This window comes from Perognathus longimembris, chromosome 23 (genome assembly GCF_023159225.1).
Source record: "Perognathus longimembris pacificus isolate PPM17 chromosome 23, ASM2315922v1, whole genome shotgun sequence".
Taxonomy (NCBI): Eukaryota; Metazoa; Chordata; class Mammalia; order Rodentia; family Heteromyidae; genus Perognathus; species Perognathus longimembris.
In genome coordinates, this window is record NC_063183.1 from 6,013,963 (window position 1) to 6,148,567 (window position 134,605).

The 134,605-nt window shown below is 48.8% G+C and overlaps 12 protein-coding genes and 1 pseudogene across 37 annotated transcripts in view; 5 read left to right on the forward strand and 8 right to left on the reverse strand.

Moving 5' to 3' along the window:
• Tufm (Tu translation elongation factor, mitochondrial) overlaps window positions 1-234 on the forward strand; it is a 4,248-nt gene extending 4,014 nt beyond the window's left edge. The window contains exon 10 of the mRNA XM_048333170.1: window positions 1-234. This exon is cut by the window's left edge and continues 115 nt beyond it. Within this exon, the coding sequence (XP_048189127.1) occupies window positions 1-59 (59 nt within the window). The 3' untranslated portion in view covers window positions 60-234.
• Window positions 235-1,500: 1,266 nt separating this feature from the next.
• Window positions 1,501-16,221, reverse strand: Atxn2l (ataxin 2 like). 21 transcript variants are annotated; one of them, XM_048333147.1, is made up of 24 exons: window positions 15,140-16,217; window positions 13,664-13,700; window positions 13,408-13,464; window positions 13,252-13,323; window positions 12,803-12,953; window positions 12,009-12,133; window positions 10,228-10,319; window positions 9,166-9,366; window positions 7,440-7,615; window positions 7,184-7,294; window positions 6,436-6,645; window positions 6,280-6,351; window positions 5,756-5,826; window positions 5,287-5,582; window positions 5,141-5,210; window positions 4,332-4,478; window positions 4,149-4,221; window positions 3,868-4,055; window positions 3,482-3,611; window positions 3,277-3,398; window positions 2,922-3,134; window positions 2,564-2,807; window positions 2,255-2,414; window positions 1,501-1,996 (listed from the first exon to the last, which is right to left on the reverse strand). In XM_048333147.1, exons 1-23 carry the CDS (start codon window positions 15,415-15,417, stop codon window positions 2,260-2,262), a joined length of 3,291 nt encoding a protein of 1,096 aa, XP_048189104.1. In that variant the 5' UTR covers window positions 15,418-16,217; the 3' UTR covers window positions 1,501-1,996; window positions 2,255-2,259. The 21 variants fall into 21 exon arrangements, with proteins under 21 accessions (XP_048189104.1, XP_048189103.1, XP_048189119.1 ...); XM_048333146.1 differs by having other exon boundaries at window positions 1,501-2,019; XM_048333162.1 differs by having other exon boundaries at window positions 2,255-2,291; window positions 2,618-2,807; window positions 15,140-16,216.
• Window positions 16,222-31,218: 14,997 nt separating this feature from the next.
• On the reverse strand, window positions 31,219-45,798 carry LOC125340723 (eukaryotic translation initiation factor 3 subunit C). Of its 2 annotated transcripts, none has more exons than XM_048332518.1 (21): window positions 45,733-45,798; window positions 45,455-45,600; window positions 44,203-44,268; window positions 43,917-44,106; window positions 42,872-42,997; window positions 42,658-42,712; window positions 42,273-42,382; window positions 41,288-41,415; window positions 40,526-40,685; window positions 40,047-40,147; window positions 39,485-39,626; window positions 39,191-39,316; window positions 38,974-39,067; window positions 36,826-37,016; window positions 36,433-36,657; window positions 33,715-34,078; window positions 32,069-32,228; window positions 31,906-31,971; window positions 31,732-31,819; window positions 31,481-31,643; window positions 31,219-31,380 (listed from the first exon to the last, which is right to left on the reverse strand). In XM_048332518.1, the coding sequence occupies exons 2-21, from the start codon at window positions 45,553-45,555 to the stop codon at window positions 31,298-31,300; spliced, it is 2,739 nt and encodes a 912-aa protein (XP_048188475.1). In that variant the 5' UTR covers window positions 45,556-45,600; window positions 45,733-45,798; the 3' UTR covers window positions 31,219-31,297. The 2 variants fall into 2 exon arrangements, with proteins under 2 accessions (XP_048188475.1, XP_048188474.1); XM_048332517.1 differs by having other exon boundaries at window positions 40,047-40,150.
• A 788-nt stretch (window positions 45,799-46,586) lies between these two features.
• Window positions 46,587-49,473, reverse strand: LOC125341060 (annotated as a pseudogene).
• Window positions 49,422-61,187, reverse strand: Cln3 (CLN3 lysosomal/endosomal transmembrane protein, battenin). Of its 2 annotated transcripts, XM_048332520.1 has the most exons (15): window positions 60,928-61,185; window positions 60,707-60,785; window positions 59,337-59,433; window positions 58,592-58,663; window positions 58,157-58,236; window positions 57,946-58,031; window positions 57,207-57,279; window positions 56,984-57,127; window positions 54,485-54,594; window positions 52,092-52,138; window positions 51,944-52,012; window positions 51,797-51,852; window positions 51,598-51,691; window positions 49,838-49,978; window positions 49,422-49,697 (listed from the first exon to the last, which is right to left on the reverse strand). In XM_048332520.1, exons 1-15 carry the CDS (start codon window positions 60,971-60,973, stop codon window positions 49,578-49,580), a joined length of 1,314 nt encoding a protein of 437 aa, XP_048188477.1. In that variant the 5' UTR covers window positions 60,974-61,185; the 3' UTR covers window positions 49,422-49,577. The 2 variants fall into 2 exon arrangements, with proteins under 2 accessions (XP_048188477.1, XP_048188478.1); XM_048332521.1 differs by lacking the exon at window positions 51,944-52,012 and having other exon boundaries at window positions 51,797-51,831; window positions 60,928-61,187.
• A 1,124-nt stretch (window positions 61,188-62,311) lies between these two features.
• Apobr (apolipoprotein B receptor) lies at window positions 62,312-66,802 on the forward strand. Its single transcript, XM_048332516.1, has 4 exons — window positions 62,312-63,431; window positions 63,746-66,286; window positions 66,381-66,643; window positions 66,733-66,802. Exons 1-4 carry the CDS (start codon window positions 63,375-63,377, stop codon window positions 66,800-66,802), a joined length of 2,931 nt encoding a protein of 976 aa, XP_048188473.1. The 5' UTR covers window positions 62,312-63,374.
• Window positions 66,803-67,277: 475 nt separating this feature from the next.
• Window positions 67,278-73,637, reverse strand: Il27 (interleukin 27). The gene is made up of 5 exons (XM_048333069.1): window positions 73,590-73,637; window positions 71,818-72,033; window positions 71,637-71,735; window positions 70,420-70,578; window positions 67,278-68,031 (listed from the first exon to the last, which is right to left on the reverse strand). Exons 1-5 carry the CDS (start codon window positions 73,635-73,637, stop codon window positions 67,792-67,794), a joined length of 762 nt encoding a protein of 253 aa, XP_048189026.1. The 3' UTR covers window positions 67,278-67,791.
• Window positions 73,638-90,522: 16,885 nt separating this feature from the next.
• Window positions 90,523-91,882, reverse strand: Nupr1 (nuclear protein 1, transcriptional regulator). The gene is made up of 3 exons (XM_048332532.1): window positions 91,665-91,882; window positions 91,108-91,270; window positions 90,523-90,830 (listed from the first exon to the last, which is right to left on the reverse strand). The coding sequence occupies exons 1-2, from the start codon at window positions 91,774-91,776 to the stop codon at window positions 91,140-91,142; spliced, it is 243 nt and encodes an 80-aa protein (XP_048188489.1). The 5' UTR covers window positions 91,777-91,882; the 3' UTR covers window positions 90,523-90,830; window positions 91,108-91,139.
• Window positions 91,883-98,752: 6,870 nt separating this feature from the next.
• Window positions 98,753-113,196, forward strand: Sgf29 (SAGA complex associated factor 29). The gene is made up of 10 exons (XM_048332526.1): window positions 98,753-99,138; window positions 102,556-102,646; window positions 105,542-105,617; window positions 106,528-106,600; window positions 111,026-111,090; window positions 111,773-111,902; window positions 111,971-112,117; window positions 112,196-112,231; window positions 112,326-112,488; window positions 112,991-113,196. The coding sequence occupies exons 2-10, from the start codon at window positions 102,572-102,574 to the stop codon at window positions 113,105-113,107; spliced, it is 882 nt and encodes a 293-aa protein (XP_048188483.1). The 5' UTR covers window positions 98,753-99,138; window positions 102,556-102,571; the 3' UTR covers window positions 113,108-113,196.
• A 152-nt stretch (window positions 113,197-113,348) lies between these two features.
• LOC125340727 (sulfotransferase 1A1-like) lies at window positions 113,349-128,053 on the reverse strand. 3 transcript variants are annotated; one of them, XM_048332525.1, is made up of 9 exons: window positions 127,535-128,053; window positions 126,648-126,851; window positions 126,424-126,549; window positions 126,241-126,338; window positions 125,218-125,344; window positions 125,030-125,124; window positions 124,157-124,337; window positions 123,964-124,037; window positions 113,349-113,469 (listed from the first exon to the last, which is right to left on the reverse strand). In XM_048332525.1, exons 2-9 carry the CDS (start codon window positions 126,793-126,795, stop codon window positions 113,431-113,433), a joined length of 888 nt encoding a protein of 295 aa, XP_048188482.1. In that variant the 5' UTR covers window positions 126,796-126,851; window positions 127,535-128,053; the 3' UTR covers window positions 113,349-113,430. The 3 variants fall into 3 exon arrangements, with proteins under 3 accessions (XP_048188482.1, XP_048188481.1, XP_048188480.1); XM_048332524.1 differs by lacking the exons at window positions 123,964-124,037; window positions 124,157-124,337; window positions 125,030-125,124; window positions 125,218-125,344 and adding exons at window positions 113,662-113,842; window positions 114,312-114,406; window positions 114,497-114,623 and having other exon boundaries at window positions 113,349-113,543; window positions 127,535-127,877; XM_048332523.1 differs by lacking the exons at window positions 123,964-124,037; window positions 124,157-124,337; window positions 125,030-125,124; ... (3 more) ...; window positions 126,648-126,851; window positions 127,535-128,053 and adding exons at window positions 113,662-113,842; window positions 114,312-114,406; window positions 114,497-114,623; ... (2 more) ...; window positions 115,519-115,670; window positions 116,779-116,901 and having other exon boundaries at window positions 113,349-113,543.
• On the forward strand, window positions 121,080-121,851 carry LOC125340730 (bolA-like protein 2). The gene is made up of 3 exons (XM_048332529.1): window positions 121,080-121,257; window positions 121,345-121,442; window positions 121,710-121,851. The coding sequence occupies exons 1-3, from the start codon at window positions 121,195-121,197 to the stop codon at window positions 121,807-121,809; spliced, it is 261 nt and encodes an 86-aa protein (XP_048188486.1). The 5' UTR covers window positions 121,080-121,194; the 3' UTR covers window positions 121,810-121,851.
• Window positions 128,054-129,210: 1,157 nt separating the features above from the next.
• Slx1a (SLX1 homolog A, structure-specific endonuclease subunit) lies at window positions 129,211-132,057 on the reverse strand. 2 transcript variants are annotated; one of them, XM_048332527.1, is made up of 6 exons: window positions 131,775-132,057; window positions 130,604-130,655; window positions 130,190-130,519; window positions 129,644-129,771; window positions 129,423-129,510; window positions 129,211-129,333 (listed from the first exon to the last, which is right to left on the reverse strand). In XM_048332527.1, exons 1-6 carry the CDS (start codon window positions 131,960-131,962, stop codon window positions 129,304-129,306), a joined length of 816 nt encoding a protein of 271 aa, XP_048188484.1. In that variant the 5' UTR covers window positions 131,963-132,057; the 3' UTR covers window positions 129,211-129,303. The 2 variants fall into 2 exon arrangements, with proteins under 2 accessions (XP_048188484.1, XP_048188485.1); XM_048332528.1 differs by having other exon boundaries at window positions 131,874-132,056.
• Window positions 132,058-132,209: 152 nt separating this feature from the next.
• Window positions 132,210-133,055, forward strand: LOC125340731 (bolA-like protein 2). The gene is made up of 3 exons (XM_048332531.1): window positions 132,210-132,445; window positions 132,533-132,630; window positions 132,898-133,055. Exons 1-3 carry the CDS (start codon window positions 132,383-132,385, stop codon window positions 132,995-132,997), a joined length of 261 nt encoding a protein of 86 aa, XP_048188488.1. The 5' UTR covers window positions 132,210-132,382; the 3' UTR covers window positions 132,998-133,055.
• The last annotated feature ends 1,550 nt before the right edge of the window (window positions 133,056-134,605 follow it).

A 134,605-nucleotide genomic window follows, 5' to 3' on the forward strand; every position in this document is an offset into this window, starting at 1 on the left:
GCCTTGTCACTGAAACAAAAGCCATGACCGATGAAGACAAGAACATCAAGTGGAGTTGAGTCTGGACTTGTGCTCAGGCTGCTTGAGCTCAGGCGACCCTGGCCAGTTTCTCCCTTTTCTGGTGCCCCCGTGGCATGGGCTGCAACCCAAGTGCAGCTAGACGGACACTTCCCCTGGTCACGAGGGGTGGCCTGCCATAGGAGGTAGGCTAATAAACTGTTCCATGAATAGTAAGCTGTGGGTGTCCTGTGTCTTGTATGTAAGTTGGAAATAGAGAAAACCTCAAACCATGGTAACTGAATTTTTGTGAATTTTGTGAATTTTTGTGACGTTATTTGGTACAGGCTGAACAAGTTTGTTCTTTTGCTATCCTCACTTGCTGAGACAGCTTGAAGGAGCCTAGTCCTAGAGCACAATTTGTGATTGCCTCACAAAATGTTACAGCAGCAGTGTAACTTTTTGTTTTTCCTCTCAAGTAGTCTGAGCTGTTCTCATGTGGACCTGACATTATTGCCGTGCTTCCAAGCGCAGGAGTAAGACGGCGTGGTGTCCAGGCAGGGCAGGTGCAGCTGGGTCATACAGCATTTGCCCAGTGTGCCTGAGGTGAGGCCTTGGGTTGCATCCATTTTTCTTAGCATTTACGGAGATGAGATTGGGAAAAAGACCATTAATCAGATATGCAGGGAATAAAATATTGAGACTTATAGACCTAGACAAGCAAGCTGATAAGAAAGGCAACTCAGCAAGAATTAGTCGGTGGCCCTGGAGGCTTGGTTCTGGCATACCCAGAACTGCCCACCTGAGAGCTGTTTTGAGAAACTCAAAAACCTCACTGGACTCCAGTAGAGGGAAACCACAGAAGGTAGGAGCATGACAGCCCCACTCTGTGGAGTCTCTAGCTGCCACCACAGCCTCATGTCCAGTTTTTACTCCAACTCTGCCCTCACAAAGCACTTCTTAAGCTGACCACATGCTTGCCAAGGGTCAGAGCTTTCTATCCCAGGAATTCTTCCCCAGTTAAGGAACCCCTCATTCTGCCCTCAGGCTATGGTCCAGAAAAATGCCCTAGTAGTCCCATTTTCACGACTGGACCAGAAAGCCAAGAATATTTTGAACTGTCCCTTGGAAGCACCTGTGCAGCTACACAGGAGGTAATCATCTCAAACCTATGCTTCAATACTGCAGGCCCTAACTTAGCTCCCACTCCTTGCACTGGCAGCTTTACTTCCCCTATGCCACCCCCACGAGCTCCAAAGCTAAGGTGAGGGCCACTTCCAATGTCAGAAATGCAGCAGAGGCACCTGGTCCTAACTCAAGCCTCTCAGTGAGCTAGCACTCAGGCAGCATCCAGTCACCTAGGGCAGCTAATTCACTTTCCCTTTGGGTCCCTCATCCTAGATCTAGAGGAAAGGGAAGAACAAGTGAAGATTAATGTAATCCTAAAATCAATGTTGACAACTACAGCCATACTGTTGTCTACAAATAGCAACTACAGGCAGGTTAAGTTAGTTTAAAATTTTATTTTTTTATTTTTTTAATATTTTTATGTAATAAAAAGTAAAAGTCCTTGTCCAACCATCCTTGTGGGGCATCTGTCTGTCTCTCACGCAGGTCTCAAGTTAATGGGGAAGAAAAGAGCAGGGGCCCAAGTTTGAAGTTATAAATAATAGAAAATAAAAGATCTTCCGTCTCCAGCGGGGGATAGATGAGAAGATGGGAGGGCAAGATTAGGTGGGAACTGGCAGGGGCAGAGCAGGAACCTCCCCCACCCCCATGGGACCCTGGCCTTGCCCACTTCAAGGTCTCTCCCATTCAAGGTGCTTGGCAGGAATTCCCCAGCTCCCCTGGGGAAAGGGGAATTTTGGGGGGTGGGGTAGGGGGCTGGGACTGGTCCGAGCTGCTGGGGGAAGAGACATAGATCACTCTTCCCTCCACTCATGGAGGTCTCAGGTCGCGGCCAGGACAATCTTCAGTTCCCCGGGGGGTGGAAGGGGAGCTGCTGGGAGGGATGAGATTGAACTGGTTGGAGGGGAAAGAGAAGAGAGCAGGAGCATTAGAACCCGAGCAGCTGTCCCTCCATCAATGCGTCCGGGGGCTGGGGAGGTGTGGGGAGGAGCGGCCTCCTTAAGGTGTCTCATGGGGCTGGTCAGAAGCACAGGTCAATCGCCGTTCCCAGTAAGCCAGAGCCCTTACTCGTGTGCCCAGCTCAGCCCCCCACACCCCAGTCTGGCCCTGTCTGCTGCGCTGACCTTACCTCGGCTAAGTCAGGAGACAGTCGGGGTCACTGAGAGCTGGGGAGGCAGTGGGGAGGGGGGCTGCTGGATCACAACTGAGCGAGGACGGAGGGAAGCAAAGGACAGAGCCAGGAGCAAGCCCCTGGCGGCGGCGACTGTGGCTTCTGCCCACCCTACATACTTCACAGACAGGTGCAGGTCGGCGGGCGCCCTGTGGGACGGCCCTGCCTCCAAGACCCCTCACTCCCCACCCAGAACCCGTGCATCCTGCCCCACCTGCAGCCCCTCAGCTCTTCCATGCCAAATTCCCCCAGCTAACGAGAACTCACGAATCCTGTCATCGGCTCCTCCTGGAAATCCAGGCGCCTGGCCAGGCTGCTCACCTTGGGGGTGTCCGATGTAGGGGTAGGGTGAGGGTGTGGAAGCTGAGAGTGCAGGCACCCCACTCGGGGGTACCGCGCCTTGGGGGGGGCCCCCATGGCCCTGGGTGGGGTGCAGCAGCATCACCTGGGGCGGGTGGGGAGCCCCAGGGTGCGGGGGCGGGGCTGCCGTGACTCCAGTTTGGACATGGGCCTGTGGAGGAAAAAGAGCAGCTGGGAGCACTAGGAAACCTTGTAGGGAGCACTCCTGCAAGGCCACCCAAGGACTCTGACAAAGACCCAGAAGCAGCAGTCCCCTGTCACTTACCTGGGTAACGTGGGCCATGTTGGTGAAGCCGTGGGGCAGCTGCTGGTGGGGATGGATGGCATATACAGCGGCTGGCTGGGGGAAGCTGCTCTGAGGGGACTGGGCAGATGGTCCCGGTGGCAGAGACGGTGGCGTGCCTGTCAGGGCCCCTGGGTGGTACAGATTCTGCTGTGGCTGTCCACTGCCCAGGTGTGGGGCCTGTCCCGCCTGATGCTGTCAAGACAGGGCAGGCAACATTGAGCACCACAAACTGACTGGCTGGCCCTATCTCTCAGAGAACCACCCTGCTCTGCTCTCTTCTAGCCAACCGTTCTTGCCCTGACTATCAAACCCCCCTCCCCCCGCTGGCAGGCACCTGGACGGGACTGGGGGCCGCATGCTGGGATTGCGGCTGGCTCCCAGTAGGCGTGGTGGCCGGTTGCGGCTGGTGAGCATGGAGCTGCGTGGCATGGTGTGGATAGGACTGGTGAACAGTGGCTGCAGCAGAAAGGAGGGAGACTGAGTACTGAGCACCCCAGAGGGGTGAGGAACAGAGTCCAGAGCGGGGCAGGGGCACTCACCATAGAGGGCTTGGGGGGTGGGCTGCTCTGCAGAAGGGTACTGAGGAGTGGAGGATGACACAATGGCCGGGGGATGGCTACCCGACGTCAGCATGCGTTGGTTGCTTTGAAGCATGGGTGCAAACACCGGCTGGCAGGATGAAGAACAAGAGCACTCAGCACCTGCTCAGTGAGTGTGTGCGCAGCACCAGTTAGGGCTCGGCGGTCACCTTTACTTCATCTAAAGCTCAAGTAATTCGGCCAGGCCAATGCCACTTTACACTTAAGATACAGGATGACAATAATGCTTTACAGCAGACACAGAACCCCACCAGAGCCAAGTGCACAGCTAGAGACTGGTGCCTCTTCTCCTGCTCTTGCCCTCCTTCCCCCCGTGCCCCAGTCACCTGTGAGGGGTAGTGGGCCATAGGCTGCATCATTGCCGGCTGGCCTGGGAACTGCTGTGGATTGTAGGGGATGTAGGAAGAATATGGTGTGGCGGCCACCAAGGGTGGGCCAGCAGCGGCGGCCGCCTGCATCATGGGAGGGGCTGAGGCTGGCTGGTGTTGGTCTGAGCGCTGAGGGGGGAGAGAGCCTACAGGAGGGAAGCAAATAGGGCAGAGCTCAAGCTCCATCTGCCAGAAGACACCAGGCTGTCCCCACAGCTGTCCCTCCTGACCCTGCTCACCTTTTGCACCCCGGTACTTGCCCTGCTGCCCAGGCACTGAGTTGGATACAGGATATGGATACATCTGAGGTGCCTAGGGACAAGAACAGGTGAGGCTGAAAGAAGGGTGTGCTCATGTGCATCCCTAGTGAGCCTGAGCAAGTCTCAGGAAGCATTCCCATGGGCCCACCTCATCTCTCCTACCTGCACAGCTGGTCCCATATGGATCTGAGGTATGTAGGAGATGTACTGCGGGCTGTAGAGCCCACTCTGGCCTGCTGTCAGCACCGGGATGGAGGGAGTTGAGTGAGTGCGAGGCCCTGGAGAAGTTGGAGTACTGGTAGATTTGTTCTGTAAAGGACAAGGTAGGACATTTGACTTGCACTGCCCAGCCTATGGTGCTGTGTGCCACAGGTGTTCTGCACATTCTTTTTTGTTTTTTTTTTTGCCAGTCCTGGAGTGTGAACTCAGATCCTCTGCACTGCCCCTGGCTTCTTTTTGCTCAAGGCTAGCACTCTACCACTTGAGCCACAGCGCCACTTCCAGCCTTTTCTGTTTATGTGGTGCTGAGGAATCGAGCCCAAGGCTTCAAGCATGCTAGGCAAGCACTCTGCTACTAAGCCACATTCCCAGCCCTCTGCATATTCTTAATTAAGCCTCACATCAGACCCTGAACCAACAGGCAGAGACTGTGGCTTGTCATGTAGGCATGTCAGCTGCTTCAAGTAAAGCCATTGCTCCTAATGACTCCAATACAATGTTCCATGTGCCAAGTGCCAGGAACCAGAGAGCAGCTAATAGCTGCCAAACTCATCAGGACACCTTCCTGACCAGCCCTGGAGATCTTTCTTCCAAACCAGTCCAACCGCTGCTATCCCTCTCTCCCTACACATTCACAGTGGCTCCCCGCCCCCCCCCGCCCCCAACGCTGCCGCAAACCCAGCACAATGACAGCCAATGCTTCCCTCTGCCGCCCTCCACCCACCCCACCCCTCTCATGGCTCCTATCTCACCACAGATAGTAGAGGCTTTGTAGGATTAAACTCCTTGGCATTGGGGTTCAACGTTGATTTCTTTACTTGTCTACAAGAGAAAATATAATCAGTTTCATGGCCTGCACCTCACCCCCTAGCGCACCAGCAGCCCCCATGGTACTCACTCAGCGACAGGGCCCTCATCCTTGTCATCTCCCTTTATAAGGCCCACTGGGGGGCTGCCAGTCTGGCTCGGGCAAGGTGGTGGAGGCTGCTCCGAACCCTCAGCGCCTCCTGCTGATGCCAGAGGTGGTTTGTCTTCTTTATCGGATACGGACTCCGTCTTTGAGGAGACTGGAGACCCCATGGACTCTGAGGTTAATAAACCATCAACCTCCTTCTCCTTTCCTTTGGCCTCCTCCTTTAGGATCCGGGGGGAAAAAGGATCCAGGCTGGTCTCAGGGGAGCTGGGGGGCTGAAGCTGGAAGGAGGACACATACAGTGAGCACTGTCCAGGTGACCTCAGGTCCTGCCTCCTCCAGGTCCTCCTAGCTTGAGGCTCTTCTTTTCCACCCACTGGGCACTTTGCTGTGGCTACAGTTCCACCCACACCACTGCATGCTGTCAAATCCAGCTCCTTCGCACCCTGCTCACCTTGAACTGGGCCCCAAACTTTCTTAGTTCTTCCAATTGAAATCGTTTCTGTTCATTTTGAAGGCCAGAGACTAAGTGAAAAAGAGAAAAATAATCAATCACAGCCAGGCTTTGGTGGTCAAGAGGCTAAGACATGAGGATCATGGTTTGAAACCAGCCTGGACAAGAAAGTCTGTGAGACGTTTATCTCCAATTAACCACCAAAAACCAGGAGTAGAGCTATGGCTCAAAGTGGTAGAGTGCTAGCTTTTAGCAGAGAAGTTCATGGACAGCATCCAACCCCTTAGTTCAAGCCCCGTGAACAACAACAACAAAATAGAACACACATCCTTTTCAAAGGTGACTACACAGGACTAATACAGAGGACAAGAAACCAAGGAAAAACACAAGAGCTCTTGAGAATTTCAACAGGAATTAGGGTCAAAGGGCCAATGGAAACTGCTTCCTATTCCCAACAAACTTCTAACGGAAATGCTCTCTCAAACAAAGAAGCATTAGACCCCACCATGGTAAACCATTCTTACCTTTCCCAGCTATCCGGGCCAGGTCCTGGGGTTCCAGGGTCCTGCCAGGCTCCTTGGCTGGGACTTCTTTCACTGAGGAAAGAGACATGCCTGAAGGTTCTCCTATTCCAAACCACACTGCTAACTGTCCATAGCCCTCAACGGTCAGGCTCTTACCATCTGTGGGGGTCAGTGAGATCTTTGGAGAAGCTGGGGTAATAGAGCCTGCTCCAGGATCCACAACAGATGTGACAGGGATGGAGGCTGCAGAAGTTGCTACTGCCGAGCCAAGAGGAGGCTCAGGACACGGAGTTGAGATTGGGGCAGGGACAGCAGACTTGGGAGAGCGTGGGGGGTACATCCGTCCCACTGGAAGAAAAGGGAGAGCTGTTCCATGGTTACCGCTGGTCAATAAGCAGCGAATACAGGGCACTTACTTAAAGCTTACACATTTTTTGTACTCAGGATCACAAACTCAAAAGTCTACAAAGCCAAGACAGATAGTATAAGGAGAAGGAGGTAAATGGTCTCAATGTGCACCAAAAAGACCAGAATGCTTATAAGAACAGTCATGATTTGGTCCTAGGCAACTAGAGGTATGCAATTAACACAGGATCAGTTTTGGCGGAACTTTCTGCACTTCAAAAGAAACTGGAAATTTTCTATGATTTCCCTTTTAATAAACTGGCAACAAATTAAAATCTAAACAAAATACATCTGACAGTCAGATATAATCCATGAATTGCCAGGTTGAAATTGCTATACTAGGGAAATGGAAAAATTCTTTTCCCAACAGGACAAATTCAACCTTTCCCCACTCTAGCATCTATCTTTAACCTGTCTCCCATTCCATCACTCATTCCACCTGACTTGTCTCTGTATACGTTCACACCCATTTCTTCACCCAGCACGATGAAGCTTTTACCTGCAGCAGGAGGTGGAACGGAAGCTTCTCCGGAAGGCCTGCTGTTAGGTGAAGACAGAGTCTTACCACCTCTCAGAGGCCGCTGTGCCTTGGGAGACATGCGGGAAGGGCCTTGGGGAGGAAAAAAAGGTAAAAAAAATGAGCACCTGCTGTTACATCACCACTAACACATCCAATCTCCTCCTAACCCACCTACTTTTTATACTTCCCACCTTCCTGTTGTCCCCTTTTTTGCCAAGTGTGCTTCATAACTCACCTCCATTGATCCCACGAGTCTCAGACCCTGGGCCAGGGCTGCTGTTGTCGAGGTGGTGAGGACCACGGGGTGGCAATGAGCTAAGGCCAGGCCTCCCGCCTCGAGAACTGCTACACCGAACTCCTCCCCGGGGACCTTCCCGAACTCTCTGCGGCAAAGGGATATACTTCCCCTCCCTGAAGAAAGATTCAAGTCAAGGACAAAATGCACATTTTTTGGCATTATGGAGTCCTAGCAACTCAGACACAATCAACCAATGTTCCCCAATTTCACCAATCCTAGTGGATGAGAAAAGCAAGATCAGGCTATAGTTAAGTGCTGAGCCAGGCACTGAACACCTCATGCCTATAATCCTAGTTATTCAGGAGGCTGAGACCTGAGGAACAGATCTCAAAGTCAGCCCAGGCAAATACAAATAATACAAATATGGATGAATACAAATACTATAACCAAATTCCTTAAAAATTTTTTTTCTTGGGCTGGGAATATGGCCTAGTGGCAAGAGTGCTTGCCTCCTACACATGAAGCTCTTGGTTCGATTCCCCAGCACAACATATATGGAAAATGGCCAGAAGGGGTGCTGTGGCTCAGGTGGCAGAGTGCTAGCCTTGAGCGGGAAGAAGCCAGGGACAGTGCTCAGGCCCTGAGTCCAAGGCCCAGGATTGGCAAAAAAAAAAAAAATTAAAAATTAAAAAAAAATTTTTTTTTTCTTCATGCCAAATGTTGATGGCTCATGGCCATAACTGGTGAGAACTGAGGACCAAGGCTCCAAGCAAGCCCAGGTAAGAAGTATATGAGCTTCTTATCTCCAATTAACCACCAAAAAGCCAGAAGTGGAGCTGTGGCTCAAAGCTGTAAGCTGTAGAGCACTTGAGATCAAGCCCCAGTCCCAGAAAGGAAAAAAAAAAAAAAAAAAAAAAAGCAGAAATTCAACTGTCACAGCCAAGAGGTTTAAATAAACATGAATAAATTAAAAAATGAATTCAAATATGGTATAATATCCTGGATAGTATCCTAGAACGGAAGAAGAATCTGAGATTCAAAAATAAGAATGTAATAAACTTCAGACTTTAGTTAATAACAATATATCAATATTGGTTCATTAATTGTCGTAAGTAAAATGTTAATAAGGGAAACTGAATCTAGTATACATGGGGAATTCATACCTATAAACTTAAACAGGTTATTAAGAAAAATAAAAAAGCAGTAATGGGTTATCTTAAAAAAAAAAAAAAGCTGTAGCGCACTAATCTTGAGCACAAGCACTCAGACAAGTGCCCAGGCTCTTAGTTCAAGCCCCAAAAGCAGCACCACCCCCTCCCTTTTTTGCCAGTCCAGGGCTTGAACTCAGGGCCTGGGTACTGTCCCTGGGCTTCTTTGGTTCAAGGCTAGTAGTCTACCATTTGAGCCACAGCACCACTTCTGGCCTTTTCTGTTTATGTGGTACTGAGGAATCAATCCCAGGGCTTCATGCATGCTAGGCAAGCACTCTACCACTAAGCCACATTCCCAGCCTTCCAACTTTTTAATCTAAACTTAAATATGCTTAACCTTATGGAAAATTACTTACTCTTGCTACATTTCAGTCTCCCCAATCTACAAGTTGGAAATAGCTACGTATTAACCTACCTCTTACAAAGCAGCAAAGATTAACATAAAAACAGGCTAGCCAAGGCCTTGAACCCCACTGTGAGACTCAAACAGCTCCAGATGCCCAATGAGTTACCTGGATGCCAGGCTGGGGCTCTCTCGCCCTGACCCTTGCCTTTGGACTGCACTATGCTTCTCCTCCTCTGTGCGCCCGTCCTCATTTTCCATAGCAATCCGTAGGCGGTACTGGGGACTTGACTCGATCTCTCGAGCCAGCTGGGCTGCACGCAGCTCCCGCTGACGGAACTCTTCTGAGTTGTCTTTTTCTAAGGGTACCCTGAAAAAATACCCACATACTATGTTATAACATCAGCATTTGTAACAAGCCTACAGCATCAGTGTGTAATGTCTTCCATCATTTTTTCTTCTTTTCTAGTGCTAGGGTCCAAACTCAAGAGCCTCACACGTTAGACAAGTACTCTGGCCTAGCCCAGTTAGCATATTCATATATTTATTCATATATGTGCTCCTGGGTATGAACTGAGGAGGTCTTATGCTTGCTATGTAGGCCCTCTACTTGAGCCACACCCCCAGTCTAGCCAACATTTAATACTACTACTAGGTCCCAAGGTAAAACACTAAGACATATATGAATGTAAAGTTTACAATGCTTAAATTTTAGAAAGAAGATATAGGTGAATAGTTAGAAAAGAAGTCACTATTCACAGTGTGGCCTAACCAGAAAAACTTAATTTATATTCTTTATATAAAAATTCAGGGCTGGGGATATGGCCTAGTGGCAAGAGTGCCTGCCTCATATACATGAGGCCCTGGGTTCGATTCCCCAGCACCACATATACAGAAAATGGCCAGAAGTGGCACTGTGGCTCAAGTGGCAGAGTACTAGCCTTGAGCAAAAAGAAGCCAGGGACAGTGCTCAGACCCTGAGTCCAAGCCCCAGGACTGGCAAAAAAATAAATAAATAAAATTTAAAAAAAAATCAACATCAGTATCACCCCATCCTGGAGTAAAAAAAAAAATCTTTGAGGAAATAGGTCACAAGGCAGACCAGGAGTGAGGAGAAAGTTCCTTGTATACCTATAAAAGAATGCACAAGAACTATGTTCTACTTAGCAATCTACCTTCTGCTGGTGAGTACACTGCTCCACTGCCCCACTGAGGAGTGCAAGACACTCACGTGTAAGAGGAGAGACTGCTGTCGTAAGTGGTCTTCACGCCATAGTTCTCCTCATTGAACTTGAACATTTCGTTGGGGTCCCATCCATTGGACTAAAGGGTTAAAGGGAGAATGTTTAAAACCCAGCAAGGGAAAGAATAATTGATAAGCCATTTTCCTTCACATTAAAAACTTAAATGCGAACCACACCCAGAGCAGTATCAAGACATTCATTCTAGGTGTAAGCCCCCAAGAAAGTCTAACACATTTGCACAAATACATATGGCTCTAAAACCAATACAGCACTACTTGTTAAATTTTGTTTACCTATTTACATATTTAGTTTTAGTTTTTTTTTTTTTTTTTTGCCAGTCCTGGGCCTTGGACTCAGGGCCTGAGCACTGTCCCTGGCTTCTTCCCGCTCAAGGCTAGCACTCTGCCACTTGAGCCACAGCACCACTTCTGGCCGTTTTCTGTATATGTGGTGCTGGGGAATCGAACCTAGGGCCTCGTGTATCGGAGGCAGGCACTCTTGCCACTAGGCCATATCCCCAGCCCACACATATTTAGTTTTTGACTGAGCGTTCTGCTTTTAAACTACTCAGGGCGGGCTGGAATTCTACATAACCAAAGCTGCCCCCTGCCTTTGCCTTCCAAATACTGAAATTACAAGTGTGTACCACTAAGCCGGGTGCTAGTGGCTCATATTTGTAATCCTAGCTATATAGGAAGCTAAGATATGATGAGTGTGGTTCAAAGTCAGCCTGAGCAAAAGAGTCCATGGGACTCTAAGAGGCTTCAGAACTGCACCCAGGCCCTGAGTTTAAGCCCCAGGACTGGCAAAAAAAAAAAAATAACAAAAAACCCCAAAACAACAACAAAAGGGCTGGGGATATGGCCTAGTGGCAAGAGTGCCTGCCTCATATACATGAGGCCCTGGGTTTGATTCCCCAGCACCACATATGCAGAAAATGGCCAGAAGTGGCGCTGTGGCTCAAGTGGCAGAGTGCTAGCCTTGAGCAGAAGGAGGCCAGGGATGGTGCTCAGGCCCTGAGTCCAAGCCCCAGGAATGGCCAAAAAAAAAAAACAACCCACAAGTATGCACCCACTACACTTGGCTTGTGAGACTTCTTTAAATGCCAAAATAATGGTAACGAAACACATCATAAGGGCAAAGAACAAAAATAGTTTTTTGATTATTCATAATTAAGAGAAACAAACTAGATCCGTGTATAGCACGAAAAGTTCGACAAGGTGAGAAAAGTAAATTGTTCTGCAAACTGATACTAAAATATATGTCAAAGATGTTGCTTTTAGGAAAGGAAATGGGCCTAATTTTATTTTTTGCTAGTTCTGGGGCTTGAACTCAGGGCCTGAGCACTATCCCTGGCTTCTTTTTTGCTCAAGGCTAGCACTCTACTCCTTGAGCCACAGCACCACTTCTGGCTTTTTCTATTTATGTGGTGCTGAGGAATCAAACCCAGGGCTTCATGCATGTGAGGCAAGCACCCTACCACTAGGACACATTCCCAGCCCCGAAATGGGTCTAAACAGTGGTGTTTTTTTAAACCTACTGTTACACTGATAGAAAAGAGTCACAAAGCAAACATTAACTGCCAATCATGTACAGATACATTTGTTAGCTATTTTCTGAACTTTTGTATTTGCTATTTGAGAACCATCAACAATAGGCAACAGCATTTCCGCCCCCCCCTTTCTAATAATCAACACCTGATTCAAAGAATGAATCTGTCAACAACCCCCAATCTGGCTGCCCCATTACTCAGAGAAGGAGACTATACCATGTCAGACTCGAGATCATAGTCATCGCTGTTGCTGTCACCACCCTCCCAGCGCTGAAGCACCTTCTCTTTGTGCTCACCGTTCACCTTCGAGTTCATGGCAATGGCTGAGTCAGTGAACTTGTCTGTAGGGCAGAATGGATAATCAGAAGTCAGGTGGTAACTGACAGCTTTCCTGCCTCTCAGCCTCACTCCCATACCCCCAATAAGTAGTTTAGAAACAAAGACAAGCTTAAAAAACCCATATTCAGCCAGGCACTGGAGGATCACCCCTATAATCCTAGACACTCAGGAGGCTAAGATCTGAGGATTGCAGTTCAAAGACTGCCCAAGCAGGAACATCCATAAGACACTTATTTCCAATAAGCCACTAGAAAACCAAAGTGGAGCTGTGGTTCAAAGTGGTAGAACACTAGCCTTGAGCAGAAAAGCTCAAGGATAGTGCACAGGCCCTGAGTTCAAGCTCCATGACTGATAAAAAAAAAAAAAAAAACAGACCCAGAATATTGTATACTATATGTTGAGAGAAGGAAACATCAGACAAAACACTGATTTTAATGGTTCAAAGCAACAACTGAATTGTAAACTAACAAGGAACAACCATGAAGAACCACAACAGAGGCCGGAACCCACCTCCCTACATATCAGACATCAAAACACATTTAGAAGAAAATTTCAGCCATCTTTTTCAGGAAAAAAGCTGGTAAAAAAAATCAAGTCAACATGTTCCAGCTGCAAACAAACTTCCCTCTACTCACATAGAGTGGATCTGACACAACAGCACAGCACAATACCTTTAGTAGCATAATTGAAGTCAACATTTCGGAAGTGGACAAGCATGACATCACTTGGCTTAAACACCATGGTGTCTACAATGTCTTCTCGACGAGGGCCACCCGCTGGCTCAGATGCTTTCCGGTGCACAGCATCTACTGCCAGCTCAAACTACAAAAGCAACATTGCCCAACAAGCACAGGTCAATATTAAGAAATATAAGTGCAAAACTATGACCATTCCCCTCTTACCCTTTCTAAATCTTTCCCAATAGTACATTGTCACGTGCCCAGCCTGCTCTACAAAACCACAGGACTTAGAAAAAATAAATCTCAAACTTAAATTTTAACTAAAAATGTTAAGGTCCACAAGAATGGTAAATAGTATTGTCTGAGTCTTCAACACATCCTTGACTTCCCTCTCCCCCTTCCATGCAATTCCAAAAATAAGCCAATTTGACTAAACTGACCTTTGAGCTCAGAGTCTTGAAAATGCCTTCATAGGTAGTGCCATTCTTCACCTTTACATCACAAGTGGAGCCCTAAGAGGGTGGGAAGGTTAAGAAGACTCCAAAACTGATGGATCTCAGTCCTCAAACACTCTAGGGATTAAAAGCTTCACTTACCACCACAGCTGTCAGGAAATGCAGCATCCTGGAATTATTATAGACACCTTCAAACACCTGTCGGTAACATCAGATGGAGAAGAAATAAAGAAGCAGCCTGCAAACACCTCCTTTCTTTCTAAATGACTCTTGTTGGGCTGAACCACAATTCTTGTTAGCTCATTTGTCTATCTCTGCATCTACCATGTCTTATATTCCCATATGGTCGTTATTTAGTTCTTCCTATTTTTTACAAGGAGAAAAAAAAGGCACTCACAGGTGACTGTGGGGGTCCTTTTCCAGTACTCTGTCCCCTATAAGAAAAAAAAAAAAAAGGTTATTTACTCCCAAAGCCACATATATCATGAAGTTGCTTAGTCAACAAGGTTTCCCAACTCTCATGTTAAAAAAGGAGTAGGCATTAAATGTTAATAAACACATTTCCTCCAAAAGCCAGTTAAAAAAAAAAGACCCCAATTAACAACGGCTGTCAATTGCTCTAAAAGCCAATACAACAGCCTTCTCACTTTCTTCAAGGGGCCAGGGTTGAATGCGTCCACGGACCAATGCCACAGTGTTCTAATAAGCAGTAACCCCCTCCAGACCGGAAAGGTGAAAAGCTCAGAGGTGCAGATGCACTGCTACTCAGCTCATGCACATCACCTCCCAAATGGAGCAAACCATTTTCGGCAACCTTAGGTCCCAAGCCCGGCGAGGAGGGGTATTTCCTCCACACTCCGCCCTTTCGCCGTCATTACTCATTCACCCAGTTACCCACACTGCAGGGGTCACCAATCGCCAGGTAACACTGCTCCTCGATGGCTGATGTAACCGGCGGTTGAGGAGGGCGGTGAGGGGGCCGTTGGCGGGGCCGGGGGACAGCGCAGCCGCAAAAGCCATCCACCGGGAGGCCTCGCCCGGTCTGCGCCTGCGCACTAAAGCCCACGGGCCTCTTCAAAGCCCCCCCCCCTCCCGCGAACACGACCCACTGCGCCTGCGTGTACCGCCGCTCTCGATCGCATTGACACACAACCCCGCGGAACTGTGAGCTCCGCTCCCGCCAACACCAGACGCACCTTTCCATGCACACTAGCCGCCCCAGCCCTACGCGCTACCGGGACGCGGGAATGCCCGGGTCACAAGACGGAGCATCCGCGCGCACGTAGTCGAAGGGCGGGCGCGCGCGCGCTGGAGGTTCCCAGCCCGCAGTCCTCCCAGCCGTCCCTCCTTCCGCGCCCCCGCCCACCCGGCTCCCCTCTTACTGGCCAGACCAGGAAGGGGGAGGTAGCAACCCGCTCCAAGTCCCTCCCTCCCCATTGGCCAAACTGTGGGCCGCGCGCCCCCCTCCATTGGCCAGAGCCGGGGACCCCTTCCCGCAGCTGGCACCTCATTGGCTGCAGCCGGGGACCGCGAGACCCTTCGTGGTAATGGAGCCGGGGACCCCGATCACCTCCTCACCCCCCCAATTCCCCGTGCCCGCGGTGCTGGCAGGACGCGCCCCGCCTCCCCACGGGGCCTCGTCCCGGGCTAGGCCCTCGGGAGCCGAGCGCGGCTCCGAGATCCCGGATGCGGCCAAGGACCCTTTCTCTCCAACCTGTTGGGACCCAAAGGGAACCCCCCCCCCAGCTTCCTGGGGTTCCTCATTCCCGGCGCCCGCTGCACCGGGCCGGGCTGGGGGCGCGCCCCACCGGAACCGCGCCGCCGCCTCCAGCCCGCAGCCCGGCTCCCCCACCCGGAAGCCCGCCCTTCTCACCTGGCGCTGCCGATGGCGGCGGCCCCGGGCCTCTCCTGGTGCGGCGGCGGCGCTAAGATGCCTTCGGCTCCCCGGCGAAGCCCGCTCCCAGCCGCGGGCCCCAGGCACGGGGAGGCGACGACGGGAGGCCCCGGCGGAGCCGCGGTGACGGCCAGCGGCCCCGGGAGGCCGCCGTTGGGAGGGCTGGTGCCGCCGGGAGGCCGGCGGGCCACGGCCTGTTGCGTGGGGGGCGGCTGTGGGGGCTGAGAGGTCTGTTGTGGCGGCTGAGGCTTCAACATGATGGCAGCGTCCGGAAAGGGAATTAAGAGGGAAGGGAGGGAAAGAGGGGGCCGGGGTTGGAGCCGCGCCGGGGAGCGCGGGAAGCGGAGGGGATCGGGAGGCCGGGGACCCGCCGTTGGCGGGCGGGGGGGGGAAGCCCCGCGGAGCCGGGGATAGGTAGAGAAGACCGCGGCGCGAGGGAGCGCCGCGAGGCGGAAGGGGAGGGGGGGTCTCGGGCCTGAGGAAAGCGAGAGAGCGCGAGTCGACCTGGCGCGCGTGCGCGTCGCCGGGAGGAGGGCGGGGGAGGAGCGGGCCGGCGCTCTGCCGGGGGAGGGGCGCGAGGAGGGAGCGCGGCTTGAGGCGACCGGGCGGTTGGCTCCGGCAGGAGACGGGGAGAGGAGGAAGCCGGTGGACCTCGCGCTCCCGGCCCTTCAGCTAGGTAAGGAGCAGCGCGGGCGCTCAACGCGCGCCAAGTTTAGAGTCTCTGGGTCTCAAGCTGCCTTAGAGGCGGGCGGCGGCCGTCGCTTCACAATGAGCGTGTGTGAAACGCTAGGGGAGGAGCCGAAGCAGCGGAGAGGAAGATCCGGCGGCCACGCCCACACCTCCGGCGTAACGTCAGGATTCTTCCGCTGTGTGTGAGGTGAACGTCATAGCGTAAAGTTCTTCCGCCAAGAAAAAGACACCCCCCACTCCACAGTAACTGCTCATTTAGTTTGGTAGTAGGGCTCCAGAGGAGTTAGTCCTTTCACTTTTTCCGCTCTACATACAAATTTGGTGAGCATTAGTGATTCGCTTGAAGGTGCTTATCCTTCCACGTAAATCTGCGCCCATTTCTGAAGTGTGGCTTTTAAATCTAAATTGTTACTTGACCAGGCTTTAAAATGAGCCCTTGAAAAGGCAGCAGCAGGCTGGGAATGTGACTTAGTGGTAGAGTGCTTGCCTAGCATGCATGAAGCCCTGGGTTCCATTCCTCAGCACCATGTAAAGAGGAAAAGCTGGAAGTGGCCCTGTGGCTCAAATGGTAGAGTGCTAGCCTTAAGCACAAAGAAGCCAGGGGCAGTGCTCAGGCCCTAAGTTCAAGCCTAGCCAAAAAAGAAAAGTTCAAGACTAGCCAAAAAAGACAAAACACAATAAAATGTAGCAGCCTTGCCAGGCACCGGTGACTCACACCTATAATCCTGCTACTCATAAGGCTGAGATCTGAGGATTGCCGTTCATAGCCAGTCTGGGCAGGAAAGTGTGGGGGACTCTCATCACCAATTAACCACTAGAAAACGAAGTGGAGCTGTGGCTCAACAAAAAGTGGTAAAGCGCTAGCCTCGAGCAAAGAGCTCAGGGACTATGCTCAGGCACTGACTGAGCTTAAGCTCCATGACTGACAATACAAAAAACTAAAGGACAGGGCCCAGGCCTTGAGTTCAAGCCCCAGTACAGGCATACGAAGCACACACACCCGCGACTGAAAGAGCAGCTTAATTGGTAGACTGCTTGACTAGCATAGGTAAGGCCCTGGGTTCAATTACCAGTACCCCTTGCCACCCCCCCCCCCGAAAAAAAAAATCCCCCAGTTTTACAATTAAGGAAACCATTCAAAGCAGATGGAATATTAGCTATTGAGGAGGCTGAGATCTGAAAGACAGATTCAAAGCCAGCCTGTGCAGTAGGTTTGAGCTGCACTGAACTCCCTTTCCCACAACATACCATGCCCTTCCTCCACACTGCCTGCCCAACTGTCCATTCACAGAACATTCTCTTTTGGTCCTCTACTTTTTCATTTTCATGCTCCAATGTCCATTTTTCCAGGTGTCTTTTGTTACTGACTCCCTCCTTTTAGCTTCCAAACCATACTAAAATTAGCCAAAGAGTTAGGGGCAGCTAGAGTATGCAGTCAGCATGCCTGAGGCCCTGGCTTAATCCTCAGCATAAATAAGAAACAACCTGCAGGTAGTGCATACATGTATATAGTCCCAGCTGTTTGTGAGGCTTCTTCAAAGCAAGCCTGGGCATTGTAGCAAGACTATCTCTAGTAATACTAGGGTTTGGATTCAAGAAATGAACTCAGGGCCATCACTTGGACTATCTCCAGCTTTCTGTTAGTTTGGAGATGGAATCTCAAGACCTTTATCCATGTGCCAAATCTGGAACAATTTGAGCCATAAAATTATAGTAAAAAAATCAAAGAATCTATGCTTCCATACTATTAATAGATACACTTGTGGCTCAGTGGTAGATTGCTTGCCTAGCATGTATGAAGCCCTGAATTCAATTCCCCAGTACCACATAAACAGAAAAAGCCCAAGTGGCACTGTGGCTCAAGTGATAGAGGAGTGCTAGCCTTGAGCAAATGAAGCTCAGGGACCAGTGTCCAGGCCCTGAGTTAAGCCCCAGGACTGGCAAAAAAAAAGAAAAGAAAAGAGTAGTTCAGTAGCAGAGCCCTTCACAGGCATGTACAAGACCCCAGTCAATACTCATGCCACAAAAAAATTGATTTGAGGGCTGGGAATATGGCCTACCTGGCATACATGAAGCCCTGGGTTCGATTCCTCAGCACCACATATATAGAAAAGGCCAGAAGTGGCATTGTGGCTCAAGTGGTAGAGTGCTATCCTTGAGCAAAAAAAAAGAAGCCAGGGACAGTGCTCAGGCCCTGAGTCCAACCCCCAGGACTTGCAAAAAAAAAAAATTTGATTTGAAACACCCAAGTTAGCCAAGGCACTAGTAGTTCACACCTGCAATCTTGTTACTGAGGAGGCTGAGATCTAAGAATTGAAGCCAGCCTGGCTAGAAAAGCCCAAGAAATTTCAAAAAGGTGTGGCTTCATTTGGAGAATGCAAGCCTAGCAAGTGAGAGGCTCTGAGCACACATCCCAATACTGCTATATTCAAGAAAGCCAAAATGAGCAGAGAAGATGGCTAGATACTCATTATGATGGCCAACACAGCTACACCTCCCCATCACATAGCCTGTAGGAACACCTTGCCTTGCTAAAAGCAAACTGGGAACAGAGGAAACCCAGACTCTATATCAGGAGACAATAGTTCCAGCTTTTATCTCTTACTAGCTCTGTGTGTGCACAGGTGTGTGCATACATGCATGTGCTGGAACTGGGGCTTGAACTCAAAGCCTAGAGTAATTGGCTTTTTCACCCAAGGCTGGCATTCTACCACTTGAACCACAGCTCCGCTTCCAGATTTTTTTGTGATTGGAGATAAGATTCTTATGGGCCTTTTCTGCTTGAGCTTCAAGCATCAGTCAACCAATCTCAGCCTCCTGAGTAGCTAGGATTACAGGCGTGAGCCACCAGTGCATGGCACTCTCACTAGGTCTTGACCAACCAGGATCAGGATAAATGACCTTAGCTCTGGAGTCATCGTCTGAATCTGTAAAAGGAGAAGCTGGATTACTTGGGTGTCCCGTGTGAGTGAGATGAAGTAGAAATCTGAACTTTAACATCGAAACTTCCCTATTTGGTGGGCAGGGTGGGCTGGGCAAGGCAGGGAGAGGGAAGGAACATTCAGCATGTAAGTTGTCTGTGCAACCCAATGGGCAGGTCCTGGGTTAGATGAGCCCCAAGGTGTGCTGCCCTTCTCCAAGTAAGAATGTAGCGCTGGTTCACAAGGTTACAAGGTCCCTCTGGACCAGTATCTAGGTCAGAGTCAGGGCTGGAAGTTCTTAGAGAAAGAACACAAGATTGGACATGGGAGACTTGCTGGAGCAGGGTTTATTAATGCAAAATAGACCTGCCCGCAAAGACTTGACAGCAGGCAGGCTCAAGAATGGGTGGCAGCTGGGCATCAGTGGCTCATGCTTATAATCCTAGCTACCCAGGAAGCTGAAGCCAGCCCTAGCAGAAAAGTCCACAAGGCTCTTATCTCCAGTTAACCAACAAAAAGCAGGGCTGGAGGCATGGCTCAAGTGGCAGAATGCTACCTATGAGTGAAAAAAAGCCAGTAGAGAGCACAAGTTTAAGTACCAGCATGAAAGAAAGTAAAGGAATGAGTGGTTGCCCCAAGAGACCCCCCAAGACCTTAAGCTTTTATTGAGGTCTGCAGGCGTGTGGGCCCTGCCATTCCTGAAATCTGGGTTAGATGTCATAACTCCTCCCAAGCATCCGGTGAGGGAGTTTTGGGCCTTTGATGGTCAGACCAGGACTTTGTTTCCCACAGTTGCGGAAGGCTGCAGGTCCATGCCCTAAGTCATCCCATTCACATGAGGTCACGATGGGATTTCTCATTTTTTTCAGTCCTGGGGTTTGAATTCAGGGCCTTGCACTTGCTAGGCAGGTACTTGGTCACTTGAGCCACACCCCCAGCCCAAGGATGTGACTTTAAATAGGGACCTCCAAGCCATTGTTCTCAACCCTTACTTTTCCTTACTCTCTTCTGGGCCACTAATATCTATCCCAGGAGCTGCTTCAAGCCTTCACTGCAACAAGGTAGGGCTACCCCTAGTTCCACCCTCGGTGAATAGCATCCTTTCCTGAGCACAGTAGCTCGTTTGTCAAAAGGATCTAGCTTGCTCATCTTCCTCCCAGTGGACCTCCAGACACAAGTCGCCATAGCTGCCTCCCTCTGGGGCAAAGGAAGTGAAGGAGCAGCAGAGGACATTAGCAGACATCTTTCATCCTTTTCCTCTCAGGTCACTAAGATCCTTCATCTCTTTAGGGTTCTCAGAAATCAGAAATCACCTCACTTCAGGCAACTTTTCATCAAATACTTCTTAACATTATATATTTCTGACTCGGCATTCATAAATGTCTTGCATACCTTTCCCCTTCCCCTACACACAGCCGCAAAGATGCATCCCCCACAAAACCAGACCTTCCAAGGATTTCTCCAGTGCCACACACACACACACACACACACACACTCTCTTCTCTAATGTCTCTCCCCCCCACCCCATCCCTTTGTACTTTCCTGGCTTTGAACTTCAGCATCAACATACCTAGTTACGTATTTATCTTCCCCCATCTCCAGGAGCCCACAGGGGAGAGGGCCTAGGAGGGGCTCCAGGAAGCTCTACCCAAGTGACAACTGGGATAATGATTCCAGCTCTTCTTGAGTTCTATTGCCAGCACCACCAAAAATAGACAAACATTTCTTTACAGGTTAGGAGAGTGGCTCAGGCCTATAATCCTAGCTACTCAAGAGGCAAAGGTGAGGGGCTGGGGATATGGCCTAGTGGCAAGAGCGCTTGCTTCGTATACATGAGGCCCTGGGTTCAATTCCTCAGCACCACATATACAGAAAATGGCCAGAAGTGGCGCTGTGACTCAAGTGGCAGAGTGCTAGCCTTGAGCAAAAAGAAGCCAGGGACAGTGCTCAGGCCCTGAGTCCAAGGCCCAGGACTGGCCAAAAAAAAAAAAAAAAAAAAAAAAGAGGCAAAGGTGAATAATCATAAATTTGAGGTCAGCCAGGGCAAGTTAGCAGGACTCCACCTCAAAAACAAAATGCTTTGGGCTGGGGTCATGGATTAAGTGCCTAAAGTCTTGGGTACAATGCCAGTACTGGGAAAAGAATGTTTACAGTTATCTTTTAGCAGCATAAGTTATCTATCTATGTATTTATCTATTTTCTGTTTATATGCTATTCTGCCTTATAATTTTAGGTTGATTTAAAAAATATTTATTTATTGTCACGGGGCCTGGGGCTCTATCCCCGAGTTCTTTTGCTCAAGGCTAGCACTGTACCACTGTGAGCCACAGTGCCTCTTCTGGTTTTCTGGTGGTTAATTGGAAATGAGTCTCACAGACTTTCCTGCCTGGGCTGGCTTTGAACCATGATCCTCAGATCTCAGCCTCCTGAGTAGCTAGGATTACAGACATGATACACCAGCACCTGGCAGATTGAATTCTTTTTTTTTTTTTTTTTTGGCCAGTCCTGGGCCTTGGACTCAGGGCCTGACCACTGTCCCTGGCTTCTTTTTGCTCAAGGCTAGCACCCTGCCACTTGAGCCACAGCGCCACTTCTGGCCATTTTCTGCATATGCGATGCTGGGGAATTGAACCCAGGGCCTCGTGTATACAAAGCAAACACTCTTGCCACTAGGCCATATCCCCAGCCCCGGATTGAATTCTTTAAAGATATGATCAATTCTGCAACAAAATCTAGTTACCAAAGCTATTCATTATCCAATAGTAATGGCTTAGTGTGTTTCTTCTCATCTAGAAAAATGTCAATCTTGCCAGGTATGGTGACACACCCCTGTAATCTAGGCACTTAGGAAATGAGGCAAAGGAGCTTGAGGCCAGTATGGCTACACAGAGAGACCTTGTCTTAAACAAATAAACAGTTTTTTTAAAACCCATAAAACATTAGCACTTCTAAGACACCAAATAGCTATCCTGATATTCAACTTCTATTTTTATAAAAAATTCACAGAATAGGGTGGTGGGAATATGGCTTAGCGGTAGAGTGCTTGCTTGCCTAGCATCCATGAAGGGTTCAATTCCTCAGCACCACATTAACTGAAAAAGTCAGAAGTGGCGCTGTGGCTCAAGTGGTAGAGTGCTAGCCTTGAGCAAAAAGAAGCCAGGGACAGTGCTCAGGCCCTGAGTCCAAGCCCCAGGACTGGCCAAAAAAAAAAAAAAGTCTTTGGGATTTGTCTTCTTGGTCTAACATCAAACACCAATAGCTAAGATTACAGAGTTTCAACACTTTTTAAGTTCATGTACATTAGTTGTGCTAAGGAGTTTCATCATGTGTTCATAGATGTATACAGTGTACTTTCTTTTTCTTTTCTTTTTTTTTTTTTTTTGGCCAGTCCTGGGGCTTGGACTCAGGGCCTGAGCACTGCCCTGGCTTCTTCCCGCCCAAGGCTACCGCTCTGCCACCTGAGCCACAGAGCCCCTTCTGGCCGTTTTCCATATATGTGGTGCTGGGGAATCGAACCAAGAGCTTCATGTGTAGGAGGCAAGCACTCTTGCCACTAGGCCACATTCCCAGCCCTACAGTGTACTTTCATTAGATTCATATCCCCTATTTTATTTGCCTAACTTTCATCCTTTTTTTTCTTTTGGTCGGTCATGGGGCTTGAACTCTGAGCCTGGGTACTGTCCTTGAGTTTTTCAGCTCAAGGCTCTACCACTTGAGCCAGTGCCACTTCCGATTTTCTGGTGGTTAACTGGAGATAAGAGTCTTGTGGGGGCTGGGGATATGGCCTAGTGGCAAGAGAGCTTGCCTCGTATACATGAGGCCCTGGGTTCGATTCCCCAGCACCACATATACAGAAAACGGCCAGAAGTGGCGCTGTGGCTCAAGTGGCAGAGTGCTAGCCTTGAGCAAAAAGAAGCCAGGGACAGTGCTCAGGCTCTGAGTCCAAGCCCCAGGACCGGCCAAAAAAAAAAAGAGTCTTGTGTACTTTCTGCCCAGGCTGGCTTTGAACCATGATCCTCAGATCTCAACCTTCTGAGTAGCTAGGATTACAGGAGTGAGCCACTGGTGCCCAGCTTATCCTTTATTTTTTATTTTTGCCAGTCCTGGGGCTTGAACTCAGGGCCTAGGCACTGTCCCTGAGCTTCTTTTGCTAAAGGCTAGCACTCTACCATGTGAGTCACAGTGCCACTTCCAGCTATTTCTCTTTTTGTGGTACTGAGGAATTGAACCCAGGGCTTTCTGCGTGCTAGGCAAGCACTCTACCACTAAGCCACATTCCCAGTTCCTTTCATCCTGTTTTTTACCTTTAGTTATTTTTCATGTAGAATCTCACATTGTCCATGGGAAGGATTTCAATTTCACCCATGATCCTCCTACCTCTACCTCTGAGACTCCAGACCCGAACCACTACACCTGGCCTATTTGTCGAAATGGGGTCTTGTTAACTTTATACCTCGGCTGGCCTCAAACTACTATCCTCCCAGGCTCTGCCTCCTGAGATCACAAGTATGCATCATCACATCCAGCCAAGCTTTCTTTTTGTTTTTGGTGCCAATATTGGTGCTTGAATTCAGAGCCCTTTAGTTTTTCCCCCTCCAGGCTCCACCACTTGAGGCTAAATTCTACTTCCCCCTTTTTGCTGGTTAATTGGAGCTAAGCATCTCATAGACATTACTGCCCAGACTGGCTTCAAACTGAGACCCTCAAATTTCAGGCCACCTGAGTAGCTAGTGTTAAAGGTTTGAGCTCCTGGCACCCAACTATTGAGTTGATCTATTAACTCTACTAAGGGCGTGTGTGTGTGTGTGTGTGTGTGTGTGTGTGTGTGTGTGTGTGTGTGGTGTGTGTGTGTGTGTGTGTGTGTGTGTGTGTAGTTTTAGTATTTTCTGCATGGTCGTATTACCTTTTAGTCAGAACCACTTTCTGCCAGGTAATTTACCAAAAGGATAAACATAAAGGGAAAGAGGACAGGCTCTCACTCTATGTTTTCTGGATCTTTTATGGCATTTAAGGTGTTTTCTTTGGTCATGTGTGCAGGAATCAACAATAAAGGTGGGGCTATAGATATCAGTGCAGTAGACACTATTCCAAATATGTTCCCATGACAACTCTGTGGGTTACGAACATGAAGCTAGCAAATTAAAGCAAGGTTCTTGCCAAAAAAAATTAATGCATATATTGATTATATTAAACATCTAAGTGCTAAAATAGATTTCTGAAACTTGTAAGAAAAAGAAGGATATCTCAGCTGGGTGCTAGTGGCTCACACAATCCTAACTACTCAGGAGGCTGAACTCTGAGGACTGTAGTTCAAAGCCAGCCCAGGGAAGGAAAGTTCGGGAGACTCTTATCTCCAGTTAACCACCAGAAAACCAGGAGTGGCACTGTGGTTTAAAGTGGTAGAATGCTAGCCCTGAGCAAAAAGAGCTCATGGACAGAGCCCAGGCCAAGTTCAAGCCCCACGACTGAAAAAAAAGGTATTATAAATTATGTAACTGTACCCTCTTTGCACAATACCTTGTCAATAAAATTTAATTAAAAATGTATTATATGCCTTGCTGGGCACCTGTGACTCACACCTATAATCCTACTCAGGAGGCTAAGATCTGGAGGATTGAGGTTAAAAGCTCTTTATCTGTACTCTATCAATTAGTCTGTCCTGGAAAACACCCTATTTGTAATTAAGAGGAACTGTTATTCAATAGAATGTTCTATACATATCAGAGTATGTATTCAGCCAAATTTTGTATTTTAATGTTCTATAATTAGGTGCAGGAATGTCTTGTTACATCTTGCTCATGGACAAAAAATTCTGTTCACACAAGCTGACACTGGACTTTAAACTCAGGGCCTTAGGTTCTCCCAAGGGTTTTTCTGGCACTATACCACTTGAACCACAGCTCCACTTCTGCACATCTAGCTTTTTGGTGGTTTTTAGAGATTAAAGCCCTCAAATTTGTTTCCCCGGGCTGGCTTAGAACTTTCACCCTCAGATCTGTCTCTTTAATAGTTCACAGTATGTAAGTATGTAAGCCAGTGCCTGGCTCTGCTGGCTTTATTTATTTTTACTACCATTTGCACAGAATGTATTTTGCTACATTTTATTTTCAACCTGTTTGTGTGTTTGAATCTCTTATAATTATGGTAGAATCATGTTTTGTTTCTTTTCTTCTAGCAAAAGGCACTGAGCATAAACCCCAATCTCATATGCCCACAAAAATCCATTCTACCAAGCACTGTAGTAGTGGGCTCCCCTATATGGCTCAAGCTAAGGTTGTTAGCATAATAGGACAAAAATGGAAAAGAGAAAGAAAAGCACCATCTACTTGAAGCACAAGAGTGGGGCACCAACTCCTGGCTTGGAACTCTTGATCTTCCTGTCTCAGTCACCTACGTGCTGGGATGACCGCATTACCACACCTGATGAAACACTGTTTTGATTAATGAGTTTAACCCACTTACATTCTATGTAACTGATAAAGAGCACTTGTTCATTTTGCTATTTGTTTTCTGTTTTAGATGTTTTTTTTCCCTTTATTGTCAGAGTGAAGTAGAGAGAGGTTAGTTTCATATGTAAGGCAATGAGTACAGTTCTTGTTCAACTTGTTACCTCCTCCCTCTTCCCCCTCCCCCCCATGAGTTGTACAGTTCGTTTACACCAAATTATTTTGTAAGTATTGCTTTTGGTATCATTTGTCCTTTTATCCTTTGTCTCTCAATTTTGATATTCCCTTTCCCTTCCCTAATTCTAGTACACTTATATACAGTATCCAGGGTACTCAGATGAGATACAGTGATAGCAGGGGTTGTTTTAGAGTTCTTTTTGTCATCATTTGGTGCATTTGTCTTTTGTGTGTTTAGTTAATGGGGGCTGGGGTAAAAGATATTTTAATTTCTATGCTATTTTTACAACGAATGCCTTTTTGTGTGTGTGTGTGTACTGAGTACTGGTGTTTAAATTCAGGGAATCAAACTCTATGAGCTTTTTCTATTCACAACTGGCACTTATCATTGAGCCATGCCTCCAGTCCAGTGGTGTGAGTGTCTGGCATCCAGCCTGTCCTTTTTTTTTTTTTTTTTGGTCAGTTGCTGGACTTGAACTCAGATGCCCGGCACTGTCCCTCAGCCTCTTTGTTCTCAAGGCTAGTGCTCTACCACTTGACCCATAGTGTCACTTCTGGTTTTTGAATGGTTAATTGGAAATAAGAGTCTCACAGGGACTTTCCTTACCAGGCTGGCTTTGAACCTCCATCCTCAGATTTCAGTCTCCTGAGTAGGTATGATTACAGGTGTGAGCCACCAGCTTGGGTTCCCTTTCTTTTTGAGATAGGGTCTTGCTCATGCTGGCCTCAAACTCAATCTTTCTGCTGCAGATTTCTGAATGCTCCGACTTCAGTTGTGTGTAGGTATGCTGTTTCTGTGTTTTGTCTTTTGTTTTGTTTTTGTTGCCAGTCCTGGGGCGTGGACTCAGGGCCTGAGTCCCTGGCTTCATTTTGCTCAAGGCTAGCACTCTACCTCTTGAGCCACAGTAACACTTCTGGCTTTTTTCTATATATGTGGTGCTGAGGAATTGAACCCAGGGCTTCATGTATACGAGGCGAGCACTTTACCGCTAAGCCATATTCCCAGCCCCTGCATTTTTTGTTTTGTTTTGAATTATTTTGCCACTTCTGTTTCCCCAGACTCAATAATTTCAAGTGACTTATAGTCAAATTTGCTGATTGCTTCTTCTGCTTGCTCAAATTTGCCTTTGAGTTCCCCCAGCAAAATTTTCACTTCAGTTGAAGCTAAGAGAGAGTAGATCTTGTGCTCACTCCCTATTTAACCTCACCTGATTCTTTTTCTTTTTTGGCCAATCCTGGGGCTTGGACTCAGGGCCTGAGCACTGTCCCTGGCTTCTTTTTTGCTCAAGGCTAGCACTCTGCCACTTGAGCCACAGTGCCACTTCTGGCTGTTTTCTATATATGTGGTGCTGGGGAATTGAACCCAGGGCTTCATGTATGTGAGGCAAGCACTCTTGCCACTAGGCCATATCCCCAGCCTCCTGATTCTTTTAAGTTCTGTTACATTTGGAAATTTGTTTTAAAAAGGACTTCAGGCAGCTACCCCCTGTAGTCTATGATACAAAATGTTAGGACCTGCAGGTGGTTAAACCAGTGAGGAGAATGGCCCGTGGACTGAACAGCCCCCATGAATACTGAGTCAGGATCAGACATGCACCATCAGGCCCAGCAGTTATGAGAATGTACCACTGGTCTATCTAAGCTGCTTCCATCTCAGCTTCTCAGCATGGTGAGCCCTGGAGATGTTTTCCATTGTCTCATTCAACCAGCTCGTTTTTTGTTTGTTTTTTTTCCAGTCCTGGAGCTTGAACTCAGGGCCTAGGCCCTGTTCCTGGCTTCTTTTGCTCAAGGCTAGCACTCTACCACTTGAGGCACAGAGCCACTTCTGGCCTTTTCTGTTTATGTGGAATCAAACCCAGGGTTTCATGCATGCTAGGCAAGCACTCTACCAACTAAGCCACATTCCCAGCCCAATCTCTGATTTTTTGAAAAGTCACTTTCCTTGCTGAAACACTTTGTCTCTTGACCTAATTGTTCAGCAAGTCAACTTGGGTCTGCAAGTGCTATCATTGCAAATTTTACCTCCTGAATTTCTTTTTGGTCTCTTTCTCCCCACTCCACACCCCATACTCAGGTGTCATATTCTCTTGGCTTTTGAGCCACAGATGCATTCCCAGCCTTCTGCTGGCTAAGTGGAGATGAGAGTCTCAGACATTTCTGCCAGAGCTGGCTTTGAACCACAATTTTTTTTTGGCCAGTCCTGGGGCTTGGACTCAGGGCCTGAGCACTGTCCCTGGCTTCTTTTTGCTCAAGGCTAGCACTCTGCCACTTGAGCCACAGCGCCACTTCTGGCCGTTTTCTGTATATGTGGTGCTGGGGAATTGAACCTAGGGCCTCATGTATACGAGGCAAGCACTCTTGACACTAGGCCATATCCCCAGCCCCTGAACCACAATTCTTAATCTCAGCCTCCTGAAAGGCACGGATTACAGGTGTGAGAAATTTGTGCCGTTTCTACTTTTGTTGTTGTTGATAGTCTATTTTGTTCACACATTGCTAGAAAATATTAGCGTTAGGGGTCTAATTCCCAGCAAAACACATAAACACAATAGGGCTGGGAACACAGCCTAGTGGTAAAGTGCTCACCTTGTGTACATTTAGTCCTGGGTTCGATTCCTCAGCACCACATATATAGAAAAAAGCCGGAAGTGGCTCTGTGGCTCAAGTGGTAGAGCGCTAGCCTTGAGCAAAAGAGCTCAGGAACAGCACCCCAGGCCCCAAGTTCAAGCTCTATGACCAACAAACAAAAAAACCCCAAACAAATACCATTGTGATTCCTCAGTCTTTGGGCTTACTGCTTATGGTTTCTCGCCACTTTTTTCCTAAGACATATTAGGCTATGCACATTTAGTGCTTACTGGTTTCTCAACACTAAGCACAGAAACAGCCATTTCTTCTTGGCCCTTGTCACAAGCATACAGAGCAGCCCATCCATGGCTGGCTGGTCCAACACAGCATCTGCAGGGCAGCTGTCTTTGTTTTCTAGTTAATGTCGACCATCTCTGCATCAAGGATCAGCCAGGTATACCTTTGATGTCTCGAGTCTTTATTAAGCCTCTTTTGCCACTTTTATGTGGACATGCTTGGTTACTGTTATCATTTTCCCCATATATGTGGTCCTAGTCTTTAGTGTCTAGCTCCCCAAAGAAAAATTAAAGACATTGGCCTTTTAAATCCTCTGTAAGTGCTTAGAGGAAGGGGATACACATTTGTGTGGGCAACCCTGTAGTTAAGCATCATCAGCATCTGGGGTTTGGCTCACACATTCAATCCAGTGCAGTACCAGAAGCAAAGAACAAAACAATTAGTCATCAGAAGATATATCCCCCATATTTGCAGGGTGGGGCTTTGTAGTGTCTACCCCTGATGCCCACCCCCCAGCTGCCCAACAGAGGGTAGGCAGAGAGCTGAAACTGACCAACCTAATGTTCCCATGGAGGTAGCAAACCTTCTACACTCCTGAGTTCAAAAACAGTAGCAACCAATCTCTGCCAGCATGATTGCTGTCTAGGTGAGAGGAGAAATTCAGAATTCACAACTCCTTTTAATTCTTAGAAGTGGTGAAGGATCTGTATTAACTATTCTTGAATGTCTAGTAAAATTCAGTGTGAAGCTAAGGGGCTTGGGTTTTCTTTGTATGGAGTTTTCCCCCTCAGTTTTAAAAATTACTAATACAATCTTTTCTTGTCATAGGTCTAGTCAGTTAATTTTTTTATTTTTGGCCAGTCCTGGGGCTTGAACTCAGGGCCTGAGCATTGTCCCTGGCTTCCTTTTGCTCAAGGTTATTTAGCACTCTACCACTTGAGCCACAGTGCCAATTCTGCCTTTTCTGTTTATGTGGTGTTGAGGAATCAAACCTAGGACCTAGGACTTCAAGCATGCTAGGCAAGCACTCTACCTCTAAGCCACATTCCCCCCCCACCCCCCCCACCCCTTTTTTTTTTAAAGCACTGGTCCTCAGGCCTGAAATCAGTGTCTGGGTGCTGTCCCTGAGCTAGCTCTTTTTTGCTCAAGGCTAGCACTTTACCATTTATGGAGATAAGTCTCATGGACTTTCCTGCCTGGACTGGCTTCAAACTGCAACCTTCAAAGCTCAGCCTCCTAAGTAGCTAAGATTATAGGTGCCCTGCTCCAGCCTTTGTTTTTCTGTTTCCCCTTTTGCCAGTACTGGGGGCTTGAACCCAAGAACTTAGTGTCTTCTGAGCTTTTTTTTTTTAAGGCTAGTACTCAACAACTTTGAACCACAGCACAATTTCCAGCCTTTTTAATTGGAGCAAGAGTCTCACAGACTTTCCCTACCTTGGCTGGCTTCAAACTATGATCCTCAGAGCTCAGCCTCTCAAGGAGCTATATAGGTATGAGCCACCTATGCCCAACTTCCAGCTATTTCTTCTTACTTTTTTTTTGCACCAGTTATGGGGCTTGAACTCAGGACCTGGGTGCTGTCCCTGAGCTCTTTTGCTAAAGACTAGCACTGTATCATTTTGAGCCACAGCACCACTTCAGGTTTTCTGGTGGTTAACTAAAGAGTCCGCCTGCCTGGGCTCGGCTTTCAACTATGATCCTCAGATCTTAGCCTCCTGGAGCAGCTAGAATTATAGGTATGAGTCACTGGAGTCTGGATCCAGTTACTTCCTAATTGCAGGTTGCTGTCAGTTTAACCTTAAGCAGGAGAATCTGTTGTCTTGACTCCTTCCACTCAGTTCCAACTGGCCGATCCATCTCCCACCTGATCCCAGTTACACCGGTTTCAAATGCTTTTGTTTTCTGGGTTACTCTGCCTCCAATTTCACATTCCACAATGCTGCTTCATTATCTTTCCTAAATTGGATCCATTCATGCTATTTAGTCTACTGAAGTACAAAGCACTAAAGCTTTCCTGAGATGCCCCCCACCACACTTAAGTTACATCTACCTCAAACATACTTCACATATGCTTTGCACCAACCATAACACTCCTACACACTTCCAGTCCTTTCTACTTGCTCTTTTTCTCCTCTGCCTAAAATAATGCTTCTTATACTTCATAAGGACTCTGAAAAATGGAGAACGGATGTACTTATTATATTCATAATCTGACTTATGGAATTGTTATCTCTTTGTACAACTACTTATTAATAAATGTGTTAAAAAGTTTGCAGTCTATGAGGGACCAATGCTTTTTTTTTGGCCAGTCCTGGGCCTTGAACTCAGGGCCTGAGCACTGTCCCTGGCTTCTTTTTGCTCAAGGCTAGCACTCTGCCACTTGAGCCACAGAGCCACTTCTGGCTGTTTTCTGTATATGTGGTGCTGGGGAATCAAACCCAGGGCTTCATGTATACAAGGCAAGCACTCTTGCCACTAGGCCATATCCCCAGCCCCCAATGCTTTTATAATAAAATGGGTAGGAATTTTAGAAAAAAAAGTCTTAGGTGTCACAGCAGCCACCAAGTGTTTCAAAGCTTCCTTGTGTTTGCCATACCATGTGAGACAGCAAATGGTGCACACTGGTCTGGACTAACTCCCTTTTCCCTGCCTGGGAACCACTATCCACTTACCTACCTATTTATTACTCAAGATCCACCACCCCTCCTCCTCTATCATATCTCCCCTGATACCAGGCTTCTTGTTCACATCCTTTCAACCTGTCTTGTTCTAACTTGTCACATTGTGACAGTTTTCTACTAAATGACAAATAGTAGCAAGCTCTCTGAAGGTCAGGTGTATGTATAAGTTCATCCTGTATCCTGAACCATGTGCCTGTCATGTGGTAGAAGCTCAGAAAGGTAGTTAGCAAATGGATCCGACACACTTCTGTGGCAATGTGCAGACGAGGAACAGCAACAACTTTAAACAGACCTTTAATGACTGGTGTAGGATTGAAAGATTCAATGGTCTAGGCCACAAGGACAGAAGTGGAGAGCTCAGTAGGCTGTCTGGGACTGCTGCTGGCGGTAGCCACCACGGCGCATGTAGCCCTCGTTTTTGCGATAGCCATCTTTCTGGTCTACAGGAAGAGAAAGGAAGGGAGGAAGGGTGTGAGTACCAGGGGAGAGGCAGTACTGGGCAAGGATCCTGAGAGAGTGGAATGATCTAGAACCACTCACCTCGGAAGTAGCCACCATAGGTACCCTGCTTGTGGTCAAATACCCGCTCGTTATTCTCCACCAGGCTGCCCAGCTTCTCAGCCAGCTGTAGAGCCAGGTTCTGCTGGGCAGTGGGCTCAGTGCGGTGCATCACTACTGTCTGAGTAGGCTGATCCAGCGAGGCCTGACAGGAGTGAGGCAGAGGAAGGAATGTGTGATATATACCAGATTCCTCCCCCAAGACTTGCCCAAGCACCACCACTGGCTCTCACCATCAATTCCTCATTAATGATCATCTTGCTAATGATGGAATGCACGGTGGGCAGATCCAATTCAAACATATCTGATAGTGTCTCCATGCTAGAGAGAAGGCAGGGAACAGGGGCATAGTTAGGAATATTGACTACCAAGCCCGGGCCCCTCTGCACTGACGGGGGCCATCTTACCTGATGGAGTCATAGACACTGCTATAGGTAAAGAGGTAAGTCCTCAGTGACTCCTCCTGGATCTTCCTGTGGGGAGAGGGAAAAAGAAGGGGGGGCAGGTCCTCAAGAAAGGTGACCAAACAGTCTTTTCTTCCCTACCCCTCATGGTGTCCCTTTTGCTCACCTAACCAACATGGTGCGGACTTTGTCAGCCTCAGGGAAAAGGTCCCACACTTTCCCATTCATCTTCTCATTAATAATGAAACTATGGCAGGTCTTCCAGTCACCCATCTTCATGGCCTTGGAGGCAGCAACCACATGTTCCCTCATTGACTCAGGGGGACCTGAAAGGTTGCAAATGGAGCAGGGTCTAGAGAAACTTGCAGCCGAGGCTGCTCCCCCATGAGCACTGTTCAAGGAACATAGAAGGCAGGTGCCAGTGGCTCAGGCCTGTAATCCTAGCTACTCAGGAGGCTGAGATCTGAGGATCATGGTTCAAAGCCAGCCGGGACAGAAAAGTCTGTGAGACTCATCTCCAATAAATCACCAGAAAACCAGAAGTGGCGCTGTGGCTCAACTGGTAGAGTGCTAACCTTGAGATGAATGAATATAGCTCAGGGGGCCCAGGTCCAGTGTTCACATTCCACGACCGACCAAAACAAAACAAAAACAAACCACAAAAAAAGAAAACATAGGGCTGAAGAACAAATAACTAGACCAGATTCCCCCAGCTCTTCAATACAGTGATGGGTTTATATAAGTCATTTCATGTCTGAATATATTTTTTAGGCTTAAACTAGAAGTCCTTCAGGGTACTGTTGAAACCCCTGAAAATGTTGACATGTGGTTGTATGTGTATTGTGCACTGTCCTTGTAAAAGGTACCCTAGCTTTCATATTCCATAGGCTCCTTGCCTAAAGTCTAACATCTCAATTAGGTATTTACCAACCTTTATACTTCTAATGCCTTTTATTTCTGCCACAGGCATACACTGTTATAAGCTTATTGAAAGTGACTTATTTGTTTTCCTTAAAAATTTTAGCATTTGGGGCTGGGAATGTGGCTTAGTGGTAGAGTGCTTGCCTAAGCATGCACGGAAGCCTGGGTTCAATTCCTCAGCACTACATAAACAGAAAAAGCCGGAAGTGGTGCTGTGGCTCAAGAGGTAGAGTGCTAGCCTTGAGCAAAAAGAATCCAGGGACAGTGCTCAGGCCCTGAGTTCAAGCCCCAGAACTAGCCAAAAAAAATAAAAAATAAAAAAAGCCTTTGTCTAACCCCTGTAAAACAAGTTTGATAAGCTGATTAAGGACTTGGGCCTCAAACACTGTCCAGAGACAAGCCAGAAATGTGGCAAACCAAAGTAACTGGATGGAATGCAGTAGGATACAACTCCATGGTGGCACTCATAAGCATGGCAGACCCTATAACAGGCACAGTGAGCACAAATGCATAGCTGAGTCAGGTCCAAACCGAGATGTGACAATGAGGAAAAGCTGAAGAAAAAGAACAGGCACTCTTTTTAGATGAAGCTTGCCTCGTATACATGAAGCACTGGGTTCGAGTCCCCAGCACCACATATATAGAAAATGGCCAGAAGTGGCACTGTGGCTCAAGTGGCAGAGAGCTAGCCTTGAGCAAAAAGAAGCCAGAGACAGTGCTCAGGCCCTGAGTCCAAGGCCCAGGACTGGCAAAACAAAAACAAAAAACAAAACACTAGAACAATGCGAGGCTGATGAGGTGCCACTAATGGAATCACTTAGTGGAATTATTCCTGCTAACTTCACTGCAAAGATCACAGGAATGTGCTGGACCACTGAACCCCACACTCACCCAGCAAGGGCTGTCGCTCCCCAACCCGCAGCTGGTGATGGAACTGTTTGCTGATCATGCGTCGGCGGGCATCACTTTCATGGGCAGCCATGTAGGGGATCTCTAGGAGCATGGCAGACACCAAATAGACACACTCCAGCAGTTCCAGGTTGATGTGCAGGTGGAAAGGCACCTGGCGGCGCCGCTCCACCTTCTCCTGCTCCTGGTTGCGCTCTTGTAGGCTGCGCAGCAGCAGACCCTGGCCCAAAAGCTCCTTGGCCCGGCCACTGGACTGGATGTCCAGCAGGGCATTGTGTGCATCTTTGGTCAGGCCTTGGCGGAAGGCACAGATGCCCAGCTGCACCATGGTACGGTTGTACAGGATCTGGAGGCAAAGGGTAGTACATCGTAAGTAAAAGTCACAGGGCAAGCTGTTTATTCCACACACATACACACCTACTATGTGCTGAGAATTAGAACCTGGCCAGGGATAGAGAATAAAAAGACATGGATACCTGTGATAGAGGTGGGGTAAGCACATAGTAAGGATGACTGGTGCTAAGAGAAAAAGAACAAGAAGCAAGTTTGTGTGGCTGACAATCTCACACAACTAAGGCAGGCCTCACTTTCAGAGGAATATTTGAGAAAAATTATAAAGAGAACAAGTTACACAGATATCTAGGGATTGAAGATCATGTGCTAGAAAAAGGAAAGGTAAATGCCATACTCAGCAAGGATGAGGCACAATTTCAACACCAATATATACAAAATGAAAACAAAAAGAAAAATCACAAATGGAACCATGTGATGAATCAGGACCATCTGTAATGAAACTGAACCTATAAGAGTAGAAAAAGGGCAGGGAATATGGCCTAGTGGTAGAGTGCTCACCTCATATACATGAAGGCCTGGGTTCGATTCCTCAGCACCACATACATAGAAAAAGCCAGAAGTGGTGCTGTGGCTCAAGTGGCAGAGTGCTAGCCACCCTTGAGCAAAAAGGAGCCAGGGACAGTACTCAGGCCCTGAGTTCAAGCCCCAGGATTGGCAAAAAAAAAACAACAAAGAGTAGAAAAATAAGTAGGAATAAGAACTCTAGCCAGGCCCTGGTAGCTCATGCCTATAATCCTAGCTTAGGAGACTGAGATCTGAGAACATCAGTTCAAAGCCAAGCCCAAACAGAAAAACCTCTAAGACTCTTTGTCTCCAATTAACCAGTGAAAAGCCAGAAGTGTGTGTGTGTCTCAAGTGGTAGAGTACCAGCCTTGAGTGAAAAGGCCAACCAAGAGCATGAAATTCTGGGTTCAAGCCCCAGGATTAGTACCAAAAAAGAAAGAGACATGTAAGATTTAATATTAAGATATTAATTCTAACACTGAGTTACAGATCCAATATAATATCCTAGTTGGCTTCTCTGTAGACACTGACTAGTGGATTCCAAATTTTATGTCAACAAAGAGAACCTAGAACATGCAAAGCAATCTTGAACCAGAGTGGTGGCTCAGCCTGTAATCTTACTACCCAGGAGGCAAGGCAGGAGGAGCTCTAGTTTGAGGCCAACCTGAGCTATACTGCAAGACTGTTCCTCCCAAAGAAAAAAAAGCCCAACAGTAATGTTGAATTACTAATAGGTAAAGGCACTAAAGGCACATCTCTTAAAACAGAATGGGACTAGCACAAAGGGAGACACAAAAATGAAAGATGAAACAGAAGAGATTTTTTTTTCACAGTCTTCCATAAAATATGACCTATAAATGATACTGGTACAGCTTGGTGTTGATGTGAAGAGAAAAGAGAACTGACCCCAAGCTCACAACAAATGTAAAAACTAAACCAAGACAAAACCAGGCACCAAGAACTCTCAGGAGGCTCAAGTCTGATGAGAATCATGGTTCAAAGCCAGAGTAGGCTGGAAATTCCATGAGACACTTACACCTCTAATTTCTTGCCCAGAAAGCCAGAAGTAGAGCTGTGGCTCAAGTGGTAGAGTATCAGTCTTAAGTGAAAAAGCTCAAAGGCACAGCTGAACTCGGCAGAGCTAAGGGACAGTGCCCAGGCCCAGTACTGGCACACATACAAAAAAAATTCACAGTTGTCTTAAATACACACTGTAAAAATTCACACCTTAGGGGCTGGGAATGTGGCTTAGCAGTAGAGTGCTTGTCCAGCATGCATGAAGCCCTGGGTTTGATTCCTCAGTACTACATAAACTGAAAAGGCTGGCGAGTGGCGCTGTGGCTCAAGTGGTACAGTGCTAGCCTTGAGCAAAAGGAAGCCAGGAACAGTGCTCAGGCCAAGTCCAACCACCGGGACTGGCAAAAAAGAAAAGAGAAGAAAAAAAAGAAAAGAAAAGTTCATACCTTAGTACTTCTGCTATACTAAAAAATCTTTAGAATATTACCACCCAAAAAGTATTTGTACCAGTACCATGGTACGGCTATAGCATTGTGCATTTAGGTCCCTGTCCTTTCTCCTAGCTTAACAACTTCAAGGGTGGTTTTCATCTTTCTTTATGTAAGATGATCCTCTCCTGTTGCGTCAACTCAAATCTTGCTGTTGGGACACTACAAAGTGTAAGTCAACATGGAAGAGGGCTGAGAGATGGTGGCTCATGGGGAAGGAAGACTAAGCGCCTCCTTAGAGCTGCACTCAGCACACAGGTGGTGACCATTCTGGTTAAGCCAGTTTGCCTGAGGTCTGGCTTCATCACTGGAAGGACCAGATGCATCCTCAGCCTACCTGCACTGGTGGGTCAGCGTGCTGAATGTTGTCTTGGAGGTGGCTCATAAGCATGAGATCTCGGGCCTGGTACCAGCGGGAGTGCAGAGCATGATGGTAGATGTGGCAGAGGATGGCGCACGTCCGGATCCGGTCTGTGCGGTCCTTGGCATAGATGTATTTGCACAGCCTCTCCATGAGCACAGCGGAGTCCTCACCTTCATTTTCAGCCTGGTCTTGTTCCGACTGCAGGGGAAAGGAAGAAAATACTTTAAATGGCTCTGGCCCTAGGAACCAATATGAGATTAGCCTCATTCGATGCCTGGGGTTCCCTCCCTGCCCCACCTCAACAAGTTTGTAGGGAAGAGACTTGCCATGAGGGCCTAACAAGCTGGACAGATTCACAACGCTCACCTTCGATGAGCCTTCGGGAGGGGTAAGCTGCCGCTGGTGGGCCTTGTAGTCAAACTTATAGTAGGTGTGCAGGATGCGCTTTAGGTAGATGCGGCAGATCTCCTCAGTGGTGCCCTTCTCCTCCAGGTAGCGTTGCACACGTTCAATGATGGCACACACCTGCGCCTCATCCTTCAGGTGCTCCACGTACTCTGGCAGGGAGAGCACACACCTTTGACTTAGCTATGCACTCAGGCTTTCCCCGCCATTGGCCAGAAGCCAATCCAGTTAGGCTGGTTTGTTCTCTGCACTGGTCAGACAATTACCCACTGTGCCATGAAAATGCCATTCTCTCCCAGGATCTATTATAACCTTGCTACCCCATAACTTAAGAGAAAAAAATACCTCATTGGCAACCTTGTCCAGGAAGAGCAGGCAAGCTCTGGTGCGTGCCTTCCTTGTCTTGACTCTTTCCTGACCTGACTGTGCTCAAGCTATTTGTCATTCTTAAAATGTGCCAAGCTTACTTGAGTGACTGCCAGGTCCCCTATTCTACTTATTTTTCCCAATTCTCATCTCAAATGGTCCCTCATATGCCTTCTTCACCCATATCTAAGCAGCCACCTCTCACAGCACTTTCTATTTTATTTTTTATTATTTTATTTTTCTGTCCGTTGTGGAGCTTGAACTCTGGGCCCGGGCACTGCCCCTGAGGCTCTTCAGTTCAAGGCTAGTGCTCTATCCCTTGAGCCACAATGCCACTTCCGGCTTACTGGTGGTTAAATGGAGTCTCATGAACTTTCCTGCCCAGGCTAGTTTGAACCATGATCCTCAGATCTCAGCCTTCTGAGTAGGTAGTATTACAGGCATGAGCCACTGGTGCCGGGCTTCACTTTCTATGTTAACAGTTAATTCAACTAAGCCCCTCCAAGCCCAATAAACCTATTAGGAAATGGGCAAAAGAGCTAAAGAGAGACTTCACAAGAGAAGATATAAAAATGGCAAAGAAACACATGAGGAAATGCTCAACATCCCTGATAGTAAAGGAAATGCAAATGAAAACAACCCTGAGATACCACCTCACCCCAGTTAGAATGGCCTATACTCTGAACTCAGGCAACAACAAATGCCGGAGGGGGTGCGGGGAAAGAGGAACCCTTCTCCATTGTTGGTGGGAGTGCAAATTAGTACAACCACTTTGGAGAACAGTATGGAGGTTTCTCAAAAAGCTCAATATAGACCTACCCTATGACCCAGCCATACCACTCCTAGGCATCTATCCTAAACAGCAAAACCCAAGATATCAAAAAGACATTTGTACTTCCATGTTTATCACAGCACCATTCACAATAGCCAAAATATGGAAACAACCCAGATGCCCCTCCACAGACGAATGGATCCAAAAAATATGGTACTTATACACAATGGAATACTACATAGCGATTAGGAATGGTGAAATATTGTTATTCGCAGGGAAATGGTCAGAACTCGAACAAATAATGTTGACCGAGACAAGCCTAGAACACAGAAAACAAAGGGGCATGATCTCCCTGATATATGACTGTTAACAAAGGGAGACGGAGAGACAGTAGAGAACAAGTCTGTGAATACTGTATATGTTCTTAATACATTGTATATTGTATATATGTCTACCTGACCTAGAGAAAGGATAGAAAAACAGGACGTAAGATATCACAAGAAATGTACACACTGCCCTACTATGTAACTGTACCCTTTTTGCACACCTTGTAAAAAAATTTGTGTTCAATTAATAAACAAATAAAAAAAAGAAAAATAGTTAATTCACGCTTCACATAACCTGAAATTGTCTTATGACCTTGCTGTTTGTTAAACTTACTTTCTCTAGTGTCAAAGGGACTTACCACAGACACAGAGATGTTTGGCTGCCTGGTTCATCTATGTCCTTGACTCACTGGGCACATCTGTACTGAGTAAGCATCCTTTTCCCAGCCTAATGCCTCTGAGCCATACTAAACCACGTGCACAAATGTCTTAGCCCATAGGGTTCTCAAGGCAGAGTCACCAAACAAGTAACACTCAGAAGTATTTTAGAAATGCAATTCTCCAACTATTCTATCAAAAACAATGATGGCTTTTCACTCTGAAGTAGTATAATCCTCATAAGCTCAGGTTCATGATAAGGCTTACCTTGGGAGTGAGGGTCAGTATTCTGCAATATTTTGGTAAATTCTTCATCCATCCGTTCCACCAGAGTTAGGATACAGCCGCGGACACGCAGTGGCTTAAGAGAAAGCACAAGAGTAATACATTAGACTAGTTTTCTGTCCTAACCTTCAAGTGTTCTGTCTCTATCGTGTCTTCCCCCAAACAAACATATACCTCCAGTTATCCTGCCTCTCTTTACCTGGTCAAAATTGTGTAGATTCTCGCTCTCTTCCAGAATGTTCTCTCCAACAAAGATGTTGGGGTGTGCAAACAAGATGTCCATCAATTCATTGATGCAGTCCAGGCATTTCTGCCACATCTCTGGCTGCCAAGACAGATCAGAGGTATGAGGGTGGAATAAGCAGATGTCCCAAAAATCCCTTCAGCAGGAATCCAAAGGGCTTTCAACTACCAACCCTCCACAGCCTCTGAGATGGAAGACATCAGGCACCTTCTCCTGGCCTGTCACTGGAGATGGTTTTGCTGACCTTACCTTCATGTATGTGGCCAAGTTGGGGTTGTAATCATAGAGAGAGGCAATGATATTGAACTTGATCTTGACAATGACACCCTCCCCCAGGGTGTTTTCAGCAGCAATCTGAACCAGCAGTTGTAGTAGCTCAATCTGGGTGGCACTGGAAGGGCAAAGAACCGGCTGGGTGAGGGTTTGAGGCTTCTTCAGATAAGCCAGGCACAGCCTGTCTTCAGATACCACCATTCTCAAGATCTGTGTGTTTCCTCTCTTAAATTTCCACCACAAACACCAATACCAACAATGCCCAAATGATACAAAATACTTTAGCATTCACCAGGTTCTCCCATCATCACATAACTAAAAGTGAACACCATTCCCATTTTCAAGAGAGCAAAACAATTTCAAAAGATTAGAGTGGTTCAACTTCACATATAAATAGGAGAAAGTGAACAGGTATGTTCCAAGTATGCTCTTCCTCTGCTATAACCACAGGATTTTATCTTTTCCATCTATCTCTAACCCATGTTGTTCAGAAGACAACCCACTCTGTAACCCCAGAGCCATGGCTCAGGATTCTCACCGATCAGTTCCCTTCTTGCCACGTGCCTGCAGGATCTCATTCAGTTTCTTAATGACAACAGCATGGGTTATCTCAGTTCCCTTGGCAAACATTTTTGGCTTCTCCTAGGCCAAAACACATCCTGTTATGTGCATGCCAACAGTAACCCATTCTTCCCTTAAGTTTCTTCCCACCCCGACCAGCTGGGCACTTATATGAGCTCAATTGTATCCCATTTTTACTCTTTGAGCCAGTCCTGGGGCTTGAAGTCAGGGTCTGAGCACTGTCTCTTAGCCTTTTCACTTAAGGCCAGTGTTCTACCACTTGAACCACTGCTCCATTTTGCTGGTTAATTGGAGCTAAGAGTCTCATGGACTTTCTGGCTTAGGCTGGTCTCAAATCATGATCCTCAGATCTCAGTCTCCTGAGTATCTAGGATTTCAGGCATAAGCCACTGGTGCCTGGCTTTCCCAGGCTCATCTTCACTCTACAATCCTCACCTTAACAAGTGGCACTCCACCTCGGACCCTTTCCCACTCCCCGCCTTCATTGTCCTCCTCCTCTTCATCCAGACGTTTAGATTTCCTGTCATGCTTCTTCTTGGCTTTGTCCTCTCGTTTCTTCTCAGCTGCCTTTTTGTCCTCCTCTGTGGTGGGTGCCCTGCCAGGAAACACGGGAGAGGATGAAAGCAAATGCACACCACATGCCAGTTCTAGGCTGCAGCAATCCTTACAGTGCCTGTCTATACTTGACAGTCTCAGACCACCATTTAGCACACAAGAGAACTGAAGATGAGAAAGGCTAAGCAGTAGGCTTATTATCATATAGTTATGAAATTCTCACCCTGTCCATATATCTGCACTCTAAAGTCTTCACACATCCCATGTTCAGGTCACATTATTATTAATTTGTGATTATAGCCACTTGACTCACACCCTGATCGAAAGTGAGAGCCAATGGCCTCTACAACCTACGAGGAAGAACTCCACAGAAGGAAGAACAACCACCTTCAAGATGATTAAAAGCTTTCTATCCCTCTCACTTTCCTTTTTTTTTTTTGCCAGTGCTAGGTCTTGAACTCAGGGTCTGGGCACTGTCCTTGGGCTTCTTTTGCTCAAGGCTAGCTAGTACTCTACCACTTGAGCCACAGTGCTACTTCCAGCTTTTTCTGTGTATGTGGTACTGAGGAATCGAACCCACGGCTTCATGCATGCTAGGCAACAACTACCACTAAGCCACATTCCTAGCCATACTTTTCTTACTTTTTAAGGAATTTTGAAGCCAAAACAGTTTGCTTCCCTTCTTCCTCTTCTGAGTCGGAATCAGAAGATGTTGAGCCTGTGTCCCACTCTTCATCATCTTCGGAATCTTCCGAGTCCTCATCTTCATCCTGAAGAGATAAAAAGAGGATCAGCAAGAAGGCAATAAGACTAGTGGTTCTGCTTTCCCTGCTGACATTTTCCATTGACTGCAGAAACACAAGAGTATTTACTGTATCAAGAGCTGGAATGAACCACTGAGACCCAAAGCAGCTCTCCAGGGGCAGAGTGGGGCCCAGAACTTAAGATTCCAGCTTGCTCAGTGCTCCAGTCGAAAGGTCCATTCTCAAATCAGACTCCAATAAATCCTGCCCTTTCTGAACACAGGACCACACATTTGTTTAGACAGGGACTCTACCACTTTAGCTATAAATACCCTCTCCAAGATATTTTTGCTTTTTAGGCGTGCATGTGTGTATGCGTGTGCCAGTCCTAGGGCTTGAACTCAGAGCTTGGACACTATTCTCGAGACTTTCTGCTCAAGGTTAGCACTTTACCGCTTGAGCCACTGCTCCATTACTTTTTTGGTAGTTAATTGGGGATAGGAGTCTCATGAGCTTCCCTGCCCAGGCTGGCTTTGAACTGCAATTCTCAAATCTTGGCCTCCTTAGCATCTCAGACCCTGGGGCCAATCTGAACCAGAATCCTTCTATTTACATTTTCCATGTTGCCAAGATGTCAGGCACACACCATGACACCCAGCTTTACTGGTGAAGATGGCAGGAGGGTATCTCAAGAACTTTTTGTCTATGCTGGGCTTGAATCATAATCCTCCCAAATAGCAAGGGTTACAGGTGTGAATCACCATGCCTAATCCTATTAACTCCACTTTAAAAATGAGGTCCTTTTATCAGTCTTTTCTACTTCCTACGATCCAACTGGTCTCTGGCAGGCCTATCAGTCTCCAGTCCAATCCTGGCTCTTTTACCTCCATCTTTTTGAGGAACTTGCGACTATCTCCAGAAGGAGCTTCTGATTTTTTCTTCAAGAAAGCTGCAGCACTGACACCATCTTCATCCTCATCCTCATCTGAAGAACCTGGTGGGATATAGGGGGAGAAAAAAAGGATAAAGTCTTAAGCTGGGTATGGTTTTCCATGCCTGTAATCTTAGCACTCAGGAGCTGAGAAAGGGTCACAGGTTTGAGGCAAGCCAGAGCTACATAGCAAGAAAGAGGCGTGGAGGGGAGGGTGGTGGAGAGGAGGGAGGAAAGGAAGGAAGGAAGAAAGATATTGACTGGTAACAATGAAGGACAACCAAGGGAACCCCTAATTTTGGACTTCCTAAAGTTCTACAGTAAGTCTCCCCTCTCACCTTCTGAATCCTCCTCATTCTTCTCTGCATCTTCATCTGCAGACTGCTCAGGGTTCTGGAGAGAGGCAAATGAGAGAAGTAAGGTTGCTTGCTAGCCCCGACCCATCCAACCCACTATCCCAGCACTGCTCCGATTCCTTCTCCAGTCACACTGCCATCTCCAAATATTCTTTTGTGCTGTCCACAGTTCAAAGCCTGCTTCCACCATCCTCACCTGCTTGTAGTTTGTGATATGGGACTCAAAATCTCGGTTGTATTTTCTTATTTTCTGGCGCAACGTGCTCAGAGCCTTGGCGTTGTTCTTGTTCATCTTCTTCTTCCCTTCTTTATCTTCCCAGAGCTAAAGAGGAAGAAAGAATAGAAATCTGAAGCTAAGTAGTATTTTCCTCAACTTCAGGCTTCACCATAACATTTTTTATGAGTCTTGCCATCTGTGCTTACTAATTAGATCCAGCATTTTTTTCTCTGTGGTTTTAGGAATAGAAGAACCCAGAGTCTCTCATGCATACTAAGCCACACCCAAGTCCTTACTAACTTGTTATTTGGATAACTTTTGATGTATTACTAGCTGGGTACAGTAGCGCATGCTATAATTCTAGCTACTCAGGAAGCTGAGATCTGAGAATTGAGGCTCAATGCCAGCCCGGGCAGGAAAATCTGTGATTGTTATCTCCAATAAACTACCAAAAAAAAAAAAAAAAAGCCGGAAGTGGAGATGTAGCTCAGGTGGTAGAACCTTAACCTTGAACAAAAGAAGCTTAGGGATAGCACCTAGGCCCTGAATTCAAACCCCAGGACTGACACAAAATAAATAACTATCACTAATAAAAGAGTAAATATGAATAAGGGACGCTAATAAATATAAATACAAGTAAGTTCTTAGATTCAAAAAAAAGGTTTTCCAGCAGGGCATCAATGTCTCAGACCTCTAATCCTAGCTACCCAAGAGGCCGAGATCTGAGGATAGAGGTTTGAAATCAACTCAGGCATACAAATCTGAGATAATATTACCTCCAATTAACCAGCAAAAAGTCAGAAGTAGAGGTTTAGCTCAAGTGGTAGAGTGCCAGCCAGGTAAGTGAGCAAGGCCTTGAGCTGGAGCCCCAATAATAGCACAAAAATAGTTCCCTTGCTTTACTTCACTTCCTGTATTCTAGGGAACACTCTAGATAAAGAACTCTCTTGTAAAGAACCCAGAGGAGACATGACCCCTGTCAGTGAGGCCCATATCCCTTTATGGGTCCTCACAGGCATGATACCTCATTAAGATAGTCCTCAAGGTCAGCCAGAATACGGATATAGAACCGAGGGACACCTTCCTTGTCCACGATACTTTTGGCCTTCCCATATGCTTTTCCTAGGAGCTCAAACTCTTCCAGGCACTTGGTGACATCCCGAATCTTCATGGCATTGCGAATGGTCCGGATGAGGTTGGTCAGTTCCTCAAACCTAGATTGGAGGTCAGAGAGCACATTAGACACGTCCACCAGAGAACTCACCTTGTTCCCAGAGACGTACTTTTACAGAGCCTCTCCAGCCTTTTACCTCTTGTCCTTGGCACTTCGGACAACTCTCTTGGTATCTTCCTCATCCTCACTCAGTAACAATGGCCTGTTTGGAGGGAACAGAGAGCATCAATCTCTACTCCTAGTTATCAAAGATTAAAGGCTCACATGACTCTATATAAAGTATAGACAAAAAAAAGGAGAGGAAAGGGGCAGGTTAGCTATAGCCAATGGGAAAGGCTTCAAGGTACTGGCACCTACATAAGTCCTAGGAAGAAACATTTCCAAAGTATGAGAGGCTACCAATAATGAAAGTCTCAATGATGGATGCCAGTGGCATCCTGTATCCTAGCTACTCAGGAGGCAGTGATCAGAAAATCTACAAACTGCATTTTGAAGTCGGCCTGGGCAGAAAAGTTTGTGAGACTCTTAACTCCAATTTACCAGCAAAAACTTGAAGTACAGCAGTGGCTCAAGTTGCAGAGTGGCAGCCTTTAGTAAAAAAGCTAAGAGAGAGAGCACAAAGCTGTGATTTCAAACCCCAGTACCAACACACACGCACCAAAAAACCTGAAATGATATAATAAAAGCAAAAACAAAAAACTCTTAGCTTTAACACCTTATGGCTACCGTTTTTAATGAGGCCATACCCATACCAGAGTTTCACAACCTCCATTCCTTTAACATTTTATTCGTTTTTAAAAAATTATTTTCTACTTTCTGCCAAGAGATGCTGGCTTTCCATTTATGGTAATGATATGAAGTCATATTCAAATTAGCATACATTTCTGCATATGGGTATCTTTACAAACACTGCACTGTTTAAAAAACAAAACAATCTTAATCAGCAATGACAGAGAAGGATATTTCATTGGAGGTAAAAAACCGGAGTGCAATAGATATTTTAAGGACTGAGCCAGTTGGTTGGAGTTGGGAGCCACATCTGGGGACTTGCAGACACTACCCAAGCACTTGAGGTACCTAGTGTGAACGGTGAGGTCACTGGGGATTTCTAGGCGGGAAGAGCTAGGGTTGGGGGGGGGGGGTTACTAGGCATCGAGGAAGGGGAGAAGAGGAGGAAGGTGGATGGCGAGGGATGGGGGACGCTAATAGACCGCAGGCCAGGTTAAGAAGCTGATGAACCAGTCTAGGCTAGTTGGAAATTTCTCCTGTATTGCCCGTCCGCAGTAAATCCACGGAGGTGGGGGATGTCTAACACAGTCCGGGTCTTGGGGACCCGCTCCCCCCACCCCGCTCCCGCCAGAGCCCCAGGGCACAGCCCCCCAACTCACTGCTTGCCGTAGTTACCCCCAACGGGCTTGGTGACCAGCTCCTCTCCGGACAGGGACGACTCGGACTCGCTGTCCGAACCCGTGGTGAAAAACCGCGACATGGCGACGGTGCGAAGGGGCTGCGGCCCGCACGGCCCGACCTAAACCTGAGGAAGAGCCCAAGCGTCACCGGCCGCGAGAAGGCCCGGGACACCGCCTCCCGGCTCCTCGTTGTCCCTACCTGTCCCCCGGCCCGGGTCCCCCCCTCCTGCAAGCACGAGGACCCCAGAAATACGCACCAGCTGTGCCCGAGTCACACCGCCAAATGGAAACGACGGGAAACGGAAGGGGCTTCTTGCGTCACTTCCGGAAAGTGCCGCTTGAACTACAACTCCCAGATGCCTTTGCGCCAGGCGGGGCGGGACAAACCGGCTTGGAACCAGGATCCTCAGATATCAGCCTCTTCAGAGTAGCTAGGATTGCAAATGTGAGCAATCAGCACCTGGCTTGCTTTCATTTTTATTGCTTTGCTTTTATTACATATTTTTATTACTTTTTGTGTAGACTATCTTGGACCATGATCATCCTATGTATGCTTTCCATGTAGCTAGGGTGACAGGCAACTGCCACAACACCCAAGGCCCAGGTCCTGGGCTTTGAACTCTGGGCCTGGGCACTGTCCCTAAGTTCCTTTTGCTCAAGGCTAGCACTCTACCACTTGAGCCATAGCACCACTTCTGGCTTTTTCTGTGATTAACTGGAGATTTGGCTTTTTCTAAGTATTTTATTAGAGTTTCACAGACTTTCCTGCCTGGGCTGGCTTTGAACAGCGATCCTCAGATCTCAGCCTCCTGAGTAGCTAGGGTTACAGTTGTGAGCCAACAGTGCCTGGCAATAAATATTATATTATTATTGTTGTTGATGCTGTTATTACCAGTCCTTTGGGCTTGAACTCTGGGACTGAACAATATCCTTGAGCTTCTTTTGCTCAAGGCTAGCATACTCTACCACTTGAGCCACAATGCCACTTCTGTCTTTTTCTGTTTATGTGGTACTGAGGAATCAAACCCAGGGTTTCATGCCTGCTAGGCAAGCTACCTACCACTAAGCTACATTCCCAGCCCCATTTTTTTTTTTTGATAGTTTTTTTTTAAATGAAAGTTGTATGTAAGATTAGTTCATTCCTGCATCTTTTCAATTGTTTCTTCCTTATATTTGCCCTTTTCCTTTCCTACTTGGCAGGACTTGGCTTTCCGTTCCAGGATCTTTTTGCGGTCTTTGTCCAGTTTCAGCCTGGTGATAACCACCTTGCTGGGGTGAATGCCCACATGGACAGTGGTGCCATTGGCCTTTTCCCGCTGTACCCATTCAATGTAGATGACATACTTCTTCCTGTAAACCTGGACCACTTTGCCAATCTGCTGACCTTTATAGTGTCCCCGTACAACCTGCACCTCATCATCCTTTCAGATGGGCATAGACCGCACATTGTACTTCTGTCTCAGCCCTTTGGAAAGAGGGGAAGACATAATCTTCCTGCGAATGTGGGAAGGTGCATTGAAATGCCTTTTCCGGTTCTTGCTTCGGTCAGAAGTGACAAAGGGATTGAACTTCGTTTTGGCCCGATCCTGCTTCAGTGATGGCAGAAAAGGGAAGAGCCCAACCCCATTTTTTATGATCGGATGCACATAGGCATTGTGCCTTGGTGTTCCTCTCCTAAGAGTATCCGCCTTTGGTTGAGATAGGATCTTGAAGGTTATTTTCACTGCTTCTTTTCTTTTTTCCAGTCCTGGGGCTTGAACTCCGGGCATAGCCTGAGCACTGTCCCTGGCTTCTTTTTGCTTAAGGCTAGCACTCTACCACTTGAGCCACTTCCAAATTTTTCTATATATGTGGTACTGAGGAATCGAATCCAGGGCTTTTAGTAGACAAGGCAAGAAACTCTACCACTAGGCCATATTCCCAGCCCCTGCTTCTTTTCTTGATCTTAAGAAAGTAGCCTCATGGGGCATGGTGGCTCATGCCTATAATCCTAGCTGATACTCAGGAGGCTGAGATCTGATGATCTTGGTTCAAAGCCAAGAAAGTGAGATTCTTATCTCCAATTAGCCACCAGAAAGCCAGAAGTGGTGCTGTGGCTCAAAGGGTGCTAGCCCTGAGCAAAAGCGCTCAGGATAGTGCCCAGGCCCCGAGCTCAAAGTCTGTGAAACTCTTATTCCAGTTAGTCACCAAAAAGCCCAAAAGTGGAGCTGTAGCTCTAGTGGTAGTGCTAGGTTTGAGCAAAAAAGATGCCTCAGGGCAGTGCCTAGACCCTGAGTTCAAGCCCTGGACTAGCACAAAAAGTAAAAAAAAAAAAAAAAGCTAAGGTGGGGACGGGAATGTGGCTTAGCGGTAGTGTGCTTGCTTAGCATGCATGAAGCCCTGGGTTTGATTCCTCAGCACCACATAAACAGAAAAAGCCAGAAGTGGCGTTGTCTCAAGAGGTAGAGTGCCAGCTAGCCTTGAGCTAAAAGAAGCCAGGGACAGTGCCCAGACTGTGGGTTCAGGTCCCAGGACTGGCAAAAACAAAACAACAACAACAAACCTAAGAGACAGCACCCAGGTCTTGAGTTTAAACTGCAGGACTGGCACAAAAACACCAAAAGAACAGGATGGACTGATGAATGGGCTGGATTTGGATGGAGTGTTGAGAACTTGGTAAAACTTTTTTATTTTTATTTTTTGGCCAGTCCTAGGCCGTGAACTCAGGGCCTGAGCACTGTCCCTGGCTTCTTTTTTGCTCAAGGCTAGCACTCTGCCACTTGAGCCACAGCGCCACTTCTGGCCATTTTCTGTATATGTGGTGCTGAGGAATCGAACCCAGGGCCTCATGTATAGGAGGCAAGCACTCTTGCCACTAGGCCATACCCCCAGCCCTTGGTAAAACTTCTAAAGCAAAAGATTGTCAACCTAGGAAGGTGGACCACTGAAACATTCACAGTAAAAGTCTGTCAATTTCTCTGTGTCCTTTTTCTTTCTTTTTTTGCTGATCTTGGGGCTTGATCCTCTTTGTACTCCAAGAATGCTCTACTACTGGAGTCACACCCCCACTTCTGGCTTTTTGGGGTAGTTTATTTGGGAGATTAGAGTCTCATGAGGACTTTTCTGCCTGGGCTGGCTTCGAACCACAAACCTCAGATCTCAGCCTCCTAAGAAGCTAGCATGAGCCACCAGTGTCCAGCTTCTGTGTGTGTCTGACATGATCATGTTGGAAAAAATGTCTATAGATTGTTGCATACAATAAGTGAGTAAATAGATACAAAAGATTGGACAGAAGAGCTGGGTCTGGTGGTACATGCCTGTAATCACAGTTTATCAACCTGGGCTACAAAATGACACTATCTCAATGAAATAACACTACCCCCTCAAAAGACTGGGCAGAAATCTTTTTTTTTTTTTTTTTTGCCAGTCCTGGGCCTTGGACTCAGGACTTCTTTTTTTTGCTCAAGGCTAGCACTCTACCACTTGAACCACAATGACACTTCTGGCCATTTTCTGTATATGTGGTGCTGGGGAATTGAACCCAGGGCTTCATGTATAAGAGGCGAGCACTCTTGCCACTAGGCCATATTCCCAGCCCCTGGGCAGAAATCTTCTGAAATGCTTTCTTTATACTCATAAATACATTTATGTCTATATATGTGTCTATACATGCATATATAATTCCAAAGTGAGCTTGCACAACTTTCAAAGTAATTTTTTTTCCAGAGAAAAACTACACAAGAGGGTCTGGGAATGTGGCTCAATGGTAAGAGTGCTTGCCTAGCATACATGAAGCCCTGGGTTTGATTCCTCAGTACCACACAAACAGAAAAGGCTGTGGGGCTCAAGAGGTAGAGTGCTAGCCTTGAGCAAGCAAGTTCAAGGACAGTGCGTCTAGGCCCTGAGTTCAAGCCCCAAGACTGGCAAAAACAAAAACAAAAACAAAAACACAGTACAAGAATTTAGCTGATAAAATAATCATTTATTCAAAGGACTCAAGAAGGTACTCCCTGACCCATACCTAGTTTGGCAAGGAAGGCCCAGAGTTCTAGGGTAGGCCTGGATTTGATGTTGATATTCTGGTCTGTCCACAGGGCAGTGTCTTGTGTCAGCAGCTTGAGTGTCATGAGAGGTGGCAGAGGAAATTATGCACTGGTAAGGCCAGGGCCCCTGACAGGGAGATCCCCAAGGTATCAGAGATACAGGCAGCAGCCATGGCAAATTCCCGATGCTTGTCACTCGTCTGGGAAGGGAGGGCAGAAAGCAGGAATGAGTAATCTTCTACCCAAGAGATCCCTGGCCCCAGCCAGCTCCAAATAAACCATCCCCAAACAAGCTGCCCCCAGCCCTGGGCCTGTTCAGTATGGTGTGTGTGGTGCTGACCTCTACAGCAATGTTGTGGAAGGTATTCACATAGGCCGCACCCCCCAGCAGCCCTTCATACACAACAATCAGGAAGACAATGTAGATGCTGGGCAGGAACCTCAGAAATACATCTGCCAGCAGGAAGGCCAGATTGAGGCACTGTGGGGACAAGAAGAGGAGAGGCTGATTGGACGACCAGAAAGGGAGGCTGAAGTCTCAGCCAGTGGCCTGGGAGATCCTGGTGAAGGAGCTGACAGGCCTGGGGAAGCCTCCCCTCCTCCCCAGTGGGACCCACCAGCGCTTGAGATCTACAAGAGATCTTCCTGTGCCATGTCCTCAGCTCCCTTCCCCTTGGAGAGCTCTCCCTTGGCTTACTCCCATGCTGCATAGGCCTGGTATCTTCTCCCACCTCCCCTTACTTGGGAGCTTGGAACAGAGTGGTTCCCACTCCAGTGGGGGTCTCATTTCCTTCTCTCCAGGAGTATCCCCTCCCATTTTACCAGTCTGAGACTAGGGTCCCAGGGAACATTTGGTAGCATCTGGAGGCCTGCTAGATTGTCACAACCGGGGGGGGGGGAGGGGGAAGAGGGAATATGCCACTGGCATCTAGTGGATAGAGGCCAGAGATGCTGCTAAGCACCCTACCATGCAAAGGAGACCCCATCACAGACTACCTGTCCCCGTGTCAAGAGAACTGAGGTTGACCTGGCACACTGGCTTATGCCTGCTATCTCAGCTACTCAGGAGGGAGAGGTCAGGAGGATCAGAGTTCAAGACCAGCCCTGACAAAAAGTTAATGAGATCCTATCTCAACAAATTAGCCAGACATCTGAATGTCTGTGGACCTAGGTAGCAGAATAGAGGTCCACGGGCAAAAACATGAGGGTCTGAAACAAATAAACCACAAAAAGGTAGGAGGCATGGTTCAAATGGTAGAATGCCTGCCTAGAAAGTGTAAGGCTCTGAGTTTAAACTCCAATACTACCAGTGGATAGATAGATCAGCATCTTGGACATATCAGTCAATTAAATGAGTGCTTCCAGGGCTGGGAACTTGGCTCAAGTGATAGAGCCAAGGTCCTGGGTTCAATCCTCACTATTGCTAACTCAAATCTCAGCCTCTTGAGTAGATAGAACTATAAACAGGAGCCAATGGTACCTAGGTCATTGCTCTTTCTTACAACCACCCTGAGAAACAGACGCTTCTCACATCTGATTTATATTTATTTACATTTATTTATTCATTTGCCAGTCCTAGGGCTTGAATTTATGGCCTGAGCTCTGTTGCTGAGCTTCTCTGTGCTCAAGGCTAGTGTTCTACCACTTGAGCCACAGCACCACTTCCAGCTTTTTCTGTGTATGTGGTACTAGGGATCAAACCCAGGGCTTCATGCAAGCTAGGCAAGCACTCTACCACTAAGCCACATTTCCAGCCCCTGATTTACTTTTTGTAATGCTGGAGTTTAAACCCTTTGGCCTCTCACAATGTTACAAAAGCGCTCTCCCATGGAGCCACATCCCCAGCCCCCATATCTGATTGACAGGTAAGGATATTTTGAAGCTCAGAGAGGTCCAGAGATCTAACTTCAGTCACCCAGCTACTGAGTAGAGAAGCTGAGATCTGCACCTGGGGCTGACTGGCTGCGAGTTGCATATTTTACATAGAGCCCTGCTTAAAGCTAGACACGTCCTGCTGAGGGCTAGAAGCAAGTGGGATCTGGGGAAGCTGGGAGCCCAGATGGGGGTGGAGTGAGGGGTGAGAGAGATAGGACCCCGTACTTGCAACAGGGCCAGGATCCAGGTCAAACGGATGTGACAGCAGCGGAGAGAAGAACGGGAGGCGAAGACGCCAGCCTGGTACAACATCTGGTACCTGGGGAAGGGCAGGGACTAGGCAGCTGTGCCCCCAGGCAGGCACCCACTCTTATCATCCCAGGTACCTATCACCAAGGGGTGCTCCCAGCCCCAGGGCTCTCACCAGCGGTACTGCTGAGGGTGACTCAGGGATGTGTTCTGGAAAAATAGGAGCTCAAACTGCAGCAAAGAACAGAAAGGGACATGGATGGGGACATGAGTCCCCAGCCCCATAGCTATTTCCACCCCGCTCCCAGCATCCCTCACTCACAAGTCCCTGGTTGATGAAGTACTCGGCAAAGTAGACCAGCACCAAGGGGACGATGTAGGACAGCAGTCCCTGGGATAAGGGGAAGGAGTAAGTGGAAGGCCTGACTCGGGCACCACCCACACGACACTGCCCACAGCACCATTCAAACCTTGAATACTGTCCACCTTTCTTGGAAAGAGAGGTTCCAGCCGAAGTCTACAGGGGGCAGGGAGAAGGACATGGAGTTAGGGACTCAGCCAGGATGCCAGCATGCAAGAAATAATCAGCATCATGCCAAAGTGACAACACTCAATGTAATTTAAAATGTGGGAAGAGGATGAGCAGTAGTAGAGCAGTTTGCTCAGGTACAAGGCCCTGAGTTTAATTCCCAGTGCCACCAAAGCAAAAATAAAAAGTTTACTGGAAGAAACTTTTTCAGAGTTTCTGTGCAGCTCAGCAGATGCCCCTCTCACCAATGTACCCAGCCTCATTAGTCCTTCTCTCTTTTTCTTTTTTTGGTGCCAGTTCTAGGGCCTGAACTCAACAGACCTGGATACTGTCCTTGAGCTTTTTTTTTTGGCCAGTCCTGGGGCTTGGACTCAGGGCCTGAGCACTGTCCCTGGCTTCTTCCCACTCAAGGCTAGCACTCTGCCACCTGAGCCACAGCGCCCCTTCTGGCAATTTTCCATATATGTTGTGCTGGGGAATCGAACTGAGAGCTTCATGTGTAGGAGGCAAGCACTCTTGCCACTAGGCCATATTCCCAGCCCTGTCCTTGAACTTTTTTTTTCTCAAGGCTAGCACTCTACCATTTGAGCCATAACTCAACATTATGGTAGTTAATTGGAAATAAGAGTTTCATGGTCTTTCTCCTAGGCTGGCTTTGAACCACAAGTCTCAGATCTCAGCCTCTTGAGTAGCTAGGATTACAGGCATAAGCCTGGCCTTCTTTTTGTATTTTCATGCCAGTACTGAGACTTGAACTCAGGGCCTTATGTTCTACTTGGCTTTTTGCTCAAGGCTGGCACTCTACCACTTGAGCCATACCTCCAACTTCCGACTTCTTGTTGGTTAATTGGAATGACAAAGTATCATGACTTCTCTATCCAGTCCTTTTTTGCCAGTCCTGGGGCTTGGACTCAGGGCCTGAGCATTGTTCCTGGCTTCTTTTTGCTCAAGGCTAGCACTCTACCACAGCACCACTTCCATCTTTTTCTGTTTATGTGATGCTGAGGAATCAAACCCAGGGCTTTGTGCATGCTAGGCAAGCACTCTACCGCTAAGCCACATTCCCAGCCCCCAAGCTGGCTTTGAAATATGATCCTCAGATGCTAACCTCCTGAGTATTTAGGATTATAGGGGTGTGCCACCAGCACTGAGCTCTCACTATCTCTTTGTTCCTAAGACATCCAAACTTGCCCACCGCAGGCACATGTGTTTTCCTCACCTTGGAACCTGTTCACATCCCATTCACAGGACTGATGATGTTATCAATAAGTGAAGGTGAGGGGCTGGGGATATGGCCTAGTGGCAAGAGTGCCTGCCTCATATACATGAGGCCCTGGGTTCGATTCCCCAGCACCACATATACAGAAAACGGCCAGAAGTGGCGCTGTGGCTCAAGTGGCAGAGTGCTAGCCTTGAGCAAAAAGAAGCCAGGGACAGTGCTCAGGCCCTGAGTCCAAGCCCCAGGACTGGCCAAAAAATAAATAAATAAAAAATAAAATAAGTGAAGGTGAGAGCTAAGTGATGGTGACTCATACCAGCAATCCTAGTTACTTGGGAAGCTGTTATTTGAGGATCTTGGTTTGAAGCCAGGCCAGGCAGGAAAATCCTTGAGACTCTTTATTTTCAACTAACTAGCAAAAAAGTCAAAGTGGAGCTGTGGCTCAAGTGGTAAGAGTGCCAGCTTTGAGTTTTTAAAAAGGTAAAGGACAGCACACTCAGGCCCTGAGTTCAAGTCCCAGTAGCTGTACCAAAAAGAAAAGAAAAAGGTAAACATGGCTTATATCTGACTCACTGCCTTGTTTAGGAGCCTGTGTCATTTTTTTCACCTTGGGGACCACCATCACATCCAGGGATCTAGAGTCCCTACTCAGAGACAGATGCATGGGCAGAATACACACCTGTCCCCTAAATGCGTCTAGTATAGGGAGAGAAAGACTAACATCAAAAAAGAGAAAAGGAGGGCTGGGAATGTGGCTTAGTGGTAGAGTGCTTGCCTAGCATGCATGAAGCCCTGGGTTCAATTCCTCAGCACCACATACACAGAAAAAGCCGGAAGTGGTGCTGAGACTCAAGTGGTAGAGTGCTAGCCTTGAGCAAAAGGAAGCCAGCCAGGGACAGTGTCCCTGGACAGAGTCCGAGTCCCAAGACGAGAGAGAGAGAGAGAGAGAGAGAGAGAGAGAGAGAGAGAGAGAGAGAGAGAGAGAGAGAGAGAGAGAGGAGAGGAGAGAGAGAAAGAGAGAGGAGAGAGAGGGGGGGAGAGAGAGTGGGGAGAGAGAGAGAGGAAAGAGAGAGACAGACACACACACACACCCTCAGTGGGCCCACAGCACCTACTTGGTTTACATGCTGGGGCATCCACGCCTATGAGAGGCTGCTGAGCTGCGGTGTCTGCCTCTTCTTCCCTTCTAGGGTCCTGCTCAGGAGCCGTGAGCAACAAGAAATAGCTGGGGATGGGGGGGAGGGACACAATGAGCAGAGTCAATGAACCCTCTGAGTCTGGAAAGGCTGCCAGAGCCCCTGTAGGCCACTCTCCCCAGAACCCCACACATCTATATGCTTCTAGAGATGGGCAGCTCACCACCCTGTGTGAGGGCCCCACTTGTGGACCTCTGGTTCTTCCTTTGTTTTTTTGTCAGTCCTGGGGCTTGAATTCAGGGCCTGGGTGCTGTCTCTGAGCTCAAGGCTAGCCCCTCTACTACTTGAGCTACAGTGCCACTTCCAGACTTTCTGTTTCTGTGGTACTGAGGAATTGAAGCCAGGGCTACATGCATGCCAGGCAAGCACTCTACCACTAAGCCACAATCCCAAGCCTCTGCTTCTTTCTGCAGAGCCAAACTTGGTCTCCTTGTTCCAAGTCAGACTCCTGATTGACTGCTGTGTCACACTGAACAGGTCATTTGTTTTCTTCTCATATTAAGCTAGTGACTGTTCTAGTCATTTATATGGTTTGGGGTTTTTTGTTTGAGACTGGGTCTCATTATATAGCCCAGGCTGGCCTCAAACATATGATGCTCCTACTTCAGCCTTCCAGGACTTGTTCTCATCTTAGTCACTTATGCTCTGTTTTCATGTTATTTCCATATCCTTATTATTCCTGGATATATAATCTTTTGCTGGGCGCCAATGGCTCACACCTGTAATCCTAGCTACTCAGGAGGCTGAGATCTGAGGACTGCAGTTCAAAGCCAGTCCGTGTGGGCAGGAAAGTCCATGAGACTCTCATCTCCAATTAACTACCAGAAAATCAAAATTGGCTCAAGTGGTAGAGGGCTAGCCTTGAGCTGAAGAGCTCAGGGACAGCACCCAGGCCCAGGCCCAGAGTTCAAGCCCCAGGACTAACCAAAAAAATTTTTTTTTCCTTTACATTGACTCCTTTTTCTTCCTTCTCTTTTCTTCTCTTTTTTTTTTTTTTTGCCAGTCCTGGGCCTTGGACTCAGGGCCTGAGCACTGTCCCTGGCTTCTTCCCGCTCAAGGCTAGCACTCTGCCACTTGAGCCACAGCGCCGCTTCTGGCCGTTTTCTGTATATGTGGTGCTGGGGAATCGAACCTAGGGCCTCGTGTATCCGAGGCAGGCACTCTTGCCACTAGGCTATATCCCCAGCCCCTCTCTCTCTCTTTTTTTTTTTTTTTTTTTTTGTGTGTGTCTATGTGCTTTTTACTGAGGCTTCAATTCAGGACCTCATGTTCTTGCTCAGCTTTTTACGTTCATATCTGGTGTTCTACCATTTGAGCCATACCTCCACTTTGTTTTTTGCTAGTTCATTGGAGATAAGTCTCACAGTTTTGTCTGCTTGGGCTGGCCTCACCCTGATCATCCAGATTGCAGCCCCCTGTATAGCTAGGATTATAGGCCTGAGCCACTGGAACATAGCCCCTCGTTCCTCTTTTCTGCTGGCCTTGTCCTAAACTATAATATGTGTCACAGGATTAAATGGCTAGTTAATAGTTTGTGAATGCTTGTGAAAATACAGAGGCTGGGTGTGATGGCTTACGTGCAAGGCAGAGATCCGAGGATTGTGTTTTAAGACCAGGCCAGGCAAAGTTAGCAAGATCTCAACTCAATCAATAAACCTTGGACCAGTATGGTGGATCATGCCTGTTATTACAGTTACAGGGAGACAGGTAGGAGAAGCATGGTCTGAGGCCAGCCTAGGGTAACATCTAAGACCCTATCTGAAAAAGAACTAATGCCAAATAGGCTGGGGCCTGATCGAACAGTGACAGAATGCCTGCCTAGCAAGGGAGAGGCCTTGAGTTCAAACCAGCACACTGCCAACCACAAAACCTGCAGAAGAGGGGCTGGGAATATGGCCTAGTGGCAAGAGTGCTCGCCTCCTATACATGAAGCCCTGGGTTCGATTCCCCAGCACCACATATATAGAAAATGGCCAGAAGTGGCGCTGTGGCTCAAGTGGCAGAGTGCTAGCCTTGAGCAAAAAGAAGCCAGAGACGGTGCTCAGGCCCTGAGTCCAAACCCAGGACTGGCAAAACAAAACAAAACCCTGCAGAAGAAAGTCTATCCTTGTCACATGTCACACGTCACACGTCACACGTCACACATTCTAAGGAGCTTCCCTGTGCTGAGCTGTCATACTTGTCACCTCCTAGGAATGCAAGGAGAACAATCACCATCTGAGACAGAGGGAAACTGAAAGCTAGAGAGGTAAAGTGATTTGTCCAATGCCACATAGCTACAAATGTAAGCTCAACGTGAGACTCAAATCCTAGGCTGTCAGAGCCCAGAACCCAACTCCCACCACAGAAAGGCTAAAGGGACCTGAAGACTGGGCTCACATTGTTTTTCCTCCTTCCTTCTGGTGCAGGGCCACTCACCTGGCCAGCAGCAGGATAGGGATCCCCAGCATGGAAAGCAGGGTGTGTTGAGGAGAGAGGCCAGCCTGGGTAAGGCCCAGATAGGACAGTGCTCCCAGCAAGCCTGCACCCCCAGTGCCTGAGGACCACCAGGAGATCACGGCCCTGGAGGAGAACATCTGGCACTCAGGACCAAAGCCAACAGTGGTCAGCCCTCCCCTCATGCCCTGCCCTTCTAGCTTACCTGGAGTAGAAGGCCGTAAGAGAAAGGAAGGTGACCTCCCCCAGGCCTGAGGAGATGCTGGCTAACACCACACCTGGGAGGACAAAACACACCAAGTGGCCCTTCTCCAACAGCCCCAGTCCTCTCAGGTGTCTAACCACAGCCTCACCTGCTGTGTTTGTCAGTTCACAGGAGTTAAAAACAGATCCCCTGGAGCTAGGCACCAATGGCTCACATCTATAATCCTAGATCTGAGGATCATAGTTCAAAACCAGCCCAAGGAGAGAAGTCCACAAGAATTTTACCTCTAATTTAGCAGCAAAAAGCCAGAAGTAGAGGTATGGCTCAAGTAGTAAGAGTGCCAACTTGAGCAAAAAACCTGAACTCAGATCCTGGGACAGCATCCAGGATCTGAGTTCAAGTCCCAAAAACAATCCAAAAAAAAAATCCCTTGGCAGGGCTAGGCTCACATGCAGTAGAGTCAACCCCATCCTCTCTACATGTCCTTGTGCAGAGAACAATCCCCTCCAAGGACTCCTTTGCACCTTCTCTGGGCCCCCTGGTAGAGGCCTGCAATCACCATCCTCCGAACCACCCACCAAACCCTCCACATTGACCCCATCTCCTACTCGTGGGAGCCCTAGCAGAAATAGTCCTTTTCCTAGGGGAAGATGGAGAGATCACAACCCTCCCTCCCCGCCACACACACACACACCTTCCTCTGTTTGGATCCCTCTCTGACATGGAATGGCACGCTTACCGCACAGGCTGATCCACACTGATTGAGAAAAGGCCACCAGGACAAAGCTGCCAGCAGAACAAATCCCACTGACAAGGACCCGAGGGCTAAATATTAGAGAAGAAGGGGATAGGAAAGTCAACCTCCATTCTGGCCCTTCCAGCCTCCTGTGCCTTCCTGTCTCCCCCACTCTGATCTAGTCTACTCTTTCTCCCACCACCGAGTTCCAGACCTGTAGGGTAGCAGATGAAGGCCCAGAGGAGCCAAAAATTTGATGATGAGGGTGGGGAGGATGTCTGCCAGGAGCACCGCCTAGGACAGGAGAACAGAGTGATAACCAGGCCTTCTAGGGACTAATCTACAACGGAGAGGAAAATGCAGGAGCCAGCCAGCAAGAGCTATGGCATATTCAAGCTCCAGAGTCAGATCTCGGCGCATGTCCCAGCTCTGGCACCCCTTGGCTGTGTATCAGGGGCATCTGGGAAAAACAGAGATGATTCCAACATCTGGTTCCCAGGACTACCATATGCATTATGTGAGTTAATACATGTCACTTGCAGAAAAGGCCTGGGAACTGTGCCTGATAATGATAATAGTGACAGTCGCAGCTAGACACTGAGGGTTAGAAGGACCTGGGTTGGGGGAGGGGGGGTACATATGTACTCACAGCTGTGGAGACCGAGTTGCAATCAAACCGAGATGAGCCATTGTGGGGGACGGGTAGTGGGCCTGGATCCACCTGACAGAAAAAGAGAGTCTTCCCTCTAGACAGCAGGAGGGTAGACTGAGCCCAAGGCCCACTCTACTCTGTGTATGTGTGTGCGCGTGTGCAATACTGAGGCTTGAACTCAGGGACTAGCTTCTGTCCCTGAGCTTTTTCACTCAAGGCTGGTACTCTACCACTTGAGCCATAGCTCTATGTTCACTTTTTTGGTGGCTAATTGGAAATAAGAATCTCACAGACTTTTCTACCCTGGCTGGCTTTGAATTCAATCCTCAGATCTTAGCCTCCTGAGTAGCTAGGATTATAGGCACGAGTCAGTGACACCAGGCTCTTGGTGGCACTCGTGGTGGTCCTGAGGTGCTACTGGCACCTCATGGGTAGAGGATGCTGCTGCTAAGCCTCCTATAGTAAACAGGATGCTCTATACCAAAGAAAGAAGAAACCCAAATGAGGAAACCCTGTTATGGACCATAGTCTGACCCAACTGCTTCTAAGATTGCTATTCTGATATTATTGAACTTTTAAAGACCCCTCTTGGATCTAGGAGACTAGGACCATCAGTCTGTCTCCATGCTTTACCAACTGGCTACTTCCTGAGATCTTCAAGGGCCACCTCGAAGATGAGGGCAAGTCCCTCATCTTGCCATGGGACTAACCAACAGTGGCAGTGCTGGAAAGGCTCACTTACATGGGTATGATTCCCAGCTTCGTTCTTGTGGCTAAGGATGTCATGAGCAGCACTGAGCATCACCACATAGGAGAAGTTGTTGCAAAGGCCCAGAAACCTGAAAAGAAGCAGGATGGATCATTTCCTGTCAGATTCACACCCAGCTGCAGCCCTTTGGAGATTACCCAATCCTTCAATCAGCTCACCTTTTGTTTTTCCCAATGTCAGTACTGGGGGGCTTGACTTCAGGGCCTCGCTCTCTCACCCACCTTTTCTGCTCAAGGCTAGTTCAAGGCTAGTGTTTGACCACATGAACCACACCACTACTTCTAGCATTTTGCTGGTTAATTGGAGAGAAGAGTCTCATGAACTTTTCTGGCCAGGCTGGCTTTTAAACCTCCATCCTCCAATCTCAGTCTCCTGATTACAAGCATGAGCCACCAATGCCTGCCAAAGCCAATTTTCATTTCAGTGTTGGGCTCAGAAATTTTAGAAGTTTGGTATCATAGCCAACCTTCAAGACCGTACCCAGGAAGATGTCTATAACCACTTTGTCTTCTGAGCTCCTACAACAACTCAGTTCCTGGACCATTTCACAGCCTTTGATGCATGAGACACACACACACACACACACACACAAATTCCAGGGTTGAAATGCAAAGGACTTGGTTCAGATTCCAAGTCTATTGCTTCCTACTTCAGTGGCTTCAAGTCTACTTATGTGTAAAATAAAGTGCTGGAGTGGAGCTGTGGCTTAAGTGGTAGAGTGCCAGCCTTGAGTGAAAGAGCCAAGCCAGAGCATGAGAACCTGAGTTCAAGCGCAAGTAAAGCTACCAAAGGAAGAAAAAAAAAGTGGTGATAGCCAGGCACCAGCAGCTCACACCTATAATCCTACCTACTCAGGAGGCTGAGATCTAAGGATCACAGTTTGAAGGCAGTTGGTCAGGAAAGTTCATGAGACTCTTACCTCCAATTCACCACCCAAAAGCTGGAAGTGTAAGTATGGCGCACAAGTTGCAGAGCTCCAGCAGTGAACTTTATAAAAGCCAGTGTGAGTTCCAGGCCCTGAGTTCAAGCTCCAGTACATGGGCACACACACAAACAGACATACACAGACACACGCACGCACGCGCACACACACACACACAGACTGTTGAGGCTTGAGTTAGGTGAAGGCCCACACGAAGTTAACAATCCTATAGGTGGCTATAGGGATGGCACCAACAGGGGAAGATAGTAAGCAAATTAAGTAGAATTTGGAAATCTACAGGCAGCCTAAAGGCAACCCAGTTAAACGAGTGTTTGTGGATTCGATTCCTCCCCCGGCTCAGTTCTCTTTCCCACAGGAGCCTCGGCACTTTTCGCTTTGGCAGAACTCTGGGGCCACTCACCAGAATCCCACCGCATTCTTCCAGTGGGCGCCCTGGCTACCCAGCAGCGGGGCCTGCGGCTCCGAGGCGCTGTCCTCGCCTGCGCGGGAGAGAAGCGGAGCGGCCGGGTCCCGCAGCCACTCCCAGAGCACCGGGGCCCGTGGGGGTCGCTCCAGCACCCCCCCCCCGCTGGGTCGCGGGACGTGGGGTCGCCCCTGAGGGGGGCCAGCCTGAACACTCACTGTCGGAGTCCGAAGGGCGGCGCCGCGAGCCCGCACAGCCCCCCATGACATCGAGTTCAGACCCCCCGAAGGGTCCAGAGTCAGCGAGGGTCCAGGGTCGGCTCCGACGGGACCGACGGGGATCTGCGACAGGTTCGAAGGATCAACGCCCCATGGACCGTCTCGGCTGCGGCTGTCGGGCGCTCTCGAGCCCCGCGATCCATCAGCCGAGTCTGGAACTCCTCCTCGCGCCCACCCCCGCCCCTTCGGACACACAGCTTCCGAGACCCCACCCCCCGCGGGTCTGTACCTTTAAGAGCGGCCGAGCCTTCAGCAGCTTCCGGGGGCCGGGAGGGCGGCCGGGTGACGTCGCCCGCGGCTCCCCCATCACGTGGTCAGAGGGGCCGCTCCGACTTCCGGGGCCTCGGCCGCCGTCCCTGGGCCTTGTTAGCTTGGGGCGAGAGAAAGTGAAAAGTCAGGAGGACCCCGGAGCCCCTGGTGCTAAACTGGTACAGATGGGGCCCGCAAAGAGAGCCACGATTAGCCGCGTCCAGGGCGGAAGGGAGGATCGTGCCAGCACTAGTTATGGCATGAGCGGCTTCATGTCCTATCCTGTCGCTCTTACTTGCCAGAAACAAATATGGCGACCAACCGTCCGCCCTTCCTTCCTTCCTTCCTTCCTTCCTTCCTTCCTTCCTTCCTTCCTTCCTTCCTTCCTTCCTTCCTTCCTTCCTTCCTTCCTTCTCCTTCCTTCCCCTTCCTCCCTCCCTCCCTCCCTCCCTCCCTCCCTTCCTTCTTTCTTCCTTCCTTCCTTCTTCCCTCCCTTCCTCCTTCCTTTCCTCCCTCCCTTCCTCCTTCCTTTCCTCCCTGTGTATCCACCTATCCACCCTACCCTTCGTTCCCAATCCCAAACTAGTTCTGACAAGGATCAAAGGTGAGCAGCCTTAGGTCATTCTTAGTCCTAACTGCTGCTGTTACAGGATGGTTTAGAAACCTAAAAAGAAAGACTGGTGATTATAATCTAGTGGTAGAAGCTTACCTTAAAATCCCTTTTGCAAGTTATTCTAAAACCAAAAACAGTTGCAAAAGTAGTCCAATTCTTGGTCTAACAGATGAAACAAGTAAGATACCAAAAAATAAAATAAAAGTGGTAGAGTGCTAGCCTTGAGCAAAAGAAGCTCTGGGACAGTGCTCAGGCCCTGAGTTCAAGCCCCAGGACTGGCAAAAAAAAAAAAAAGTGGGTGGGCACTGGTGACTCACACCTGTAATCCTAACGACTCAGGAGGCTAAGATCTGAGGATAGCATTCAAAGCCAGTCCAGGTAGGAAAGCCAGTGAGAGTATCTCCAGCAAACTAATCAGAAAAGGCCGGAAGTGGTGGTGTGACTCAAGCGGTAGAGCACTAGCCTTAAAAACAAAGAAGCTCAAGGGTAGCACCCAGGCCCTGAGTTCAAGTCCCAGAACAAAAATAAAATAAAAAGTAGAGCAGTAAAAGTCACTGAGTAAGTTGCTGCCAGAACACTCCCTCCCCCAAAACATGGATGTTTAGACCAGACAATTCTGAGTATAGACTCCAATTTAGTCTGGAGAGAAGCGTCAGATCACTTCATACAGTTCCAATAAGGATCCATTCACTTACCTTTCTCTAGGTAAGAAAGCACCACGTAAGGTCCTCTTCATTGACTCCTGCTAAATTGCTACAGCTTTTAACTACCTGTGCCCACCTCCACCAGATCTTTACCACCACCTGACCTGTAGACTGCTGTTTAAAATATGTCCCTTACAGTGTTATTGCTAGATTGGATATCAAAGTGAAATTCTGCACCCTTTCATACATGGCCTCTGCCCTCAAGGCACTCACTGGAGGTGGCAGTGAGACAAAAATAACCACAATACACTGGAATTAGGTTCTCTTTTGCAAGGATACCCATAATTCAGGGGATGGGCTGTAGAGCCACCCATCCGCACCTTCTTTCTCTAAAGGAAGCATTGGTGACACCCAAGCAGGAAGCCAGAGCTCTCACCAGCCCCCGCCTCACTTCTACTAGTCCCCAGGCAAAACAGGAACTAGAAACCCCAGCTTCCTCTTACCTCTGGGCTGTGGCTTAAAAGACAAGGAAATGGCTGAGGTGTGAATACAAGACCTGAGTCACTTGGGCTGCAATCGCCACATGTCCTCCCCCACTTCCACCCCAATTCTGAGTTCTTCAGCTCCTATTTTTTTTTTCTCTGTGGCTTTTGTTCTCTGCCCTTAGATCCAATTGTGATCCAGAGTCCCAGGAATGACAAGTACCTATCTCCCAGCCTAGAGTAGAGGTTGCCTTGGGCAAGGGGGAGGTGCTCTGGGCCTGGTGTGGGGATGCGTCAGGGAGAGACAGGGGAAGAGGAAGTGTCTTGGTCCTGGCCAGAAAGGGCTAAGTGGGTGGGTACAGTCAGTGTCAGCTTTCTGGACTCTTAGAGACCGACAGGATGGACTTCCTCCGGCAGCATCTCCCTGGGCTGCATCAGGCCTTGAGGGGGGCACTGGTGAGAGGGGCAAAGAGATGCCAGAGACTTCTACCCCATTTCCTGCTGCTTTCCCTTCTCTTATCCCTAGAACTTGTGTTCAGGCTCCAGGTCCCTTTCCTAGGACCAGTCTTTTCTGGATCTCAATCCCTCACCTCCACAAGTGCATCCATATCTCTTCCAGGCCTGACTCTCTTATTCCTTCTGTTCATCCCAGTCTACTTCTCTGTCCTTTCAGATCCCACAACCCCTCTCCCCTACCCTGGACTCTTCTGGCCCTGGGCCCCTGGGGACCTCCTCTGAATGCCTTCACCCTCCTCCCATTTGTCTTCTAGGATTCACTCAGCACCTTTGTGTCCTACCTCATAGGAGATGAGGTCCCCACTGTAGTGAGAGAGGAGCAGACTGCCCAAGTACTGGAGGAGGTGGCTTCTGGAAAACCAGAGAAAATTCTAGAGGAGGAAGCTTGGGAGGTTGTGGAGGGTCTTAGAGGTAGCCAAAGTGAAGGGGTTGGAGGACTGGGAGGGTCTGGAAGGGTGGGAACGTGCAGGGAGGGAAGCTCAGCTGAACAGACCTGGGGATGGAGAGCAGGCACCTCCTGTGGGTCCCAAGCAGAGAAGCAGGAAACTGGGGCCTGGGAGGCAGTCAAGGGCCAGGAGCCGAATGACCCTTTGGAGGTTGGGAAGGAGTCTGAGGCAGTGCCTAAGACTCAACCAGACCGGAGCAGTGGAGCCCCGGAGAACAGCAAGGAAGTCAGTGAGAAGGAAGTGAGTAGAGAGGAGACACCAAGAACCTGGGAACAGAAGGAGGAGGAGGAAGATGGCTGGGTGACAGAGCAAGGGATGGCCAGGGGGGTGGAGTCACAGCTGACCTGGCAAGGGAAGCCTGAGCAGAGTGTAGACGCTGATGGGCCCAAGGTAGCAGATGGACAGAGAGATGAGCAGGTAGAGGAGGAAGCAGCTACAGAAACCAAAGGGCTAGGAATGAAAGAGACTACAAGGGAAGAAATGGGGGTGATGGTGGTGTGGAGTGGTGAGAGCTCAAGTGTATTAGAGAGTACACAGGGTCCAGGGACAGACTCTGAAGACTGGATAGCCTCAAGTAATGAGGAGGCTAGGATAGCCCCAGGCAGGGAGGAAATGGACTTCTCAGAAGTCCAGGAAGCAGAATCAAGGCTTGTCTCTGGACAAAGGAGTCCAGAAGTTACTGGAAGAGTTTGGGTCCTAGAGGAGGCCCCCAAGAGAGATCAGGAGGAGGAAGTAGATGAGAGAGGAAATGTTGAAAGAAATATTCTCCTTAAACAGACCCAGGCTCTAGGACCTAAGGGAACAGAGGAAGCAGCTGATGGGCTGACAACAGAAAGAAAGACTGCAGGCCAAAAGCCAGAGGAAGCAGGGGAGGTCTCCGAGGGGGAGGATGACCTGTGTGGGAAAGAGACAGATGGGAGGCCAGATATAGCAATCAGCGTTGAGGAAGCCAGTCTGGAGGAGGTGGTACAGGTAGAGGAGACCCAGAGGGAGGAGGGGCATTATCAGGACTCAGATGCTAACCTGGTCCTGTACAATGAAGCTGTAGATAAGGCAGATGTAGAGGCAATCCCAGAGGCCACATCTGAGGAGGAGTGCATAGAGGAGAGGAATGAGGAGGCTCACAAGAGCCTAAAAGCTTTAGAAGTGAAGGTCACTGAAAACCAGGAGCCTGAGCCAATGGGAGGCACTCAGACTCCAGTTGGGCAACCAGAGGAAGCACAGAGAGGTGAAGATGAGCTTGAGAGAGACCCCATCCTCAGTGAAGAGTGGGTAGAGAGGAGGCTGGAGGCATATCCCCAGCACCCAGGGCCTGCAGATCCTGAGCTACCTGAAGCAGAAACCTGGGAAAACAGGAGTAAGAAAGGCACAGAGAGCAGAAATGTCCAGGAGGAAAAAGATGCTGAAGGTGAGGAAGAGGAGGCTGCAAGCCAAGCACTGAAGGCAGAGGCCGAGGGAAAGCCATTGTCTGAACTGCTAGAGATCCAGACATATGGAACAGAGAAGGGCCAGGCCTCTATCATAGAGAACCAGGTGCTAGAAGAAAGAAAAGGAGATGAGGCAGAGCCAGGCCAGTCACTGACTGAGTCAGAGGCTAGAAAGAGCAAGGCTGATGAGGTGGAGGCCACAATGCCAGGAGGGGCAGACAATGGAGGCTGCAGGCTGGAGAAAGTAATTCTGAGTCTTCAAGACAGCCAGGACCCAGGGACCAGTTCTTGGGATGCTGAGGTAATGGAGGATGAGGCTGGGGAAGGACCAGTAAAGGAGGCTGATGTGTCTTGGGAAAAAGCATTTGAGAGGGGCTGGGAGTCCAAAGGGCAGGAGAAGGTCATAGAAGGAGAGAAGCAATGTGAGCAGGAGATTGGCACAGTGGACTCAGCAGAAGAGCCAACTGGCCAGAGTAGCCACCCAGAGGCTGGTGAGGCCAAGGAGAAAGAACAAGCTGAGGCAGGAGAGTCAACCATGGCAGAAGGGACTGAGGAGATGGGTGACACTGGGTCAGGTTCCCAGGAAGCCAGAGCAGAGGAAACTGAAGCCCTGGTACAGGCTGAGGAGCTTCTGGAAGAGGCTGGAGGAGGGCAAGTGAGAGAGCCAAGAGAAGGCAGCGAGGGGCAGTGTGGGGACCACCACCCCGAGGGAGAAGCACAAAAGCTGCCAGGTATGGAGGATCATGTGACTGAAGACCTGACACTGGAGGCCCAGGAGACTGAGCCAGAAGCCCTGGAGAATGCCCAGGAACAAGAGGGACAGCTGCCACCCCAGGTCTCTGCGGGGGCCGTGCCTGTGCCCTCGGAGACCATGGAGGCTGTGGAAAGTACCAGAGGCGATCCTGGTAACGGCTGGAGTGAGGTGAGGACTCAGGCTTGTTCCAGAGAGCACCAGGAAGAAATGAAAGCCAACCCCATAACCATATTGTGTCATTCCCCTCACCCCCATTCTGCAGGCGCTGCTCCCTGGGTCCCTCTTGGATGTCTCTGTTCCACGGAGCCGCGTGCTTCTCTCCAGAAGTTCATCGCAGCGCCGCTCCAGGCCCTCTTTCCGTCGGTCCCTTGTCACTGAGCAGCAGGACGACATTCCCTGTGCCCAGCCCCAGCCAGGACCATCCTCTCCTGAACCCAGACCTCTCCAGCTGGAGGAAGCCCCTGAGCCAAGCCCTCCAAAACCCGAAGGGACTCCAGTGCCAGCCAGGAGAAGGCCCGTGGGAGGGTAGGCACTGGGACATTGCACGGGGGATGGGGAGGACTCTGGGGGAACCTCTAGGGACCAGTTGTCACTGGCCTCTCTTCCTCCTCTAGGTTTGGCATCGTTCATCCGGGTATGATGCAGGAACTACAAGCCCGACTGGCTCGGCCAAAACCCCAGTGAGCGCTCTGCTCATCTCTGACTTCCTCTGCCTCAGTATCTTAGTGGAGCCAACAAACCAGTGTCTTGTGGAACCAACAAAACCCAAACATCTGTGGAAACCCTTGAACATCAGGAACCTGATTTTTCAATGAAGACTGATGCATTGTTCCCCCAATTGCCCCACTGGGACTGAAGGACCCTAAGTGGAGAGCATTTAGAGGGAAACTTCACAAACCCTCACCTAGTGACAGGTCCACCTCTTGTGAGGAACACTCCTCCAACCGGTCTTCATTGTCAGGAGACAGCAGGAAGACTGGGGGGTTGGACACTAGTGCTCCACTGGCTTCCCTTTCTGGCCCCCACACCCTACTATGGCCAAATTCCACAGAGTTGTGCAGATAATACCACTGGTGTAGAAGCCAGGAAAGAGGTTCAAAGTGCCTGGGGCCACCACTTGGAATCAAAGGATCATGGGTAAGGCAGTAGACCAGCTGCCTTGAGTTTTTCCAAAATGGTAGCTCAGCCTAAGAACATTCCTGGTTACTCTGGCAACCACCAGCTGAGCATGCTGGGTTTGCGGGTAAGGGGTTGTGGGTCAAGAATCACAATAAATGTATGAGCCAAGAAAGGACCTGGGTAACCTGAAACTTCCAACTCCATCCTGGGCCAGGGGGTCCCATGGGATTCAGATACCACCTCCCCACCCCCGTGGAAGGAAGGTGAAACAGAGAGAGGGCAAGGTTTGTTCATTTTTAATTCAAGTACCCAGTATGGCAGCCCTGCCTGAGGAGGAAATAATAAATAAACAATTGTCTTCCTAAACAATAAATAAATATCCAAGAAATAAATACGTGGCAAGAATTGAAGGGGCTTTAAGTTCCTGGGTGGGGAAGGAGGGTGGTAGAGCCTGGCTTGGTCTGAGGTGACTAGGCTGGAGGCTGTCCTGTTTCCAAGCTCCAGGGTAAAGGAAGGACTAAAAAGATCACACCATCAGGGCCAGGAACCAGGTTTTAGGATCCCCAAGCTAGGCCTGGGTGCCCCACCTTGGAGAGCAGCAGCAAGTCCCTCACAGCCCGAGACAGGGCAAGCTCCAAGGAGCGCAGTAGCTGGTAGGTATAGAGTAGCTGGGGCCAGGACACTTGGGGTGACACCTGAATGGGGCTGCCCACAGCCCCGAGGGGCAGCCCCTCCTCCTCTTCTTCCTCTTCCTCCTTTTCCTCTTGAGAGAGACTGAATCCTGCAGCCAGCACCTGTGAGGAAAGACCCTCAGCTTATACACGGGTCTCAGGGAAAACCTGAATAAATCTCAGTGTCAAGCACTGGTGGCTCACACCTGTAATCCTAGCTACTTAGGAGGCTGAGATCTGAGGATTGTGGTTCACAGCCAGTCGAGGGAGGAAAGTCTATGGTTCTCTTATCTCTAATGAACCACCAGAAAACCAGAAATAGAGTTATGACTCAAAGTGGTAGAGAGCCAGCCTTGAGAAAAAGTGCTCAGGGACAATGCCTAGCCTTGAGTTCAAGCCCTACCACCAAAAAACAAAACAATAACAACAACAAAGTACGGGGCACTTGTTAGTGCCCAACAGCTCCTCATGACATCAGTAACTCTAAAGCCATGATTTCCTCAGCCATCTTTGTCTTCAAACTTCTCATGGTATCATCCCATGTCATATTCATTTGTGTGTGTATAATGCATGCCCTTATGCATATGTGTGCTAGTCCAGGGTCTTGAACTTTTGGCCTGGGTACTGTTCCTGAGCTTTTTTTTTGCACAAGGCTAGCACTCTACCCCTTGAACCACAGCTCTAGTTTTAGATTTTTTTTTTGGTGGTTAATTAGAGATCAAAAAAGTCTTTTAAAAAAGTCTTAAGACTTTCCTGCCCAGGCTGGCATGAAACCAGAATCCTCTGATTTCAGACACTTGAGTAGCTGGGATTAGAAGCATGAGTTGGAGACTGGGATTATAGCCTAGTGGTAAAGTGCTCGCCTCGTATATGTGAAGCCCTGGGTTCTATTCCTCAGCACCACATATATAGAAAAAGCCAGAAGTGGCACTGTGGCTCAAATGGTTCAAGCCCCAGGACTGGCAAAAAGCAAAACAAAAAACAGAAGCATGAGTTGTCTCCACCCAGTCTGGTTTCCCCCCTACTCCAAGAGAATGGAAGGTGCTGAGAGCCAATGGCTCACATCTGCAATCTCAGCTATTTAGGAGGCTGGGATCTGAGGATCGTAGTTCACAGCCAGCCCAGGAAGACAAATCCATGAGACTCTTATCTCCAATTAACCACAAAAAAAAGCCAGAAGTAGAGTTGTGGGCCAAGTGGTAGAGCACCAGCCTTGAGAAGAGAAAAAAAAGTCCATATGAGAGCACAAGGCTAGGAAAATAAAAGAAAAGAGAAAAAGGAAGGTATAGAGTCCATGATGCTCGCAAAGCTGGGTTTCTTTCCCAGGACTGTCCTGGGGGATAGGGTACAGGGAAGTTCCTCTGCCATTAAGGATTATTCCCCAGATTTTACCTTTCGTGAAAGGTAAAATTCCTATTGCCCTTTGAAACACTGAGAGGCCAGAGACTCTGAGGGAGAAAGGAAGCAACTGGGCTGCCAGCTTGCTGATGACAGTGGCACCCTGGCCATTTTCTGCCCCTGAGAGCAGGCAGATGCTCAGGGAGCAAAGCCTAAATGTGTAATTCACTCTCACACACTCAGGAGGTCTGAAGTATCATCCCCAGATTGTCCTCAACCTGAGCACAGGGGCAATTTTTCTCTTGAGGGGAGGGCTTGTCCTGGAATTTAGAACTCAGCCATTCTACCACTGTATACATATGATGGTCCTGGGCCTTGAATCCTGGACCTGAGTACTGTCCCTAGTTCCTTGTGCTCAAGGCTAGCACTCTACTACTTGAGCAACAGTACCACTCCCAGCCTTTTCTGATTAATTGGAGGTAAGAGTCTCATAAACTTTCTGGCCAGGGATGGCTTTGAACTGTAATCCTCAGATATCAGCCTCCTGCGTAGCTAGGCTTACAGATGTCAACTACTTTTTGTTTTATTTTTCAACTATGGTCTCCATTTATGCCCATGTTAGTGATCCTCCTGTTTGTACTTCCCACGTAGCTGAGATGAAACACCATACCCATTGTTCTACATGTGGAAATTGGGCTGGGCTGGAGAACTTTTTACCTGAGTTAGCCTTGAAACTTGATCCTCAGATTTCAGCCTCCTTAGTAGGTAGGTTTACACACACATGAGTCACTGTGCTCAACTCTTTTTCTTTAGTTATCTTTCAAATAGGATCTCCCACTTTTGCCCAGGGCTGACCTCAGACTGTGATGAGTAGCTGGGATTGTAGAAGTACACCACCATGCTTACTGTAAGATTTTTTGTTTTTAAAGGGAGACAATTTTGTATGTGAGGTTTTGTTTCTGTTTTTTTTTGGGGGGGAGTCCTGGGGCTTGAGCTCAGTGCCTGAGCACTGTCCCTAAGCTTCTTTTTGCTCAAGGCTAGCACTCTACCACTTGAGCCACAGCACCACTTTTGGCTTTTTCTGTCTACATGGTGCTGAGGAGTTGAACCCAGGGTTTCATGCATGCTAGGCAAACACTCTACTGTTAAGCCACATTCCCGGCCCCACTCTACCTGGAAATGGAGATGCCTCTGCAGATCCCGGAGATCCAGCCTTGTGGCCCACAGCTGCCTCCTCTCGGAGCTGGTCCAGCCCTCCTGGCCCCCCAGCCTTCCCAGCAGCTCATGGAAGGGCTCAAGGCTCCTGGAGAGGAAGCAGAGACGGTCTGGATCCTGTGAAAGGGAAGAGAAGAGTCAGCAAAGGCCCCAGGGCAGGCCAGGCCAAAAATGGATGACCTCATTAAGCCCCACCCCATCTCTATCTGGATCTTATTTCCATGTCAGCCTCCAACCTCCATTCCACTCTCTTCTTCTTTTAAATTTTGATGCACATACTGGGACTTGAACTCAGGGCCTTGTGCCTTTGCTTTTCAGTCAAAGTTAGCACTCTCCCATGTGAGACACAGTTCCACTGCTGGCCTCTTACTGGCTAATTGGAGATGAGAATTCATGGTTCCCGGAGCCTGTGGCTCATCCCTGTAATCCTAGCTACTCAGGAGGCTGAGATCTGAGGATCATGGTTCAAAGCCAGCCCAGGCAGGAATGTCCATGAGATTCTTACCTTCAGTTAACCACCAGAAACCAGAATTGGGGGCTGGGGATATGGCCTAGTGGCAAGAGTGCTTGCCTCATGTACATGAAGCCCTGGGTTCCATTCCCCAGCACCACATATATAGAAAACGGCCAGAAGTGGCGCTGTGGCTCAAGTGGCAGAGTGCTATCCTTGAGCATAAAGGAAGCCAGGGACAGTGCCCAGGCCCAGAGTTCAAACCCCAGGACTGGAAAATAATAGTAATAATAACAATAATAATGAGCACAATGAATCTCATGGACTTTTCCTGTCCTGGCTAGCTTTGAACCCTGGTTCTCAGATCTCAGCCTCCTGAATAGCTGGGTGTGAGTCACCAGCAATGGCCCCCAAGTTGGCTTTCATCACATCCCCTCATCGCTGGTTGTTCTCATTTCCATCACAATCACCAGCCCATGAGCTTCACATTAACTGTTCTTCCCAAACCCCTTCCATTCCCACCCCACTTCCTCCGTACCTAGTGTCACTCTCAAGCCTCTCTTGACATCCAGTGATGCATTTGACCTTTGATATCCAGTGACACACTCAGTCTCCTCCAGATTCTCTCCCTCAGTCCATCCCTGTCTGATTGTCAGCCCCAGCCTTACTATAACCCCCCTCCCACCCCCCCACCCCCAACTCATCCTCCAATCCCTCAACTCACAGAGAGGTGGCGCCAGGCCTGGAAGGTCAAGGATACGTTGGGGAACTGTTCCCCCAAAGGCAGCAGATCTAGGTTCACTCCTGGCAGGTGAGATTCAGCCTGAGTAATAAGGTCTGTTAGTGGGGACCAGTGGGACTTGAACAGGTTCCCTGATCCCCAGAACCAGCAGTGTTAGACTCACAAAGCGGTGGGCCTGGCCCCGAACTTCTGAGAGCAGTTTTCTAGCTAGATGCAGGCTAATGGTGAACTCTTCATGCAGCTCCTTTAGGCTCTGGGGGGGCCTCGGGAACCCCCAGACGCCAGCTTGTACCAGAAGCAAGGACAGCAGCAACAGTCTGAGCCCTAGAAGGTTTAAGAAGAACTTGAGAGAAGGAAGGGAACCTTTCCTGAGCTTGCGCTATGATGAAGCACTGGGAAATCACTTTCCTTCCTTCCTTCCTTCCTTCCTTCCTCCCTCCCTCTCTCCCTCCCTCCCTCCCTCCCTCCCTCCCTCCCTCCCTCCCTCCCTCCCTCCCTCCCTTCCTTCCTCCCTTCATCTTTCCTTTCCTCCTTCTCTCCCTTTCTCCTCTCTCCTGCCTCCTTTCTTTCCTTCCTTTTTGCAGCGTTAGAGTTTGAACTCAAAGCCTTGCACTTGCTAGGCAGGGGATCTACCAGTTGAGCCACAGTCCCGCTGTGCAGATCCTTTGTGTAGTCACTTATACAACCATCTTTAAAGTATCTCCTCAGAAGCACAAGGGGAACCATTAAGAAAACCTATGGCAGGGGCTGGGACTATGGCCTAGTGGTAAAGTGCTTGCCTCGCATACATGAAGCCCTGGGTTCGATTCCTCAGTACCACATAAGCCAGAAGTGGAGCTGTGGCTCAAGAGCTAGAGTGCTAGCCTTGAGCAAAAAGAAGCCAAAGGACAGTGCTCCAGGCCCTGAGTCCAAACCCCAGGAGTGGCAAAAAAAAACACAACACCACCAAAAAGAACACCTATGGCATCTTCATGAAGTATAATAAGCTGATGACCACCCTGTTCCCACCCCCACAAATTCCCTTGGCCAACTGGCTTTTTCAGTTGTGCACACTACACATGGCAGCATGGTTGCTAATAGTCTCAAAGTTTATTTTCTCTCCCCTTTCCTCCCTCCCTCCCTCCCTCCTTACCTCCCTCCCTCCCTTCCTCCCTCCCTTCCTTCCTTTCCGACTACTTAGGGCTTGAATTCAGGGCCTGGGCACTGTCCCTTAGCTTTTTTCACTCAAGGCTAGAGTTCTCCCCCTTGAGCCACAGCTCTACCTCCAGCCTTTGGGTGGTTATTCAAAGATAAGAGTCTCACAGACTTTCCTGCCCCGACTGACTTTGAGCTGAGATCCTCAGATCTCAGCCTCCTGAATAGCTAGGATTCCAGGCATGAGCCACGGGCACCTGGCATATCCTACAATTTTCAAAGAAGGAAAATAAGAGCCAGTGGAGAGAGGGGGAGCAGGGGCTTCCTGCAGGGAGCTCAGGGAGGGCAGCCACCTGTCAGGCAGATCTGGGGACTCTCAGGCTCAGCCAAGCAGCTGGAGCACTTTCAATGTCCCCCTGCCAGCCCCAGATGGCTCTTTCCCAGGGAATCAGTAGGGCAGGCTGGTCCTGCCTCCTCCTTGGCATGTGGGTGCCTGGTCAGGAGCCTGCATGGTGCAGATCTACAGAGTGAGTAAGGGAGGGGCAGGGGACAAAAAGGGAGAGCAGCCAGGAATGGGAGACTCAGGTTGTTTGTCATTCTGGCCGCCCTTGGAGCAAGTCACTTTTTCATTCTGTGCCTCAGGTCCCCAGATGTAAAGTGGCAGAATGGCTACCAGCGTGCCTCAAGTCCATGTTTTCCTGGAAAGAGGGAAGCAGGGCCTTGTGGTGGGGGCTCTGGGAAGAGGTCAGTGGTCAGTGGTTTCTCCCTCAGAGCAAGGAAATATAACAATTACAAACTTACACAATTCTTCTCGAAACCTAAACCAAAACCCACCCCAGATCCAGCCATGCTCTCGCTCCTTTCTGGGTTCCTGGCGTGTCCATCTGCAATCTGTAAGCCCAAGCTCTACTCCTCCAGGAATCCTCAGCAAAAGCTAAGGCTAGGAATGTGGCTTAGTGGTAGAGTGCTTGCCTAGCACGCATGGAGCCCTGGGTTCGATTCCTGAGCACCACATACACAGAAAAAGCCAGACGTGGTGCTGTGGCTCAAGTGGTAGAATGCTAGTCTTCAGCAAAAAGAAGTTCAGGGACAGTGCTCAGGCCCTGAGTTCAAGCCCCGGGACTGGCAAAAAAAAAAAAAAAGAGGCTAAGGGAGAGCTTCAGGAGCTCCCTCCAACCCCCATGGACTTGGAGTGGGAGCAGACAATGCCTAAGATCTTCCCAAGTGGCTTGAGGCCACTCTGACCCTCTAGCATCCCAGAGACTTAAAGCAAAACAGGATTCTTCCTACTCTAAGTGGGGGGCAGAGCAGGGACCCCAGGACCTGGTAGGTAGTGCTTATTAAGATTGAACTGTGCCAATTCATACTTCTTCCCTTCCCATTCCTGGGGGGTGGGGGGTCTTGCAGCTCCCAGGCCATCCTTACCCCCTCTGGCCAGTTCTGGGCTATTAGGCTCTGTCTTCATCTACAAACACAGCCCTAGCTGGCCCTGCCATTGTCTCTTGTACCCATAGCTCTCCATCCTGCCTTCTTCAGCCACCAACTAGAGACTGGAATCCTTCCGAGTTGGTCAGTCCACTTGGCTCCCCAATATATAAAAGCCCTCCAAGGCTGGACTCACACAGGTGGCTTACACCTGTATAATCCTAGCTACTCAGGAGGCTGAGATCTGATCATTAGAGTTCAAAGCCAGCCTAGGCAAGAAAGTCTGTGAGACTCTCATTCTCTAACCACCAAAAAGCTTGCTGGAAGTGGAGGTGTGGTGGCTCAAATGGCAAAGTACCAGCCTTCAGTGAATAAGCTCCCTTAGGACAGTGCCCATACTGTTTAAGCTCCAGTATCAGCACAAATCAAACAAAAGAAAACAAAAGCTGACCAACCGTACAGTATCGCTGACCCCAGTCAGACCCAGGGTCTTGTGGCCAAGATGCCACCACTCAGCCGATATCCCTAGTCTCCAGAAAGCCTCCCACCCCTCCACCCAGCCCCAGCCTCTGACTCACGCCAGCCAAGGTCTCCTGCCTCCTGGCCCATGTCAGGGCCCAGCCTGTGTGTGCAGCCATCTCCTGGGTAGGGGGGGGTCTTATACTGGGGGCTGCACCCGGTTTCACTTTCTATCCTGCTTGTACTTTCGGCTTTGTCTTCACTCAGTCTTCCCTGTTCCCCACTCTTGCTAAAATGGGGAAATGTAATTTCCCTTCCCAGCGAGAGGGGGTTTGGGGGTGGTGGGAAGCTGGGGTTTCAATTGATCCAAGCTTTGCTCTCAGGTCTAGTCTTCCTTCAATCAGGTCCCTCACTCCTGGACAAGCTGTCCAGGTCTATCCATTGGTGGGGCTCTGAGACCCAACCTTGTCCTGTCCTCTAGCATCAACCAAGACCATTATCCATCCACTGTTCTGAGCAAGATGGACGGCCAGGTAAGGGGATTGCCCACTAGGGCTTTGAGTCATCTTCGCTTTCTTGGTTTACCAGACAGCTAGGGTTGTACGGGAAGTCAGAGCTCCATGGTGGCTGGATGTGTCTTTGGGTGTGGCGAGCAGGGGCTCAGTCTGCCATCTTCAGGGCTGGCACTAAGATAGATTATCTATACCTAGGCTCTGGGATGGATGAGACTAGGTCTAAGGCCATGTCTAAGAACAGCGTCAGCTCCATCCAAAGTTAATGGCTCAGTCTTTAGCCAGAGTCATATATAGGATTAGGGCTTAGTATATCCACAGTACAGGCTTGGGTTGGGGCTGGGTGCAGAGTCTGAAGCCAATGTTCTGGCTCTGTCTGGTTTTGAAGCTGGAGCAAAGTCTAGGCTTTTGCCTGTACCAGATGTCCAGGCATGGTCAAAGATCTGGCTGAAGCTATGATTTAGTAAGATTTAATGAGGACTAGGGCTTGGGTAGGGATAAGAGTTCAGTCAATACTCTGGACCAGGGCTCAGCCTGTGTCCATTCTGCGGTTGTGTGAGATCAGGATCAAGGTTCACATTTTTGGTCTACTGAGACCACAGTGGGACTGAGCCATCAACCTTGGCACTCTCTGCCAGCATGGCTCTGCCCTTGCCACACCCTGGATTTCCCATCTTCAGGGAGAACGTGGGGGTTTCTTGCTCTTCCCCGAGCTGCCAATTTCCTTTGGGGACTTGTGGGGTTTCCCTGCTGGGTCCCTGCTATGAGACAGAAACCAAAGGGGCTTCCCCTTCCTGTACCCCACCTCTTCAGTCCTTCTTGGGCACTGACCACCAGGACCACCTGAGACAAAGTGCCAAGAAAGTACCATCTGCAGCCTATGAGCTGTGCACAGGGCTATGGGTTGGTTGTGGAGCTTGAACACTGGGCCTGGGTGCTGTTCCTCAGCTTTTCAGCTCAAGGCCAGTGCTCTACCACTTGAGCCACAGCACCACTTCTAGTTTTCTGGTGGTTTGTTGGAGATAAGAGTCTCACAGAGTTTCCTGCCTGGGCTGGCTTTGAACTGTGATCCCCAGTCTCCTGAGTAGCTAGGATAACAGGCGTGAGCCACCGGCACCCAGCACCCATCTTTTCTTAAGGTTCCCAGAGACCCTTTGCCCCTGTTCCTTTCTCTGCCCTTCACCAGGAGGCAGTTGCTTCCATGAAACACATCCCCATCCTCAACCTATTCCCCTCCAGCAAGTTTACATTCATGGTTTTCTTTTTTGTGCTTGTGTGCTAGTACTGGGTTTGAACTCAGGCCTGGGTACTGTCCCTGAGTCTTTGGTTTTGCTCAACCACTTGAGCCATAGCTCTACTTCCAGCTCTTTGGTAGTTCATTGGAGATAAGAGGCTCAATGGACTTTCCTTCCCAGAGTGGCATCAAACTACCATCCTCAGATCTTAGCCTCCTGAGTAGCCAGGATTACAGGCACTTGGTGTACAGGATTACAGCACTTGGTATAGTTATTTTTCTTTTTTTAGTAGAGTCTCCCTTTTGTCCTAACTGGCCTAAAGAGGACCCTATTTATTATTGGCTGAGATGGGGTATCAGACACTTCCAAATAGCTTGGATCAGGCCCCAGCACCCTGTGCATGTTCTTGGAAGGTGACTCTAACCAGTCTGTGGCTACTTGGGCCTCAGTTTCCATGAGCAGGCATTGGTGGATGGGTCTGCGGCTTGGGGAAAATGGAAGTGATGTGGTGAGAATGAGGAGAAAGGAAACCAGGAAGACTGGGGTATGGACTCCAACGTAGACCTCAGGTGAGTCACTGGCCTGCTTTAGACCTCAGTTTCCTCAGGGAAACGTGACAGAAGTTTTCAAGGGTGGTCACTAGTATTATGTAAGGAAATTAAAACTGGGCGGGAACACAAAGAAAGGAACCATGAGCCTGGTTTCTGGTTCTTTCCCAAGCCTGAGGGACACTCCTGGACTCAGAGCAGTGTTGCATTCTGCAGATGTGACTTGAGGGTACCCTCTGGGAGGGGAGACACACAGGGACAGCTTGGGCTGTCCTGTTTCCAGCTTGGGCTGCAGGGGAACCCCTGGGCTCTATGATATCAGCTCTGAGGCTTGCAGTAACCCTTGGGTGAAACCAAAATTTCATCAAAACTAAAATTTCAATGAAACCAAAATGGCCCAGGGAAGCCAGGCACTGGTGGCTCATGCCTGTCATCCTAGCTACTCAGGAGGCTGAGATCTGAGGATCCCAGTTTGAAGCTCATCCAGGGAGAAGAATCTATGAGATTCATCTCCAATGAATCACCAAAAAGCCAGAAGTAGAGCTGTGGCTCAAGTAGTAGAGCCTTAGCCTTAACCAGAAAAAGCTAAGGAACAGAGCCCAGGACAAAGCTGAGGCCTTAAGTCCAAGCCCCAGTACTGGCACACGCACGCACGCACACACACACACACACACACACACACACACACACACACACACACACACACACAGCTGTTCTGTGGATAAGGAAAGGGAAAGGCAGAAGGCTAGAAGCTTCCAAGACATTTGGAGAGATTCTGATGCAGGCACAGCTTTCCCTCCCAGGACAGGAGCTTGAAGGAAACCCACAGTCCCTCTCTTGGTGCACATATACCAATCCTGAAAGCTCTGATCCTTCTGTTTCAGCCTTGAGGCTAAGATTTTCTTTTTCTTTTCTTTTTCCTTTTTGTATCAGTTCTGGGGCTTGAACTCGGAGCCTAGGCACTGTCCCTGAACTTTTTCACTCAAGGCTATCACTTGAGCCACAGCTCCACTTCCAGCTTTGAGGTGGTTAATTGGAGATAAGAGTCTCACTGGACTTTGCTGCCCAGGCTTGCTTCAAACCATCTCTGTCTCCTGAGCAGCTTGGATAACAGGTATAAGCCACAGGTGCCTGGCATTCTTTTCCTTTTTTGGAAGTACTGGGTCTTAGACTCAGGGCCTCACTTGGCTTTCTTGTTCAGCTAGCATTTTACCAACTTGAGCCAGGCCTCCAGCCTTGCGTTTTGCTGGTTAAGTTGGAGTCCCTATTCTGCTGCACAACTTGCCTCCTCCACTGGTTTTGACCCCACACTGGGAAGTACTGAACTCCAAAAGAGAGGAGTTTAGGTCTGTGCAACTCCCAAGCCCAGGCCAAGCTTAAATTCTCCTAAATTCATCTTCAGATCCAGGATGAGAGCCAAACAGGGCTGGGGGGTGTGGGCCTCAGTTTACAGATGCGGAAACTGAAGCATAGAGTGGCCATTGTGTGACTCAAAAAAGCGCACACAGGAAACAGCACAGTGGCACAGGGACTCGAACTGGGACTTTTCATGCCTCTTGTCCCTTTTCTCAGTAGCCCCACCCTCTTAGGCTTCCTTCTCACACCCTACAGTCCTGGCCACCCTCCCTGTCCTCCAGCCCCTAGTAGGCTCAGTTCTGGCCCTGTGCCCATAGGCATTCCCACAGCCTCAGGAATCAGCATCCCTTGGAGGAAAGGCTCCCCTCCCCTCACCTGATTGCCCTCCCCAGAGGCTGCCAGGACCTGGTGATCTCCTTCTCCACACAGGAATGAAAGAACACTCTCCCCATCCCTCCAGAGCCATCTGCTCATGACAGGGGCACATTTAGGGGCAACATCAGGGATGCAGAAAGAAATTGGACATCCAAGCCCCTTGTGGAGTCTTTGAAGTATGTCCTGATGGGGCTGGCACTGAATAGCTGTGTGACCCTTGGCAAGTTCCTCAACTTCTCTGTGCCTCACTATTCCCATCTACCCATGAGAAGAAAAGGAAGAACACAAACTCCTCAGATTAGAGGATTCGCTGTGTGAAATGCTTTAGCACAGGGTGGTGTCTGGTAAGCCTGAGGTTTAGCTATTATTAGAATCTAAAGCTTGACCCATAAGAAGTTCTCAAGAAATGCTAGCTGTCATTAATAGGGCTGAAGGAGAGGGAAAGGGGTGGGGAAGAGGGTGAAGAGAGAAGAGACTGGAGTCAGAGCTGGGGTAGTTGGGGTACAGGACAAGGAGGAGGAGCCATAGGCAGAAAGGGACTGGAGGTCACCCCCAAATACATATATATGTCATATATATACATATATATATACATATATATGTATATATATGTCACAGCCCAGAAGCCTCCCTGGGCCTCTACCTCCCCATAGTCACCCCTGGCCACCGTGCCCCTAGCCAGTCCTGTCCACTGCATGAACCCCACTCCTGGAAGAGTGGGGTGATTTGTACAAAAGGACACATACAAGCAGGCATTGGTGGTTCACACCTGTAATCTTGGCTACTCAGGAGGCTGAGATCTGAGAATCATGGTTTGAAGTCAGTCCAGGCAGGAAAGTCCATGAGACTCTTATCTCCAACAAAGCAGCAAAAAGGGGCCGTGAATATGGCCTAGTGGCAAGAGTGCTTGCCTCGTGTACATGAAGCCCTAGGTTCAATTTCTCAGCACCACATATATAGAAAAAGCCAGAAGTGGCACTGTGGCTCAAGTGGTAGAGTGCTAGCCTTGAGCAAAAAGAAGCCAGGGACAGTGCTCAGGCCCTGAGTTCAAGCCCCAGAACTGGCAAAAACAAAACAAAGCAGCAAAAAGCTGGAAATAGAGCTGTGGCTCAAATGGTAGTGCACCAGCCTTGAGTGAAAAAGCTAGGCAAAAGGGCAAGGCCTTCTACCAGCACACACACACATACAAAAACCCAAAAATCCTCCTAAGCCAGTCAACTGACCAACCAATGAAACAAATTACAACAAAAAAAAGGGGGGGATACATATAATATATCCCTTCTACTTAGGCCTCCTGAGTAGCTGGGATTGCAAACGTGTACCATTATACCTAGATTATTTTGTTGAGATGAGGGTCTCGTTAACTTTTTCCTAGTCTGGCCTCTTGATCCTCTGGATCTCTGCCTACCAAGTGTGTGTGTGTGTGTGTGTGTGTGTGTGTGTGTGTGTGTGTGTGTGTTACTGAGGCTTGAATTCAGAGACTTAATCAACCTTACTTGAGTCACAGTCCTGCTCTTTGGCCACTCCACCACTTTGAGCCACAGCTCTACTTCCAGTTTTCTGGTGATTAATTGGAGAGAAGAGTCTCATGGACTTTCCTGCCTGCAAATCTCAGCCTCCTCAATAGCTAGGATTATGGGCCTAAGCCACCAGCGCCCAGCTTTTTTTTTTTTTCCCTTGTTTGTTTGACTGGATTTCACACTTTTGCCTGGGCCAGCCTCAGACCAGAATTTTCCCACCTCTATTTCTGTAGTAATTGGGATTGTAGTAAGGGGCCATCCTGTCCTGCATGTGACTGGACCCATCTCAGTGGGAAAAAAGCTTCAGACGGTCTAAACTAGGGTGTGCAGCCCAAGCCTCCAGAGGAACAATTTGAATCTTGGGAAATGCTATTTATCTTAATTGCCTAGCTCAGTCCATATACAATTTCCAGAGGCCACCCCCATGTCTGAGCCCAGAGACAGGGATACAAAGGGAAATAAGTGAACGAGTGGTTCAGAGTCATCTTTCCACCAGTCTGTGGTTGAGAGCAAAATTGCATCCTAGTTCTAAAACTTAGAAACTACTTTTACTTTTTTTCATGCAGTATTGGGGCTTGAACTCAAAGCCTGCGTACTGTCCCTTAGTTATCTTTTTAGTATAGTTGTACAGAGAGGCTACCATTTCATAAGTTTGACAATGAGTACAATTCTTTTTTGGACAATGTCACCACTTCCTTTGCTTTTCCCATCCCTTAGACTTTTTACTCAAAGCTGGTGCTCTATCACTTAAACCACACCTCCACTTGTGGCTTTTTGGTGGTTAACTGGAGGTAAGAGTCTCATGAACTTTCCTGCCCTAGCTGGCTTTGAAGTGAGACTCTCAGATCTCTGCCTCCTGAGTAGATAGGATTAGAGGTGTGATTATTACAGTGCACAGCTTGCCTTCCTTCCTTCCTTCCTTCCTTCCTTCCTTCCTTCCTTCCTTCCTTCCTTCCTTCCTTCCTTCCTTCCTCCCTTCCTTCCTTCCTCTCTCTCTCTCTCTCTCTCTCTCTCTCTCTCTCTGTCTCTCTCGCCCCTGCTCGCTCTCACTCACTCTCTTTTTTCTTTCTTTCTTGTCTTTTTTTCCAGTCCTGGGGCTTGAACTCAGGGCCTGCACACTGTGCCTGAACTCCTTTTGCTCAAGGTTAGCACTTTGCCTCCTGAGCCTCAGCTTCACTTCCAGCTTTTTGGTAGTTTATTGAAGGTATGAGTCTCATGGACTTTCCGGTCCAGGCTGGCTTTGATCTGTGATTCTCAGATGTCAGCCTCTTTCCAGGCATGAGCCACCGGCTCCTGTGCCTTGCTTACTTAAGCATTTACTATGTTCAGGTCCTAATGAGAAAATGGCTAATAATCAAAAACACACAGCAATACATAGCACATGAGAATGAATTTTAATGTGACTGAAACTTCTTTTTGGACTTGCTTCAATGCTGTCTTCCTCCATAGGCTTCTTTCAACCAAGGTGCTAAAGGGCACATACATTCTAAAATTCTTATTGCTTTTCACTTTCCATCATTTAGGAAAGTTCTATGAGGAAAGATGCCTCAACTAAGTTGTAGTTTTAGACTGTTTCCTGACATTTAGTCAGGTACTTAGAAAACAGCTGTTGAATAATAAATGTTCCTTTCTCCCAAAAGAAAGGTTTAAAACCTCTAGACTATTTGTCTGGAGAAGAAAACAAGATAAGCTTATCTAAGCTGGGGTGAGCATCTCATAAAACTTTTACAGGATTAATTTCATAATCCAGATGTTTTGCAAGTGTTAGGAGAAGGGTGTGCTCTTCGGGTTACAAAGGACCAGATCCCGGCTGGGAATGTGGCTTAGTGGTAGAGTGCTTGCCTAGCATGCATGAAGCCCTGGGTTCGATTCCTTACTACCATATAAACAGAACAAGCCAGGAGTAGTGCTATGGCTCAAGTGGTAGAGTGCTAGCCTTGAGCACAGAGAGGCTCAGGAACAGTGCCCAGGCCCTTAGTTCAAGCCCCAGGACTGGCAAAAACAAAAACAAAAACAAAGGACCAGACCCCTGATTGGAAATTCTCTAGTGATTCCCTAATCAGAATTGCTTTTGTAATTAGAAAGGAAAGGAGAACATTGTTTTAGGATGAAAAGAGTGTTTCTAGTTGACAAAGCCCTAGGTGTCAGTCTCAGCCTCTCCCACTCTGGGGTGGCCCAGAGGATAGGGCATTTTCCATTGCCCTTTCTCCCCAGACTCTCTAAAGACTAATAGAGATGTCCTAAATTCAGTTACAAGACAGAGGAGGGAAGAAGGAGAGAAGAGTTCATTTTAACTTAAATCAACACAAAGGAAAGAAAAATAAATGAAAGGAAGAAAAAAGTATATCCACACCAGGTACTGGTGGCTCATGCTTATAATCCTAGCTACTCAGGAGACTGAGATCTGAGAATCATGGTTCAAAGCCAGCCAGGGCAGAAAAGTCCCCATGAGACTCTTATGTCCAATGAAGCACTCAAAACCCAGAAGTAGAGCTATGGCTCAAAGTAGTAGAACGTTAGCCTCCAAGTACAGCACCCAGGCCCTGAATTTAAGCCCCACAACTGACAAAAGGAGAGGGGTGGGGGGAAGAAAGAAAGAAAAGAAAAAGAAGAGCTATATCTTCTTCTCCATGTGCTAACTTTTACAATCATCCAATCAAGAGACAGCAAAAATGTCCCGGTGTGAGCAAGGCACTGGTACTCCTGTAATCCTAGCTATTCAGAAAGCTGAATCTGAGGATCTCTGTTCAAATCCAGTAGGAGAAAGAAAGTCTGCGAGACTCTTTATTTCTAATTAACCACCAAAAAGCTAGAAGTGGAGATGTGGCTCAAGTTGTAGAGTGCCAACCTTGAGCAAAAAAGCTAAAAGACAATTCCAGGGCCCTGAGTTCAAACCCTAGTCCCAACACACACACGCACACACACACACACACACACAATCCCTGTGTGGATTAACCTCTCATCCAAGTATATTGAGCTAATGAAGAATCAATGTCAATGACTTCACTATAAAACACCCTGACTCCTTATGTCTGCTAGGCTGTGTGTGTGTGTGTGTGTGTGTGTGTGTGTGTGTGTATACACGGGCGCACGCACACGTACATGCATGCACGTATGTCTGTGTATGTGTTGGTATTGGGACTTGAACTGACAGCCTAGGAACTTCCCTTTAGCTTTTTTGCCCAAGTATGGTGCTCTACCACCTCAGCCAAAGCTCCACTTCCAGCCTTTTGGTGGTTCATTGAAAATAAGTATCTCAGAGACTTTTCTGCCCCGGGCTGACTTCAAACCTCAATCTTCAGGTCTCAGCCTCCTAAGAAGCTAGGATTACAAATGTGAGCCACTAGTACCCAGACCAAGTGGACACATGTATGACCCTTGATGCACAGAGGTGATCATAGGTAACGCACAAATGAACTTAGAAAAGAAATTACTGTTTCTTGTTACAGTTAATTTCTAGTTATGACACTTGACTGTGGTTTTCTATGAGAGGGATATGTTATACAGTTTCCTTTTTAAATACATATGAGTAAGAAAGGCAAGGAGGTAATTTCTCAATGCTACGGAAATCAGTTGAGCGGCATACAAAGCAGAAGGCAGAATCGCACTGCGGGGAACAGGGGTGTGGGAAAACCCTGCGACTGGTCATCCATCTTGGCCCTCTATTATAACTATTAGTGGTAACCTCTATAAGGAGCACTGCTTGAACATTAACTTCAAGTCCTTCTGAAATTTAAACTTGGTTCCATGCAGCTGAGACAGCTGGCTTTGGGGTTTCTCAATTCGCTGCCAGGAACTGCACTCATTGCAATATAGAAAGCTCGCAGGGAAGTTTCTTTCAGCTCCCAAAGGAAAACTGAGCTCAGTGATTTCTCCCATTCTCAGAAGGGAACTACCTTACCCTATCAAAAAAAAAAAAAATAGGGCTGGGGATATAGCCTAGTGGCAAGAGTGCCTGCCTCGGATACATGAGGCCCTAGGTTCGATTCCCCAGCACCACATATACAGAAAACGGCCAGAAGCGGCGCTGTGGCTCAAGTGGCAGAGTGCTAGCCTTGAGCGGGAAGAAGCCAGGGACAGTGCTCAGGCCCTGAGTCCAAGGCCCAGGACTGGCCAAAAAAAAAAATAGCTGGGGAAACAGACATTACATGCCACCTGGAAGGTTGGGGGGAAGAAAGGGAGTTGGAAAGAGGGGACCAAGACAGCTGTGGAGGGTTCCCACAGGATCCTTCCTGACCCAAAAGTATGGCGATTCCAATAACTGCCAGAACAACCAGGAAAACCTGTCCATGTAGACAGAGGGTGGGGTGAAGGCTGGAGAAGCTAATCAGAGGCCAGGAGCAGGAGGAGGTTCACCAGGTCCCCCCAAAGGACCCACCGTACTGGGAGTGGCCACAATGACAAGAGACATGGGTTTCTCAGCCCTTGCTCTTTTCTTGGACAGAAGGGAGGCTGGGCTTCATCACTAATTGATGAAGAATTAATAGTAGTATAAGATCTCTCAAATCAGTACCTTGTGCTTCTTTCTAGTTACTAGTTGTAACTATTTAGGGTTGTGGTTCAGTGTCTGTCCAGGCAACAACAACAACAACAACAAATGTTCATAAGACTTCATCTTAACCAATGGCTGAGGGTGTTGGTGTGTGCCTGTCATGCCAGCAATGAGGGAAGCACAAGCAGGAGGACCACAGGCTAGGTCAGAGCAGGGCATAAAATAAGATCCCAAGTTTTAAAATAACCAATATGGGGTGGGTGGGGAGAGCAGGACTTGCAAAGTGGCTGAAGTGTCAGAGGTCCTCCCTAGCAAGTCTAAGGCCCTGAGCTCAAATCCTAGCACTGGGAAGCAAGAAAACAAACGAAAAGCAAAAAAGCAATAAAGCTGGGTGCTGGTAGCTCACGCCCCCAATCCTAGCTACTCGAGAGGCTGAGATGTGAGGATGGTGGTTCAAAGCCAGCCCAGGCAGAAAAGTCCATGGGATTCTAATCTCAAATAAACTACTCAGAAAAGGCTGGGAGTGGCGCTGTGGATCAAATGGTACAGTGCTATCCTTGAGCAAAAAGCTCAAGGACAGTGCCTAGGCCCTGAGTTCAAGCTCTAGGACCAGCTGAAAGAAAAAAAGCAATTAAAAAAAAATCTTTCACAGAGCAAAAGTAAGAGACCAACAAAAAAGTTTTGATTCTTTTGTTTTCTTTTTTGTTTGTTTGTTTTTTTGCCAGTCCTGGGGCTTGGACTCAGGGCCTGAGCACTGTCCCTGGTTTCTCTTTGCTCAAGGCTAGCACTCTACCTCTTGAGCCACAACCACTTCCGGCTTTTTCTGTATATGTGGTACTGAAGAATTGAACCCAGGGCTTCATGCATGCTAGGCAAGCATTCTAAAGGGTCTTGATTCTAAAGGAGCCTTAGCCACAGCAGCTGTGAGATTGGCCCAGTCTTGAGGCATGATCCTCTATGGGAGGGGTGAGGGTGGGAGTGTTATCCTAGAGGTGCAAGTCAGAAAAGACTTTGAAGAGAGAGGGCCTTGCAGCCTTTTGAGACAGTGGGATCAAAAGCACCTCAGACAGAAGGATCAGAAAACCTGAAGCTTTGTTCCTGGACAAGTTAATTCCTGGACAAGTTAAGAGTCATATGAGCTAAGTGTAGGTGACTCATGCCTGGAATCCTAGCTACTCCAGAGGTGGAGATCTGGAAGATTCCAGTTTGAGACTGGCCCTGGACAGGATAAATAAATGAAAAATAAAACTGGAAACGATCTGAACAATAAAGCAAAATAATGTGGTACTGGAAGCATGACTCAAGTGACTGAGGCCCTTCCCAGAAGTGGTCTCAGAAGGCAGATGGATAGTCATGGTTCCAGGAGTTCAAGGGTTTCAGCCACTTTAGCCTGTTATCTATTATGATTTGTTGCTGCCTCTGTCATGGTGTAAGAGTAATCATCTCCCACATTTTGCACCCGGAGCTTATATGCCACCTTAGATCTGCCCTGGCCCTGAGCAATAGCTTCCTCCTGCCCCTTGGTTGAGTCTAGAAGACAGCCACATGTCTCATTCATACTGTGTCCAGCACTCATTTTCTCCTACTCCTTTGACTAGGAAAGCTCCACCCTCACCTACATATGGCTACCTTGTGGCTAAGCAGTTAAGTATGACATTTCCTAGACTCTCTTGTAGTTGGGTGTGGCATGAGACTACATTTGGAGCCACAATGTGTTTTATTTTTAGATAAGGCTCTTAAAAATAGATAGGTGTGGCCTGGAGCAGTGCCTCATGTTTGACAGCTACTCAGGAGGTAGCAATCCAAAGGCTGGGGACACCCAGCCAGCCTGGGGGAAGGGGGAGGGAAGTTATTAAGACTCCAGCCAGAGCTGGCTATTGATGGCTCATGCCTGTGATCCTAGCTACTCAGGAGGCTGAGATCTGAGGATCATAGTTCGAAGCCAACCTGGGCAAGAGACTTCTTTTTTGGTCAGTCAGGGCCTGAGCACTGTCCCTGGCTTCTTTTTGCTCAAGGCTAGCACTCTGCCACTTGAGCCACAGCACCACTTCTGGCCATTTTCTATATATGTGGTGCTAAGGAATCAAACCCAGGACTTCATGTGTACAAGGCAAGCACTCTTGCCACTAGGCCATATTCCCAGCCCAAGAGACTTTTACCTCAAATTAATCACCTACAAATTGGAGTGGAGCTGTGGCTCAAAGCCTTGAGCAAAATAAGCTCACAGATAGTGCCCAGCCTCCTGGAGTTCAAGCCCCATGACTGACCAAGAAAAAAAAAAAAAGACTTCAGCTGGGCCCTAGTAGCTGATCTGTAATCATACATACTAAGGAAGCTGGGATCTGAGGAGTACAATTTCAAGCTAATCCAGGCAGGAGAGACTCTTAATTAGCCACCAAAAAGCCAGAATTGGAGCTGTAGCTTAAATAGTAGAATGTTAAACTTAAGCAAAACTCTCAGAGACAGCACCTAGGCCTTAAATTCAAATCCCCCAGGACTGGCGTGTGTGTACACGCACAGGTGCGCACACCCACAACCCCCAAACAAAATGATGTCATCTCAACAACAACAAAGATGTCCCCATCCTATCTGTAATCCCAGTACCTAAGAGGTCTAAGTAAAAGGATCAAGGTCCTAGGCAGGCATTCTACCGCCTGAACCACACCTTCAGCCTAGAAGCTATTTTTTGTCAGTCCTGGGGCTTGAACTCAGGGCCTGGGCACTGTCCCTGAGCTTTTCTACTCAAGGCTAAGGCTCTACCACTTTGAGCCAGGGCTACACGTCTGGTTTTCTGGTGGTTAATTGGATATAAGAGTTTCATAGGGCTGTTAATATGGCCTAGTAGCAAGAGTGCTTGCCTCGTATACATGAAGCCCTGGGTTTGATTCCTCAGCAGCACATACATAGAAAAAAGCCAGACGTGGCACTGTGGCTCAAGTGGCAAAGTGCTAGTCTTGAGCAGGGACAATGCTCAGGCCCTGAGTTCAAGCCCCAGGACTGGCAAAGAAAAAGAGTCTCATAGACTTTCCTGCCCTGGCTGGCTCTGAACTGTGATCCTTGGATCTCGGCCTTCTGAGTAGCTAAGATTACAGGAACAAACCACCGATACCCAGCTAGACAGTACATTTTGAATATGGCAAAAAATCTGACCTAAAAAATAACTGGATTCATCAACACAATGAAGAATGAAGTTGCTGAAGGACTGACCCCACCCTATTGTCCCAGGCACGTACAAGCAACAGGCAAAACCAGGTTTTGTGGTGCAGGCAGAGCAATACACCTGGGCCCAGATGTAAACAGTCCATTGTGGACCCAGCGAAAAGCCCCCAACTTCCTAGACCCAGGACTTTTTCATTAACCTCTGCCTCCTGGCACAGACTCCATATAAGCCTTATCCCAAATCCACCCCCTGGCACAACCTCCAATCCCATGGGAAGGTCTGTGCTCCTCGCTGGCAATAAACAGCACCTGTTAAGGATCCAGTCTGACCTATTCCTTTTCTGTTTTCCATTTTCCTAATAGTTGCCATCTTAACCCATGGTGCCATGGCCCTTGGTGCCATAGAGAGAAATAATTACCTTATTTTGGCTGAGTTTTCATTACAATAGCCCCAACCTGTACTTATTTTTATTAATTAATTAGATTTTTTTGTTTTGTCTTATTTTTGTTGCCAGTCCTGGGGCTTGAACTCAGGGCCTGAGCACTGTCCCTGGCTTCTTTTTGCTCAAGGCTAGCACTCGGCCACTTGAGCCACAGTGCCACTTCTGGCTTTTTCTATATATGTGGTGCTGAGGAACCGAACCCAGAGCCTCATGTATACGAGATGAGCACTTTGCCACTAGGCCATATTCCCAGCCCCAATTAATTAGTTTTGTGCTGGTAGTGATACTTGAACTCAGGGCCTGGGCACTCTCCCATAGCTTCTTTGCTCTCTACCACTTGAGCCACAGCTCTGCTTGCAGCTTTTTGCTAGTTAATTGGGGGTAAGAATCTCTTGCTTCTTCCTGCCTTGGCTGACTTTTAATCACAAACCTCAGATTTCAACCTCCTAAGTAGCTAGAGTTACAGGTGTGAGCCACCGGTACCTGGTCCAATCTATGCTGTAATCAAGCTATCCATTTAAGTCCAACCACTTTGTTGTTTGTTCTTCTAGAACTCTGCTCCTCAGACCTACCATAGTGGGTGAGAATCTTACTCCCCAGATTTTCCAAGCCCTCTGCTGGAAACCCCTTTTTTTTTTTTCGGCCAGTCCTGGGCCTTGGACTCAGGGCCTGAGCACTGTCCCTGGCTTCCTTTTGCTCAAGGCTAGCACTCTGCCACTTGAGCCACAATGCCACTTCTGGCCATTTTCTGTATATGTGGTGCTGGGGAATCGAACCCAGGGCCTCATGTATACGAGGCAAGCTCTCTTGCCACTAGGCCATATCCCCAGCCCCTGGAAACCCCTTTGATATCTCCTAATTGAGGAAAATACAGATCCCTGAATTTGAACTCTACTTATAACTTAAGGAAAGTCCCTTTGTAGCTAAAATCTCAGGGATTTTTCCTTCTTGCAAATGCCATTAATAAATAATATTTGGTCAGGCCATCGTGATATACTCCAGAAATCTTGAATACTCAGAATACAGAGATTGCAGGATAATATTTCAAGGCTAGCCTGGGCAAAAAGTTAGAGACACCCCATGTGAATTTATAGTTGAGTGTGTTGGTGCACACCTATGGTCCTACCAATGTGAGAAGCCATAGGTAGAAAGACTGTAGTCCTAGGATAAGCTATTTGAAAAATAGCTCAAGGCTGGGAATGTGGCTTAGTGGCAGGGTGCTTGCCTAGCATGCATGAAGCCCTGGGTTGATTCTTCAGCACCACATAAACAGAAAAAGCCAGAAGTGGTGCTGTGGCTCAAGTGGTGGAGTGCTAGCCTTGAGCAAAAGAAGCTCAGTGCCGGGCATCAGTGGCTCACACCTGTAATCCTAGCTAGTCAGGAGATTGAGACCTGAGGATTGCAGTTCAAAGCCAGCATAGGCAGGAAATGCTGTGAAACTCTAATCTCCAATTAACTACCAGAAAACCAGAAGTGGTGCTGTGGCTCAAGTGGTAGAGCACCAGCCTTGAGCTGAAGAGCTCAGGGACAGTGCCCAGGCCCAGAGTTCAAGCCCCAGGACTCCCCCTCCCCCAAATATATATACAAAAGGACTCGGGTTAGCTCAATTGGTAGATTGCTTGTCTAGCAAGTTTTAGATCCTGAATTCAAACCCTAGGAGCACAATAGGAATAATAACTGAAACAAATATATTCCCAACAGAGTGCTGATGGCTTACACCTGTAATCCTAGCTACTCAGAAGGCTGAGATCTGAAGCTAGTATGTGTGTGTATGTATGATATATATATATATATATACACACATATATACATATGCAATCCTATGATATATACATATATTATATATACAATTCTAGTACATATATTTGTGATATATATGAACACACACACACACCCTTATAAAGGAAGTTTTACAGGAACATCTGTCCATACCAGGATGGACAGAAGTTGGGGAGTGGTTCCTTTCATTAGCCGCAGAGCAGTGAGAGAGGAAACTTCCTTACACTCAGTAGGAGCTGTGGGACTTACAACCTAGGCACACACAAGGATAGGAAGGACCCCTCCCCACTCCAAGCCTACAGCAAGTAAAAATGTCCAGCTGGCACAAATGCTCCCAATGGCTTGTGCAAATACAGACATGTGCAGGCAGAGTCTTCCCTGAACAGAAACACACCCAGAGCCAGGGCAACACACATACACACACATTTGGGTACACGCAGCTGCTGAAATTGTTTATTGTTGCTGCTGCGCTGGGGGCTCCAGTGTCTTCAGTTTCTTTTTTGGAGAGTACTTCTTCACTCTCTCGTTCATTCTGCCTCTTATTCTTTTGCTGGGCCTACAGGTGCTTCTGATGTGCGCCACCCCCCCTTGGGTCCTTACTCAGGTGGGATGTCTTGGGAGTGGGGTACGGGGGGGTGGGGGGACACGAAGCTGAGGCTGGCTCCTGTCCCCCAGGTCCTCATTTCCTCACGGTCCGGTCTCCACTGTGGGTGCAGTGTTCATGGCTAGCCTCATCTGTGGAGAGAGAAAGCAGGTGGTGAAAGGAGTAAGAGACCTGGGTTCTAATTCTGCCTCTCCTCTTTTTCTTGAACCTCCACCCTCTCTGGCCTCCATTTCCCTGTCTGAGGACACAGATTGCCCACTAATTGGAAAGGTTCTCTGGTCCCCCTCCTTCTCTCTGGTCACTAGGGAGCTCTAAGTCAAATGTGCATCTCACTTTATTTTAGGTAACGATGACCATTCTTGGCTACCCACCCACGTGAGGCCACCCCAGGCCTAGGCACTCTCCCTTGGCCATGTAACCGCTGTCTCATCACCTTTAAGCAACTCAGCGCTGAGCCTTTTTCCTCTCTGAGTTCTGGAACTTGGTCACCAGCTTCCTCTCGTGCCCACCAGGGCTAGGGCGGTTGGTGTTGGCAGCTGCTTCTCTTTTGGTGCGTCCTTTCCGGCCTCCACCAGCTGGTGGCCAGGACAGGAGAGGGAGGAGAAGTGGACAGATACCTTAGAGGAGACTAATGGGCTGGGATGCAGGATAGGGAGGGTAGAGAGGGTGTGTGTGTGTGTGTGTGTGTGTGTGTGTGTGTGTGTGTGTGTATGTGTGTGTGTGAGAGAGAGAGAGACCATATCACAATCATGACCTCAACCAGCTGTTCCCAGATGTGGAGTGGGGACAACCAGAGGTTTGAGGCCCTAAGGTTGAATAAGATAGCACTTTATGGGTAAGGGATGAGAAAGGGTGACTTGGGGGCTCAATTGGCCAGAAGGCAAAGGTGGGCATTCCAAGGTCCTTGGAATGGGGTAGGAGGATAGGGGGGAAGCAGAAGGGCAGAGCACATGGCAGAGCAAGTCTTACCCACATAGGGATGGCTCAGGCTATAAAGATCGTACTCATCCAAGCTGGCCTCTTCGTCCTCAGGGCTCAAGGGCTGCCCAGGCGGGCTGTCTGCGGGTGGCAAGGTAGCCATGGTGCCTGATCTGCTCTAGCGGAGTCCTCTCAAAGTTTTGTTTTGTCTGGCTTCCACTTCCCTCCCAGTTCTTGGCTCTGCTGTTTATAAGGCTGTGTCTCCTGGGCCCCTAGGCTGGTTCCCGCCCCTTGAGCCTGTCTGATGCAATCTACCCTTTTCCCAGAAGCCAGCCCATAATTGCCAGTGAGCAGGGAAAGGACCTGAATTCTGGGAGCCACAGGACCTCCTCCCGTACCAGGGCTCGCCCAGTGGGTGTTTTTCCATAGAGACTCCAGCCTGTGGGGGAGGAGAGAGCAGGCAAGGTCTGATACAAACAACGCTCGAGAGCCTGGGCAGCAGAGGCAGAGGACCTTAGATGGGTCACTTCTTCCTGTCACTCCACTCTGCCCTCTGCCACACACCCCTATTTGGACCTGAGTTACAGCCACCAGATGCCCCTCTCTTGGCCCTAGTCCGCCTCAGACACAGAAAATGTCTGGTGGTAGAATATGGAATGAAGAAGCAGGTAAGTCCAGTGCTGGTGACTCATGCCTGTAATCCTAATACCCAGGAGGCTGAGATCTGAGGATCCTAATTTGAACCCAGCAGGATAGACAAATCAGAGACTCATCTTCAATTAACAAGCTGTGGCTTAAGTGGTAGAAAGCCAGAAAGCCAGCCTTGAGGCTGGGAATATGGCCTAGTGGTAGAGTGCTTGCCTTGCATACATGAAGCCCTGGGTTCGATTCCTCAGCACCACATATATAGAAAAATCCAGAAATGGCGCTGTGGCTCAAGTGGCAGAGTGCTAGCCTTGAGCAAAAAGAAGACAAGGACAGTGCTTAGGCCCCGAGTTCAAGTCCTAGGACTGGCAAGAGAGAGAGAGAGAGAGAGAGAGAGAGAGAGAGGGCCTTGAACAAAAAGCCAAGCAAGAGCACAGACCCTGAGTTCAAGTGCCAATACTGGCACCAAAAATAATAATAATAACATCACCAAAACAAAAACAAAGGAAAACGCCAAACAGGAAGGGAAGAAGAGTAGAAATGGAATACTCCACTCTTCGCCTGCAGGATCTGAATTGTACAAGTTGTATGAGTCACTTGACAGGACAGGGTGCTGTCTCTGATTTTATCAGCCCTGCTGTAGCTATGGGCAGGGAGGTAAGCAGACAAAACACTACATCAAAAACAAAACTCTGGTTTCCAGTGAAATAATACTTTCTCTGCTCAAGCCAGACGGTAGTTCTTTGCTTGCACACCCACTTAGCTGTGACCCTCTTAACTACTGTTCTGCTTGTTTTTGTTTATTTGTTTTGTTTTTTTGTGTGTTGTGTTTTGTTTGGGGGTTTGGGTTTTTTTTTTTTGGCCAGTCTTGTGGTTTGAACTCAGGGCCTAGGCACTGTTCCTGAACTCTCTTTTGCTCAAGGCTAACATTCTACCAGTTTGAGCCTCAGCATCTCTCTGGCCTTTCCTGTGTATGTGGTACTGAGAAATAGAACCCAGGGCTTCATACATGCTAGGCAAGCATTCTACCACAGCCCCATTCCCAGCCTCTTGTTCTGTTTTTGTATTACCTAAATTCTGAGAACCACAGCTCAAGGCACACTTCCAATCTAGCTTTTTCTTTTGCTGGTTAGTTGGAGATTGAGTCTCAAGGACTTTTCTATCCCAATTGGTTTTGAACTGAGATTCTCAGATCTCAACCTTCAGAGTAGCTAGGATTATAAACATATAGTCATCAGTGCTCAGCTTGTTGTTGGTGGTGGTGGTGGTCATGGGGCTTGAACTCAGGGCCTGGGTGCTGTCTCTGAGCTCTTTTGCTCAAGGCTAGAGTTCTACCACATTGAGCCACGGTGCTACTTCTGGTTTTCTGGTGGTTTCTTGGAGATAAGAGTTGCATGGAGGGCTGGGAATATGGCCTAGTGGGAAGAGTGCTTGCCTCCTACACATGAAGCTCTCGGTTCGATTCCCCAGCACCACATATATGGAAAACGGCCAGAAGGGGCGCTGTGGCTCAGGTGGCAGAGTGCTAGCCTTGAGTGGGAAGAAGCCAGGGACAGTGCTCAGGCCCTGAGTCCAAGGCCCAGGACTGGCAAAAAAAAAAAAAGAGTTGCATTGACTTTCTTGCCTGGGCTGGCTTCAAACTACAATGCTCAGTCTCAGCCTTCTGAGTAGCTAGGATTATGGATGTGAGCCACCAGCTCCTGGCTTTATTTTTGTTTTGACACAGGGCCTTGCTATGTAACTCAGTCTAGCCTCAGACTCATGAAGCTTCTGCCTTAATATCCCAAGTACTGGGATTACAGTTGTTGGCTCCCATATCCATCTGACATCTTTGTTTTATTTATTTTTTTTTATTTTTTTTTTTGGCCAGTCCTGGGCCTTGGACTCAGGGCCCGAGCACCATCCCTGGCTTCTCTTTGCTCAAGGCTAGCACTCTGCCACTTGAGCCACAGCGCCGCTTCTGGCCGTTTTCTGTATATGTGGTGCTGGGGAATCGAACCTAGGGCCTCGTGTATCCGAGGCAGGCACTCTTGCCACTAGGCCATATCCCCAGCCCCTGACATCTTTGTTTTATTAAAATGTTCCTCTTCCCATCTAGTCTGTTACTGTCCCAACTCTGCTTTGATTCTTGCAGTATTCTGGTCTGGCAAAGAGGGGCAAAATGAAGGAACAGGAGAAGAAGCATAGTGTCTTGCCAAACCAAAGGTCACCGGGGGTCACATGGGCTTGGGGAAATGACAGAAGTCTTGAGCCGCAGTCCTCAGCCTCCTAAGTAGCTAGGATGACAAGAGTAAAGCTCGGACACCCAGAAGACAAGATATTTTGAGATGTAACCAGCATTGACATGGAGGAAGCAAAGTCACTTCCATGGTGACATAGGACAGGGCCAGGTCATCATAAATACATTTTTTTCCTTTCATGAATGTTTAACAGGATAGTCCGACCTTGTGCAGAACTAGGATTGGGAGTGTTATCCAGAACTGTCTTACTCTTGGCTTTTCTGTGCCCCTTCCCCCTATTATTGTCACAACACCAACCACCTCCAATGGCCATATGGGCTCTGAGCAAGGGGGTGTTTCATTCCCTGACCTTGGCCAGCAGGCCTCCCTGGTGACTCATGAACAGCCCTTGGACAGGCATCCAGGGGCTCAACCCCAGCCCCACAGCTTCCTGGTTTCTGTTTGCTCATCTGGAAAGCAAGAACAGCAATAGCAGCCATGCCTGAGAGCCAGGCACGAGGCGTGCTGCTATTTCCGCACTCAGAAAGGAAAAGGAGGCTCTGGGAGCAAATGGCTCAAGGTCACCCTGGGAGTCCTGGAGGACTCCACTCTTCAGTCCACTGGATTCTGCCCCTCAGTCCACCTGACTCCTCCTGCCCGCCAGGGTTCAGTCTGTTAGCACAGGTGGGCAAACACTGGCAAAGGTGTGTTACTCTGTGAGTGGAGACACCTGTCAGCTTCCTCCTGCTCCTCCCTACTTTCTCCCTGCATTGGACCAGGCCCAGTGCTGAAGACACAGGAAACTTCCTATACCTTCTGGAATTTCCATGCAATGGAGGAGGTGGGTCTTCAGCATTATCAGTACATTGTCCATCCAAAATACCAAAAACAGGGGCTGGGGATATAGCCTAGTGGCAAGAGTGCCTGCCTCAGATACACGAGGCCCTAGGTTCAATTCCCCAGCACCACATATACAGAAAACGGCCAGAAATGGCGCTGTGGCTCAAGTGGCAGAGTGCTAGCCTTGAGAGGGAAGAAGCCAGGGACAGTGCTCAGGCCCTGAGTCCAAGGCCCAGGACTGGCCAAAAAAAAAACAAAAACAAAAACAAAATACCAAAAACAAGCCAGGTGTGGTGGTGAGTCAAGGCCAGCTTTGGCAAAAAAAAAGAGTTAGTGAGAACTCCTTCTCAACAACAACAACAAAAAAACGGCATGGTGGCATGCACGTATAATTCCAGCCACATGGAAGGTTTGTAAGAAAATAGAGGTCCAAGTAAAAAGCAGAAGACCCAATCTAAAAAATACTTAAAGCAAACAGGGCTGGAGCAGTAGAGTGTTTGCCTAATGGATTCAGGCCCTTGTACAAGTTCAAACCCTAGTACTGTCTAAACACAGAAAGAAAGAAAAAAAGAAAGAAGCCAGGTGTTGGTGGCTCATGCCTGTAATCCTAGCTATTCAGGAGGTTGAGATCTGAAGACTGAAGTTCAAAGCCAGCTGAAGCAAGAGAGTCCATTTGATTCTTATTTCCATTTCACCACCAAAAAGCCAAAAGTGGAGGTGTGGCTCAACTGGCAGAGTATTAGCCTTGAGTGAGAAAGCTGAGACAACACCCTGAGTTCAAGACCCTATAGTAGCAGTAAAGAAAAAGACAGATAGATGATAGATAGATGATAGATGATAGATAGATAGATGGTAGATAGATAGATATGTGTACTCAAGTAGCTTGTGGCCAGGATAGTGGCTCAGAGTTCCATTCCTGCCCCTAGGGTGCAGGTGACAAAGGGACTGTGGCTTATGCAGATATTCACCTTATTGCTTGATTTGAGAAGGGTCTTTCTAAGTTGCCTAGGCTGACTTCAAAGCCTGTGTTTAAGCAGTCCTCAGCCTCCTGGGGGGCTAAGACTACAGGCAAATGCTACCATACCTGGCTAGAACTTAATAATTGATAATAGGCTAGGTCCAATCATCTTGCTTTCACTAACAATTCTCAGGCAGGTGTGATGTGGGAGGGGTGTAGCTCAGTAATAGAGGTTCACACAGCATGAATGAGGTCCTGGGTTCAAAAAAATTCAAGAAAGAAGCCTAGTGGTCATGCTTGTAATCCTAGATAATCAGGATGCTGAGATCTGAAGATCATGGTTTGAAAGCCCAGGCAGACAAATCTGAGAGGCTCTTATCTGGAATTAGGCAGCAAAAGGACAGGAGTGGTGGTGTGGATCAAGTGATAGAGCTTCAGCTTTGAGCAAAAAACCTGAACAAGAATGTGAGGCCATTTGGTGTAAACCAACTGAACAACTCATAGAGGGGAGAGAGAAGGGGGAGGGGGAGGGGGGAATGAGGGAGGAGGTAACAAACAGTACAAGAAATGTACCCAAGGCCTAACGTATGAAACTGTAACCTCTCTGTACATCGCTTTGACAATAAATAAGAAAAAATAAATTTAAAAAATAAAATGAAATGACTTGTTATATTAAAAAAATGTGAGGCCCAGAATTTTAGCCTCAGGATCACCATAAAGGAAGGAGGGAGGGAGGGAGGGAGGGAAGGAAGGAAGGAAGGAAGGAAGGAAGGAAGGAAGGAAGGAAGGAAGGAAGGAAGGAAGAAGGAAGGGAGTACCCTGTCATGTACTAGATAAGGTTCTTTTCTTTTTTTTTTTTTTTTTTTTTTTTTGGCCAGTCCTGGGCCTTGGACTCAGGGCCTGAGCACTGTCCCTGGCTTCTTCCCGTTCAAGGCTAGCACTCTGCCACTTGAGCCACAGTGCCACTTCTGGCCGTTTTCTGTATATGTGGTGCTGGGGAATCGAACCCAGGGCCTCATGTATATGAGGCAAGCTCTCTTGCCACTAGGCCATATCCCCAGCCCTAGATAAGGTTCTAAGACATGTCAAGAATATTCTGGAAGGTCATTTAGGGAGATCTTTGCCCTCCATTTGGAGGCCTGCTCAGGTTCAAACATGTACCACTCCTTAAGGAGAATGGGCACTCTGGAGCTGGAGTTAGCTCAGGACACCCAACAGTGCTGCTCAGGAGCTGCACCTGCATCCCTACTTGTGGAAGAGAATTTATTTTAGTCGCTGAAATCCAAAGAAAGACATTGAGTGGGCTATATTCTCTATAGTGGGTATATCCTAGACTGAGGTTATGAAGAATTTTATTTTCTATGCCATAGATTCTAGTTTTTTGTTTTTGTTTTGGTATGGTACGTAATTTATAAGCAGACAATAAATGAGTTCATGAGCGTTTTATCCTTCCTATCTTGGATGGCAAGCATATTGCGCCACCTTCTGGTCATAACCAGAATGTAGAACTGAGACTGGATGAAGGGTTTGCCATTCATTGAGCCATAAGAAGAAATTGAAGGTTGTGGAAGAAAATGATGTATTAAACTTGAGGGCTGGAATAGTCTCAGTGATGAGGTCTGGAGTTTTCTTTTTTTTTTTTTTTTTTTTTTTTGGCTAGTCCTGGGCCTTGGACTCAGGGCCTGAGCACTGTCCCTGGCTTCCTTTTTGCTCAAGGCTAGCACTCTGCCACTTGAGCCACAGCGCCACTTCTGGCCATTTTCTGTATATGTGGTGCTGGGGAATCGAACCCAGAGCCTCATGTATACGAGGCAAGCTCTCTTGCCACTAGGCCATATCCCCAGCCCAAGGTCTGGAGTTTTCTAACAAATAGAAAATATGAACAATTTATTATGTGCCATGCATTAGAGGTACAGGGAATATACCTAATTGTTGATCTTCTACGAGACTATCAAATAACCAACAGGCAAATATATAAAGACATTTTAGAAATTACATAGGAAATAAAACAAGGATGGTTTTCAGGGAACACTATTGTAGTTAAATGTTTGCGTATCCACATTTTTAATATCCTGGGAAGATTCTGGAAAAGTGTGGTTTCTGAACTCAATAATCTGCTTGTTTATAGTTTATTTCTAATTCAATTAATTTTAAGAAGCTAGCTGAGAAAGAAAAGTTCATGTGACTCATCGCCAAATTAACCACCAAAAAGGCCAGAGTGGAGAGCTGTAGTGAAAGCTTCAGCCTGGAGGGAAAAAGCTCAGGGGCAGTGCCCAGGATCTGAGTTCAAGCCTCAGTACTGGAATGACCACACACACACACACACACACACGTGTTAGGTCCACAGCAAAACCATAGATACCAACTTTTCATGAAGACCCGTCCTCTCCCCCCAGTAGTTTGCTAAGCTTTGTGTGTGGGGGGGGGGGATGCAGAGGATCCAATCTATAGCCTTACGCATGCCACCCAAAGGCTCTATGCTAGCCTTCCAGTTTGTTCGCTTAATGTAGAAGCTTTAGAGAATAAGGGAAAGCACTGGGGAGGGGGAAGGAAACGGGTGCAACCTGCTGCTTTGTTAAATGTTCGTTACAGTAGGAAACAAGGTGTCGAGGCAAAAACTACATTTCCCAGGGGACATTGCGGCACGTCACGGAGGAAGGACCACGCATGCGTAGAGCGTTTCATCGCCTTAGCCCGAGCTCTTAAAAGGAAAAAAAAAAAAGCGCGTGTGGTTCCCGACGTGCCGCCAATCTTCGAACGCCGGTGCGTAACCACCCTCAGACTCTGGGAAAGCGTTCGAGGGACGCGCCTGCTCCCGCCGTCGTAGTTTCCAGCGCGACGTGCTTGTTTCGCCCGAGACTCGGTAGGCGGGGTCGGGCGGCGGCCTGGGACCTCCGGGGAAGCGCGAGAACCGCGACGAGCCTCCCCTTAGCGCCGAGTTCTCGGCCTCGCCGAGGCGGCCTGGAGAGCGGCGCGTGCGCAGCGACGTGGGGGCGGGGCCTGGGGAGGGGCGGGGCCGACTCGTCATCTCCAACCCAGCCTGCTACTTTTGGGATAGTTCACCTGGTGAGTGATCTGAAATGATGAGTGTCCATGAAAACCAGCGTTTTGTACCTCAGAATGTTTCTCAAAAAGTTCCTTTTTTTTTTTTTTTGAGAAAGTGCCTCGTTATGTAGCCCAGGTGGGCCACGAACTCGCAGTCCTTCTGCCTCAGCCTCCCATGAGCTGGGATTTAAGATGTGCATGTTAAGAACAGTTTCATTCACGTTTTCTCCAGCCACCTTTTCTCATCTGTTTGCTCCATTTGCAGCAGCCTGTACTCCAAAGGATCTTTCCCCATCTAGTCTCTTTTCAACAAACTCTAAGCAGGCCCTAGACAAGCTTACCTACTTGGGGAAAAAAAATCAAGAAGTGCGCATACAGACAGGGTTTAGGGCATTTCCAGAAGATCCCGTTACGTTTGACATTGGAGTAAATGGGAGGGGATAACCAGACTCTCGTAGACAATAATGACTCTCTGTTGAGCAGCTTAATGGTTTTACCCCAGTGTGCTATATAAATATATCATGTTCTCTTTGTGCCATGAGGTAGAAAGTTGACAAGTACTTCTGTGGATGTGTTCATTTGACAGCTACCATTAGATTTAGATATTGAGAGACCAGAAAGTTGGGGTAGGGGGATGTCTCATTTTGTTTGAGATGGGGGGGGCCTGGTATCAGTCAATGTATATTTTGTAAGATAGGGTTAATAGAAGAGAGCTGCTAGACAGCTGTTGTCCAGTATTTGAAGCAATACCTTAAAGATGTTATTTGTTTGATTTACTTATTCATTTATTTTTGTAGTGGTAATGGGGCTTGAACTCAGGGCCTTGGCATTGACCCTTAGCCTATTTATGTCCAAGGTTGGCATGCTTTCACTTGAGCCACAAATCTTCTAGTTTTTTTTTTGTTTTTGGCCAGTCCTAGGCCGCGAACTCAGGGCCTGAGCACTGTCCCTGGCTTCTTTTTTGCTCAAGGCTAGCACTCTGCCACTTGAGCCACCGCGCCACTTCTGGCCATTTTCTGTATATGTGGTGCTGAGGAATTGAACCCAGGGCCTCATGTATACGAGGCAAGCACTCTTGCCACTAGGCCATATTCCCAGCCTGCAAATCTTCTAGTTTTTAGGTGGCTAATTGGAGCTAAGAGTCTCACAGAGTTTCCTATCTGTGTGGCTTCAAACCACGACCCTCAGATCTCAGCCTCTTGAGTAGTTGGGATTACAAGCACAAACCACCTGTTCCCACCAGCAAAATATTTATCAATAGTTATTTGCTGTTTCTTCTACCATAAGAAAAATAGGTTCTTTAATATTTGGACAGGGTCTTCATAGAAAGCCTTATTTGAAGTCAGGTATTGAGGCATATGATTTCAGGATGTTAAGGAAGAAGGATCACAAGTTTGAGGCCTGCCTGGGGACCTCACTGAAACCTTATGTCAAAAAATAAAATTAGGAGCTGGAAATGTGGCTTAGTAGTAGAGTGCTTGCCTAGCATGCATGAAGCACTGGGCTTGATTCCTCCGTACCACATAAACAGAAAAAGCCAGAAGTGGTGCTGTGGCCCAGGACTGGCAAAAATAATTAGCCAGGTGCTGATGGCTCTGCCTGTAATCCTTACTACCCAGGAGGCTGAGATCTGAGGATCCAGGTTCAAAGCCAGCCCAGGAAAGGAAAGTCTGTGAGACTCAATTTTCAATTAACCACCAGAAAACCAGACGTGGTGTTGTGGCTCAAGTGATAGAGCTCTAGCCTTTAACAGAAGAGCTCAGGGACAGTGCCTAGGCCCACAATTCAAGCCACATGACCGACAAAATAAATAAATAAACTTAAAATTAAATTAAAGGGGCTGGGAATGTGGCTTAGTGGTATAGTATAGAATGCTTGCCTAGCATGCATTCCTCATTACCAACTAAACAGAAAAGGCCAGAAGTGGCTCTGTGAGCCAAGTAGTAGAGTGCTGACCTTGAGCACAGAACTTGAACACAGAGAGTCTCAGGGACAGAGCCAAGTCCCTGAGTTCAAGCCCCAGGACTGGAAAAAAATTAAATTAAAAAGGGCTGGGAATATAGCTCAGAGGTAGAATACTTGCCTAATATGTGCAAGCTCTTAGATTTCATCCAGTACTAAAAGAAAAAAATATTTTGTGATTGAAAAATAAAATGTCAGGCTGTTAGCAGCAGAGCTACCTTCAGAAGGCACTCAATAAACATTGCTTGACTTGCTTGTTCATAATGAATACCAACATACCATTGGAGTGGGGTAGACTTCCAGGAAGACTTGCTGGTGTTTTGGTTTCTTAGGGCTACTGTAATAAAATGACTACAAACTATGTGGCTTAAAACAAGAGAAATTTATTCTCAGAGTTCTGGAGGTCCAGTTCCCAAATTAAGATGTCAGCTGTTTTTGCTTTTATCTTTAAAGGGTTTTGAAATTTTGGGCTTGTTTCTTCATAGGATTCCAAAGGAACATAAGTTCCTGGCCTTGCCAGATGGCTGGGTAGTTGCCTGTAATCTTTGGCAGTCCTTACATAATTCCAGTCTCTTCTGCCTCCCTGGTCACATGCTTGTGTGTGTGTCTTATGTATTTTCCTTTTTTTTTTTTTTTTTGGCTGTACTAAAGATTGAGTTCAGGGCCTTGGGGCTTCAACTAAGGTCCTAAGCACTGTCCTTGAGCTTCTTTTGCTCAAGGCTAGCACTCTACCACTTGAGCCACAGTGCCACTTATGGCTTTTTCTGTGTATGCGGTGCTGAGGAATCGAACCCAGGGCTTCATTTATGCAAGGCAAGCACTCTACCGCTAAGCCACATTCCCAGCCCCAGGGCCTTACACTTGTAAGGCAGGTGCTGTCCTGTTTGTGCCATTCTTCTAGCCCTCTTTTCCTTTTATTAAATTAGGACACCAGTCCAATTTCCCTAGACTGAGGTTTGGTACTTTACTTTGGTATGACCTCCTCTTAACATCTTAATTACATCTGCACTGATCCTGTTTTCATAGGTTTTTAGTGTGCATATATGTGTGTGCGTGCATGTGTATGTCCATGTGCACATGTATTGGGGCTTCAAAGCTTTAGACTCTCATTTGTGTTTTATTGTTCAAGGCTAGCACTCTACCACTGGTGTCACACTTCCACTTCTGATCCTACATTCAAATAAGGTCACATTCAACCAGTCCTCTGAAGGGATGCAATTCAACCCACAGTAGCCACTAACAGAGCTCCGCTCTGTTCTTTTCTCCTCACCAGGCACCTCACATATAACATGGCCCTTGTTTCTGCTGATTCACGAATTGCAGAACTTCTGACAGAGCTCCATCAGCTGATCAAGCAAACCCAGGTAAGAAAAAAGCCCCATCTTCTCCCTCCTAGAGGGGAAAGTGAGCTTGATCCTGAGCTGTGGGAGGCTTATGTTTGGAAATGGTCATGAAAGAGCTAAGGTGATGTAATGAAGAGGAGAAAAATCTTTTTTTTTTTTTTTTGGCCAGTCCTGGGGCTTGAATTCAGGGCCTGAGCACTGTTTCTGGCTTCTTTTTGCTGAAGGCTAGCATTCTGCCACTTGAGCCACAGCACCACTTCTGGCCATTTTCTTTATATGTGGTGCTGAGGAATCAAACCCAGGGCTTCATGTATACGAGGCAAGCACTCTTGCCACTAGGCTATATTCCCAGCCCCGAGAAGGGAGAAATCTTGAGAGTGACTACTATTCCTGTTAGATATTCTGTTGTGCACAGGATCTATTCCAGCTTATTTTTTGAGGCGGGGTATCAGCCCTAAGTCTTGAATTCAGAACCTGGATCTGTCCCTGAGCCAGCACTCTATCACTTGAACCACAGCTCCATTTCCAGCTTTTAGTGTCTAACTGGAGATAAGAATATCAGGACTTTCCTGTCTGGACTGGCTTTGAGTCATAATCCTCAGATCTCAGCCTCCTAAGTAGCAAAAAAAGGCAAAACTAGGTTAATGCCGGAGTGTAGGGAGGAATGGGAAGGATAGGAGGATGGATAGCTGGAGAATAGAGTATAATTAGGGAGGTAGAACTATTTTGAATGCTACTGTACTGGTAGGGCTGTATAATGGTTGGGTACATGACATGAAGTATCTGCCAAAACTCCTTGGAGTATACAACAGAAAGGGAACTTTATAAGCTATGGCCTTTAATTGACCATAGTGCATCAGTATTGGTTCCTCAGCTGAAAAAGTAAACCACACTAGCCAGGCACTGATGGCTCATGCCTGTATTCCTAGCTACTAAAGAGGTAGAGATCTGAGGATCTTTGTTCAAAGCCAGCTCATGCAGACAAACCCGAGAGACCCTTTTTTCCAGTTAACCAGCAAAAAACTGGAAATGGAGGTGTAGCTCAAGTGGTAGAGCTCGAGGCTCTGAATTCAAGTTCTAGTACCAACACAAAACTTAAAAGTTTACCACAGGAATTCAAGATGTGAATAATGGGGAGTGGGGACTGCACATGGTTGAACAGGTAAATTGGGACTCGGTAGTATCTTATCTACTTTTTATTTTTCCAGTCCTAGGGCCTGAACTTAGGGCCTGAGCACTGTCCCTGAGCTTCTTCTGCTCAAGGCTAGCACTCTACCAAATGAGCCACAGCACCACTTTTGGCTTTTTCTGTGTATGTGGTACTGAGGAATGGAATCTAAGGATTCATGCATGCTAGGCAAGCACTCTACCCCTGAGCCACATTCCCAGTCCTTCTTCTCAACTTTTATAAACTGAAAACTCTTATTAAAGTAGTTAATGAAATAAAATTTAAAGAACCCAAAAAGATGCTAGCTTATCATTTGATTTAGTTCAGCCATCACCTGATAGTTCATTTTATTATCATCTTATGTAACAGGATATCTCTCAGGGAAATCACTCAGGGTTGTAGATCTCACAGCTTTCAAAACCAGACATCATCTTGGCAGGCATCCAAGGACCTGCTGTGACTAAGGAATGTGGTTATTCTCTTACTTTTGGCTTCTCTTAATATTGAATTTCCCTAATTATGTAACCCATTCTTCCCCTTGACTGCAGTCCCCTTTTATTTTGGTCAGTGGGTTTTACTCCTGCTTTTCCCTCAGGAAGGAATGTTAGGTTTGACTGCTGTGCTGATCTAGATTACTGGCAGCAGTGTCCGTTTAGTAATCCCCACATACAACCCTGTCTCTTCCTGCTCATTCAGGGTCCAGTTTCCTGGTAGACAGCAGTGACCCTTCTGCCCTGCAGCTATGTTTATTTACTTTGCCACCAATAATATAGGAACACCCTACCCCTCAATCTCTTAAAAATGCTCTGAGGGGCTGGGAATGTGGCTTAGTGGTAAAATGCCTGAGAATGGTGGAAAACATAATTTTCCTTTTTTGGTACTGGTACAGTGTGGTTTGAATTCAGGGCCTGGACACTGTCTCTTAGCTTTGTCAACCAAAGCTGGTGGCTAGTACTGTACCTCTGTACCTCAGCTCCACTTGCAGCTTTTAGCTGATTAATGGGAAATAAGAGTCTTTTGGACTTTTCCTGCCGCAGCTGATTTCAAACCACCATCCTCAGATTGCAGCCTCCTGAGTAGCTAGGATTACAGGCATGAGCCACAGGCACAGGGGCTTAGTTTTAATGTCTTTCTTTCTTTCCTTTTTTGGCCAGTCCTGGGGCTTGAACTCAGAGCCTGACAACTGTACCTGGCTTCTTTTTGCTCAAGGCTAACATTCTGCCACTTGAACCACAGCACCACTTCTGGCTTTTTCTGTTTATTTGGTGCTGAAGAATTGAACCCAGGGCTTCATGCATGCGTGACAAGTATTCTACCACTAAGCCACATTCCCAGCCCTAGTTTTACTTTCTTGCATGGGGTTTCCTGATCCTAGGACCACGGTGTGGGAAAGCATTGGACCAGTGTCCCTTTCACACCTTTCCCAGGTTGACTGAGCAGAGATGTACAAGTTACTGCTGGACTTGTGACTGTGTCCTGTTGGTCCATATGTCAGTACCACACTATCATGCTACCTAACTACCTTTTGTAGGAAGCTTTGGGATTAGTTTTCCAATTTTAGTGTACTTTTCCCCCAATATGGACCTTTTGAATTTCTGTATGAACTTTAGGCTGAGCTTGCCAATTCCTGCATAGAAGTCAGCTGGAAATGTATCTTGTCCTGATTGGGTGTGGGTTGGGGCCTCTGGCCTGGGGTGCAGGCCACACGGTGAAAGGCTGGCTTCCCACACTCCTGATGTCCCTAACAGGAAGAGCGATCACGGAGTGAGCACAACTTAGTAAACATTCAGAAGACCCATGAGCGGATGCAAACAGAAAACAAGAGTGAGTACCTGGGGTTGGAGGTGTGGCTCAGTTGGTAGAGTACTCACCAATGAGCAAAAGAAGCAGGTACCAAGTTCAAGACCTAAAACAAACAAACAAAAAAGAGTAAGTACCTGGACACAGGAAGGAGGGATGAGACAATGCATGTATCTGCATACTTCCCAGTGAACTGCTTCTGGGGCTAGAGGGACAGTATTTCCTTTCGTAGTGAAGGGAAACTGACCACAGACTGCTCAGCACCAGAGAACCTGAGAATCCCTCCATGAGGACTGGAAAAGCAGCAACATGAGGCTGTATCCAAGAAAATGTGCCCTTGGTGGGCACAGGCCAGAGTCTCCTGGGGCAGTGCTTCCTTCTCAGATGCCCTGGCATGCACCTGGGGCCCCCAGGTGGCCACATCCCTGTGCTGGTGCTTTCCTGCTCTGTCTTTTTCTCTGTGTGTTGACAAACACTACCTGCACACGTCTTGTTATGGAAATGCTTTCCTCAAGCCAGGTGCTGGCAGTTCATGCCTATAGTCCTCGCTACTCAGGAGGCTGAGATCTCAGGATCGAGGTTCAAAGTCAGCCCTGGCAGGAAAGTCCCATGAAACTCTTATCCCCAGTGAAGCACCAAAAAAAGCCAAAAGTGGAGCTGCACTTTGCCTTGGGCAAAAAGAAGCTCAGGGACAGTGCCCAGGCCCTGAGTTCAGGCCTCAGGACCAGCAAAAAAAAAGAAAACACACCTCATGTAGTGTGGCAACTGTACCATGAGGAAATGGAACCTTGGAAACTTGTTGGAAAGTCCACAAAGACCAGCCTCCAGGCTCTGGCCTCTGCATCTCCCCAGACTGATCCTGGTGTCCCAGAAACCGTGTGCATTGCTGCTGCTTCCTCTTGCCCAGCCTTCTTACCCTGTGCTTACTCCACAGTTTCTCCTTATTTCCGGACAAAGCTGCGTGGCCTCTACACAACTGCCAAGGCCGATGCGGAGGCCGAGTGCAAGTGAGTACTGCCCACAGCCTTCCCGGCCTGTGGCTCCTCAGCCCAGTGGCCTCTGCTGCTGTGGAGGAGGTAGCCCCTCCCTCCCAAGAGCCACCTCCTCCCCACTCCAGCCTGCTGCTTTGCAGATGCTAGGTGTGCCACCACGATATACTAGTCACATGACCTGGGCCTGTTACTTCCCCTGAAACTCATTTGCTTCCTTTTGAAAACAAGAATAATACGTACAGGTTTATGACCAGAAAATGGAGAATGCACAGGAATGCCAATCTTTTACAACCTCTTCTGAGCATCCCCGGCTGCAAGGCCCAGGAATGGTACTAGTGTGTGGCATGGTACTGTGTAGCATGCTGTGTGGCCGGTGCTATTCCATGTGCTTTTCAAATTTACCTCATTTAATACTCATGGCACTCTGTTTAGATACTTGGTAATATTGCCTCTGGTTTTTCAGACCTAAACTAAAGCACACAAAGTTATGAAATCTGCAAAAAGCCACATAACTAGTGGAAATGCTCGATTTTTTTTTTTTTTTTTTGCCAGTCCTGGGCCTTGGACTCAGGGCCTGAGCACTGTCCCTGGCTTCTTCCCGCTCAAGGCTAGCACTCTGCCACTTGAGCCATAGCGCCGCTTCTGGCCGTTTTCTGTATATGTTGGTGCTGGGGAATCGAACCTAGGGCCTCGTGTATCCGAGGCAGGCACTCTTGCCACTAGGCCGTATCCCCAGCCCAGAATGCTCAATTTTTGTTGTTCTTATTTGAACTTGGCCTTGCACTCACTGAGCTAGTGCTTTATCACTTGATACCTGCTTTGCTGGGTATTTTAGAAATGGAATCTAGCGAATTTTTCTGCTTAGGCCGACATGAAACTGCAATTCTTCAGATCTCAGCCTCCTCTAAGTGCTAGGATTACTGGTGTGAGCCACTGATTTCCATGAAGCACTTTTTTTTTTTTTTTTAAGATGGTCATAGGGCTCGAATTCTGGGCCTGGACACTGTCCCTGAGCTCTTGAGCTAGCACTCTACCACTTTAGCCACAGTGCCATTTCCAGTTTTCTGGTGGTTAATTGGAGATAAGAGTCTCAGGAACTTTCCAGGCTGGCTTTGAGCCTCAATTGTCAGATCTCAGCCTTCTGAGTAGCTAGGATTACAGGCGTGAGCCATTGGCGCCCAACCTCTCATGAAGCACAATTTATTTATTTTTCCAGTCCTAGGGCTTGGACTCAGGGCCTGAGCACTGCCCCTGGCTTCTTTTTCTCAAGGCTAGCACTCTGCCACTTGAGCCACAGCGCCACTTCTGGCTTTTTCTGTTTATGTAGTGCTGAGGAATTGAACCCAGGGCTTCATGCATGCAAGGCAAGCACTCTACCAACTAAGCCATATTCCTAGCCTCTCCATGAAGCATATTTATTTATTTATTTTTGCCACTCCTGGGGCTTAAACTCAGGGCCTGAGCACTGTCCCTGGCTTCTTTTTGCTCAAGGCTAACACTCTGCCACTTGAGCCACAGTGCCACTTCTGGCCGTTTTCTATATATGTGGTGCTGGGGAATCGAACCCAGGGCTTCATGTATAGGAGGCAAGCACTCTTGCCACTAGGCCATATTCCCAGCCCCTCTAATTTCTTTTATATGAGCATATATCAGAGGATTGGGATGAATTTAATTATTACTGCTATTATGAATGGCCTTATCTGTTTAGTTCTATTGTTTTTGGTTTGCCATGTGGCTTGAACTTAGGGTATGAGTGCTGTCCCTATCTTTTTCACTCTAGGGTAGTACTCTACCACTTTGAGTGATAGCACCACTTCCTGTTTTCTGGTGTTGCGAGATAAGAGTCTCACAGACTTTCCTGCCCAGGCTGGCTTTGAACCATGATCCTCAGATTTCAGCCTCCTGAGGAGCTAGGATGACAGGCATGAGCCACCGGTACCCAGCTCCTATCTGTTTTATTTACTTTGTAATGCCTATTATACCAAATGAATTCATTTTATGAATCTCTAAGAATGGCAGCTGCACATTTAAAAATATAATAACTGAAACAGGTTGTAAGATATCATAAGAAATGTACACACTGCCCTACTATGTAACTGTACCCTCTTTGCACAACACCTTGTAAAAAAATTTATGTCCAATTAATAAAAAATATATATATATATAATAACTGCACATTCAGGGACTTTAGCCATGGGTTCCGAGGTCAGCTAAGTAAGCATTGCTAAAGGCCCTGGGACCATTCTTTTCTGACTTGGCTGGTACTTATATGAGTATGGCATTGGGCCATCTTTGCAGACACCATGAGAATAGAGAGGACTTTGCCTTTAAGGGCACAGTTGCAAGAGGAGAGACATCCTAGGTAAACAGTGGCAGGACAGGGTAGTTGGCCTGCAGCAGAAATGAATCTGGAAAGGCCTCTGGGAACAGGAGGAACTTTGATCTGGGCTGTAGGTTAGGAATCCATGGGCAGATAGGGCAGACAGTTCAGGCAGCATGACTGTGGGGAAAATCCCAAGAGAGAGTCTGAAGAGCATGTTGCTTTAGGGGGATGAGGAACAGGCCCGCATGGCTAGGGCAGAACTTAAGGGGCTCCTATATCTTGGCCTAATCTTGGAGGCCATAGGGAGCCAGTGAAGATTCAAAGTAACAAAGAAAAGGACTAGTCTGGATGGGGTTCTGGAACAGTTAAAGAAACCAGGGTGGCATTGCTATTAGAGGTGGACAGGACAACAGCCATGAGATGGAGAGCCAAGATGGGTTCAGAGTAGCTTCTGAGATCAAACGAGTGGGCCATTTGGCAGAAAGGAAGTTCAGAATTCCAAGATTTCCAACTTGGGCAAAGGTCTAGTGGGGCTCCCTGTGCCAGGCTGGGGTAGAGAACAGAACAGTGCCACAGAAACGGCAGATTCTTGTGGGCAGTGTCTCCCAGCTGCCTTCCTAATTTGCAGACCTACCATCTGGCCCACATGCAGCCCTTTTCCACTCACCTGGGCTGCAGTGGTTCGAGTAAGCCATAGTGACTTGATATGAGTAGAGAAGGGGCCGTGGATAAAAGCCAAGGTCTCAAATGTATTAGGCAAGTGCTCTACCACACACTACACCCCTGGCTCCTCTTTTAAGCTTTCCTTTTCTAGACTCACTGCTTGCCAAGCCAAAATATTCTGGATCTAGTTTGGTGTGTGCGGCCCCTGGCATTGGCTTGTCCAGAGGTGAGCTTGGAAAAGCCCATCTGGTCATTGCAGGGCCCATTTTGCAAGTCTGTTGGTATTACACTTTTCCGAGTTTTTTAAAATTTTTTTTTAAATACTATTTTTTTTAATTTATTTTTTGCCAGTCCTGGAGCTTGGACTCAGGGCCTGAGCACTGTCCCTGGCTTCTTTTTTTTCTCAAGGCTAGCACTCTGCCACTTGAGCCACAGCGCCACTTCTGGCGGTTTTCTGTACATGTGGTGCTGAGGAATTGAACCCAGGGCTTCATTTATACAGGGCAAGCACTCTTGCCACTAGGCCATATCCCCAGCCCCACTTTTCTGAGTTTTACACATTTCTGTGCTAAGTATGGCACATGCCTGTACTTTCCAGCACTTGGGAAGTAGGAGGATCACAAGTTCAGGCCAGCTTGCATTACAAAACCAAACAAACCTTCACACGCACACTACTTCCGCCACTCAAAAGGAAAAACAATCCTAAACACCACTGTCATCAGTCACTGAGAGGTGGTGTTGGGCAGACATTACAGAGGGCTGACACCAGTTTAGGGGCTCCAGGTGGCTAGTCAAGGTGGCTTCTGGGTACAATCAAGAGATCCACAAAATACCAGCTCCACAGTAACTTTTTTTTTCTTTTTGCCAGTCCTGTGGCTTGAACTCAGAGCCTGAGCACTGTCTCTGAGCTTTTCTTGCTCAAGGCTAGCACTCTACCAATTGAGCCACAGCACCACTTCTGGCTTTTTCTGTTTATGTGGTGCTAAGGAATCGAACCCAGGGCTTCATGTATGTGAGGAAAGCACTCTACCACTAGGCCATATTCCCAGGCCCCACACAGTAACGTGTTTTTTTTTAGGAGTACACACTAATAAAGACAAGTACATTATCGGAGTCCTATAGCAGTGACACTGTGGTTATTGTGGTCAAGTGCGATGCACTGTACATGACAGGTTATCACAGCAGGATTGCTCCCCCAGCATCGCCATAGGCACGTGATGTGTACACTCAGACAGGAAAATGGCAGAGGACCAGTAGACAAGGGGATTTGCAGCTCCATTATATGGGTCACTGTGACATATGTGCACGTGGCTCATCCTTCTGCAGAGTCCCACTCCACATAATGTCAGTGGTTTCCAGCAGAATTGTCCTCCAGCGCCCAGGCTGCTTAAGCAGAGAAGGGAGCCCATTGCCAAGTGCTTCACTCATCTCCCTTCTTGCTTCTCTGCCCTCAGCATCCTCCGCAAAGCCCTGGACAAGATTGCTGAGATCAAGTCTCTACTGGAAGAGAGGCGGATTGGTGAGTGGGACCAATGCTCCGAGAGGAACAGGGGCTGTGGGCAGTGGTCTCACCTCTGAGGCAGGCTCAAGAGAGTCATTCTCCCCACGGACAGAGGTGACTCCACCCACCCCATCACCCACTATAGGCCCTGGCCATAGCCTCCTTGGTAACTCCCCTGCCTAGTCTCCTGGCATGAGACCTGGCTGGTGGGTTTAGGTAGAGACCCAGTATACTGGCTTCCAGAGTCTCTCAGACACTCAGGCCTTCCTTCCTCTTTCTTGCTTTCCTCTTCCCCAATGTTGTTGCCTCATGCTATTTTGTTCTGAGGTGGTGCAGGGTGTGTGGAGGCAGGCCTGAGGAGACCCAGAGTCCATGTTGGAGACTTTGTTTCTCAAATTGTGCTTGATTTCTGTGTAGTAGTAGAAAAGTATGCAGAAAGGTCTTACTCCATGAGATGATTTGTCACTGCGCCTGCTTGAGCTCGAGGGCCAGCCCCTCCGAACCCCTACTTCATACCTTTCTACTTGCTTCTAAAAAGAGAGGCCGCCATCCTGACTTCTTAGCACCAGAGGTTTAGTTTGCCTCTCCCCCACCCCAGCTGTCTAGTGGGAGGGATGCGCGTGTGGCTAGCCCGGGTGCGCGTTGGGGAGGTGGGGCCGGCGCAGTGCCACTCAGGCGCCTGGCCCCTTCCTCCCCACAGCTGCCAAGATTGCAGGTCTGTACAATGACTCAGAGCCACCCCGGAAGACCATGCGCAGAGGGGTGCTAATGACACTGCTGCAGCAGTCAGCCATGACCCTGCCCTTGTGGATTGGGAAGCCTGGTGACAAGTAAGCCTGGGAGGAACCCTGGGACAGCTGGTGCCCAGGGGCAGGCCTGACCCTGCCTCCTCTTATAGGCCCCCGCCCCTCTGTGGGGCCATTCCAGCCTCAGGGGACTATGTGGCCAAGCCTGGAGACAAGGTGGCTGCTCGGGTGAAGGCTGTGGACGGCGATGAGCAGTGGATCCTGGCCGAGGTGGTCAGTTACAGCCATGCTACCAACAAGTGAGTGCCCCCCCCACCCCCGGCCATGTCCTTCCCACACTGGGCATGGTTTCAGGGGTCTCCTTTTGTCACCCGCAGGTACGAGGTGGATGACATTGACGAAGAAGGCAAAGAGTGAGTGTTCAAGGGAAAAGGGAGGGGAAGCCAGCTACTGGGGAAGCCTCCCTGGGCCATGGCTTGCGTTATCCCACCCCCCCCACACACCCAGGAGACACACCCTGAGCCGCAGGCGCATCATCCCGCTGCCCCAGTGGAAGGCCAACCCAGAGACGGACCCTGAGGCTTTGTTCCAGAAGGAGCAACTCGTGCTGGCACTGTATCCCCAAACCACCTGCTTCTACCGTGCCCTGATCCACACGCCTCCTCAGCGGGTAAGGCAGCTTCCCCAGAGAAACCTCCTGTGCACCAGAGCCAGAGCTGCCCTTCCTCTTCCTCCAGGACCCCGCTGCGGGCCCGTGGCTGGTCCTTAAGTCCTTACCCCAGTGTACTAGCAGCAACAGCCCCTCCTGCAATGGGGATTGGGGAGCAGTGACACCCTTCTCCCTGCCCTTCTCTTTCCTTTTTTAGTTGTTTTTTTAGTCCAAGATGAGGATTCAAACTCAGTATATTATACTGTTGCTCAGTGGCTAGCACTCTACCACCTGAACCATACCACCAGTCCCTCTCTCCGCTCTTTTCTCCCTACATTTGTCCCCACAACTTCCCGGTGCTGAGGAAGGGCTTTGGAGCAACGGGGTCTAAGGTGACTAGCTGGACTTGTTCCCAGAGTGGAAAGGTGGGGGAGTACTCCCCATCCCCATCTACAACTTAGGGCTGGGAGGAGGCTGTCTGGGCCTAGAAGCCTCTGACCCCCTCCTGCCTGCATCCTGCCAGCCCCAGGATGACTACTCAGTGCTCTTTGAAGACACTTCCTACGCAGATGGCTACTCCCCTCCCCTCAACGTGGCCCAGAGGTACGTGGTGGCTTGTAAGGAGCCCAAGAAAAAGTGAAGCTGCCTACAAACATGAGCCTGCCACTGCCGTCCCCAAGAGAGAAGGCAACAAAGGATTTCTATCAGCAAATAAATATTCCTCCATCTACTCCATGCTTCCTAGGCTTTCCTTTCCAGAACCTTTCCCCTCTACTAGGAGGGCATATGGGGATGGGAGGTTGCAGAGGGAGAGGACCCAGTCTGATTTCAATGGTATATTCCTCATAGCTCAGGTTTCTCTTGCTTTCCAACAGAGGCTCTGTGTTGAACACATCATATTTTATTCTTGAGGTCATGATCAAGTTTTGTCGAATTCCTCTGAAGTGACTCCCGATGGCACATTCAGATCTCAGAGCGGAAAATAAAGTTGCAGCCCGCCATCTTGTCAGCATAATGAGCATCAAAGCGCTCATTCTGGGCCACTGTGAAGGTATTTTTCCAGTCTCCTGTGGTGCCTAGATGGGGACAGAAAGAAGCTGGAGTTTCAGCCACAGAGGAGGCCTGAAGTAAACCAGGGTGGATTTGCTATTAACCACCTGCTCTCCCCAAATACCCATGCTGGCCGGGGCCTACCTTTCCTCATGAAGGCGGAAACATTGTGGTCCATGAAGTCAGGAGGAACTGTGGTATAGTTAGCCATAGGGTTCTTCTTCATCTCCTTGAAGGTTGTGTGCTGGATGATTGAGTCTATGGTCTTCTCGGGTAAAGAACGGCCCACAAACTCCAGGATCTTTCGAATCTCTCTTTTGGGGTTCTGTAGTAGCAGAGGGACCCCCTTCAGTGGAGGTTTGGATTCTATCTTGGGCAAATGCCAGAAGTCTACCCCCTCTTAAGGTCACAGGGAGCTGCCCACTTACACTGTGGAACTCAAACCTAGCTCCAAGACTCTGTGCATCTTTGTGAGACACAGTACTGTAATCGCTTTCTATCCTGCCCTGAGTACCATATATATTCTTCTGGGAGAAGAGAGAGACAGTCTTTCATCTCTGTGGCCCGAGCTTGCCCCCCATAGGAGAGGGAGAAGCAGGAGCAGGGAATTGCTAATGGTTGACAAGGGTCTACAGTGCCTCTGCTGAGCTGGTCCTGTTGGTAAGAGCTCACATGCAGCGTGGGAGACCAGAGGGAAAATCCTGGGGTACAGGGGCTGAGGCCCTGGGCAGATCCCTGTGGGCTTCCTGTTCCCCAGCCTCCAGAGGGAGGGAAGCATCAGCAGGTGGCCTCACCTCCTTCAGGTCTTCATAGAAGAGGTACAGAACGGGGTGGGTGCGGCGGAGTTCCCACCACTCCTGCACATGCTGGTACCATGACCCGTAGGACACTGGGGAGGGACACAGGCAGACACACAGCTGGGCTTAGTCTTAGCCTCTGCGCCTCAGCTCCAGCCTCCTTTCTGCACAGCCAGGCTCACCTGTCCCCTTCATGAAGTTCTCCAGGAAGCTGTCCCAGGTGCCGGGGTCAGGGTGCACTTTGGCCATTAGGTAGAAATTATAATAAGAGACGGCCACATCCTTGGCATTGCGGGCAATGTAGATGACCTGCAGGGACAGACCCCCATACCCCAAACCATCACCACACTGCACCCCACACTGGCCCTGGCTCCCCATTCTACATTCCTGTTTCCTTTCTCAGCACTCAATTTAGGAGTTTTCTCTAGGTATGGTAGCTAAGGAGGAAGCAGGCTGAGGCTGATTTGTTGAAACTGTGGTATGGGGGCAACCAAGCTGGTCTTGAACCCTAATTTGATGCCAGAGTCCTGGCATATTTTATTCTAATCTGTCCCTTCAATCACATCACTGGAACAAGGCAGATCCTGGCCCCACCAGCCCCCCTCAGTATCCTGTGAGCACCTGAGTCTCTCAGGTAAATGTCTAGATTTCCTGCCCATACTGAGTGTCTCCATTTCCTGGTCTTTTAGACTCTGTGACAGACAGGCACATGTGCTCACAATGACACAGGACTAGAGAAGCCTTCTCAAAACAGGGCCAAAGCTGGCATGTCCAGGGTCCCTGCTTCCTCACCTTGACTTTCTGGTCCAGCAGGCTCTGGGGTATCAGAGACAGAGGTAAGTGTGTCTTGAGCAGGCGTGGGGCTGGTGTATGTTCCAGAGTCTCTAGACCTATGGGTGGGCAGGGAAGGTCAAGTGAGCTAAGGCCAGGTTCTACTTCTTGCCATGTCACTTACCCCCAGCTCCCCTCCACACACCAGAGGGAATGCCTGGACACTGGAATTCAAGAAAAGGCACCCTCTCATAGATTGGGGCCCGACGACACTTCTCGAGATCACCAGCCTGGTAGATCATGTCCAGTATCTCACTCACCCAAGTGGTGCCTGGAGAGAGGAATGTCAGGGAGAAATGGGCTGAGAGTCTGGTCCTGCTCAGCAAATCGAGGACTACAGCCTGGGAGGGGAAAGTGAGCCTTGCCTGCTTACCAGACTTGGGGTACGTGCTGATGAGCAGATCATCAGGCCAGGCCTGGAAGTCCTTCATCGCCAGAGTTGCCTCTGCAAAGTACTTGATGAGTGGCACTCCCTGCACGTGCACCAGCGGTTGGCGGTAGACATCCTGGACGAGCTCCATGCTGCTGCATCAGGAATCAAAGCCCAGCCCACTGTGTTAACAAGGTCACAGTACCATTTCCTGAACCCTTCCTTTGGGGTGAGGACTTGGAGGTGTCCAAGAGTTGGGCAATTTGGCCAGGCTTCCCGAGCCAACAGGAGGTGGGGCTAGATCCAAAGACTGGTTTAACTCCTGCTTGGGGCTGTGCTCTGCGGTCACCTGGGCTTGCCTGCACAGCCTTCTGTGACCCCAGTTAGCACCACGGCCCTGACCAAGTGAAGCACTGTGGGGAGGGGAGGGGAACTCAGCATGGCAACTCTCCAGGAGATTCTAGCATGTACTTTTTTTTTTTTTTTTTTTTTGCCCCTAGCCCTGGGGCTTGAACGCAGGGCCTAGGCACTGTCCCCTGAGCTTCTTTGCTCAAGACTAGCACTCTACCACTTGAGCTACAGTGGCACTTGTGGCTTTTCCTGTTTCTGTGGTACTGAGAAATCAAATCCAAGGCTTCATGCAAGCTGGGCAAGGACTCGTCCACTAAGCCACATTCCAGCCCTTGGGCACAGACTTTTGAGAAGGTAAGACCAGTTCTGTTGGTGGTGGTCATGAACTCAGGGCCTCGGTGCTCTCCCTGTTTTTTCACTCAAGGCTAGCGTTCTACCGCTCTGAGCCATGGTGCCACGTTCATTTTTTAGGTGTGGTTAATTGGATATAAGAGTCTCATGAACTTTACTGCCTTTTACTGGCTGGCTTCAAACCATAATCCTTAGATCTTAGCCTCCTGAATAGCTAGGGTGTTTTCCTCTTGTAGCTTCAAGCCCTATCTGTATCCTGTCTTGAGCTTCCTGGACTCCCTGTTGACTTACAGAAACATCTCCAGCCAGCTAATCTTAGGTTCCTACTTGAAAAACCAAGCTCCAGCTTGTTATTAAATAAACACAGCTAGTGGAACCACTGACCTTATCTTGGGATGAATAAGCAAAGCTGAAAAGCAGAGGGGAAGGATGGAATTGCCTTCTGAGATGGAAAGTCTGTAGGGAAACATCAAGGGAGGGTAGAGGCCCCAGGGAGGGATCAAACAGTGTCAGGATTGGAGGTAGGGCTGGGGGGGGGGGGGCGGCGAGGGGCTCACTCACCAGATTTGGAAGGATTCTGCCCTGTGACCTTCTGAGGTGCGGTGGGGGAGCAGCGGCTTAGCTTGGCAGGGTTGCACTGTCGAGTGCAGAGCTGCTCTGAGCTCACACTTTCTGGGTCCCAAGTTGTAGGGAGGTGGAGCCAGGACTGGAACTGGCTGTACTCTTGGAAGGAAGGGGTGGAGTTGGGGTGTCCAGAACACCCACCCTGTCAGGAACCAGATTCACAATAACCTGAAATCACAGGATTGGTTTAGCGCACAGGGAAATAAAGACTGAAACCATGCAGAAGGTGGGGGGTGGCTTAAGCTGTGATTCCCTTCAGTCTTTATCACCTAATCTCTACCCCTGCAAGGACTGTCAACATCCAGGTTTTTCTCTGGGTCCCAGTGGGGCAGAAGGAAGAGAGAGGGTATTAAGATCACTCACCTTCCTGCTGGCTTCAGGCAGGTTTTGATACCAAAGTTCCAGACTGGGAGATGCTGGCACTTAGTTCTAGAACTACCTTCCCTGAAGTCAAGGAAGTCCAGTGTGATGGGAGTACACAGGGGAGATACACGTCAACTGGTCAGCCCTCCTCTCGGCTATTCCTTTACCCAGGTCTCTACAAAAGCATCCAGAGGAGGCAGACTGGCAACTCACATCTGTAATCCTAGCTACTCAAGGAATCTGAGGGCTTGGGATCACAGTGCTAGGCCAGCCTACAATTCAAAGCCAGCCCAGGCAGGGAGGAACTTCTATGAGATTTATTTATTTATTGGTCACTTGTGAAGCCTGGGTGCTGTCCCCTGAGCTCTTTTGCTCAAGGCTAATGCTCTACCCCTTTGAGCTATAACACCACTTCTGGTTTTCTGGCAGTTGATTCTCACAGACTTTCCTGCCCAACCTGATGTTGAACCATGATCCTCAGATCTCAGCCTCCTGAGTAGCTAGGATTACAGGCAGGAGTCACCAGAGCCAAGCACCATGAGATTATCTCTGATCAACTACTAAATACTAAAAAAAAAAGAAAAAGAAAAAAATGCTGGAAATGGAACTGTGGTTCAAGTCCTAAAGCACTAGCCTTGAGCAAAACATGCTCAAGGACAGTGCCCAGACCCTAAGTTCAAGCCTCAGGACTGGGGGTAAGAAAGCATCAGAAGGTACTGTTACCATTTAGCTGACAAGGATCCTTTTGCTCTACCTGGATGGGAATTGTGGGTAGGTAAGAACTCTTCTTGCACTGGATATGTGGGGCCCTAGAGCACCCAAGGTCAAGGTTCAGGATTGACAGACCTAGCTTACAGGTCCACGGTCAGAAATCTAGGGCCCTCACCACTCCAGGCTTTGGTAAACTGAGAATTAGGAATGAGGCATGGCTCAGGTAGTAGAGCAATTTGCCTGGCAAAGGGAAGGTCTTGGGTTCCAACCACAATACCACCAAAAAAGGAGGAGGAAAAGGCAGAGATTTATAGCTCTGGGTATGCAGATTGGAGGCTTTGTTGTTGTTTTGTTTTGCTTTGTTGGTTTTTGGGCTTGAGCTCAGACCTGGTCCCTGTTCCTGAGCTCTTTTTGCTCAAAGCTAGTGCTCTAATACTTGGAGCCACAGCCCCACTTCCAGTTAATAAGTGGTTACTTGTAGATAGTCTCATGAGCACTTTTCTGCCTGGGCAGGTTTTGAACCACGATCCTCAGACCTCAATCTCCTGAATAGCTAGGATTTCCGATGTAAGCTACTGGTGCTCAGTTTCCCTGGAACTTGTGTGTGTGTGTGTGTGTGTGTGTGTGTGTGTGTGTGTGTGTGTGTGTGTGTGTGTGTACCAGTACTGGGGCTTGAACTCAAGGCCTGAGCAGTGGCTTAGCAGAAGCCCTAGGTTCGATTCCTAAGCACCCCATAAATAGAAAAGTCTGGCAGTGGTGCTGTGGCTCAAGTGGTAGAGTGCTAGCCTTGAGCAAAAAGAAGCCAGGGACAGTGCTTAGGCCCTGAGTCCAAGCCCAAAAACTGCTCCCCCCGCCCCCCCAAAAAAGGCCTGGGCATTGTCCCTTTGCTTTTTTGCACAAGGCTATAAAGTATGGATACTGGGTCTAACTGGTGCCATCTTGGCAGATGATGGGGAAAATCTTAGAGGTGAAATCCCACTCCCACTCCCAGGTGATATGCATTCCTTTATTCCTAGAAATAGATGGGCAAGGACTTGGACAATTGTTCCCAGACCTGCCAGACCATGGTGTCCCTCTTCAACTCTCCATTCGAATTGATCAGATTTGTTGAGATTATTTTTCTGCTCTTTATTTACTGCCCTTGTGGTTCAGTTTCCTAACAATATAAAGTGCATGTGAAACTGCACATTTTGGAGGGACATGTGTCTGCTCGCTTTCTAATAGACTCCTGATCCAACCTCTCAAAATGTGGCTTCTCTGTATCTCATGATAGAATTCACGTAACAGTTGGTGTTCTATTACTTGAGCCACACCTGTACTTCTGGCATTCAGTGACTAATTAGAGACGAGAATCTCATGGATTTTCCTGCTGGGGCTGGCTTCAAACCACAATCCTCAGATCTCAGCCTTAGAAGTAGCTAGGATTACAGGTGTGAGTCACTGGTCCCAGCACTCTCTGCAACTCTTCAGCTGCCTCTCAGTGCTACTGCTACTACCATTGCTGTTCCTGTCAAAAAACTACTACTGCCAATGCCATCATCTGTGGCTGCTTCTGTTGCTACTGCCGATACGTCCACCTTCCTCTACTTCCTTCCGGTTACCAGTTCCATGTGATTTTCATGGTGAAGATCAGAGTTAGGTAAGAAATGACACTCCAGGAGATCATTTATGGGGCGCAATGCTGCAACCCCAGGTGGAAGCACAGAGGGTATTTGCAACTGGCCCACAAAGCTGAAAAAGTGGCTTAGATAGCAAGAAAAGGAGTGTGGCAAATGTGCGGACACCAGTCATACCAGCAACTCATGCAAAAGAATATTTGAGCCTGGCCAATAACAGGCCCTCAAAAAAAAGTGCCTGGGCACCTGGGCACTGTCCTTTTAAGTTTTTCACTGGCTCTTGAACTACAACTCTACTTCTTGCTTTTTGGTGATTCATTGTAGATAAGAATCTTATAGTTTCCCTGTCCTGGCTGACTTCCAATTGCAATTCTCAGGTCTCAGTCCCCTGAGTAGTTAGGATGACAGGTGTGAGCCACCAGAGCCTCGCTAACAGGCTTTTTATTTATTTATTTTGTAAGTCATGGGCCTTAAACTCAGAGTCTGGGTGCTGTCTCTGAGCGTTTTTTGTTTTGTTTTTTTTCTTTGCCAGTCCTGGGCCTTGGACTCGGCCTGAGCACTGTCCCCTGGCTTCTTTTTGCTCAAGGCTAGCACTCTGCCACTTGAGCCACAGTGCCACTTCTGGCCATTTTCTATATATGTGGTGCTGGGGAATCGAACCCAGGGCTTCATGTATACGAGGCAAGCACTCTACCACTAGGTCATATTCCCAGCCCTCTCAGTATTTTTGCTCAAGCTAGCACCCGACAACTTTGAGCTACAGCTCCACTTTTTGTTTTCTGGAGCTTTACTGGAGATAAGAATGTCACAGACAGGGCTGGGAATATGGCCTAGTGGTAAAGTGCTCGTCCCGTATACATGAAGCCCTGGGTTCGATTCCTCAGCACCACATACATTGAAAAAGCCGGAAATGGTGCTATGGCTCAAGTGGCAGAGTGCTAGCCTTGAGCAAAAAGAAGCCAGGGACAGTGCTCAGGCCCTGAGTTCAAGCCCCAGGACTGGCAAAAAAAAAAAAAAAGGATGTCACAGACATTCCTTTCTAGTCTGATTTTGAACCTCGAGCCTCAGATCTCAGCCTCCTGAGTAGCTAGGATTACAGGTGTAGGTGACGAGTGCCCAGTTTGGCTTACTCTTTGATCACAAAGTCCATCCCAAACTGTATTGTGTGAGTCTAGACCAGGGAATGAACTCCGGGTCTCCTGCTCTCGCTACTGTCATCCTTAGTTACCGGGCGCTATCTTTCCAACCAAGGTTTCAATCCAATATTTCTGCAGCAACTGGGAATGCAAGATTGCCTGTTTCTAAAGAAGTTGATGGGAATCAAACCCAGCAACGCAGCTTCGGGCGCCCTCTGGTGGCTGGAAGTACTAGGCTGCCGAACCCCCGCGGCGCTGAGAGCTGCCAGCGCGAACCAATCAGCGCCCGCCCCCGCAGGGCCCGTGCTCAGGACGATTCTGATTGGCTAGCAGGTGGCAGGCGCGGCCACCCTGGGCTGTTGGAAACGCGTTTTGCGTGAGGGCGGAAGTTCCGCCTTTCAGGCGCTCCCGTAAGGGCGGAAGTCGCGCCGCAGCGGAAGCGGCTTCTGTTGGCCGGGAGTGACGTGTGGCCCGTTGGAGGTGGGGCTGTGTCCCCGCCGGGCGGCCGCCCCCGCTGGGTCGCGGCCATGGAACTCGCCGCCGGCTGCCTCCGGGAGAAGCTGCTGCGGGGCCTGGAGGCGGAGCACGTGGTGAGTTGAGCCGCCGGGCCCGCCCCGACGCGGGCCGAAGGGCTCCTGGGGGCGGGCCCGCAGCGACCCCGTTCTCCTGCCTCGTAGGAAGTGGAGGACACGACTTTCAACCGTTGCGCCACCAGCTTCCGAGTCCTCGTCGTGTCGGCGAAGTTCGAGGGGAAGCCACTGCTTCAGAGACACCGGTGAGCCTCTCGGACCCTCACCCCGCGCGGCCCCCGGTCCGGCCCACAGCCTGGCCACCGGTCCGTTCCCCCTGCCCGGGGTCCTCAGCCCTGCAGTCAGGCCCACGACCCCGACGGCCGCCTCTGTGGTCCCTGCTGGTTGTATTTCGGCTTCTGTGGTCCTCTGATATTCCCACGGCTCGCCGACACCACGACCTCGGGGAAACCGGTGGCTCCGCGGTGGCGCCGGCTTCGGGGACCATCGGTGTCCCATCCTATCTTCCTCAGGCTGGTGAATGAGTGCCTAGCGAAGGAGCTCCAGTGCATCCATGCCTTTGAGCTGAAAACCCTGACCCCAGAGCAGTGGAGGAAGCAGTGTCATAAATGAGGGATGAAGTCTGTGCAGCTATTAAATGATAAAGAAATCAAATCGGGACAGTTTCTTGTATCGGTGTTGTGTGTGGGAGGGATGCCGAGTTTAGTCTTGTTCCTGCTTATCCTCCATCCCTGTGGACAAATTCCTCTGCGGATCTGCACCTCTAGGTCTTAAGTCTTTCCCACGACTTGCCTTGCAAACCTCTAGGCCTCCAGCGATGTGTACTATCTACCCAACTCCCCAGACGCCAGGGACTTCCTGCTCCCACCCAAATGGGTGGGTAGGGGAGGTTTATACACCCAACCCATGCAGTTCTTTTCCAAAATATCTTTCCAATAGGAAATTGTATAGAGAAAAGGGCTTAGTATAACACTTTTGACAGGGGCTGGGAATGTGGCTTAGAGGTAGAGTGCTTGCCTAACATGCCTGAAGCCCTGGGGTTCCATCCCTCAGCACCCTATAAATAGAAGGGAAAAAAAGCCGGTGTGGCAGCAGTGGCTCAAGTGGTAGAGTGCTAGTCTTGAGCAAAAAGGAAGCCTGGGACAGTTCTCAGGCCCTGAGTTCAAGCCTCAGGACTGGCAAAATAAATAAATATAAAGCTTTTGACAGGGTTAGCACATTATGAACCAAGCCCTGTGTGCCAAGACACCCACCTGAACGGCCCTGTGATATTCTAGTCCTACAATCCTGAACAAATTGAGTTGTAAACAGAACACTGCCCCCTCCCCCCACCCCCAGCACCATTTGATAGGACCTGACAGGCCTATTTCTGCAGGGTCCTGCTTTGAGAGATCAGGGCAAGTGGGGTTCACAGAAAGCAGAAAAGACAACAGCTAGCTACAGTGTGCAGTAGCAGGGCCTAGTCTAGGATTCAATTTGCCCTTCAGCTAGCAAGTCTTCTAAGTCTGTCTTGGCTTCCTCATCTGAAAATCAGGGTCAGGTTTATTAGATTGCTTCTACGCTTTTCCTTATACACAGACCTAGAGTTGGAAAGATGTCTGCTATGGCCTTTGGCAAGTAGAGATGAGGAGCCCAAGCCCTGTGAATGTGCCAGATCAACCTCCTGCTTTCCTGTCAGCTCTGACCCACCTGATGCGCTAACTCCTGCAGCCAAAAGACTGTTCTGCCCCTTACTTCTGAGTGAGGCCTATAGTAGCCAGGTTGTTTATTCCTTTAACAACAGCTGGGGACTGGCACTTGCGCCCCCCACTCCACCCCACCCCACAGCTCTGCACTGTGAGGCAGCCTCTCCCTTTGCATTTCCCCTTGCTTGCTTCCTAATAATGAGGGAGAGCTCTGAGCAGCAGGAGCTGGACTCCATGGCCCCAGAGTAGCAGTGTGGGCAGAAAAGGCAGGGAGCCTCCATTCCCGGAGTCCCATCTGGAGCTCGGGACTGGGAAGGAATGGGCAGAGGGCCCTGTCTATCTCAGTAGCTTTTCTTCTTTTTTGGCGGGGTTGAACTGGGGTTCGAACTCAGAGCTTGGTGCTGACTAGGCAGGGGCTTCACCATTTGGGTTATACTTCTAGCTGTTCTTATAGCTCACATTTCTTCTATCATATATATATATATATATTTTTTTTTTTTTAATCATCTGGGTGCTGTTCCTGAGCTCTTCAGCTCAAGGCTAGCACTCTACCACCTGAGTCACAGTGCAACTTTCCATTTTCTGGTGGTTAATTGGAAATAAGAGTCTCATGGACTCTCCTGCCTGAACCATGATCCTCAGATCTCAGCCTCCTTAGTAGGATTACAGGCGTGAGCCATCAGCACCTGGCTCATATTTAATTCTTTTTTTTTCTTTCCAAGACATTATTAAATATCCATGCTCAACATTATTAGGTAAATCAGCCTTTCTCAAGCTGTTGTTTTTAAATGGCAAAGGTATAACTTGGCACATGAAAAGAGAAAATAACTGGAGCTAGCATCACTCAATGACATATTTATATGGGCCACATTCAACCAGATAAAAGTTGTCACCCCTGTGAAGCAGGGAGAGGCAGCCCAAGAGCCACCACAACAGACCAGACAGCAAAGGGCGTAATCTTGAGCTGAAAGAGCTTCTCATATTTAATTCTTGAGGTCATAGTTTTGGTCAAACTCCTCTGAAGTGACTCCTGGTAATATAGTTAGATCTGACAACGAAAGGTGAGGTCACAGCCTGCCATCTTGTCAGCATAGTGGGCATCAAAGCGCTCGTTCTGGGCCACCGTGAAGGTGTTTTTCCAGTCTCCTGTGATGCCTGGATGGGACAGAAAGAAGATGGAATTTCAGCCACAGAGGAGGCCCCAAGTGGACCAGGTGGACTTGCTAACTGTTACCACCTACTTTCCTCAAATACCCACCCTGGCTAGGGCCTACCTTTCCTCATGAAGGGGGAAACACTGTGGTCCATGTGGTGACTGGGTATAGTGGTGTAATTAGTCATAGGGTTCTTCTTCATCTCCTTGAAGGATGTGTGCTGGACAATGAGGTCTATGGTTTCATCAGGCACAGAGCGTCCCAGAAATTCCAGGATCTTTCGAATCTCCCTTTTGGGGTTCTGCAACAACATAGAGACCCTTCATGAAGTGGAGGTTTGGATGGTACATTGGCCAAACACCAGCAGCTGCCCTCTCTTAAGGCCACAGGGAGCCGCCCACTTGCTGTGAGGAACTCTCAGGCTTAGCTCTTAGACTCTGGGCCTCTTTCCCTGGAGCAAACTAATCATTTCCTACTATGCCATCAAGGACTGAGCCCAGTGCATCCTTCTGGTCAAGTACAGCAGTGGTCTTTCATTGCTGGGACCCACGCTGACACCTCATAGGAAAGAGGGAAAGGCGGGAGCAGAATTGCTAATGGATCACAGCACATGTGGGTAAAACATGTGCTTGGAGATTAGGGCAAGCATTGCCATGTCCTCTGCTGAGCTAATGTTGATGGCACAGCTGGTGTATAGAGGCTAAGTCTGGCGCTCGGTGGACCAATTCTCTAACAGAGACTCACCAAGCCCTGGTTTGAGCCTCTGAACAGGAAAAAAAGACTGATGGTGTGGCTTCAATGGAAGAGCACCACTTAGCAATTGAGAGGCCTGAGGTCAAAGGCTAGTTCCTGGGGAGATTTGGATGGTGTACAGGAGGCGGAAATGGAAATCCTAGACCAGGGACCCCAGCCAAGGTCCTAGGAGACATAGTCCCTGTGGGCTTCCTGTTCCCCAGCCTCCAGAGGGAGGGAAGCGTCAGCAGGTGGCCTCACCTCCTTCAGGTCTTCATAGAAGAGGTACAGAATGGGGTGGGTGCGGCGGAGCTCCCACCACTCCCGCACATGCTGGTACCATGACCCGTAGGACACTGGGGAGGGACACAGGCAGACACACAGCTGGGCTTAGTCTTAGCTGCTGCACCTCAGCTCCAGCCTCCTCCTTTCTGCACAGCCAGGCTCACCTGTCCCCTTCATGAAGTTCTCCAGGAAGCTGTCCCAGGTGCCGGGGTCAGGGTGCACCTTGGCCATGCGATGAAAGTTATAATAAGAGACGGCCACATCCTTGGCATTGCGGGCAATGTAGATGACCTGCAGGGACAGACCCCCATACCCCAAACCATCACCACACTGCACTGAACACTAGTCCTGGCTCCCCACCCTGCCTTCCTGTTTCACTTCTCAGCCCCCCGTTTATGAGTTTTCTATGGGTTTAGTAGCTAAGGAGGAAGCAGGCTGAGGCTGACTTGTTGAAACTGTGGTATGGTATGGCATTTAAAGCCTGCTTTAATGTAGTTATGGTTTGGATATGGGGTTTCACCCCAAAAGGTACATCTGTTGAAGGCCTGGTCTTGTTCGTAGTACTGTGGAGAAATGTTTGAATCATGAGGGCTCTGACTTAATTGATAGTTTACAGCCACTGATGGCCTATTTTTATTTTTTTTTTTTGGCATTTTTGGTGAATGACAGTAACTAGGATTTGGGGTTTTATTAGAGGATGGATGTCACTTTGGGCATCACTGTGATGGGTTTATCAGGTCCCTGCTGTGACATGATGTTGATTTCACTATAGCCTTCTATATTTCACCACAAGCCAAAAAAAATAAAAATAAAAAAAAGCCCTTGATCATGGACTAGAACATTAAAACAACATAAACCTTTCCTCGAGTTGCTTATCTCTGATGTTTTTTCAGTGATAACTAGTACAAATGCAAAGTCATGGCTGGTGGCTAGAATCATATTCTATACTAATCTTACCACCTTCAATCTCCACACACAGACTGGAACAAGGCAGACCTGGGTCCCACCAGGCCTTTTCAGTGTCCTGCGAGAAGCTAGATATCTCAGAGGTACCCTAAAGTGTCTCACTTTCCTGATCCTCTAAACAGATATGGAACCTCCCCACTTGCAATGTCACAGGGCTGGAGGGGGCCATCCCAGAACAGGACCAAAGCTCATGTGGCCAGGGCCCTGCACCTGCCTCTCACCTTGACCTTCTGGTCCAGCAGGCTTTGGGGGAGCAGGGCCAGGGGCAAGTGTGTCTTGAGGAGCCGGGGGGCTGCTGTATTTTCCAGAGCTTCTCTACCTAATGGTGGGCAGGGAAGGTAAAGTGATCTGAAGCCCTGTCCTATGTCCTGCCATGTTATTTTCCCTTTTGCTCTTCCACACACCTGAGGGAACACCTGGGCTTGTGAACTCAAGGAAGGGCACCCTCATGTAGATGGGAGCCCGACGACACTTCTGCAGATCACCATCCTGATAGATTATGTCCAGTATCTCACTCACCCAAGTGGTGCCTGGTGAGGAAAATTGGGGTGAGTTGGGCCAAGGGCCTGGCCCCACTTACCTGTTGTGCACTGCAGCCCAAGACAGGAGGGTGGGCCTGCCTGCTTACCAGACTTGGGGTACGTGCTGACAAGCAGGTCATCAGGCCAGGCCTGGAAGTCCTGCAGCAGCCTTGTCCCCTCTGCAAAGTACTTGATCATTGGTATGCCCTTCATATCCACCAGTGATGGGCGGGTGGTGTCCTGGACCAATTCCATGTGTTTCCTCAGGAGACTCAGCCTTACCCACTTCTCTTAGCACAACCACAACAGCCCTATTTGGATAGTAATAATAATTATTATTATTTTGGAGGTGGTATGAGGACCTCATGCTTGCTAAGCTGGTACTCTACCATTTAAACCATTCATCCAGCCCTGCCTTTTACTGCTTATTTTGGAGATGGAGTCTAGTGGCCTTTCCTACCCATGTTAGCCTTGATCTGCAGTCCTCCAGATCTCAGCCTCCTGAGTAGCCACTGGCACCTGTCCCATTTGATTTGTTTTGTTTTTGTTTTTGTTTTTTTGTTTTTTTGGCCAGTCCTGGGCCTTGGACTCAGGGCCTGAGCACTGTCCCTGGCTTCTTCCCGCTCAAGGCTAGCACTCTGCCTCTTGAGCCACAGCGCCGCTTCTGGCCATTTTTTCTGTATATGTGGTGCTGGGGAATCGAACCTAGGGCCTCGTGTATCCGAGGCAGGCACTCTTGCCACTAGGCTATATCCCCAGCCCAACCTGTCCCATTTGAATTCTTGCTTTGGGATTGGGATCCTGAGGCTTGGGAGATTGATTTGTCCAAGCTCACCAAGCCAGCAAGTGGAGCGGGGAGATTCATGGGGAAAGAGCAGGATAGAAGCTCCAACCAGGGATCAAACAGAAGTTTGGTCATAGCTGGAAGATGTTGGAGCTGAGAGCTGGGCATTGCATGGTGGTCTGTCCCAACCATCCCCACTCCGGCACTCACCTTATCTGTGGGGATCTGCCCTGCGGCCTCCTGGGTGAGCAGGGGTGGGCAGGGTGTCCGGTGCACTGAGTGCAGAGCTGCTCTCAGAGTTGAAGGTTTTATAGGTCCTGAGTAAGAGGGAGGTGGAGCCAATACTGGAACTGGCTATCTCTGATTTGGGAAAGGTGGGGTTTAGTGGTAGAGTAAGTTCTGTTTTCTGACCAAGACTGGCAGTCTCCTCTGGAAGGAAAGGGTGGGGGAATCTATTTTCCATTGTAGCACCCCAGCTAGAAATATCCTCAGACCTGTCTGTATATCCGGTAAGTAGGTTGAGACTGTAGAGAACAAAAGGGGTGAAAGCAAGTGAAAGGACCAGGGCAGGTTGTTTTGTTCTTCCAGCTGTAATCTATGTCCTGCCTGCCTCATCTAAACTCCACCCCTGCAGGGCCAGTCAGTCAACTGACACCCTTTCTAACTGACCCAGTCAGGGAGAGGAGTAAGAAGAAATGGGCGGGACACTGAGCTTCTTGTTAGCTGATGGCTCCTGCTGTTGACAGGAAGGGTCTGAATTAGAACAAACAAGGCTTTCTGGGAACTAGCTGCTCTGAGGAGAATATGAAACTAGTGATGGAGTTGGCAGCTCCTCATAGGACAGAACAAGGGCACCGGAGTCCAAAGAGCCTGAAGGGAGTCCTCCTACTTTACCTTTTTTTTTTTTTTTTTTTTGGCCAGTCCTGGGCTTGGACTCAGGGCCTGAGCACTATATCTGGTTTCTCTTTGCTCAAGAATAGTACTCTGCCACTTGAGCCACAGGGCCACTTCTGGCCATTTTCTATATATGTGGTGCTGGGGAATCGAACCCAGGGCTTCATGTATAGGAGGCAAGCACTCTTGCCACTAGGCCATATTCCCAGCCCCTTACTTTACCTTTTTCTTACACTTGGAGTTAAGATCTAAAGTCAAGCTCAGCACTGGAGATGCAGATGGCTCAGCATGATGGGTGTGAGTTTCTTTTTTTTTTTTTTTGGCCAGTCCTGGGGCTTGGACTCAGGGCCTGAGCACTGTCCCTGGCTTCTTTTTTTGCTCAAGGCTAGCACTCTGCCACTTGAGCCACAGCGCCACTTCTGGCCATTTTCTGTATATGTGGTGCTGGGGAATCAAACCCAGGGCCTCATGTATATGAGGCAGGCACTCTTGCCACTAGGCCATATCCCCAGCCCGGGTGTGAGTTTCTAAGCCTCTAAAAAGTTGTACGGTAACCAGATGAGGTGCAGTGGCCTGGCCCATGCCCGTAATCCCAGCTACTTGGTAGATAGAGATCAGGAAGATCATAGTTCAGGCCAGCCTGGGGTAAAGGCTAATAAACCAGTTGTAGTGCGGTCCTGTGATTTACAGAGGCCATAAGTAGGAAGATAGTAGTCTGAGGCTAACATCAGGCAAAAACAAAACAAAACAAAACAAAAAAACACTTAAGATCCTACCAGAAAAATAAGGGAGGTGGGGAGGCACTGAGAACATGGCTCTAGAGGGATGTTCCTGAGGTTATATCCCAGAAACACCTAAATAAATAAATACTGTGTAATCAAAGGAAAACTGGAAAAGAAGAGATGGGCCTTATGGTCAGACCAGCAGCTCTTTCTCCCACCTCTGTTCCCCTCATCTAGGTCTCCACAAAAACACCAGAAGGTACCCAAAAGTCAGACTTTTTATTTTTTTTTATTTTACTCAAGTAAAAGCCCAGACCATGGGCAAGAGGAACAAAAAGGTGGCTGGGTTGGAGACACTGAGGATCAGGTCTCCAACATGTCTGTCCAGTGTTCCTGTGGGGACAAGAAAGTTGGTCAAATGAAACTCTGGGGCATAGGTGTTAGGAGATGGGGAGGCTGGTCCTTGAGCCCCAACCTCTCACCTGTTCTAATTCTGAGTCCTCCTCTTCCTCCTCAGTGCCCATTCCACACAGTGAGATCAGGTCTCCCCAGAGCAGTGAATTCTTGCAGCTACCAAAGGGATGCAGTTGGCAGTTAGGCATTTCCTGCCTGCTTTGTGTTCTGTGTGCTTTGATGAGGATTCAGTTGGCCACTGGGTACCCGTCCCCAGGGCTACTCCAGGTAGAGAAGGGACTGGACTCACCAAGGACACTGGCCTTCTAGGGGCAAAAGCTGCTCTGGTTCTTCCCTAAGGAACTCCTCTGCCAAGCAGATTACATGGGCCCTTAAGGGACAGTCAGGGTGCGGGCAGCACAGGGGCCCCTCTTCATCCTGTCAGTGGTGGCAGAGAGAGAAAGAAGCTTTACTGAGAGCTCATCAGAAGCCAGGCCCATCATGTATTTATGGACCACTTGCCGGACCCTGTCCCATAGAAGTGAACAAGAATTTCCCTCCTGGAGATGCATGTGAAGAGTGGAAACATTACAATATAACAAATAGCGTATGAAAATGATTACAATATAACATAGCGTATGAGGCAATATTAGGGGAAGAAGGAAAGGGACACACAAGGTAGAGCTGCAGGTTCAGATGACGGCCTGGGAGGACCTAGTCAAAGGCCAAGGGCCCTGAGCAGTAACTGTCGCGGCCAGGAATGGCCAAAAGTTGTATTCATACCGTTTTAGAGATGAGCCCAGGTGTGCAGTTAGTACCAGGTGTCAGGCCTAAACCCACCCTTGCTGGGGCTTACCAGGAGCACGCATGCGCAGAGGGAGCAGCTGGTCTCAGAGCCTTGGTCAGGCTTATCAGTCACAGGCACAGCCCTGGGCTTTGAGGCCGAGGCCCTAGGCGGCGGTGGCCCGAAGGCCAGGGGCACATGTGGCGGCGGCGGAGGACAAAGATCTCGGCGGAAGTCCTGGCGTAGCCAGCGCAGTGTGAGCGGGAGGCGCGCCCAGGGCGGCACGCGCAGCATCTGTGCCAGCACGCGCAGGTGGAAGTCGAAGGTTGCCTCACTGCGCAGGCGCGGACCCACGTGCGCAAGGCGGCGGGAAGCCTGTGGGTGCTGCCAGGCCCACTCGAACTGTGGCGGGGAGCACAAGTGGGTCAGGGAGGCTTGGGGCCAAGCCTCGAGACCCGGTTCCACCCACTCGGTCACCTTTCTTACCCGAAGAGCTGCTACGGCAGACGGGAAGCCATGCACAATAAGCACCATCTCCCTAGAAAGAACAACAAAGAAGCGGCCTGCGGGCCCCGTTCCACCCGCACCCGAAAAGAAGCCGAATCCTATTAGCCGTGCCTTGACTGCAGGCCTCAGAGGTGAGCTAAATCCAAGTCTTATACACCTTGAAGGACTATGAAACCCCCTTCCTCCCTTTCGTGTAGGTAACTACCTTCCCACCTAAGGACCTCAGGCCTCACTTCCAATCTGACACTAAACTGTCCTAAACTCTAATCCATTTCCAGCATTGCTTATCAAGCCCCTTTTGTATGTGTTATGCAATTAGCATGTATTAGTTGTACAAAGTGATAGGCTTCATTAGGACATTTTTTACACCTGTATAAAATATAATTTCAGTATATTCACACTTCATATTCCTGTTTCTGCTGCCTCTACCCTTGGTCTAGAATTCAGGGCCTGGGTGCTGTCTCTGCGCCTTTGTGTTCAAAGCTAACATTTGAGTAACAGCTCCACTTCTGTCTTTTTTTGGTGAGTAATTGAAGATAAGAGTCTCGAGGATTTTCCTGCCCAGGCTGGCTTTGAACCGAGATCCTCAGACTTCAGCCTCTAGAGTAGATAGGATTACAGGTCTGAGTCACCAGCGTCTGGCTTTTTCCCTCCTTGAATTCCAGGCTTGCATCCAGTCATCCTCCTGTGTTGTGCCCCAATGTCTGGCTCTTAGCTCCCACCCTCTCTCCATTCTAGATTATAAAAGGGAAAAAAATGCAGTATTTGGCTTTTTCCCCCCTTTCTTAACATGATCTCCAGTTCCATCTGTTTCCTGAAAAGGACATAATTTCATCCTGGCCGAATAAAATTCCAACACACGTTTTTGTTTCTATTCATCTGTTGATGGTACTTGGCTGTTGTGAATATTGCTAGAATAACGAACCCACATCAGACAAGGACTCTGCCATTTGAACCATTCCTCAGCATGCAACCAAGTCCCCGCCCAGACATCGCCCTTCCCTGAATAACTCCGGCTCAACTAACGTTCCTCTAGCCCGGCTCCACGCTCCTCCTCCGAGGCCTCGCCCGGTACCAGCCCCGCCCTAGGCTCCCCCCTTGAGGCCCGCCTCCCTACAGCCTTACTCCAAAGGAGGTCCGCCCGGCTTACCACGGCCCCCTCCCGCTAGTCCGCCACGCCCCGCCTTTTCTGCGACCGCCGTTGTGCTGCTGGACTCGACGAGCCGGATTAACCGTGAACCCGACGTACACGCGGCCTCGATGCCGAGGGTTCAGGCAGTAGAGCAGGTAGACACCAAAGAAGCGCCCTGGCCTCACTGTGCCCTCTCCGGGACCCATCGGGGTTTGTGGGTCTGTGAACGAAGCTGGGGGTTAATCTCTGTACCCGTGGGCCCTGGGGAAGACTGGAAACCCAGCAACGTAGCTTCGGGCGCCCTCTGGTGGCTGGAAGTGCCCGTGCACACCAGACCGCCGAACCCCCGCGGCGCTGAGAGCTGCCAGCGCGAACCAATCAGCGCCCGCCCCCGCAGGGCCCATGCTCAGGACGATTCTGATTGGCTAGCAGGTGGCAGGCGCGGCCACCCTGGGCTGTTGGAAACGCGGTTTGCGTGAGGGCGGAAGTTCCGCCTTTCAGGCGCTCCCGTAAGGGCGGAAGTCGCGCCGCAGCGGAAGCGGCTTCTGTTGGCCGGGAGTGACGTGTGGCCCGTCGGAGGCGGGGCTGTGTCCCCGCCGGGCGGCCGCCCCCGCAGGGTCGCGGCCATGGAACTCGCCGCCGGCTGCCTCCGGGAGAAGCTGCTGCGGGGCCTGGAGGCGGAGCACGTGGTGAGTTGAGCCGCCGGGCCCGCCCCGACGCGGGCCGAAGGGCTCCTGGGGGCGGGCCCGCAGCGACCCCGTTCTCCTGCCTCGTAGGAAGTGGAGGACACGACTTTCAACCGTTGCGCCACCAGCTTCCGAGTCCTCGTCGTGTCGGCGAAGTTCGAGGGGAAGCCACTGCTTCAGAGACACCGGTGAGCCTCTCGGACCCTCACCCCGCGCGGCCCCCGGTCCGGCCCACAGCCTGGCCACCGGTCCGTTCCCCATGCCCGGGGTCCTCAGCCCTGCAGTCAGGCCCACGACCCCGACGGCCGCCTCTGTGGTCCCTGCTGGTTGTATTTCGGCTTCTGTGGTCCTCTGATATTCCCACGGCTCGCCGACACCACGACCTCGGGGAAACCGGTGGCTCCGCGGTGGCGCCGGCTTCGGGGACCATCGGTGTCCCATCCTATCTTCCTCAGGCTGGTGAATGAGTGCCTAGCGAAGGAGCTCCAGTGCATCCATGCCTTTGAGCTGAAAACCCTGACCCCAGAGCAGTGGAGGAAGCAGTGTCATAAATGAGGGATGAAGTCTGTGCAGCTATTAAATGATATAGAAATCAAATCGGGACAGTTTCTTGTATCGGTGTTGTGTGTGGGAGAGACGCTGAGTTTAGTCTATTCCCCCCTTTCCTCTGAGTGTCCTTCCCAGGTCTGCCTTGTAAAGCCTTCTCTGTAGACCTCCAGTGGTGTGTGCTGTCCACTCCCACCCCCAGAGAGCAGGAGCTGCCTTCAAGATACATTGATGAGAAAGGCCTCAGGGTTTCTTTCACTCTCTGGTAACTGAACAAACCCCTTTCTCTTTTCCTTCCACCAGAGAGTCCTGACAGAGAATGCCTTGCAGGTTCCCCCAGTCCTTGGGACTACATTGTTCAGGAAGTATTCTTCCTTACCTGCTGCCCCTAGGAATACCCTGGGGTTCTCAAAATGGGGCCTGTGAGCAAGTGACAAGCATAGGATTGGAGCAGGAAGGTAAGGCCAACCTAACCTGAGCCACATAATAGGGCAGATGGCTTATGTGTGTCAGCCTAAACCCTCCATTGGTAGGTTTGATGGGATCTGGTAGATACTCCTTAGACTAGGAAGGACAGCAGGTGATTCCCTTGAGGTTTGGGCTCTTTGAGCATGACAGATGAGATGCTTCAGTCTTGTCATCTACTTTTCCCTAGTATCTTTATGTTGTTTTCTTTTTCTTTATGCTTAGAGACCTGGTGTGTGGCTTTCAAGTTGATCTCCAACTCATACACTCAAATGATCCTTCCACTCTCTCTTCACCACTGAGACAGAACTGTGGGCCACCACATCTAGCTCTTCTGTTTGCAAGACTCATTTCTTCGCCCTTGAATTACCTTCTCCCACACTTGTACCTCTTTTTTTTTGTTGTTAGTTGTGGAGCTTGAACTTGGCCTGGCCACTGTCCCTGAGCTCTTCAGTCAAGGCTAGCATTCTACTACTTTCAGCCATAGTGCCACTTCCAGTTTTCTGGTGGTTAATTGGAGATCAGAGTCTCATAGACTTTCCTGCCTGGGCTAGCTTTGGACCTCGATCCTCAGGTCTCAGCCTCCTGATTAGCTAGGATTGCTGGAGTCAGAGTGGTCACGGTTAAGTCTACATCCCAGAGATCATTTCCTAAACTTTGTTCTCCAGGGGCAGGAGAAAAGTAGTGACTTGAGTCCACCCAGAAAGGCTTGCCATGTCAGTTGCAAAGCCCAGCCTCCACCCTAATGTAATCCATCTCTGTATTTCCAAGCTGTGCTGGTGGCTTTCCCTGCCTTATTGGGGAGAGTGGACTGGCCCAGGGTTAGGTGATCTGCATAGAGGCAGAGATTCAAATGTGGACAAGGCCATTTGTCTGCCACTCACCACCCAGTCCACTTTCTCCTGTGACATGCTTTGTAGGATGTTCTGGGAATGGAGTCTCTGATGGATCTTGCATGTTATGAACCACACTGTGTGCCTGTGTCAGCCCAACCCCAGGAATCTCCTGAAAATTTAGCAGTGAAATCCCACAAACTCTCTTGATAGGGCCTCACAGATCTATCTGCCAGGTCCTCTTTACAGAAGCTGCAGAAAGGGACAAGGGGCAGCTGCACTGAGCAGCAGGAAATCTCCAAAGATAGAAACTTAGGCC

Bases quoted from the DNA above. Each gene is read 5' to 3' on its own strand.
- LOC125340731 (XM_048332531.1), top strand. From the start codon at position 132,383: ATGGAACTCGCCGCCGGCTGCCTCCGGGAGAAGCTGCTGCGGGGCCTG. The intron at 132,446-132,532 runs GTGAGTTGAGCC...CCTGCCTCGTAG, and splicing joins GCCTGGAGGCGGAGCACGTG to GAAGTGGAGGACACGACTTT. The intron at 132,631-132,897 runs GTGAGCCTCTCG...TATCTTCCTCAG, and splicing joins CCACTGCTTCAGAGACACCG to GCTGGTGAATGAGTGCCTAG.
- Apobr (XM_048332516.1), top strand. From the start codon at position 63,375: ATGGACTTCCTCCGGCAGCATCTCCCTGGGCTGCATCAGGCCTTGAGG. The intron at 63,432-63,745 runs GTGAGAGGGGCA...TTTGTCTTCTAG, and splicing joins AGGCCTTGAGGGGGGCACTG to GATTCACTCAGCACCTTTGT. The intron at 66,644-66,732 runs GTAGGCACTGGG...TTCCTCCTCTAG, and splicing joins AGGAGAAGGCCCGTGGGAGG to GTTTGGCATCGTTCATCCGG.
- LOC125340723 (XM_048332517.1), bottom strand. From the start codon at position 45,555: ATGTCGCGGTTTTTCACCACGGGTTCGGACAGCGAGTCCGAGTCGTCC. The intron at 39,317-39,484 runs GTAAGGTCAGCA...CTGTCTTGGCAG, and splicing joins ACTTGGCCACATACATGAAG to CCAGAGATGTGGCAGAAATG. The intron at 31,381-31,480 runs GTGAGTGGTTCT...CTCTTCCTGTAG, and splicing joins CTATGGTGGCTACTTCCGAG to ACCAGAAAGATGGCTATCGC.
- Sgf29 (XM_048332526.1), top strand. From the start codon at position 102,572: ATGGCCCTTGTTTCTGCTGATTCACGAATTGCAGAACTTCTGACAGAG. The intron at 112,118-112,195 runs GTGAGTGCCCCC...TGTCACCCGCAG, and splicing joins TACAGCCATGCTACCAACAA to GTACGAGGTGGATGACATTG. The intron at 112,232-112,325 runs GTGAGTGTTCAA...CCACACACCCAG, and splicing joins ATTGACGAAGAAGGCAAAGA to GAGACACACCCTGAGCCGCA.
- Nupr1 (XM_048332532.1), bottom strand. From the start codon at position 91,776: ATGGCTACCTTGCCACCCGCAGACAGCCCGCCTGGGCAGCCCTTGAGC. The intron at 91,271-91,664 runs GTAAGACTTGCT...CCTGGCCACCAG, and splicing joins CCTGAGCCATCCCTATGTGG to CTGGTGGAGGCCGGAAAGGA.
- LOC125340730 (XM_048332529.1), top strand. From the start codon at position 121,195: ATGGAACTCGCCGCCGGCTGCCTCCGGGAGAAGCTGCTGCGGGGCCTG. The intron at 121,258-121,344 runs GTGAGTTGAGCC...CCTGCCTCGTAG, and splicing joins GCCTGGAGGCGGAGCACGTG to GAAGTGGAGGACACGACTTT. The intron at 121,443-121,709 runs GTGAGCCTCTCG...TATCTTCCTCAG, and splicing joins CCACTGCTTCAGAGACACCG to GCTGGTGAATGAGTGCCTAG.
- Il27 (XM_048333069.1), bottom strand. From the start codon at position 73,637: ATGGCTGGATCTGGGGTGGGTTTTGGTTTAGGTTTCGAGAAGAATTGT. The intron at 72,034-73,589 runs GTAAGTTTGTAA...GCTTCATCATAG, and splicing joins TAGGTTTCGAGAAGAATTGT to CGCAAGCTCAGGAAAGGTTC. The intron at 71,736-71,817 runs GTGAGTCTAACA...CTTATTACTCAG, and splicing joins GGGGCCAGGCCCACCGCTTT to GCTGAATCTCACCTGCCAGG.
- LOC125340727 (XM_048332525.1), bottom strand. From the start codon at position 126,795: ATGGAATTGGTCCAGGACACCACCCGCCCATCACTGGTGGATATGAAG. The intron at 125,125-125,217 runs GTGAGCCTGGCT...GTCCCTCCCCAG, and splicing joins GAACTTCATGAAGGGGACAG to TGTCCTACGGGTCATGGTAC. The intron at 113,470-123,963 runs ATGGCAGGCTGT...TATGCTGACAAG, and splicing joins ATGCCCACTATGCTGACAAG to ATGGCGGGCTGCAACTTTAT.
- Atxn2l (XM_048333147.1), bottom strand. From the start codon at position 15,417: ATGTTGAAGCCTCAGCCGCCACAACAGACCTCTCAGCCCCCACAGCCG. The intron at 13,465-13,663 runs GTGAGTGCCTTT...TGTTACCGACAG, and splicing joins AAGGACCCCCACAGTCACCT to GTGTTTGAAGGTGTCTATAA. The intron at 10,320-12,008 runs GTATAGTCTCCT...TTAACCCTTTAG, and splicing joins ATGATCTCGAGTCTGACATG to TCCAATGGATGGGACCCCAA.
- Cln3 (XM_048332520.1), bottom strand. From the start codon at position 60,973: ATGGGGGGCTGTGCGGGCTCGCGGCGCCGCCCTTCGGACTCCGACA. The intron at 57,280-57,945 runs GTAAGCGTGCCA...TTGTCCTCCCAG, and splicing joins AGTGTGGATCAGCCTGTGCG to GTGTGGTGTTAGCCAGCATC. The intron at 52,139-54,484 runs GTAGGTGCTGTG...TGCCCCCTGTAG, and splicing joins TGCCCCAGCATGTAAACCAA to ACTTCGGCTGGAACCTCTCT.
- Slx1a (XM_048332527.1), bottom strand. From the start codon at position 131,962: ATGGGTCCCGGAGAGGGCACAGTGAGGCCAGGGCGCTTCTTTGGTGTC. The intron at 130,656-131,774 runs GTAAGCCGGGCG...TGTTCTTTCTAG, and splicing joins ACTAGCGGGAGGGGGCCGTG to GGAGATGGTGCTTATTGTGC. The intron at 129,511-129,643 runs GTGAGTCCAGTC...TCCCTTTGGTAG, and splicing joins CTAGAAGGCCAGTGTCCTTG to CTGCAAGAATTCACTGCTCT.